The sequence below is a fragment of the Mauremys reevesii genome, unplaced genomic scaffold (genome assembly GCF_016161935.1).
Source record: "Mauremys reevesii isolate NIE-2019 unplaced genomic scaffold, ASM1616193v1 Contig77, whole genome shotgun sequence".
NCBI lineage: Eukaryota > Metazoa > Chordata > Testudines > Geoemydidae > Mauremys > Mauremys reevesii.
In genome coordinates this window covers 1-141,263 of record NW_024100892.1, presented here as the reverse complement: position 1 = coordinate 141,263, position 141,263 = coordinate 1, and the positions used below count along the sequence as shown (strand labels likewise).

Genomic DNA, 141,263 nt, shown 5'->3' with positions numbered 1-141,263 from the left:
GGCAATGGGGAAGTGCCAAAGTACAAGCTTTGCCCAGGGCACCATTTCCCCTAATGCTGGTCTGAGCAAACAATTGGAAATGACCCTTCAGTTAGAACAGAACCATAGTGTAGAAAAGCCTTTTGGTTAAGTGGTGGTGGCTGAGTGCTTAGGAAAAGCAACTGGGTGTCTTTCTGTGGAGGTTTGATTCTTGCCTGTTAGGCAAGGCTGGTGTGTGGTATCTCCATGGCTGCACTTTCAGTGTCTGATCTGCCACAGGGAGCCAAGTCTAGACATATTCAGAGGCTCTGTGCCAGGGTTTCTCAAACTTTCTTTCACCGCAACCCCCTTCTGCCAAAAAAATACTTACTACATGGCCCTGGAAAGAGGGACCGGACCAGGCCCCTCCACACTGAGCACAGGCAGAGGAGACAAAGCCTGAGCCCTGCCCTAGTTAGGGGAGGGCAAAACCAGAGCTTGAGGGATTCAGCCCTGGGTGGTGGGGCTCAGACTATTGGCTTCAGCCCCAGGCACCAACAAGTCTAATGCCAGCCCTGGCGACCCCATTAAAACAGGGTTATGACCCACTTTGGGGTCCTGACTCACAGTTTGAGAACCACTGCTCTAGGCTGATGGGAGAGAGTTTTCTGTGGGTGCAGTTAATCCACTTCCCAAGAGGTGGCAGCTATGTCAGTGGGAGAAGCTATATCGGTGGGTGTGCAAGCTGTGGTGTTTACCACATTTAAGAAGTTTAATCAAACCCCATTTTTAAAACCACCTGTGTTCTGGGAATGGCAAAGGAGCTCGATGAATCAGGGTTTGTCCTTCAAAGTCCTGGAGATCACAATTCCACTTTACTGATGTGATGGGGGTATAGCTCAGTGGTAGTGTACTTTACTATTGATCAAGTGGTACTTGGTTCAAACCACAGTGCTCTCTTATAACTTTCTTTTAAAAAAAGGAAAACATTTTCATTTCCATTCTCCATTATGTTCAGGAGCTCCACTATATGTGGATGCTTAATATGAATTTAAACACTCAACATTTTGCTGTCCAAATGCATAAAAACCTAGCAAAGTTGTCCATCAGCTGAAATCAGTCCAATCCTCTAAGTGTCTAGTTTATGTTTTCATCAATTAAACAAAGGGATCATATGAATGTACATTTGCAGATCCCTCTTCTCCAGGGGCTGTGCTGTGCAGAAGAACAAGAACCACATCCAGCTGCAGTTCAGGAGTCTGATGACCAAAGAGCCAACAAATGTTCTGAGGGCTGGAGAAAAATGCCTTCTAGTGAGCTATTGAACGAGCTCAACCTGTTTCGCTTATCAAAAGAAGATTGAAAGGTGACTTCATTGAAGTGTTGAAGGGCCTTAATGGAGAGAAAATATTGGATATGAAAGGGCTCTTTAATCTAGCAGAGAAAGGCATAACAAGACCCAATGGCTGGTGAAAAGAGAAAAGAGAAAAATTCATATTACAACTAAGACACAAAAATTCAACAGCGAGGATGTTTCACCATAGGAACAAGCTACCAAGGAAAGAGGTGGATTCACCATCTCTTGATATCATTTAATGAAGACTAGATGCCTTTCTGGGATGTGTTTGCCCCAAAAGTAGCTCTTGTGTCATACAGGAGGCGTGTGATATGCAGGGGGTCAGATTAGATGCTCTAATGGTCTCTTCTGGCCATAAAGTCGACTAATTTCTGAAAAAACTGAGTGTAGTATTGGGAGCAGCGTCTGATGTTTTCCTGTCTAGCCGGCTTGCTGCCTAGAACGAACGCTCCTTGAGTGGGGTGATCCTCAGGGAGTAGCTCAAACCTCCACAGTGCCTGGCCAGTGGCAGGACATTAGCACAGCAAGGGAGGGGTGTGGCAGTGACATCACAAAGGCCTTTTGCAGGACCTCAGGCTATTGGTCAAAGGTGGTGAGGAGGTGGTGACCTCACAGAGAGATGCTGACATCAGCCAGGCAGGACAGGGGCGAGGGGCCAGGGAAACCTCAGAGACCCTGTGGCTTTGCTTCAGCAAGTCTCCTTCTCCAGGTCTCTCTCTGAGGACTGAGAGAGTATTCGGGTTCACAGACGTGAGCACCAGGAGGAACCTCTTTTGAGTTTTCTCCTTCCCTTTTAGTGATTTTACTAGAAAACAGACGTCCCTATTTAGACGGTAAGAGCCTCCTTGAGGGAAGGGGTGTCATGGGGGTGTCACTTTCAGATGCCGGTGCCCCTCCCCGCTTTGTAAGGAAGTTCCCACCACCCTGCTCTGTGTTCACAGGGTGGGAGAGAGCAGCATCCACGGCAGTGATTTGCTCCTGGCTGCTGGAGCAGAGCAGCAGGCTCAGCTGTCAGAACTTCCCAGAGCGATGAAAGGGGAGGGGCCCATCGCTCTGTAGCAGGAATGCAGGGCAGGTGAGTTCACGGCGGGCATTGTGGGATACTGGGGAAGGCCATTTATGGTGGTATAATGAACAGCAGCATTTACTCTGTTACTTTAAGTTTGCTGCAAAAAGCTCTAGGCCTCTCATCAAAGTCGTTTTATTTTGTCAGCAAAACAGGGCAGTTTTGTCACCAGACGTGGCATTGCAGTGTGTACACCAGCCACAAGCTACCGACCGAGGGAGCGTTGTGTGTTTTTCACACACCTGAGCAATATAATTCTGCTGAAACAACTTTGTAGTGCAGACCTGGCCAAAGATTGACTCACACACAGCTTGCAAGGAAAACGTCACCTGCTTCTCTGCTTTGCAGAATCCAAAGACAAACAAAGCTTGTCAGGCCCTGGTAGCGATGGCAGGGAGTCAGGTGTGGGCAGACACTGTGTTTTAGCCACCCACAGGCACCATGGCTTAGCTGGCTAAAGCATCTGTTTTGTAAACAGGAGATCCTGGGTTCAACTCCCAGTGGTGCCTTGTTGACTGGTTGTTGGGACACCTGCTATTGGCTACTGTCAGAAGACAAGATTCAGAGCTAGATGGGCCTTTGGTCTGGCCCAGTGTGGTTTTCCTTATGGTTTAAATAACATTCACAGACACTGATAATAGAGTTACTGAACGTTTGGGAGTTAAGAACTGATAGGTCAGTGGTACCGTCCCCACACTGATGACCCGTCTCCCCCTGGGACAGGGGCAGGTCTGAGCTCTCACCCAAATGCTCATTGTGGCTGCCAGAATCTGTGGGCAGCTCATTTAGTTTACGGCAAAGGTTGAGTCCTGCTTTGTGCACCGTGTGTGAGAATGAAAATCCTAAGCTGCCCTTTGAAATAACGAATGCAGCAGGACGTGTTATTGTCCCTGCCCCAAAGCAGACAGACCAATGGAGAAATGCCGTCGAGTCCAAGGTGATACTCCACTGCCATTTTACCTTTTTTGCTTGCTAAACTCCTTCTTATCTGCCCGGCCCAGGCTGTCCTCTGCCTCAGCTGCTGCTCCCGGCCTCCTCTAGAGTCAAACGCGTGGGGCCACCAGGGAACAGAGGCTGGGACAAGGCAGCAGCCTGGGCTGGGCTGGGAAGATGCTGGGAGTTCTCGTTCCCTGTGAACTGGCCCGGCTCCCTTCTCAACAGCAAACAAATCAATTCCACGTCCCCTCCCCAGGAAAACCAGCCTGGAGCCAAGGGCAGCAGGGGACGATTCCCTCCAGTTCCCACCGAGGCAGGAGAGAAGCCAGGGTGTTTCTAGCAGAGCTTATGGAACTGACGTGGGGAAACCAGCCTTTAATAACAGGCAGTTCCAGTTTAAACTAAGTGTTTTTAACAATTTCTACAACATTAAATAACCCTTCAATCCTAGTGTCACCATCCATAAAATTGCTTCAGCCTCCTAGGTGCACAACTAAACATCTCTTCAAATCCAAGGGAGTGGAGATCAGTCAATGTTCAGAGTCATCCCACATAAAAGAACCATGTTGTGGTACATACTGGCCCCATCATGTGAACATCGCTTTTCCCTCCTCCTCCGGAGTCAGAATGTGATCAGCTCACACTGAGGGGGGTGCAACACCCCTCCCTTGGTCTCTGTGCCAGAGCTCCTATCGGCTCACTGTCCTTCCCACAAGAGTCGGCTGCTGAGAGGGTTGTGATGGGGTAAATGAAGGCACAGGACGATTGTTCCTCATGGATTTTCTTTGTGTTGCTCTGTGATCCTGCTGGAGGAAGCATCATTTGAGTTTGTTTCAGTGCCTTGGGTTGGGCTGAGGTTGTGACCCTGAGCACAGGGGTTCCTGCACTCTCTGCTCTTAGCCTCTCAGGGAGTGGACAATGGAGCAGCTTCAGAAGTTGGATAGAAAGTAGCCTAAGAAAGTGTAGCATAAGTGAGAGGAAAAACAACATCATTAGCTACCTGGTGGTCTAGTGGTTGGGATTTGGCATTTTCACTGCCAAAGCCTGGGTTCAATTCCCAGTCAGGCGAAAGTGACTTTAAACCAAAAATACTTCAGTTATTCTTCACTTGCAATATAAACAAATGCATGGTATTTTCCTAATTCCCCCATCTTCCTAGTGTCTCTGTGGCAGGGCTGGCACCAGCATAGCAAGCAGGTCCCTGGGGCGGCCAATGGAAAGGGGAGGCTTCAGCGGCAATTCAGCCCTCTCAGTCCCTCTAGGAGGGAAGCAACTTGCCGCCAAAAGCAGCAGAGGTAGAGCTGCCCTTGATTGCAGCTTTTTTATTTTTTTCCCACTTGGGGTGGCAAAACACTGGAACTGGCCCTGCTCCATGGAAGATAATTTGTTAAATCCCAGCTCCTATCGGCTCACTGTCCTTCCCACAAGAGTCGGCTGCTGAGAGGGTTGCAATGGGGTAAATGAAGGCAGAGGAGGATTGTTCCTGATGGGGTTTCTTTGTGTTGCTCTGTGATCCTGCTGGAGGAAGCATCATTTGAGTTTGTTTCAGTGGCTTGGGTTGGTCTCAGGTTGTGACCATGGGTACAGGGATTCCTGCACTTTCTGCTCTTAGCCCCTCAGGGAATGGACAATGGAGCCGCTTCAGAAATTGGATAGAAAGTAGCCTAAGAAAGTGTCACATAAGTGAGAAGAAAAGCAGCCCCTCCCTGGTGGTCTAGTGGCTAGGATTTGGCACTTTCGCTGCTATGGCCTGGGTTCAATTCCCAGCCAGGGAAAAGTGACTTTAAACCAAAACTGCTTCAATTACTCTTCACTTACAACATAAACAAATCCCTGGTATTTTCCTGATTCCCCCCATCTTCCCAGTGTCTCCATGGCAGGGCGGGCTCCAGGCACCAGCACAGCAAGCAGATCTCTGGGGTGGTCAATGGAAAGGGGAGGCTTCAGCAGCAATTGGTCCCTCTCAGAGGGAAGGACTTGAGGCCAAAAGCCGCAGAGGTAGAGCTGCAGTTGATTGCAGCTTTTTTATTTTTTTTTCCACTTGGGGTGCCAAAAACACTGGATCTGGCCCTGCTCCATGAAAGACAATTTGTTAAATCCCAGATGAGTGGAGTTCTATCAGTTCTCAGTGACCCTAAGAACCAGCAGCCTCCAGGACAGCAGGTTTGGCCCTCAGAGCAGGGAATGTGTCCCCCAGGCTGCTCTTAGGCCACTGGATGCTCTGGGAATAGGACAGCTCTGAGTGTAACCTCCAGCCCAGCTGGGGATGTAGCTCAGCAGTAGAGCACATTCTTTGCATGTGTGAGGTCTAGAGTTCAATCCCCAGCATCTCCAGGTTCTTCTTTTCACCCTGCTACTTTGCTCATGCCCGGAGGGGATGTGGCCCAGCAGTCTCCCTGCAGGAGTTTCAGTCCTGCTCAGTGAGGGGCAAGTGCCAATTGCATGGAAGGTCTGGGGCAGTTTCTGCTCCTAAGTCACCTCAGTGCATGTAAGATTCCCACCCGCTGTGCTGCTTGGGACAAGGGTAGATGAGAAGGGCGAATCCTCCAGCACTGGAGGGAAAGGTCCCATCTGCACAGACTGAGAGGCAAGGAAACACAGGGGCAGTCAGTGCTCAGAGAGGAGAGAGGTCAGTGATTTACACCCACCAGGGGACACTGTCTTTTTGAGTATCACAGGGGTAGCTGTGTTAGTCTGGATCTGTAAAAAGCGACAGAGTCCTGTGGCACCTTATAGACTAACAGACGTACAGGAGCATAAGCTTTCATGGGTGAATCCCCACTTCGTCAGATGAATGGAGTGGGAATTCTGTGCCTGGCTAGCCAACTACAAAAGCAATTTCTCCTCCCTTGGTGTTCGCACCTCAGCTGCTAGAAGAGGGCCTCATCCTCCCTGATTGAACTAACCTCCTTATCTCTAGACTGATTCTTACCTGCATATTTATACCTGCCCCTGCAAATTTCCATGACATTCATCTGACAAAGTGGGGATTCACCCAAGAAAGCTTATGCTCCAATATGTCTGTTACTCTGTAAGGTGCCACAGGACTCTTTGTCTTTTTGAGGCGAGTGCAGCTGGCTTGGGATGGTGCTGACGATGGATAGAAAAAAGGCTGGAGTCAATGACTGATGAGACCACAGAAGGGGAAGGGGAATGGCAGCCCCACAGAAGGTCCTGGGTGCTCAGATGCCCCAGTTACTGCACCCTGGCCTGTCACAGAGAGAGAAAAGACCCAGTGGGACCCAGCCCCCCTACAGTGATCCCATGGACAAGAACCTGGCTGGGAGTGGGGTGAAGGTTCCCTGTGGGCAAAGGGGAGCTGAAATCCCCCAGTGTCCTGGAATTTAAGCAATGGAAGCTTCAAACCCCGCATGGGTGTGGGCTGAGGTGCGTCAGCAGAAGGTTGGGCTGGACACGGGAGGCAGGTTTGTATAATTTTTGGTCGTTCCCAGAATGGGACTAAGTCCTGTCCCACCCCACAGCTGTGTAAGGCTCTGGGGGGGAGTTTGGGAGAGGGAGGGAGAGGGATTGGGCTCTAGGAGAGAGTTTGGGTGCAGGGTCTGATCTCAGTCAGGGGATTGTGCTGCAGCAGGGTGCGTGGGGGGCAGGGTCTTGGAGAGAGTTTGGGTGCAGGTGTGGGGTCTGGGTTGGGTGTGCAGGAGAGGGTGAGGGGTGCAACCTTTACCTCGGGCATCTCCCAAAAGCAACCCGCACCCCCCTCTGGCAGCAGCCCCTAAGTGGGAGGGCAGGGGGCGTCTCTGAGCATGGCTGCCCGCAGACTCCACCCCTGAAGCTCCCATTGCCACAGTTGGCAGAGTTGGCTCTCGGGGCAGGGGCAGCACGTGGAGACCCCACCCCCCACCCCAGGGGCCGCAGGGACGTGCCAGCCGCTTCCGGGAGTGGCGTGCCACATGGAGCGAGGGTGGGCAGGAAACCACCTTAGCCCTCTTGTGCTGGTGGTGGTGGTGGCAGGGGTCCTCCGGCTCTTTTAACTTGACCGGGACAGCAGGCAGGACCAGGGGGGACACTCCCAAGGGCCTAACGTTGCTTTGCACAACAATAAATCTTGGAACAGGACAGAAATGAAATGGCAGCAGAACCTAAGGAATTAAAAGCCTCCGGATTCTTGTGTGTGCACTGACTCCGAACGGAAACTGTAATTTGACTCACTTTGTGTCTGTGGCCGGTAAAATATCAAGCCAAAATCATTGCAGTGATTGTGACCGTGGGTTTGAGGAGGCTTTGGTCTTATTAAAATGTAACTAGCATGTTACACTTGTGTTTTTAAAGGTGGCTTCCCCAAGCAATCCCAAGTTGTTCTTCCCACAGCTGGCTGATGGGGGGCAGCAGGGGATCTCTCCAATCTGGGGGAATCTCTCTGGGCCCCACTGTTAGTTCTCCATCCTTTCTCCTCCTAATCACAGACACCCCTCCCCTCCCCATTATCAGTGTTTTGGAGCGACCCCTCCCTCCCTTGATGGGATACAGACTCTCTGTGACAGAGACTGACTGGGGCTCCTCTCTGCACAGCCCCAGTGGGAAGGAAAGAAAACGGGTGGGGCAGGGCGGGAGGCGGGGAGAAGACGGGCAGGAGTCAAATGGGACTAAATCAGAATCGAGGAGATTTTCTTCCTGTTAAAATGTCCTGGAGTCTCATCACTGAAAAGCCGCATCTTGAGTTAGGTTTGATGCATCAGCCTTTCAATTACCAGGCAAAGGTGTGAACCCCAGAGACTGATAACTGCCTGCTTCCCAGGGTGCTCTAAAAGCACCTGCAGTGGTGCAATTGGTTGGTATAAAGGGGCTACTGCTGGGGTTATGAGTTCAAGCCTTGTCTGAAGCGCTGGTGTTCATTATCCATGTAGTTTCCCCAGCTTGCTTTGCCTAATGCATAGGGAAAGGAGATTGAGTTTTAACATGTGGCAGTGGGTGTACAACTTGGAAACATCCCCCCTGTGCTGCCATTAGCTCCAGTACATTATTCACTGGCAGGGAGAATTGATTTCTTTGCTCCTGTGAAAGCCGCCAGGACAGGTCTGTGGGCAGCAGAGCTCCCTGCTTTTTCCAGCACACCCCTGGCTCCTTCCCTGCCCAAGTCACTGCTGTAGGAGGATCCTATATGCACTGAGCCTAAACATTTCACTGGGCCTTCTTAGCACAGCTGGCAGCATGTCAGTCTCATAATTTGAAAGTCTCAAAGCTCAAGCCTCAGAGAAAGAAATAGTTCTGTTTCCTGCTTTGGATTTTCTAAAGGAATTCAGAGAAAAGAAAGTAGAGGAAAGTGGTTTTTAGACACCCTCCCACCCATCTAACACACAGAGGCTTTTCCAAGGCATTAACTTTTCCTTCTCTGTGCAGTTTGTATTCTCCATAGAGCAAAATAAACCAAAAACATGCAAGTCTAAGCCTAATACAGTACAAAACTCAATACAGATCAAATCTCACCCTCAGAGATCTTCCAATAAGCTTCTTTTGCAGACTAGACTTATTTCTTGTGTAAGCAGAGTCAGGATGAGATCTACCCTGACATCTGGTGGTACATTATGAGGAGTGGGCAAAGGAATTTTAGGAATGTGCATTTGCATTGGTAAACCCACTCCACTTAGCATAACACACAGCAGCATGGGATGGTTATTTTCACACTGTGGAATCCCCAATTTCTTTGTTATTGGGGCAGGAAGGAAAAAAAAGTGCTGTTACCTTAATTATGTGAATGAGGAACTATGAGACTGCTTTATGACAGAAATGACTCAACCTACATTAAATAGTACTTGCTAGACAAGGGATATGGGTTACAAAACCCAGTGAAGGGAGAGAGGCTGGGAACTGGTGTGTGTGCCTAATGGTATGGGCCCCTTTTAAGGGCCTGGAACACCAATTGCACATTCTCCTTTCTCCACTGTTAAAGAGCAGAGCTAATTTTGAATCCTTTAGGAGTCCATCTGGAGGCTGCTGATCTGAATTCACGTTGGGCCAAGGTGGTACTGGTGCTCCTCTACTACAAGTTGAAACCACTAAGAGCTGAAATCACTAAAAGAGCTAAGCTTACTGAGCTGAGATCACTGAGTAGGGGAGCCTGAAGATCGATCGCTAAGCAGCTGGCAGAGCGGAGCAGTCTGCAGCACGTTGGCGCAGCCCGTGGAACAGTGAGCAGTGTGGAGCGGTTCGCGGGGACGGCTGATGCGGTTCACGGGTTGGCTGGAGGAGCAGCACAGCTGGTGGAGTGGAGCCAGTCGTGGTGAAGGCTGCAGCAGAACTCCACGGAGAAGTGGGGCAGTCGGTCCTGGCCCACGTAAGGTGTCCTTTAACACCCTGTGTGTGCACCCCCCCCATTTCCACCCAGGCTGGGGGGGGGGGTTAAAACTCTGCAGATAAACTTTTGAACTCTGGGGTGGCACTGACCAGAGACAGAGACTCTTGGGTTGTTGGACTTTGGGGTGATTGGACTTAAGACTCTAAGGGGGAAAGGACAGTGCCAAATGTACTTGGAGGTGGGTTTTTTTGCTTATGGTTTGTGTATAGTCCTGGTTGTGGTGTCTCTCCAATGTGATGCCGCATTGTTTCCCTCCTTTATTAAAAGGATTTTGCTACACTCGGACTCTGTGCTTGCGAGTGGGGAAGTATTGCCTCCTAGAGGCGCCCGGGGGGGGGGGGTAATTGTCCCAGGTCACTGGGTGGGGGCTTGAGCCAGTTTTGCATTGTGTTATTGAAACGGAACCCCTGGATACTGAACCCGGCCCTTGTTGCTGCCAGCTCAGAGGGGCAGAAGGGTTACACTTGTCTGGGACCAACCTTTTCACCTGGTATAGCCCTTGTTCCAGCTCAGGTGGTAGCTCTCCAATGTGATGCCGCATTGTTTCCCTCCTTTATTAAAAGGATTTTGCTACACTCGGACTCTGTGCTTGCGAGTGGGGAAGTATTGCCTCCTAGAGGCGCCCGGGGGTAATTGTCCCAGGTCACTGGGTGGGGCTTGAGCCAGTTTTGCATTGTGTTATTGAAACGGAACCCCTGGATACTGAACCCGGCCCTTGTTGCTGCCAGCTCAGAGGGGCAGAAGGGTTACACTTGTCTGGGACCAACCTTTTCACCTGGTATAGCCCTTGTTCAAGCTCAGGTGGTAGCTAGGGGATGTCTCATGACTGCAGCCACCTTTGTTCAGTTCCACCCCCTTATACAGCTTTGGTACAAGGCAGGAATCTTTTGTCTCTCTCCTGGGGAAAAGCCCCAGGTTTAAGATGGATTCCTGTACCAGGTAACATGGTCACATGTCCTGTGAGACCCCCAAGCCTTCATTCTTCCTGGCCTGACTCACAGATGGTGCAGGACAGAGCCATCTCCAGTCAATTGTCCTGGTTAATGGGAGCCATCAAGAGTCCAAACCACTATTAATGGCCCACACTTTGCATCATTACAACAGGACCTCAGAGTTATAGTTCATATTTCTAGTTTCAGATACAAGAATGATCGAGTCATACAAATAGGATGAACACACACAGTAGATAATAAGCTTTGTAATGATACTGTACAAGAGACCTTTTGCATGAAGCATGTTCCAGTTACATCATATTCACACTCATTAGCATATATTCATAAAATCCTATGGAGTGCAACGTCACAGCAGGGAAAGGGTTTTACTGCGGCACTTGGGAGCAGTTGAGTTTCATGTTCAGGCTGTGGTATGAGTTCCTCCAGGTTTCTCGTAAGCACACAGGGACCTTAGCGGGTGCTCTCGATACAGGAATGGCCCAGACATGATAAAGTGATGTGGTTTGCATTTTCCTTTTTTATTTTTGTATTTCCAATGACATTTCTGTTTGTGATTTTGTTTTGCTTTGTATAACTGTGTTTTCTCCTGGATTTGTTATTTAACTAAAAAAAGAATAAGGCCTCAGGGCACCGGATGGAGGAGCAGGCTGGGGCTAGGACTGCTAAGAGAGCCAGAGTAGCAGGTTTTCTGTACTATTTCCTGCTCTCATTTTCTTGATTAGTTTCTCTTCTGCATGGAATTTGCTTCTTTGAAACATGAGCCTGACTAGCTCAGTTGGTAGCGCATCAGACTTTTAATCTGAGGGTCCAGGGTTCAACTCCCTGGTCAGGTGAAAAGTAACCCCTCCCTGTTGGATATTTCCCCCAGAACTGATGAAGGCATCTCTCCAGGATGTTATTTGAATCACTTTTTTCCCCCAGGAATTCACCTTTCACTGGGAAGGGCCATGTACTGCCTGGGACTGAAGGGAAAACTTCCTCACATGCCCACTGGCCTTTCACAGTCTGGATTAAGAAAGGCCTCTGGGAGGTGCAGCAAACTGCTGCATGACAACTTGGTGAGCAAATGCAGGGCTGCCGGCACAGGGTCATACACACCAGAGCTCAGCAGAGGTCTGGGGGTTCCCTATTGGTCCCATGGTGTAAGGGCAGCACTCGGGACTTTGAATCCTGCAATCTGAGCTGAAGTCTTGGTGGGATCTGAGGACAATTCCTGTGCCACAAACCCTGCTGGGTCTTCCAAGGCTCTATCTTGCTCTCTCCAATGCCATGAAAGCCTGTCTTTCACCCGCTAGCTGTTGTGACTTGAGCACAAGAGGGGATGTTTGATCCAGAAGCCTGGCCATGCCTGGAGTCCTGTAGGTAGGGATGCAAGCTCCATTTCCTGTGAGTCCTGAAGCTGGGCTGCAGCCTGGCCTAGCAGGCAGCCCTGTTGGTTCACCTACTGGCCCAAAGTCACTTGGGCGGTGTTGTCTTTCCCCAGGGATGCTGAAGGGCCTAAGGGAGGAAGGCTCAATACTCCCCCTATCAGTCAGGGCGGAAGGGGAGGGCTGCAAGAGTGGGCAGGTTGATGGCTGGGCCTTCTAGCATTCGGTTGGGGTTGAGGTGGGGAACGCGAACTGGGAGAAATGGTTGCTGGCCTGTGAGGAATGGCTCAGCCGGTGGCGTAAGTGGACCTTGTCATTACCTACAAGGTTGTGATGCTCAAGACCCATCTGTGGGGAATTTCCTCAGCCATGTGTTTCCCCCTGCTCCACGAGTGCTGCTGAGACCGAACACGATGGCCTTCCACTTCTTGTGGGGCCATAGGACGTCCCTACCTAGTCAGGAGAACTGTGGCTTTTCTGCTGTATTAGAAGGGGGGTTGGGCCTGGTGGGCTTTGAAGCCTTGTATGGTTCTACTGTTTTGTTTTTCAATTTTCAGTGGTGGCTCAGCTGGAGAGCAGGTCAAAGCCCAAAGCCCTGCCCCCGCCCCCCTCGCTCCACCCTTCCCCCAAAGCCCTGCCCCCCTGCTGTGCCCTTCCCCAAAGCCCTGCCCCTGCCAAACCCCTTTCCCCAAAGCCCTGCCCCTGCCCCCTTCCCTGAGGTCCTGCCCCACCCCGCCCCCAAAGCCCTGCTCCTGCCCCTCACTCTGCCCTTTCCCAAAGACCTGCCCCCACCCCCGAGGTCCTGCCCTCACGCTGCCCCTAACCCCGAGGTCCCCTCACATCGCCTGTTCCCCTAATCCCTGCCCCTTTCCCTGAAGTCCTGCCCCCCGTCCCTTCCTCCAAGGCACCACCCTCGCATTGCCCCTTTTCCCAGCACCCCACCCTCACTCTGCCCCTTCCCGACTCCCCACTCCCACATTGCCCCCAATACACCCCTCCCTGCACCCTTTCCCCAAGGACCCACCCCCATGGCCCCTTCCCGAGTTCCCGCCCTTGAGCTTCCCTTTCTCCTCGAGACCCCGCCCCTGCACTGCACCGCCCCTTCCCCTGGGACCCCGCCCCAGCACCGCCCCTTCCCCTGGGACCCCGCCCTTCCCCCTGGGACCCTGCGCCTGCACCGCCCATTCACCTGGGACCCTGCCCTCACATTGCCCCTAGACTCCGCCCCTGCACCACCTGTTCCCTCTAATCCCTGCCCCGCCCCTTCCCCCAGGAACCCTGCGCCTGCACCGCCCATTCACCTGGGACCCTGCCCTCACATTCCCGCTAGACCCCACCCCTGCAGCACCTGTTCCCTCTAATCCCTGCCCCTGCATTGCCCCTTCCCCCGAGACCCCACCCCCATGCTTCCCCTTTGCCCCGAGACCCTGCCCTCACAGCGCCTCTTCCCCTAAGTCCCCAGTGCCACACTGCCCATTTCCCCCTGAGTCCCTGCCCCCACACTGCCCCTATGACCCCACCCTCACATTGCCCTGAGACCCCGCCCTCCCACTGCTCCTTCTCCTGAGACCCCGCCCCTGCACCACCCACTAACAGGCCAGACCCCGGCGGGGGAGGGGGAGAAACATGCTGTGCTCTGCCACAGACTTCCCGAGTGTCCTTGGGCACATCACTCAGCCTCTCTTCTCCCGTCCAGGAAATGGGGCTGGTGGCGCTTCCCGCCCTCGCACGAGCTGGGACAAGAACTACCCTGTGAATTAGGAAGATGCTCCCAGTCCCCCTGCTCCCACCTCTAGACCCACCTCTGCTCCCAGAGACAGGAATAGAATCCAGAGGTCCTAGCACCCAGCCCCCTCCCTGTTCTGACCACTGACCCCCACTCCCCTTTTAGGCTCACTGCCTTTTCTATCCACCCACCCCACCTGTCCATCCCTTTGCTGCAGGTTTCTGGGGTGTCACCCCTGCTCTGCACTCCCCCAGTGCAGCCACAGGCCTTTTTTCCCCCAACCACACATCCTCTCCCCCTCATGCTGGATAAGCTGCTTGGCCCCCTGCCCCCTCTCGGGGTGCGCTGTGCGGCATGGCTGGGGATTGTGCAATGGCCCAGCACCAGGCAACGCAGAATGTAAACCACAGGCCCTGCCCCACCCCACCGGAGCTGCCCTCCAGGTGCATTTGAGCCCAGCACCTTGCATCTGTGCTCTCCTGCCCCACAAGGGGTGTGCTACAGCCCCCGCCATGCTCTGCAGCAGAGAGAAGGGTCAAGCCAACCAGCCCATTTAGGATGGGGGAATCAACACCCTTTTTTCTGCACAGCCACTGACCATCAGCAGGATTCCTCCTCCCTCCTGTGCCTCAGTGCAACTAAATCTCCGCACCTAGACAGCCGGTCCATCCGCTGCACCCCAGTCCCCCGTACCTAAGCCTCCCTGCCAAAGCCCTGCACCTGGCTCCATAGAATTAAGTCTCACATCTCGCTGGGAACTCGACTTCTTGTGCCCAGAGAGTCTCAACCCCCCTCAGTAGATGACCTGTCTGAGAAACACAGTGTCCCGTCTTCTCTAAAGAAGTACTTGGAGAGACTCTGTGCTTAGCCATGTGCAGTCGCACAGAGAGCGCATTTAAAAGTCTCCCCTCCCACAGAGCGGGAATGGGAAATGATTCTCAACTTGAAGCCTGATGTGAATGAGGATGTCTGGACCAAGGGGCCAGGGACTGGCCTTTGCTAGAGAAACCACTGTCAAGTTTTAGCCAATTAGGACAAGTCAGCAAATAAGAACAACCTCAGATCTCAGTAACTGCTACAGGTAGCAAAGTCCTACAGGGAGCAGTTTCTGGCACTACACCTGCACAGCTCTGCTCCCCGGCTCTTCTCGGGCTCCTGCTCTCTCCTTAGCTCCGCCCCACTCTGGCCCAGGCAGGTCCAGCTCCCAGGGAGGATGGGACCCCCTGGCCTGGTGACTCCCTCATTACACTGCCTGGCCTGTCAGTGCGGCTAACTTGGAGCTTTGGCCTCTCCCCATTGCCCCTGGGGACTGTCAGTCTCAGGGTCCTGATTTCCCATTGACCCTTCCCCCTTCTATTGGTGCTGGGAACTAGCCAACCAAAAACCCCACTAAGTTTTAGTAAGGGGCCAACAGTCCCTTACTTGAGCCGGCCCCGTGAGGGTCACCGATGCACAGAGACAGCAGCATGAGCTGGTCCCATGGTGTAATGTTCCATGGGCATCCTACTAGATTGCCAGCTGCTTTTCAACTGCAGTGTGGAGACTGTTTCTGTGTGGGGAGAGACAGTGAGTGTGTTGAGGTAGGTAGGAGCGGATCATTATTATCCCTCCTTGAAAGAGGAAGAAGCTAAGGCTGAGAAAGGAGAATTGACTTGTCTTAGGTCACACACCCAGCCAGTGGCAGAGTTGGGAATAGGACCCAAGAGCCCTGATTTTCAAACTAACCATCAGATCTTGAATTTCAGACATTGAATGACCTGAATAAAGTGCTCTCAGATGAGCTCCAGACCAACAACAGTGCACAGTAATTATTCAGCAAGTATTTGAGGAGAACTGCAATGTTAGAGAGAATCATGAACTGTTCAGAGACCATTAATGCAGAAAGCAGCAAAATTTGTCAAACATATGACTGGTTCTGACTTATTTCCTTGGTCTTAAAAGAGAACAACAAGGACCTGAGTCTCCTCCCTGTCAATAACCCCCTGCTCAGCCAATCAGGGTAGAGACTGAGGATGAGAAGCTGAGGGTTCTCACCAGAGAGCCCAAAGGATGGCCCAGGTCACCAGTGGGGATCACTGCCTGAGCACTATTTCAGCCCCACATTTTTGGGTGGACCTCCCACAGTGGGAGCTCCAGACCACTCCGTCGCAACACACACACACACACACACACACACACACACACACACACACACACCTCGCTGCTGGAGTTGGGAGGGGAACAGGTGAAAAGACAAAAGAAGCAAGAGACAAAGAGAAAGGAGGAAGGGATGGATGGAGGAAAAGGGGAAACAAAAAGGACAAAACCTAATGTCCCCAGTGATTCTAAGGGACAAAATCCCAGGTGCAAAATAAAATTCTGCCTCCTTAAGCTCGTGTTTTCCATGCCTAGAATTCAATAGTCACCAGATGGATCAGACTGAACAGGTTTCAAACCTCGAGGAGACGCTTACCTTCTAAACAGGGAGGGCTGTTTTCTAGTAAAATCAGGAAAAGTGAAGGAGAAAACTCGAAAGAGGTTCCTCCTGGTGCTCACGTACGTGAACCCGAATACTCTCTCAGCCCTGGTCTACACTAAGGTCGGGGGTCGAACTACGGTACGCGAATTCAGCTACGTGAATAACGTAGCTGAATTCAAACTACCCTAGTTCAACTCACTTACCCGTCCAGACGCCGCGGAAGCGAACTCCGCGGCTCCAAGGTCGACTCCGGCAACTCCTCCTGCCGCGGTGGAGTACCGGAGTTCGAACTAGCGATTCCGGGGTTCGAACTATCGCGTCTAGATCAGACACGATAGTTCGAACTCCGAGCAGTCGAACTTGCCACGTCGACCCAGCAGGTAAGTGTAAACGTGCCCTCAGTCCTCAAAGAGAGACCTGGAGAAGGAGACTTGCTGAAGCAAAGCCACAGGGGTCTCTGAGGTTTCCCTGGCCCCTTGCCCCTGCCTGCCTGATGTCAGCATCTCTCTGTGAGGTCACCACCTCCCCACCACCTTTGACCAATAGTCTGAGGTCCTGCAAAAAGCCTTTGTGATGTCACTGCCACACCCCTCCCTTGCTGTGCTAATGTCCTGCCCCTGCCCAGGCACTTTGGAGGTTTGAGCTACTCCCTGTGGATCACCCCACTCAAGGAGCGTTCGTTCTAGGAAGCAAGCTGGCTAGACAGGAAAACATCAGACGCTGCTCCCAATGCTACACTCAGTTTTTCAGAAATTAGTCGACTTTATGGCCAGAAGAGACCATTAGAGCATCTAATCTGACCCCCTGCATATCACATATCACAGGCCTCCTGTATGACACCAGAGCTACTTTTGGGGCAAACACATTCCAGAAAGGCATCTAGTCTCCATTATATGACATCAGGAGATGGCAAATCCACCACTTTCCTTGGTAGCTTGTTCCTGTGGTGAATCATCCTCGCTGTTGAATATTTGTGTCTTATTTCTAATATGAATTTGTCTCTTTTCACCTTCCAGCTACTGGGTCTTGTTATGGCTTTCTCTGCTCAATTAAAAAGCCCTTTAATACCCAATCTTTTGTCTCCATTAAGGCCCTTCAACACTTCAATGAAGTCACCTTTCAATCTTCTTTTGATAAGCTAAAGAGGTTGAGCTTGTTCAATAGCTCACTAGACGGCATTTTTCTCCAGCCCTCAGAACACTTCGTGGCTCTTTGGTCATCAGATTCCTGAACTGCAACTGGATGTGGTTCTTGTTCTTCTGCACAACACAGCTCCTGGAGAAGAGGGATCTGCAAATGTACTTTTATATGATACCTTTGTTTAACTGATGAAAACATAAACTAGACACTTAGAGGATTGGAACTGATTTCAGCTGATGGACAGCTTCGCTAGGTTTTTATGCATTTGGACAGCGAAATGTTGAGTGTTTACATTGATATCAAGCACTCCGGTATAGAGGAGACCCTGAACATAATGGAGAATGGAAATGAAAATGTTTAACTTTTTTAAAAAAAAGAAAGAGGGCTATAAAGGAACACGGGGGTTTGAACTGAGGACTACTTAAACTGCAGTCAAGCACTCTAACACTGAACAATAACCCCATGACGCTAAGAGTATGGAACCGTGATGTCCAGGACTTTGAAGGACAAACCCTGATTCATCGAGCTCCTTTGCCATTCCCAGACCACAGGTGGTTTTAAAAATGGGGTTTGATTAAACTTCTTAAATGTGGCAAACACCACAGCTTGCACACCCACCGATATAGCTTCTCCCACTGACATAGCTGCCACCTCTTGGGAAGTGGATTAACTGCACCCCCAGGAAAACTCTCTCCCATCAGCATAGAGCAGTGGTTCTCAAACTGTGAGTCAGGTCCCCAAAGTGGGTCATAACCCTGTTTTAATGGGGTCGCCAGGGCTGGCATTAGACTTGTTGGTGCCTGGGGCTGAAGCCAATAGTCTGAGCCCCACCACCCAGGGCTGAATCCCTCAAGCTCTGGTTTTGCCCTCCCCTAACTAGGGCAGGGCTCAGGCTTTGTCTCCTCTGCCTGTGCTCAGTGTAGAGGGGCTTGGTGCGTCTTTCTAGGGTCATGTAGTAAGTTTTTTTGGGTTTTTTTTGGCAGAAGGGGGTTGCGGTGAAAGGAAGTTTGCGAAACGCTGACATAGAGCCTCTGAATAGGTCTAGACTTGGTTCCCTGGGGCAGATCAGAGACGGAAAGTGCAGTCATGGAGACACCACACACCAGCCTTACCCAGCAGGCAAGAATCAAACCTCCACAGAAAGACGCCTGTTGCTTTCTAACCCATCTCCCTAAGCCCTCAGCCACCACCACTTAACTAAGGGGCTTTTCTACACGATGGTTCTGGTCTCACTGAAGGGTCATTTCCAATTGTTTGCTCAAACCAGCATTAGGGAAAATGGTGCCCTGGGCAAAGCTTGTACTTTGGCACTTCCCCATTGCCCCTGGGCGATCCTCACTCCCCCTTTACTGCTAGCTCCTACGCTCCCAAACCTTGTACCTCCTTCACCCCTAACTCCTGCCCCTCCTGTGCCCCCTTTGCCCTTAACTCCCTGTGCCACCAGCCATTGTACCTCTCCTGCAGCCCCTTCACATGGCTCCAGCGCTGGTGGCCCTGCACTTGTTCTCCCTTTCCCTGGGCTTTGGCATCACTAGCCGCTGATTAGTGAGTAGAGTTCAGTGGTTCCCAAAATGTGGGGCATGACTCCTAGGGGGACACAGAGGAACATTCATGGAGTCAATGAAATCAATTGAGCTTCTTCAGTCTCTCGCTGCAGACATTTCCCTTGTTTTTAAAGGCAAAAATCCTGATCTTTCCAACGGGAGCTGCTGCTTCAGTGTTCAGTTTGGGGAGGGATTTGGTTGCACTCAGAGATCTGCCCGCGGGTTACAATCTGCGATCCGAAGGGCCGAACGCAAACAGCGTTTAGATGGGACCGTTAGTGCCGCCCCCGTGTGGCCAAAGATCAGAACTGACCAGCAGAGTTTACAGCTGGAGCCTGGGACGCTCCTGAACAAACTGGGCACGAAGCCTCTCGCGTGGGATCCTCGCTGTGCAGCAGGAGGCGGAGGGAAGCTGATTGTCAGGGCTCAGGGCAGCTCCCTGCCAGGCTGAGCCGGTGTCTGTGCTAAGCTCAGCATCAATCAGGTGATTCTGGGCAGTTCGGGGTCCCCGGGCTCCCACAGGAGGGTGAAGCAGGTCACCCCTGGAGCAGGTTAAAGCTGCAGGGTGACAGTGGGGTTGCTGCCCCTGTGAACAGCTGCTGTAGCACCGCCTGGGCAAGACAGGGAGAGCCAGTTATACCCTCCCCAGCCTGTATCGGGGGATGGGAGCACTCACACCCTGGGGACCCACCCACCAGAGATCTGCTGGGGGGGAGAGTGGCACCCACACACCCAGGATCTTGTGGGGGGGGGCAAGGGCATCCACACTCCGGGATCCTCTGCAGAGGGACGGACACCCACACACCCAGGATTCTGTATGGGGGGCAGAGGTACCCGGACAGCTGGACGGGGGATGGGGGGCACCGAAACATCCGGGATCTTACCTGGGAGGACAGCGGCGCCTGCAGCTCGACATGAGACGGGGGCGGGGGGAGCAGGAGCATTTCCCAGTTCCAGGCTGTCCTCGTCTGGCCCAGGCACAGAGCTCACAAGCAGAGTTTAAAGCTCCAGCTGCCAAGCAATAAAAGCAGCTGGGCTCCATGGCTGGTGCCTGTGATCACAGCTCCTGGGGAGGCTGAGGCCAGTGTATCGCTTAAGCTCAGGAGTTCGGGGCTGCAGGGGGGCTGTGCCGATCGGGTGTCTGCACTAAGCTTGGCATCAATATGGTGATCCCAGGGAAGCTGGGGGTCCCCAGGTTGCCTAAGGAGGGGTGAACCGACCCAGGTCAGAAACAGAGCAGGTCAAAACTCCTGTGCTGATCAGTAGTGGGATTGCGCCTGTGAATAGCCCCTGCAGTGTAAGCCTGGGCGAGACACGGTCTCTTTATATACAGACACCCCCCGCAGAGCCTGCAGGGGGGATGGGAGCACCCACACGCTGGGGATTCTGACTTGTGGGGAGGGACACACCCAAGCAACACGGATCTTGAAAAGGGGAACAGAGACACCCACAGATCCTGGATGGGGGCAGGCAGGGGAAACCACACACGGGAGCTAGTTCATGGGGTGGGGGACAGAGACACCCACCAGAGATCCTGGATGGGAGCACCCACACGCTGGGGATCTTGAACTGGGAGGAGGGAAGCACCATGTACCAGAGGTTCTGAAGGGGGAACAGGGACACCCACACACCACGTGTCTTGCAGCAAGAGCTGCGGTCTTCATTTACACAGGGCAGTGATGGGGAATTAACCACGTCCCTTGCAGAGCTTGTTCCACTAGATGATTAGCCTCATTGTCAGGGCGGCTTCAGGAAGTGCGGGGCCCAATTCGAACAGTTTTGATGGGGCCCCGGCAGGGATGACTAAAACAAAAAAACACTTAAAAAAAACCCTTTCATGTCTTCCATGTATTATTTACTTTCCATGACTATATAAATAATAACAAAATTATCTATGACATACATTGCATCATATATTAATTAGCTGATTTGCACTTTCATATCAGGAAAATAATTTGTTTTGATAGTTGTACAACTGATTTTCTTCACTATTTTATTAAAATTTATAAAATATTTCCTTATTAATATAAAATTGCCCCCATCCTTCCCCCCCCTCCAGCGCCACCTGGCCCTGTGGAAACAAACCCTCCTTCCCCAGCTCCGCCCCATTGAAACAAGGTTCAGGGGCGGGGGGAGGAAGAAACAGCACATATGGGGTGACCAGATCACAGCAGTAAAATAGGACCTGCCCCTCCTGCTCAGCCCCACCATCACATCCTTCTTCACCCCCTAGCCCCCCCGCTGGCTTGCTGCGTCCCTCCTAGTCAGTCCCCCCCCCACCACTCGCCTCCTTTCACCTTCTCCCTCCCCTGCCAAAAACCCCCATGCCCGCCCCAAGAACACCGGCTGGCTCACTGCTCGCCTCTTTGCCCACTCACCCCCTCACCCTTCCCTCCAAGTATAACGCCTCATTCAAAGACCCAGGGGTCACTATATTACTGCACATTGCAGTCAATCAATGCAGTTGTAGATAAATCTCTGCATTATGCATTTTTGTATAACTTTTATATGACTTTGTATTGAACCTTGGTAATATGTTATAGCAGGCCCTAAAGGTAAAAGAAAAATGTCTTTTTGCTAGAAGTAGAATAAGATCTTCCCCCCACTTTGTAATCAGTTGCCCTGTTGAATGGATGAGGTGGGACTGAGGAAGGTGTGGAAGGCAGCACCTCCAGACAGCTGCAACCCCTGGAGAGGGGCTGGGAGCCAGACGGAGGAGAGCTTTGCCCAGGCTGAGTGGGACGGAGTTTGGGTGCTGGGTGCAGGCTCTGGGCTGGGGCACAGGGTGGGGTGCAGGAAGGGTGGAGGGGTGCAGGCTCTGGGAGGGAGTGCAGAGGGCTGGGTGCAGGCTCTGGGATAGATTTTGGGGGCCGGAGAGGGGGTGGTGGATGCTGGGAGGGGGAGGGGAGGGGACTGCCATCACATGTGGCTTCCTTCCTCCTCTGCTGCCCCTCACCATAGCCTCGGTGGGGAATGGGGCTGCCCCTTGCCCAGTATTTGCAGGAGTGGTGGCTGGGGGGAAACCCAGTCAAACTCTGGTTTTACTCTTTCGCTGACGGGTCACTTTAACCCCTTACACACCCTTTCCCGCCTCTCTCACCCCCCTTTTCTACTGGGCTTGCTTGATCTTTTCGGTGGAGCCAGATGAAAACCACAAACCCCAGTGAGAGCAACAGGCTGGAAGACTAGACTGAACCCACCACCCAGCCTAGTCCATCCCAGAGCCCAGGACTGAGGGCAAATGTCCCCCCAGCCCCAGGCCACCTGCTTCCACTCCTGGCCTCTCCCAGCACTTCCAGCGATTCTGTGTGGCTGCATCAGGCGGGATTTCAACAGAACTCTCCCCGCTAAATTCACCCCTGTTTGCACCAAGAGCACCTCCCTTCCCTGCCTAGAGCTGCTGGATGGCTAGAAAGCTGAGCTGGGCATTTGATTGGTCTGGAATATTATCATGCCCCCCCTCAAAAAAACCTTAATATCCACACAGCTTTGGGGGGGGGATAGCCCCCTCCAAGCTGGTCTAATTTATTGTTGTAGGGCATACGAAGGAGCCATAGTTTTATGGAAATATTCAGCCCCTACAGCGGTCTTGCAGCAGGGAAAGCAGAGTTGATGGGAAGGGAACTGGTCTGGATAGAAGCCCCAGTCCCCTTCCTTTGCAAAATAATTTGGAGAGGGGAATCAGATCACCCCGTGCCTCAGTTTCCCCTCTTGCCAGGAAGTGGGGGGGGATAAGTCTCAGCCTGCCCTGTTGCAGACCGTTCGCATTCTCCCCTCTTGATGTATTTGGTTTCCTCCTCAAACCTCCCTCTCTCTCTCACCTGGAGTTCACAGCACTAAGTACCGGCTCGGGGCTTTTTTCCTGGGTTACATGATCCCGGCTTTAGTTTTGAACCAGACACAGGCAGGCACCAACTCACCCTCAAACACCAACACCACGAAAACCACAACACCAGCCCAATATTACAGACCTAGGGGGAATCACAGGGTCAGACACTCACGGCTGGAAGCCCCAGCAGCTGCTCAGGTGAGCGAGGTGCACGGCAGAGATTCCTGTCTCCCACCGGGCCGGAAGCTCCCTCGGCGTCTCCTCCAGGTGAGTGCTGGGGGTGGGGGAGGGGAAGGAAGGCTGCAAAGCACATGTGCCTCCTCCCCTTCCCCTTCCCCCTCCTGACCTGCAACACCCAGGCGGCTGCCTCTGCCTCAGCCCTCAGCCGGCCAGCGTCTCTCGTTGCCTAGCAACAACAGCTGCTGCTTCCAGGAGAGACGCTGCCGGCGCGGGGCCCTCTCAGGTGCGGGGCCCAATTCGGGGGAATTGGGCAAATCGGCCTAAAGCCGGCCCTGTGCTCAACACTACGAGTTTATATCGAATTGAGCAGCGTTAAATCGCATTAACCCTGCACCCGTCCACACAACGAAGCCCTTTAGATCGATATAAAGGGCTCTTAATACCGGTATCTGTACTCCTCCCCGGCGAGGGGAGTAGCGCTGAAATCGGCATTGCCATGTCGGATTAGGGTTAGTGTGGCCGCAATTCGATGGTATTGGCCTCCGGGCGCTATCCCACAGTGCACCATTGTGACCGCTCTGCACAGCAATCTGAACTCGGATGCACTGGCCAGGTTTGACAGGAAAAGCCCCATGAACTTTTGAATTTAATTTCCTGTTTGCCCAGCGTGGAGCACTGATCAGCACAGGTGACCATGCAGTCCCAGAATCCAAAAAGAGCTCCAGCATGGACCGTACGGGAGATACTGAAGCTGATCTCTGTATGGGGAGATGAATCTGTTCTATCAGAACTCCGTTCCAAAAGACAAAATGCCAAAGCATTTGAAAAACTCTCCAAGTCCATGATGGACAGAGGCCACAGCAGGGACTCAACACAGTGCTGAAACTTAAGGAGCTGAGACAAGCATACCAGAAAGCCAAAGAATGAAATGGACGCTCACGGAGGGAGGGGCGACTGATGACTGTAGCTATCCCACAGTTCCCGCACTCTCCAAAAATCATTTGAATTCTTGGCTGAGTTCCCAAAGCCTGAAGGGTCAAAAACATTGTTGCGGGTGGTTCAGGGTATATGTCGTTCCCCCGCTCCCCACTCCTGTGAAAGCAAAGGGGAAAAAATCATTTCTCGCCTTTTTTCAATGTCACCGTATGTCTACTGGATGCTGCTGTCAGACGCGGTGCTGCAGCGCTACACAGCAGCATCCCCTTCCCTTCTCTTCCCTTCCAGACAGCAGACGGTACAGTAGGACTGGTATCAGTCATCGTCATCCCGTGAGTGCTCCTGGCTGGCCTCGGTGAGGTCGCCCAGGGGCGCCTGGGCAAAAATGGGAATGACTCCCAGGTCATTCTCTTCTTTAAGCTTTGTCTAATGGAGATTCAGTCCTGCCTGCAATATCATAGCAGCTGGAGGCTGCCCTCCCCTCCCACCTTTGAGCTCTACTTGCAAAGGCAATAAAGTCAGCGTTGTTTCAAATTCCTGAATTCTTTATTACTTCATCACAGAAATGCGGGGATAACTGCCACAGTAGCGCAGGAGGGGTGGGGGAGGAGGGAAGCAATGGGTGGGGTTGTTGCAGGGGCACTCCCTAGAATGGCATGCAGCTCATCATTTCTGTGGGGTGTCTGGGGCTCTGACCTGGAGCCGCCATTTGCCTCTCTGGTTCTTTAGTAGGCTTGCCCGATAGTCCAGACAGGACTGACTCTCCCTTTAGACAAAACTTAAGGAAGGGAATGACCTGGGGAGTCATTCCCATTTTTGTCCATGCACACCTGGCCGACCTCACCGAGGCCAGCCAGGAGCACCCATGACAGCAACAAACAGTACAGTATAACTGGCAATTGTCATTGTCAAGTTGCAAAGCAGCAGACGGGACAGTATGGCTGGTTACCATCTTTGCTAAAAGAACAGGAGTACTTGTGGCACCTTAAAGACTAACAAATTTATTTTAGCATGAGCTTTCGTGAGCTACAGCTCACTTCTTCGGATGCATAGAATGGAACATACAGACAGGAGATATTTATACATACAGAGAACATGAAAAGGTGGAAGTATGCATAACAACAGGAAAAGTCTAATAAATTGAGATGAGCTATCATCAGCAGGAGGAAAAAAAACTTTTTGAAGTGATAATTAAGATGGCCCATAGAAGGTGTGAGGAGAACTTAACATAGGGAAATAGATTCAATTAGTGTAATGACCCAACCATTCCCAACTTGCAAAAGGCAAGGGGATGCTGCTGTGTAGCGCTGCAGTACCGCGTCTGTCAGCACCATCCAGTAGACATATGGTGATAGTGAAAAAAGGCTGAACGGGCTCCATGGTTGCCATGCTATGGCGTGTGCCTGGGAAATCCAGGGAAAAGGGCACAAAATGATTGTCTGCCATTGCTTTCACAGAGGGAGGATTGACTGATGACATTTACCCAGCATCACCCACGACACTGTTTTTGCCCCATCAGGCGTTGGGATCTCAACCCAGAATTCCAATGGGCGGGAGAGACTGCGGAAACTATGGGATAGCTATGGGATGGCTACCCACAGTGCAACGCTCCAGAAATTGACGCTAGCCTCAGTACATGGATGCACACCACCGAATTAATGTGCTTAGTGGGGCCGCGTGCACTCGACTTTATACAATCTGTTTCCAAAAACTGGTTTCTGTAAAATTGGAATAATCCCGTAGTGTAGACATACCTTGTGATTAACAACTTTGGTGGCTAATTGAAAGGCTGATGGTTCAAACCCAAGTGAAGATGGAGGTGTTTTTTTTTTAGTGATGAGAATCCAGTACATTTTAACAGGCATAAAATCTCCACAATTCTGCTCTAGCCTCATTGGGCAAGCATAAGTGATAATTTTGCCAGCTGCATTGGTGATATAGTGGTGAGCTTAGCTACCTTCTAAGCAGTTGACCTGGGTTCGATTCCCAGCCGATGCAAAGATATGATGTTTTCTCCCCTGGGAATTGGTTTAATTTCAGTCACATTGTATCAGTTTAGCAATGGAATGAGAGAATCAATGTCCTGCAGGTCATTCAACACACAATGGAGGAAGAAAGGGGAAGGACTATACAATGAGCTGTTGGAGTTATCCTGGTATTACAATGTTTGGTTTATTTTTTTAAAAAACATCCTTTACTTCCCTCTCCCTTTTAGACTCAGAGCCTGTAAGGTCAGAAGGGACCAGTGTGATCATCTAGTCCGACCTGCTGCACCTTGCAGGCCAAAACACCCCACCCACCCACTCCTGTAATAGACCCGGGAGGGGAGGCAGCTCTGTGCACTGCCCCTACCCCAGGCAGCACATGGACGACCTCTGCTCCCCTCCCCCAATGGGTGTGCAGAGATGTGCCAGCAGCACTAAGGTGGCTCCTGCCCACTCTGCCTCCGTCCCTCCATGCCACTCCCAGAAATGGACGGCATGTCCCAGCATCCCCTGGGGTGGGGGGAGTGTCTCCATTCATTGCCCCTGCCCCGAATACCAACTCTGCAGCGGCCATTGGCCAGGAACTGCAACCAATGGGAGCTCTGGGGGCGGTGCCTGCAGGTAGCGGCACACGGAGACCCCCCTGGCCCCGCCCACCTAGTACCTGCTGCTGCAGGGTTGTGTGTACCAGCCACTTTGGGAGCTGCAGTGCCCGGGGTAAGTGCCCCCCCTCCTACACCCCAACCCCCTCCCCCACCGCAGAGCCTGCACTCCGCACCCAAATTTCCTCCCAGAGCTTTGCTTGTCTTCCTTTCACCCAGAACTGTCCTTCTCCTGGGCTGCAAGTAGCCATCCCTGGGAAGCCAAGAGGCAGGCACAGGATTCTACCTCCCAGTAGCCAATCGCACCTCCCCAGGCTTTGCAGAACGACTGGTGGGACTCTACTAACCCCACTTAGCCACAATGAGGCGCTTAGCTTCTGCCCTGCCTTCCTCTTTCCTTTTTTGCCCCATACCCGCTTCACTCCCTCCTTTCGCAAGTAACGCAGAAGAGCCGGCCGCCATAGGCCAATCTCCAAGGGCAGAGGAGAACAAGCCACAAGGATTCAAAAGGTGACAGGCCAAGATCCTCTAGTTTTCCCCTGCTGATGCCAAGGCTTTTTCTCAGTTCATTTCACTACCCTCTGTCATGCAGGTGTTGGGGTTATCACAGGTGTTACCCGAAATTGGGCCAGCTAGTCAGCATAGGGAGCACTAATGACCCACCAGAGTTTGGCAGAAATCAGCACGTTTATTATATTGATAGCTAAGTTCAAAAGAAGCGGGGTGGGGTGACACACTCACACTCCCAGGACAGGCACGGCACTGGAGATGTCTGGATTCTGCAAGGTAAGTGTCCCACAGCGCCGTGATGGATGGTGTGATGAAGGTAAGTCTTCCTGAGGCACAATGAAATACAACACAGAGAACCACTGGCCAGGCGGTCCGGGCAAAGGGCATTCACTGGAGGTACAAGCTTGTGAGTGCTCTCCTCAGCACAGGGCCCTTTCCCTTTTAAGGACCTGCTCCTCATGGTCTGCGACTAGAGATGACATGGCTGCATCTGGTTGGTCACACTCCACCTTGGGCAGTGTCCATGCTCTGGGTGTGTGATCGCTGCCTAATCAGAGTCCCAGACACCTTGTCTACCTGGAAGCTCTTCTGCTCTTCAACCGGCCCATTCATCCCACGAGCATTCCAGGAGGGAGCGGGAGGGGGAAAGCCACTTCACAGGCATTCAGAGAGGGAGAGGAGACAAAAGTGGGAGCAGGGGAAGTATAACAGACCTTCTGAGCATAGAAATCACTGCTGCTCCTACAACAGCAGGGACAGGCCAATAGGAGTTGGGAAAATTGAGCCCACATGTTTTGAACCAGGCACCTTTTGTGTGTAAGGCAAACGTGACAACCACTACACTACAGAAACTCTGTCCTAGTGTTCTGCCCCTCCCTTCATAAGACCATAAGAATGACCATATTGGGTTAGACCAAAGGTCCATCCAACCTCACATCCTATCTGCCAACAGTGGCCAATGGCGGGTGCCCCAGAGGGACTGAACCTAACAGGTAATGATCAAGTGATCTCTCTCCTGCCATCCATCTCCACCCTCTGACAAACAGAGGCTAGGGATACCATTCCTTACCCAGCCTGGCTAATAGCCATTCATGGACTTAACCTCCATTAATTTATCTGCAAAAAGAACAAGGAGTACTTGTGGCACCTTAGAAACTAACAAATTTATTTGAGCATAAGTTTTCCTGGGCTAAAACCAACTTCATTGGATGCATGCAGTGGAAAATACAGCAGGAAGATATATATATACACACACACACACAGAGAGAACATGAAAAATTGGGTGTTGCCATACACACTATAATGAGAGTGATCAGTTAAGGTGAGCTATTATCAGCAGGAGAAAAAAACCCTTTTGTAGTGGCTTTCATGGCCTTTGAGAAAGCAAGACAGAGCCTTGGAAGACCCAGCAGGGTTTGTGGCACAGGAATTGTTCTCAGATTCCACTGAGACTTCAACTCAGATTGCAGGATTCAAAGTCCTGAGTGCTGGCCCTTACACCATGGGACCAGCAGCGCACCTGTTGATTACTGTAGACTTCCAGCAGGGAGGACTCTGTGGGCAGGGGCGGCTCTAGGCATTTTGCCGCCCCAAGCATGGCAGGCAGGTTGCCTTCGGCGGCTTGCCTGCGGGAGGTCCGCCGAAGTCGCAGGACCAGCGGACCCTTCACAGGCCGGCCGCCGAAGGCAGCCTGCCTGCTGCCCTCGCTGCGACCGGCAGAGCACCCCCCGCGGCTTGCTGTCCCAAGCACCCGCTTGGTGTGCTGGGGCCTGGAGCCGCCCCTGTCTGTGGGGACAATTTTTTCTGGCAGGAAGGATTCAGTGGGAACATGCCTCTCTGGCCAGCCCTGCATTTTCTCAAAAAGTCAGCACACAGCACTTTGCTGCAGGCCAGAGGCCTTTCTTCCTCCAGACTGTGAGGCCAGTGGACAGGTGAGGCAGTAGCACCTTCAGTCCCAGGCAGTAAAGGGCCCTTCCTAGGAAAGGCCATGTCCTGAAAAGGAAAAACTAAAGTCAAGGAGAGTCCTTCTAAAACTCTTGGGGGATGTCACAGGGGAAAGTGTTTCTTTGCTTGACCAGGGACTGGAACCCTGGGCCCTCAGATTAAAACTGAGCTAGCCAGGGTCATGTTGGGAAAAAAAGGCAAATTTCTTGCAGAAGAGAAACTAGTCAAGAAAAATGAGGGCAGGAAACAATATAGAAAACCTGCTACTCTGGCTCTCTTAGCAGTCCTAGCCCCAGCCTGCTCCTCCATCCGGCGCCCTGAGGCCGTATTCTTTTTTTCATTAAATATCAAATCCAGGAGAAAACACAGTTATACAAAGCAAAACGAAATCACAAACATCATTGGAAATACAGAAATAAAAAAGGGAAATGCAATTCCCATCACTTTATCATGTCTGGGCCATTCCTGTATCGAGAGCACCCGCGAAGGTCCCTGTGTGCTTACGAGAAACCTGGAGGAACTCATACCACAGCCTGAACATGAAACTCAACTGCTCCCAGGTGCTGCAGTAAAACCCTTTCCCTGCTGTGACGTTGCACTCCATAGGATTTTATGAAAATATGCTAATGAGTGTGACGTTATTGATATAAATGGGGACCATATAGAACATGGGTTGCAACCAAGGTCCTGTAGTGGCACCAAATCCTAAGTAAAGGGGGTCATATAAGGTGTCTAAGAGCAGGTTCCGGGTTGCTGGTTATAATTATGCTGTCTGTATGTCTGTATCATTTTTAGTTGAAGTTATGAATGTTGGCTCTATGCTGTCAGTATTTCAAGTTTGTGCTGTGCTTCTGGGGGAAGCCTCCCAGACAAGCTGGTGTTAGCTCTGCCTAGCCTGTTTGATGGCCCATTAAGGACCATTAAGGACACAATGGACCCATGGAGAGAAGGCAGACACGCCTTGTGACTCAGCAAAGTATGCAGGGACTGGCCCATGTGACTCTAGGCTCCATGTTGCTGTGATTTTCCACAGTGAGAACAAAGAGATTCTTACACCTGGAAAAGCCTATATAAGCCTAATGCCTCATCTCCATCTGGTCTTCAATCCTGCTTCTGACCTCTGGAGGGACTTTGCTACAAACTGAAGCTCTGCACAAAGGACTGAAGGACCCATCCCAGTGGGGGATGTTTTCCAGAGACTTAATCTGAACCTGCAGTTTACTCCAGCACTGCTGCAAGCCTGAACGAAGAACTTTGCCATTACTGTATGTAATTGATTCCATTTAACCAATTCTACCTCTCTTCTCTACCTTTTTCCCTTTGTAAATAAACCTTTAGATTTTAGATTCTAAAGGATTGGCAACAGCGTGATTTGTGGGTAAGATCTGATGTGTATATTGACCTGGGTCTGGGGCTTGGTCCTTTGGGGTCGAGGGAACCTTTTTCTTTTATTGGGGTGTTGGTTTTCATAACCATTTATCCCCAGGACGAGTGCACTGGTGGTGATACTGGGAGACTGGAGTGTCTAAGGAAATTGCTTGTGTGACTTGTGGTTAGCCAGTGGGGTGAGACCAAAGTCCGTTTTGTCTGGCTGGTTTGGTTTGCCTTAGAGGTGGAAAAACCCCAGCCTAGGGCTGTGACTGCCCTGTTTGAGCAATTGGTCCTGATTTGGCACTCTCAGTTGGGTCCCGCCAGAATCGCTCCGTCACAATGAGTGTGAATATAAAGTGACTGGACTATGCTTCATGCAAAAGGTCTCTTGTAAGGTATCATTACAAAGCTTATAATCTACTGTGTGTGTTCATCCTATTTGTATGAACCGATCATTCTTGGATCTGAAACTAGAAATATGAACTATAACTCTGAGGTCCTGTTGTAATGATGCAAAGTGTGGGCCATTAACAGTGGTTTGGATCTTGATGGCTCCCATTAACCAGGACAATAGACTGGAGATGGCTCTGTCCTGCACCATCCCTGAGTCAGGCCAGAAAGAATGAAGGCTTGGGGGGGGGGGGTCTCACAGGACATGTGACCATGTCACCTGGTACAGGAATCCATCTTAAACCTGGGGCTTTTCCTCAGGAGAGAGACAAAATATTCCTGCCTTGTACCAAAGCTGTATAAGGGGGTGGAACTGAACAAACATGGCTGCAGTCATGAGACATCCCCAGCTACCACCTGAGCTGGAACAAGGGCTATAGCAGATGAAAAGATTGGGCCCAGACAAGAAATAAGTCTAGTCTTTGCCTCTCAGTCTGTGCAGATGGGACCTTTCCCTCCAGTGCTGGAGGATTCTCCTCTCTCATCTACCCTTGTCCCAAGCAGCACAGCTGGTGGGAATCTTAAATGTACAGAGGAAACTTAGGAGCAGAAACCGCCCCAGACCTTCCATGCAATTGGAACTTGCCCCTCACTGAGCAGGAGTGAAATTTCTGCAGGGCCACATCCCCTTTGGGCATGAACAAAGCAGCAGGGTAAAATGAACCTGGAGATGCTGGGGATTGAACCCAGGACCTCATACATGCAAAGCATGTGCTCTACCACTGAGCTACATCCCCAGATGGGCTGTGTGTACTATAGGTTACACTCAGAGCTGTCCTGTTTCCAGAGCACCTAGCAGCCTAAAAGCAGCATGGGGGACACATTCCCTGATCTGAGGCCAAACTTGCTGTCCTGGAGGTTGCTGGTTCTTAGGGGTCACTTTGCAGCAGGACCAGATTCGATGTGTGGGGCAGAGAGAGTGGGTGCCCTGGACTCAGGGTGCAGAGATACACTCAGCCCTCTCCCCTGCATTGGGTGGGGGGTGCTGCCACCCCCTGCTGGAAGGTAATGGGAGGGGAGGGGCGCTGTGAATCGCTCAACACCTGACCCTGTTGGCAGCAGTGGTGTGGGAAGCTCCAGGTGTTTCTAGGATCTGCTATTTCCACCTGCCTGTGAAGTCCAGCTTTCCCCAGCACATTCACTGCGGTGCAATTGGGTCACTGTTTCCATGGCTGAGCAGCAAAGAATCGCTCCCAGTTTCCCTTCTATCGGCAGCAGGATTAGCCTGTGTCGGTGGTTAATGAGGTGGATCTAGTTGTAGATTGTTATTCATTCCCCACCTTGATAATTCACACAGTCCCTTTCCCATGCAGATTCCCAGCACCTCAGTGATCCTGGTAGCAGGGGTTGGGTCCTGAGATTTTCAGGGTCATTTTTCCCCTCCACCTGCAGTGAACTCAGCTTTTCCCCCATCCCAGACAATCCATGAAATAACAACAGGGGCATAAAGAAAGAGGGGAGGGAACATCTCACGGCCAGGGCTGGATGTGCCCAGGGCCCCCTGCTTGTCCATTGATTCCATGGAATTTGGCCCCCTGCTTTGCACAAGGGACAGAGAAATATCTTGCTGTTCCTGTGCCTGTGCAAGGAAAATTGTGCTTCCCTAGGAAAGAGAGCCAGGAAATGGCCCCATGGTGGGACAATAGCCTCAGGATTAAGACCTAAGGACTCAGGCTGAGAACTGATAGAACTGCACTCATCTGGGATTTAACAAATTGTCTTTCATGGAGCAGGGCCAGTTCCAGTGTTTTTGGCACCCCAAGCGGGGGGAAAAAAAGCTGCAATCAATGGCAGCTCTACCGCTGCCACTTTTGGTGGCAAGTCCTTCCATCTGAGAGGGACTGAGAGGGCTTAATTGCCGCTGAAGCCTCCCCTTTCCATTGACCACCCCAGGGACCTGCTTGCTGTGCTGCCATGGAGACACTGGGAAGATGGGGGGAATCAGGAAAATAGCATGGATTTATTTACATTGCAAGTGAAGAAAAATCAAAGCTTTTTTTGGTTTAAAGTCACTTTTCCCTGATTGGGAATTGAACCCAGGCCTTGGTAGTGAGAGTGCCAAATCCTAACCACTAGACCATCAGGGAAGAGAGGATGTTGTTTTTCTTCTCACTTATGTTACACTTTCTTAGGCTACTTTCTAGCCACTTCCTGAAATTGCTCCATTATCTACTCCCTGAGGACCTAGGAGCAGAGTGCAGGAACCCCTGTGCTCAGGGTCACAACCTGAGCCCAACCCAAGCCACTGAAACAAACTCAAATGATGCTTCAGCTTCCTCCAGCAGGATCACAGAGCAACACAAAGAAAACCCATCAGGAACAATCCTCCTCTGCCTTCATTTACCCCATCACAGCCCTCTCAGCAGCCCGCTCTTGTGGGAAGGACACTGAGCTGATAGGAGCTCTGGCACAGAGACCAAGGGAGGGGTGTTGCTCCCCCTGGGTGTGAGCTGATCACATTCTGACTCTGTGTAACGGGGCTCTGAGCTTTGCCATCTTGTGAGTTCTGTGTCCTCAACAAGCAACCACAGCGCTGACCCCTTTCCTTGTCTTCCTCAGATTCCCCGGCCCTTCCCCACAAATGGTTCTATCAGGCACTGGAGGGATCTAAGGACCTGCAGGTTTCCCTCACCCATCTCTTAAGGCAAACAGTGATTCCCTTCTCTGACACTCCTGGGCCTGGGCTTCTTTTGAGTTTTTCCCCAGGGGACCTGATTCCCTGTGAAAATGTGTGTGTGGCATGTGGGGAACTCAGACTCAGACTCTCCCCCACTAGATGAGTCCAACAGCACCTCCCCTTGGTGGGAGAATCCTAAATTCCACCCTCCCACCCTGGTTACTCTGACCAGCTGATGGCGACAGCATGCTAAATCAACCCCAGCTCTCTGGGCTAGAAAGCAGCATCTAACCAGCCTTGTAACAGCTCTGGTTTGCTCGCTGGAGCCATAACAAACCAGGAAAGAAGGCAAATGTCAGACAGGGAACCTCAGCTCCACAAATAAACACCCTCAGGCTCCTTCTACACTGCGACTGGGCAGTTGACTGACTTCAAATCCAGCTAACCCAGTTGGTAGAGTGTGAGACTCTTAATCCGGCACAGAGGCCCGAGGCGACAGCAACAGTGGTTCGTTGCCCGGTGTGCTTCGCTTCCAATAAACACACCAAGGTGGAGAAGCAAAACCAAGGTTTATTTGAGCCCAAATCAGGTGCAAGGGAGACATAGCAATCTCAAATCCTGCACACCCATACAAGCGGTTTTCCTCTCTTTATACATAACTTCAGCTAAGCATTCCCATCACCCCCACACTCCTCCTCTCCCCCCACCTTTCATTCCCATGCAGCAAATACACTTTGCAATAGCAATTACCTTAAGCAATTAAGTCATACTTGGCAAAAACCACTTTAGCTCGTTAGCAACTCTTCTGTGATCAGTTATCTGTACTTTCCCACCGTGGGGGCTACGTTCTCATGCATATAACTTTAATTACAGCACCTGCTTTCCGCCTATCTTATTTAGTATTGGCTACATCTAGTATCAAGCAGCCTTGCCACTGCCAGTAATTAGCACATAACACAAAAGGTTACAAAAGTTTAGTAAGGCTAACAAAAGCACTTTACATAAAGGTACTTTGGGTCACATAGGCCCAAAGCCATCCTCCCGAGTTACCTAGATTTATGCCTAGTGACACCAACAACTCCCCCCTTTGAGAATACTCAACAAACTTTTGGCTGAGTCTTCTCAAACTTTAAAGACAAAAAGCAATGAAGCTTTGCAGAAATATGTACAACTGCTCTTTTGAGCTTAGTCACCCCAACCCAAGAATGAACGCATGGACAAAAGAGTGGAATGTTCATTTAACAACTAAGGGATTGGGGCACTGACTATAAATCAGGTAGGTATACCAAGTGGTTTAATTTCCCAGATGTCTCGGTGAATAATTTAGTCCCATATGCATGCTCCCCATGGACTCAGCAGGATTCGGTATGTGGGAGCCCACACCCACCCTAACCGGTCCAAATGCTTGGAAGGAGCACTGTAAATGTACACACTTCCATCCAGAAAGTGTCCAAGTATGTCTTCATGACCACAGATCGGATGGTACTCCTGATATGTCTGTAAGGGCAGTGGGTCAAGTCTGGTGCTCAAGATCACTCTGAATGGCCATCAGCTGGTCATTCAGGAAATCCTGAATTTCTAAACATACTAGATCCCACTGCAATGCCTTCCCAGCCTCAGTGATATTCAATACCATCTCTGTCAGTAACTTCTGGGTCATAGGACTAATGGTGGAAATGACATGTAACTCAACAACTCCAGCCTATACTTGGGTTAGCTGAACTTCAGAAATAAGGCTAGTGGCCCTTTCTGGTTGGCCCAATTTCTTATCATGTTCTTGGCCTTTAAGAATATTCCAAATGGCTGTTACACTGTTAGCCCCAGCCCACAGGGATCTGCCCAATTTCCTCTTTTTTCAGAGGAAATAACCCAGGCTCTTTGTTGTGCTAATCTAATGGCAGCCCCTTGTGAGCAATCTGGGTATGTAAAAGTGATCTGAAAACTGGATAAAGGCAATGTCATTTAAAATCCAATTAGGGAGGGCAATACATACTGAAGGATTTATCCAAAACACAGGGCGCAGCCTGTAGAATAAACCCCAAAATCCAATTAATACCACATTCCCAAACATGGGTCCCACAAGTTTCTTCCTGCCAGTATATAATTCCTTGGGTTTCTTCACCAGGGTCAGTTCTCAATGTCCTTTCTGGTCAGGAATTCCTGGACTTTGGCAATGTTAGTGGAGTGAGTGTTTCTTCTCCTTTTCCCAAACAGTTGTAGTTCAGCATTCTACAGGGGAGGAATTACGAGTACATCACCCTGTAATGGTTTTGCTTCTTTTAGAAAAATTCAAAGGCACAGTAAATTTGTCCGTGGACAAGGGAGAGGTTTAACCAGCACGTCACCTTGTCCTTTTTCCCCGCTGTCCAGAAGGCACAGTAAAACTAGAAAAAAGAATAGGAGGAGAATTCTTCTGAGGTGGAGGGGTCTTTTTGCAGTGAGAATCCTGGGTCCAGGCAGTCAGTCTTTGGCACATCACAGCGGTGTTGGTAGTCAGCAGGACTTAATAAGGGCCGTTCCAGCATGGAGCCAAAGCAGTCTTTCGCTGGTGGACTTTTACATTGATCCGGTCTTCTGGTTCCAAGGAGTAGCAGGGCTGCTAGGGTCTTCGGATAGTGCTTCTTTACCTGTGAGAAAAGAAACCTAACACATTGCATTAGTGTCTTTGCAGATTTTACATCTGCTTGGGTATATTCAAGCCCCCCCCCCCCTTTTCTTGGTTGTTTGCTCACAGCTAAAACTTGGCTGTGTCCTTGAACGGAGTCAGTGTCTTATCTTGAAACTGAGTATGTTAACTATTTACTTTCTCAGTTAACTCGTTCTTTTTTCTTTTCCCCTTTTTGGCTTCTTTTAACCTACAAAGGAAACTTTTACTTTTTATTTATACACCTTTTGTTAACAATGAACACATACACTTATTATTTAATGTATGCCACATATACCCTTTTACTAAATTAACCTTATTACAGAGCTTTGGAACAACAAGTCAGGACAAGCACACCCACTTTGAGGAGTTCATTCAATACAAACTCTAGTCCAATAACTTCCCACCATCCCCAGCCCGCTGGCTAGAAGTCTGAGGTAGCCAGAAGGATCCCATGCACAATATGGGGATGGGTCTACCCTCACTTGAAGCTGGGGGGTTTCAAAGTGAGGACCAGCATGTCTTCCCCCACCCCAAAATCCTAGGGTAGGTCTCCCCTTCGGCTGCCACCACCCGGTCAATTTCGTGGGCCGGGACACCCCTGTTTCCCCCCTGGGAACACAGATCAATTCACAGAGGAGGAACCTTCCCCCTCCCCTCTCTTCCCTCTCTCCAGCCTGCTCTGAAGAGATACCTGGATTCAAACGCCTTGAATCTCTACACACAGGGAAGCAGCCCACTTCCCCCTCCCCTTCCCCTGAATTTCCCCAAGGGAAGGAATTAACCAAGTCCAAAGAAAAGAAAAGAATTTATTAAGAGAACAAAAAGAAAATACAGAATCTCTCTGAGTCCAAGCTGGACACTCATAGGGTATAACCTTGCTAAGTTCTGGAGAGAATCCTCTGTCTTTCTCAGTACAACCAGTATAAGCAGAATTAAGAATAATCAATAACAAACACACAGAATTGCAAACATAGGATTATTAGATAAGGACACAAAGTATCTTTCTAATACTCACTATCTTGACTAGAAGAAATTAGTTCAGAAAGGTGGAACTTGTAGGGACTTGATTAACTCGTCTGGTCCCTTGAACTCCAAACGGCCAAAGACAAAGACCCCCCCAAACAGAGGGAAAAGTTCCCTCCTAGGAGTTTCAAATTCTCTTCCCTGATTGGTCCTCAGGTCAGGTGCCCACCAGGTACTATGCTTTAACCCTTTACTAACTATTCATGACACGCCCCCCAAATCGTCACAGTGGGATCCACTGGCGGCGATTTCCTCCTAGAACTGTAAAACAACCAGAGTAATAAAACACATGCACTATTACATCGACTACTAAGCATGAAAACATATTAAGAACAGTTTTTAGCCACTTGAATCTGGGAAACTTTCACGAGAGAGTGCATCAGCAACTTTGTTGGAAGCTCCTGAAATGTGTTGAATGTCAAAGTCAAAGTCTTGGAGAGCTAAGCTCCAGCGGAGAAGTTTCTTGTTGTTTCCCTTGTTGGTGTGCAGCCACTTTAGCGCAGCATGGTCAGTTTGTAGTTGGAACTGCCGGCCCCAAACGTATGGGCGTAGCTTTTCCAAGGCATACACAATGGCGTAACATTCTTTTTCACTGATGGACCAGTGGCTTTCCCTCTCAGACAGTTTCTTGCTGAGAAACACGACAGGATGGAAGTTGTGATCCGGTCCTTCCTGCATTAGTACCGCTCCTACCCCACGTTCAGATGCATCAGTGGTAACTAGGAAGGGTTTGTCAAAGTCTGGGGCCCTTAATACAGGGTCCGACATGAGCATCGCCTTAAGCTGGGTAAAGGCTTTCTGACACTCATCAGTCCACTTAACTGCATTTGGCTGGGTTTTCCTGGTCAGATCAGTTAGTGGGGCAGCGATTTGGCTGTAGTGTGGTACAAATCGCCTGTAATATCCGGCCAAACCTAAGAAGGATTGGACCTGTTTCTTTGACCTTGGGACAGGCCACTGTTGGATAGCCTCCACCTTGGCCTGTAGGGGGTTGATGGTTCCTTGACCCACCTGGTGTCCTAGGTAAGTCACTCTGTTTTGGCCTATTTGACACTTTTTGGCCTTGACAGTTAGTCCTGCCTGCCTGATGCGCTCAAAAACCAGTTTCAAATGTTCTAGGTGTTCGGGCCATGAATCAGAAAAAATGGCCACATCATCGAGGTATGCAACTGCACAGTCTCCCAATCCCGCTAGTAGACCATCCACCAGCCTTTGGAAGGTGGCAGGTGCATTCCGTAATCCGAATGGAAGCACATTAAACTCATACACCCCTGCATGGGTGATGAAGGCAGATTTTTCCCTGGCGGGTTCATCTAGTGGTACTTGCCAGTACCCCTTGGTTAAGTCAATGGTAGAGATGAACTGGGCACGTCCCAACTTTTCCAATAGCTCATCAGTGCGTGGCATTGGATAGTTGTCTGGACGAGTTACAGCATTTAGCTTACGGTAGTCCACGCAAAAGCGTATTTCCCCATCTGGTTTGGGAACCAGAACCACTGGAGATGCCCATGCACTGGTAGAAGGGCGGATGATACCCATCTCCAACATGTTGTCAATCTCCTGTTTAATAGCAACTTTGGCATGAGGTGACACCCGGTAGGGTGGTGTTCTAATCGGGTGAGCATTACCTGTGTCAATAGAGTGACAGGTTTGCTCAGTCCGTCCTGGGTTGGCTGAGAACAAGGGCGCGAAGTGAGTGCACAGCTCCTTGATCTGTTGCCGCTGCAGACGTTGCAGGGTTGTGGAGAGGGTCACCTCTTCCACACCACCATTTCTTTTACCTTCGTAGTAGACACCTTCAGGCCACTCGGTGTCATCTCCTTCCTGAACTGTAAAGTGACAGACCTGTAATTCTCTGGGATAAAAGGGCTTTAGAGAGTTAACATGAAACACTTTAGGCTTTAAAGAGGAATCAGGGAATGTTATGAGGTAGTTAACAGCTCCCAGGCGCTCCTGGACCATGTATGGTCCTTCCCAGGACGCTTCCATCTTATGGGCCTGTTGCGCCTTCAAGACCATGACCTGGTCTCCTACCTTGAAGGACCACTCCTTGGCATGTCGATCATACCAGACCTTTTGCTCCGCTTGAGCATCTCTTAAGTTCTCTCGAGCAAGGGCCCAAGAGTCTCGGAGGGTGTTTTGAAGGTTGCTTACAAAGTCCAGAATGTTAGTCCCTGGAGGAGGTGTAAACCCCTCCCATTGCTGCTTTACCAGCTGTAATGGCCCCTTAACCTCATGGCCATATACCAGCTCGAATGGTGAGAATCCTAAACTGGGATGTGGAACAGCCCTGTATGCAAACAGCAACTGCTGTAACACTAGATCCCAATTATTGGAATGTTCATGTACGAATTTACGGATCATGGCCCCCAAAGTTCCATTGAACCTTTCCACTAGGCTATTAGTTTGGTGATGGTACGGGGTGGCAACCAAGTGATGCACCCCATGAGTTTCCCACAGGTCTTTCATGGTCCCTGATAGGAAATTTGTTCCCGAATCTGTAAGAATTTCAGAGGGCCAACCCACCCTGGTAAAAATGTCAGTTAAGGCCTGGCACACCGTTTGAGCCCTGGTGTTGCCTAGAGCTACTGCTTCCGGCCATCTGGTAGCAAAGTCCACAAAAGTCAATATGTACTGCTTTCCTCTGGGGGTCTTTTTTGGGAAAGGACCCATAATATCCACAGCTACTCGCTGAAATGGGACCTCAATTATGGGAAGTGGTTGGAGAGGGGCCTTGACCTGGTCTTGGGGTTTTCCTACCATTTGGCATACCTTACAAGACCGGACGTAAGTGGCTACCGCCTTGCCCATCCCCTCCCAGTCAAAGGACCTTCCCAACCTGTCTTTGCTTCGCTTCACCCCAGAATGGCCACTAGGGTGATCATGGGCTAAGCTTAAGAGCTTTTCCCGGTACTTGGTCGGAACTAGCAACCGTTTTTGAGGATGCCAGCCCTCCTGGTGTCCACCAGAAAGAAATTCCTTGTATAACAGTCCTTGCTCCACAACGAACCGGGATCGGTTAGTAGAGCTGAGAGGCGGTGGGTTGCTGCGTGCCGCCACCCATGCTTTCTTGAGGCTGTCATCGGCTTCCTGCTCTGCTTGGAACTGTTCCCTTGAGGCGGGAGACACCAGTTCCTCTGGGAGCGATGTAGGTGATGAGGTTGTTTCCGTTGACTGTGAACCGCTCTCCGCTGGTGCACAAGGTGTCATTTCAGGCTCCGGCTGAGCCTCTTGGGTAGGGTTGTCTGCTGGTTTTTCCAGTTCAGGCCCGTTGTCGCCCTCTGGCGGTGGAGTTGTAATAGCTGGCGCCAGTGCTGGCGCTGGGTGCTCTTCCAGTTCCGGTTCTGGGACTGGATGTACTATGGCTGCTGTCGGTGTTGGCCTGGGATCCGGTTCCACCACCTCTGTCTGGGTCTCTGGTAACACAGACGGGGTCTTGGTGGATGGCTCAGGAACAGGTATGGGTGCAGCAGCTCGTCTGGCTTGGCTGCGTGTCACCACTCCCTCTGTTTCTGGCGGCTCAACGTGATGGGCCAAGTGGTTGCCCAGAATCATGGGGACAGAATAATTGTCATAGACAGCAAAAGTCCACGTCCCTGACCAGCCCTTGTACTGGACAGGTAAATGCACTGTAGGTAATGTTACAGGTTTTGACATGAAGGGGCGAACTGTCACTTTGGTTTTCGGGTTGATGAATTTGGGGTCCACGAAGGTTCGGTGGATAGCTGACACATGTGCTGCAGTGTCTCTCCATGCGATAACTTCCTTTCCGTCCACTCTCAAAGTTTCCCTAAAGCATACGGGTATTTGAGAGATATCTAAGTCTGGGTTTCCTTGGTGTGCAGGTGCAAGGAGTTGGACCCGGTTCAGGTTCTTCGGGCATTTGGCTTTGATATGCCCCAGTTCATTGCATCCAAAACATCGCCCACTTGATGGGTCACGGGTTTGTGTTGGTTTACTGGAAACTGGTGAGGTAGAAGAAGAGGTAGGGTGTGACTGTGCTTGGGTTGTAGGTTTGGGCTTGATTGGCCCTCGATGGTAAGGTTTAGTCTTGGTGGCTACCTTGTGTGATTCGCTCCCTTTGGCAGTAGCTTTCGTGTTGTCTACCGATGCCATCCATCTGGCTCCAATCTCTCCTGCCTCAGTGAGAGTTTTTGGTTTACCATCTTGGATGTAGCGTCTAATGTTCTCAGGAACACCATCTAGGAACTGCTCCATCAATATCAGGAGGTGTAGGTCGTCTAGCTCCTTAACCTTGGATCCTGATATCCAGGAGAAATAGTGTTTTTCCAGGTAAGCAGCGTGCTCTGGAAATGACATCTCTGGTTTCCATTTGTGGGCTCTGAAACGCTGACGGGCGTGATCAGGGGTGATGCCCATTCTGAGTCTGGCCTTGGTTAGGAACAGTGGAAAGTCGTCCATCTGGTCTCTAGGCATTTCAGCTGCCACCAGGGATAATTGTCCGCTGAGCTGTGACCTCAGCTACAGCATGTATTGATCTTTAGGAAGATGGTATCCAATACAGGCCCTCTCAAAGTTTTCTAAAAAGGCCTCAACATCATCACCTGCCCTGTAGGCGGGAAATTTTCTCCGGGAAGGTTGATCAGTAGGTTGAAGAGGGATTGGATTGAGTGGAGTTTGCTGTTTAGCTCTTTCTAATTCCAGAGCCTGCCGGTGGGTCTCCCTCAGGATTTCCATTTGTCTCTTGTGCTCAGCCTCTTGTTTCTCCAGCTCCCTCTTGTGGTTAGCTTCTTCCCTGGCCCTTTCTGCAATAATTAGTTCCATCTGTCTTTGATGTTCTTTTTGTTTTTCTTCAGCCTGCAGCCTGGCCAGGTCGAGTTTGCTAATTGTTTCACCAGTACTCATGATTGTGTGCCTCTGGTGCTGGCCACACCCCTATGCAGTCAGTGAACTGTCTCAGGTGTTTGACAGTCCCTAACCCTGGCTATGATAACTTGAGTAAAGAAAGAGAAAACAATCCTTTGTATAGCAAATTGTGGTTTGTGTAATGTTACTGTTTTGTACTGAGAAAGAGGGAAAGAGTAAAAAAAAAATTCCTCTGTCTCCCTCTGCTCTGAGTTGCTGTACTCAGCAGCCCAACTGAAAGGCTGCTGCTAACAATACCCCTGAGAAAAATCTGGTCTATTTCCTCAGGGATCTGTGTTCTCCTGTCTCCTGATCCTTTCAAAAGACCCAGGAGAAAAAAAAACCTGGCTGGAGGGTTTCTCTCTCTCCCCCAAACCTGTTTTTCCCGCTGGATGGGAATGTACTTTGAGGAGCACTTCCCCCCACCTTAGGAATCCTGAGTGATATCTCGTCTCACAATGGACGAAAACACCGCTCCACAGGGGGCTTTGTAACAGAAAGCCCTGGAAGAAACTGAAAATCTTCTAACCCTGAAACTGCTTCAAAACCGCCTTTTTCTCAAGCTGCCTGTCCAAGCAACAAGAAAGAAAAAGAGAATAGCTCCCTTCAGCGTAGCCCAGCTGAAAAAAACTCCTTCTAACAATGGGTTCGATCCCACCGCTGCCACCATGTCATGGGTCTACCCTCACTTGAAGCTGGGGGGTTTCAAAGTGAGGACCAGCATGTCTTCCCCCACCCCAAAATCCTAGGGTAGGTCTCCCCTTCGGCTGCCACCACCCGGTCAATTTCGTGGGCCGGGACACCCCTGTTTCCCCCCTGGGAACACAGATCAATTCACAGAGGAGGAACCTTCCCCCTCCCCTCTCTTCCCTCTCTCCAGCCTGCTCTGAAGAGATACCTGGATTCAAACGCCTTGAATCTCTACACACAGGGAAGCAGCCCACTTCCCCCTCCCCTTCCCCTGAATTTCCCCAAGGGAAGGAATTAACCAAGTCCAAAGAAAAGAAAAGAATTTATTAAGAGAACAAAAAGAAAATACAGAATCTCTCTGAGTCCAAGCTGGACACTCATAGGGTATAACCTTGCTAAGTTCTGGAGAGAATCCTCTCTCTTTCTCAGTACAACCAGTATAAGCAGAATTAAGAATAATCAATAACAAACACACAGAATTGCAAACATAGGATTATTAGATAAGGACACAAAGTATCTTTCTAATACTCACTATCTTGACTAGAAGAAATTAGTTCAGAAAGGTGGAACTTGTAGGGACTTGATTAACTCGTCTGGTCTCTTGAACTCCAAACGGCCAAAGACAAAGACCCCCCCAAACAGAGGGAAAAGTTCCCTCCTAGGAGTTTCAAATTCTCTTCCCTGATTGGTCCTCAGGTCAGGTGCCCACCAGGTACTATGCTTTAACCCTTTACTAACTATTCATGACAGGGGAGTAGGTTAATTCTTCATGTCCTTGCTTCCAAAGACTGTTAATATGCAAATTTTAATAACTTCAATTAAACAATCAATTTAAAAAACTTTCAGTTAACAGATTTGGCCAATAAAGTTTTTCTTTCTCTTAAGGAAATGTACTAGACTTTAGTATATCACATTTTTCCTGATGTATCCAAACACTTTGTATTCTAAGTTGAACAAAACAAGTATCTGCATTTTAATCCAACCCTTTCACTTGATTTTAAACCAGACCATCCCATGAAAATATTAAACACAACAATTCTGGCCACAAGACAAACACCACAAGACAGAACATAGAACACAAAACTTAATTCTTTACTCCATTAGTAAACGCATGGTATATTGAATGCTGTTCAGCTGGCATTAATTTTCTTTGATTATCTGAAAGACAAAAACAGAGGTCTGCCCCTTCTGGGCAGTCAATTATTACTTAAAATACACAAATACCTTTATTGATTTCAGACAACACAGGGGAATTACCCCATATTTTCTTGTATGTGTTCTTACAAAGTTCAACTGCTGTTCCCTTTAGCAACTACAGAGTTAACTTTGCACTTTGCCTTAAATCACTTACTTGTTCCAACCTGTTTTTCAATCTCTCTGTCTGTTGCCTGCCCGCCTGGGCCCGATCCTGCTTTTCTCGCTGAACTGTCGCTTCCATGGGTACCAACTTATTTTACTACCAGTTTAGCTAGGAGGCTTCTTTTTTTTTTTAACTAGCCCCCACCCTTTTGGTCTTTTTCCTAAAACATTTCTACTCACAAGACTACCCGGGTCCTCCCTTTTCTCCAACCACTTTATTGCCCAGTCCTGCTACAACTGGGGGTAGATCCACCTGCCACCCTTCCCGGTCAACCAGGGTCGAGAGAGGAATGCTAACCCCCCCTCCAGTTCTCAGACTTACTGCGGCTGAGAGTGGGCACACCTTTAATCATACAATCCTCAACATATAACACCAACAATACCAAACAAAGCAAACATAAAATAACAAGGGTAAAACAGATAGATGGTGTAAATTCTGCAGGGCTCCCCCATTCTCTATTGCTCACCAAACTGTGATAAATTTCTGTTACCAATCAATTCCTCATGTCAGGTGATCAAACTGACACTGCAGGACGGTGGGGGGGGGGTGGATAGAGAAAGCACACCATATAACCAAATTTTAAAGCTTCATTAAAAATAATAAAACAACAATGGAGAGTGTTGGGAACACTCCCACATCACTCAGGAAGAACATGAATGCCCCAAGCCTTAAGCCACTTTAATACTCACACATATCCAGACTGTTCACGTCTGTATATAACATTCAGAGAAGGGGAATAGGTGGACGGAAGATTATCCTGTATACAGCTTTGCCCAGAATTTCCAACATGCTTCCGCTCTTGGGAGGGCTGTTCTTTTACACCCTGGACTTTCCTGCGGCATCTCTTTCAGAGATTCCAGTTCAGGTCAGCTGCCTGTCCGGCTTCGGGGTTGCAAAAACTGTTGGATCTCACTGAACCGTTAAGCTTTGCAAATGCAATCTCAGTTCTGTAACTTGTATTGCCTTTGGTTTGCCTCTGTCTCTATTTTCCACAACCAGCTGGGGCTGAAAGCAGTTTTTCTTTGTACTTAACATAGTCTGTACTGATTCTTGACCTTGTACGCAGAGCAGCTTTCTCTTTATCTCTGGGGTTAGCCGAGTTTCAAATTAACCCGTTCCTAGACAAATTGCTCACACTGTGTCAGAGGCTTTTCTTTGTGATTAAAAGCTCCTCTGAGATGTATGATCTTATTTAGATTGAAGGTACCTTCTAATGGACATTGTTTAGATATAAAAATTCCAATTCTCTAAATACCTGCAGGTTTTAGGACCATAATGCACGTACATGTAACATACTGGGGTACCCTTAGGGGGTGAGGTAAAATGTTTAGACTGTCCCTCCCCCATTTTCCACTTACACACACAGAGAGGGTGCCCTGTCCCCGCTAGCGGCACATAAACTAAGGATCTCTCCCTACAGGGCACTTACACAGGAGAGACACTCACACTGGTATACACACACACACACACCAAGACCATTATTTCCTACTACCACAATGCATCTTATCTTGCTGCACAGTCAATAAGTTCAGATTGCGTGAGCCCAACAGAGACAGACATTCTCACGGACAGTTCTCCTCCCATTACAGCTCTGGGGTATATGATGAGGGATTTTTTACAAGAGCTCTACATACAAACAGCTTCAGAAGCTACCTGTTCGCTGACAAAACAGGAGTAATTGAAGGATCGTGTTGTAATTAAGTGATCCTTCCGGTGGCCACCTTTCCTGGCTCTCTAGCTGATACTGAGGCCAGTCTACTGTACAAAACCTTTTCAGTTTACTTTTAGTCAATGGATCTGATTCAAACACTCTCCAATTCATCAGAATGCATTCTAAGGGTGTACACCGTACCCTGCCTGTACTCTGTTCCTGCCCCATACCTATGGGAAGACACTGGGCGTCCCCAGGTCTTAACAGGCAAACAAAAGGTTAACAGCACTGGACTGTTCCTACCTTATCCACGAGACCGGTTCCTCACCGTCGCCCGCAGCTGCTTCTCCACTATCTGAGCGCGTTGCACCGTTGTGTCCTCCAAGGTCGGCCTGACGCATCTCTGCCGAGGCCCCCGGTAAAGGCACCGGTGCGCGCTGGGCGTCGGCTGTGACCATCGTCCACCGGCCGTTGGAGGAGTCCGGGCAAGGCACAATTTTGCCTCGAGCCCACCCAGGGACGCCAAAACTGTTGCCGGCACAGAGGCCCGAGGTGACAGCAACAGTGGTTCGTTGCCCGGTGTGCTTCGCTTCCAATAAACACACCAAGGTGGAGAAGCAAAACCAAGGTTTATTTGAGCCCAAATCAGGTGCAAGGGAGACATAGCAATCTCAAATCCTGCACACCCATACAAGCGGTTTTCCTCTCTTTATACATAACTTCAGCTAAGCATTCCCATCACCCCCACACTCCTCCTCTCCCCCCACCTTTCATTTCCATGCAGCAAATACACTTTGCAATAGCAATTATCTTAAGCAATTAAGTCATACTTGGCAAAAACCACTTTGGCTCGTTAGCAACTCTTCTGTGATCAGTTATCTGAACTTTCCCACCGTGGGGGCTACGTTCTCATGCATATAACTTTAATTACAGCACCTGCTTTCCGCCTATCTTGTTTAGTATTGGCTACATCTAGTATCAAGCAGCCTTGCCACTGCCAGTAATTAGCACATAACACAAAAGGTTACAAAAGTTTAGTAAGGCTAACAAAAGCACTTTACATAAAGGTACTTTGGGTCACATAGGCCCAAAGCCATCCTCCCGAGTTACCTAGATTTATGCCTAGTGACACCAACACTGCCATCATGAGTTTAAGGCCCATATTGGGCAGCAGCAACAGGCCTTAGGTGTCACTCTTCTGCTTATAGTCACAGCCCAGAATGAAAGTTCCACACCCCAGGATAGGCTTTGCAGCAAGACAAGATAAGCACATTAGCCAATGGTTAAGAGGTTACATAATGTCTCCGCCCATGGTCTTAAATTAGCAAGTTAACATTTAATGAATACTTTGATACAATGTTAGTTGTATAAAATATCTATGTTGAATTCTGATTTGGGGTCCATTGGAATGGAGCAACTCCTTTGATTGTCCACCAGGTACATTCCTAGGGGTTAAAGCAAAGAAACAGTGAAAGTATATGGCAATAAAGATTGTTTTCTGTGTGTCTAAAGGCAGGCATTGGTCCCTGGGAAGGGAGGTGGAAGGATGCCATAACTTATTCTGACATGTGACAACTTCTCATAAACTCAAGGTTGCATCTGTGGGAAGAACGTCTCCCTACAGAAGAGACTAACACAGTAGGAACAGGGATTCTTTGTTCAATCTGCAACTCTGAATAAGACACAGTTATTTAGTTCTTAGCTCCAACACCTGGCAATTTGCTGACCAAGCCTATCTTAGCAAGCAAGGCTTTCTGTTTACCCAGCTTTCTCTTAGCTGATCACGATTTGCTAGGCCTCTGGTCCCTTGACTTTGCTACCCCTGGGTGTGAGCTGATCACGTTGTGATTCCATGTAACGGGGCTCTGAGCCAATGGTTAACAGGTTATATAATGTCTCCGCCCATGGTCTTATATATTTTATACTAATAACATTTTATCAAAGTATTCATTAAACGTTCTTCCCTGGACTTTGGGTCTGGAAAAGAGCTGGCACAATCCATAGACCAGGTTGTTATACAAAATGCACATGGATTTTAACTCTTCACATACAGTAATGGCATAGTTCTTGGTTTAGGCTTGTAGCAGTGATGGAATAAACTGCAGGTTCAAATCAAGTCTCTGGAGTCCATCCACTGCTGGGATGGGACATTGAGTCCTTTGTACAGAGCTTCAGTTTGTAGCAAAGTCACTCCGGAGGTATGAAGCAGGATTGGAGATGAGGCATCAGCCTTTTATAGTCTCTTGCCATGTGGTCTTTGCTTTCTTTGTCTCAAGGACACTCTATCCAGCACGTGGCATAGAAAAACCTTAGAGTTCTGTCCATAGGCAGGTCCCTGCACACCTTGCTGAGTCACAAGGTGTATCTGCCTTCTCTCAATGGGTCAGTTGTATAGCTGATGGTCCTTAATTGGGTGATCCACAGGGAGTAGCTCAAACCTCCAAAGTGCCTGGCCAGGGGCAGGACATTAGCCCAGCAAGGGAGGGGTGTGGCAGTGACATCACAAAGGCCTTTTGCAGGACCTCAGACTATTGGTCAAAGGTGGTGGAGAGGTGGTGACCTCACAGAGAGATGCTGACATCAGCCAGGCAGGACAGGGGCGAGGGGCCAGGGAAACCTCAGAGACCCCTGTGGCTTTGCTTCAGCAAGTCTCCTTCTCCAGGTCTCTCTTTGTGGACTGAGGGAGTATTCGGGTTCACGGACGTGAGCTCCAGGAGCCTCTTTTGAGTTTTCCCCTTCCCTTTTAGTGATTTTACTAGAAAACAGCCGTCCCTGTTTAGAAGGTAAGAGTCTCCTCGAGGTTTGAAACCTGTTCAGTCTGATCCATCTGGTGACAGTTGAATTCTAGGCAAGCAAAACATGAACTTAAGGAGGCAGAATTTTATTCCGCACCTGGGATTTTGTCCCTTAGAATCACTGGGGACATTAGGGTTTGTCCTTTTTGTTTCACCTTCTCTTCCATCCATCCCTTCCTCCTTTCTCTTCTTCTTTTGCTTCTTTTGTCCTTTCTCGTGTTCCCCTCCCAACACCAGGAGGGGTGTGTGTGTGTGTGTGTGTGTGTTGCGGGGGAACAGTGTGGTTTTTCCCCGTGTAGCCAGCACCAGACCTGGCACCATCCCCAGCTCTGCCCCCTTCCTGCCACTGCGACCCCATCTCACCTCCAGACCCTGGCTGGGCGCCCCTGGCCCCTCGTAGCAGGGGGCTGTGCAGGAGGGTGCAGGGGGGTCTCCTTGCAACCATGAGTGGGTGTCTGGTGGGTGCTGTCACCTCCGCCAGAGACCCCAAAGAAACTCACTACCTTCCTCCACATGTGGGGAGGGGCTCCTACTTTCTGACTTGGGTGGGGGGAGATTCCATTATGTCAGAGCCCGTGGAGGGAGGGGTTCAAATCACGAGTCTGAGTGGCAGGGCAACCCCCTCCCCGAGTCAGATTCTGGTAGGGGGATGGCCTGGGATCTGTAGGGAGGGAGACACAGGAAAAAGCAGCCGCTACTATGGAATCCAGTGCAGCCACAGGCCTTTTTTCCCCCAACCACACATCCTCTCCCCCTCATGCTGGATCATCTGCTTGGCCCCCTGCCCCCTCTCGGGGTGCGCTGTGTGGCATGGCTGGGGATTGTGCAATGGCCCAGCACCAGGCAACGCAGAACGTAAACCACAGGCCCTGCCCCACCCCACCGGAGCTGCCCTCCAGGTGCATTTGAGCCCAGCACCCAGCACCTGTGCCCTCCTGCCCCACGAGGGGTGAGCTGCAGTCCCCACCATGCTCTGCAGCAGAGAGAAGGGTCAAGCCAACCTGCCCATTTAGGATGGGGGAATCAACACCCTTTTTTCTGCACAGCCACTGACCATCAGCAGGATTCCTCCTCCCTCCTGTGCCTCAGTGCGATTAAATCTCCACACCTAGACAGCCGGTCCATCCGCTGCACCCCAGTCCCCCATGCCTGAGCCTCCCTGCCAAAGCCCTGCACTTGGCTCCATAGAATTAAGTCTCACATCTCGCTGGGAACTCGACTTCTGTGCCCAGAGAGTCTCAACCCCCCTCAGTAGATGACCTGAGTCTGAGAAACACAGTGTCCGTCTTCTCTAAAGAAGTACTTGGAGAGATTTTTTTCTTGTGTGAGCATGTGGCCTAATGGATAAGGTGTCTGACTTCGGATCAGGCGATTGAGGATTCAAGTCCCTTCGTGGTTGTGTTTGTTCGGTTTTACCTTTGGGCTGAAAGTCCTGCTCCCTTCAGGGCTGGAACCTCTTCTTGGCCGTTCAGGCCAATGCTCTGGCTTCAGCTAGAGCCCCGGGAAGGAGTTGGGGGGGTGGGTGTCACAAAGGCTGGGACATGAGCCCCAGGTGCTTCCAGTCTCACCTTTGCCCTTCCTGACTTGCCAAAGAAAATGGGTGGCTGCCCGGGCTAGCGTGTGGAGCAGTTTCACTCTTCCAAATGTGCGTCTGTCCCTGTGCTGGAGGGGGGTTGCTACATAGCACCTTGGGAGCCTGGGTGTTTCTCTGCTTCTCGCCAGCTGGGGAAAAGCCTCTTGGGGTAAAATCTCCTGCCCCACTGCCAAAGTGAGCACCTGGAGTGGGAACGGTCAGAGGCCCCACCGGGGGGGCTGGCCCTGCTTTCCTACCGTCTTCTGGTGTTGGCCACAGAGCATCAGCAGCCACCCCGCATGCTGGTCTGTGGGTGGCCTTCAGTGGGGTTTGGCATGGCAGGGAGCAGGCTGGCTAAGGGTCTTTGTCGCTGTCTGCTGGCCACACAGAGTCATGGTCCTGCCCTCCTCTGAACAGCCAGAGTGAGTCTGTGCTTAGAAAGCAGAGATACAGGAGACTCCAGACAAGAGGGTGAGAAAGATTGAGAAAGGACCTATGCAGACAGTCCACACTACAGGGACACTGCCTGGTTAAGGGATGTGGAGGCACCAAATTGCCCCAAATTTCCTGGTGCCCTACGCAGCTGTGTACTGCTCCAGCGGGGAACTCGATCCCCCGGCTGGCTGAGCCGGCCAGGAAAGCTGCCCCTGCCCCTGCTCCGCCTCTTCCCCACAGCCCCCCACCCCCGGTCGACCCCCACCACCCTCTTCCCACCCCTGCTCCTCCCCCACTCTGCCCCTTCCCCTGAGCTACATCCCGGTGGACGTCAGGAGGGATCAGGCGCACCCTGCACTCACTGGGCGGTGGGAAGTGGAACAACCTGGCTCCAGCCTGCTCTGCTCCACCAGCTCCCAGCCGCGCCACTGGTGAGTGCTGGGGGGGCGTTTCCCCCCCACCCCCCAAGTTCCAAGGCTGGGAGCAGAGTGCGGGATCGGCCCTGCCCTGCAATTACCGGGCGGCGGGAAGTGGAGTGACCTGGCCCCAGCCTGCTCCGTTCTGCCAGCTCGGGCTGGGGGACGGGGGTGCCCTGTAGGGCACCAAAATGTCTAGGGACAACCCTGAATAGATCATTTTCCCACAGGGACCGATGGCTGTTAGAATAGAGAGATTCAGGCTGCCTGTACAGGCCTAGACTGTAAGAACTTAGGTGTATTTTTATCACTTAGCTAGTGACAGGGGTATAAAACAAAGACCCAAAATCCCAGTCTGCCTGTGTCTGGGTCTTCTCTCCCTAGGAGAGTCTGAGCCCTTGTTCGTAGGCTAAGGCCTTTGGCTAAACAGCAGGGGCAGCCATAAGCTGGGAAGCGAACGGTCCCATCCTCACCTCCCAAACCCGTCACACTGAACTAAGGTGGGGTTGGGCTGTTAGGAAGACGATCCTGTCCCGATAGTGCCCATCACCAGCAGATAACGAAACAGATCTCAAGGGAGCATCCGGTCTGGCAAGAAATCCCTTCTCAATGGTTGTGGTTGTGAAACCCTCATTTCTGTAGGGTTTAGCTTTCTGGCCCCCACTTTTCTATTGTCAATCTGTCTGGTTCTCTAATTGTTTCTGGCTGCTGCTGAATTAATTTTGCTGGGTGTAAGTTAATTAGGGGAGAGGGATGTAATTGGTTAGAGAATTCTGTTACAATAGGTTAGTATTGGTTAGTTACAATGATTGGTTAAGGTCTAGCTGAGAATATTACTGTGTAAACTGGGGTCAGACAGGAAGTGGAAGAGGAAATTGGAATCATGCTAATGGGGGGGATGGGAATAGGGAACGGGGAACAGGGACACAGGCCAGGCTCTGTGGTGTCAGAGCTGGGAAGTGGGACGAGGGGTGAACACTCTGCAGTGTCAGAGCTCATAGACTCATAGACTTTAAGGTCAGAAGGGACCATTATGATCATCTAGTCTCACCTCCTGCACAACGCAGGCCACAGACTGTCACCCACCCACTCCTGTAACAAACCCCTGGCCTATGTCTGAGCTATCAAGTCCTCAACTCGTTGTTTAAAGACTTCAAGGTGCAGAGAATCCTCCAGCAAGTGACCCGTGCCCCACGCTGCAGAGGAAGGTGAAACCCCCCCAGGGTCTCTGCCAACCTGCCCTGGAGGAAAATTCCTTCCCGACCCCAAATATGGCCATCAGCTAAACCCTGAGCGTGTGGGCAGGACTCAGCAGCCAGCACCCAGGGAAGAATTGTCTGTAGGGATGTGGGGTAAACACAGTCTGCGGTGTCAGAGCTGGGAAGGGAACAACGTGGAACAGACTCTGTGGGTGTATAGAGATAAGCCCGACTGGTGTGAAGGGCTTTGAAATCTGCTTGCTTGGAAACTAACCCCAGTAAACATCCCTTTGTCTGCGCTTCCGACTTCTGGCCTTTTGCTGCTTGCTTTCTGCGACAAGAGCCAGGGAAGTGGGCAGGGGAAGGGAAAGCCCTCTAACAATGGCTCCTTGCTCCTCTCCCTCAAGGCTCAGGGGTGGGCAGGACTCCAGGCTCTGCTTGAGGGATCCTGGCAAAGGGGCTGGGGGAGGAGGGGGAGAAAGGATTGTAGATTCTCATCTGCACTCTGGAGAGGAGGTAATAAGTGAAGGGGGCATTTTTGACTCCTCCCCTGCCTCAGGGTCCCCAGGGCTGGAATTCTACGTTCCACAGGGCCAAATAAGGGGGTGAAGCCATTTGGCTAATGAAAACCAGTGCTCCAGGTGAGGTTTGAACTCACAACCTCAGCATAGCTCCTCTCAGCACTGCCCTATAAGTACTGCACACTAATCAATTGCGCCACTGGAGCACCTGTTAGTTGTGATTCTCCAAAACCCCTTGGTTGATACAGGCGAGGAGTGACCCCAAAACATTCTCAGTGGAGCTGAGAGCAGGTAGCGACAAGTGTTGTACTTGGTGGGGTGGATCCTTCTTAACGGTTCCAGGCACCATTTGACCCTTTTGTTCTTCCCTGTGTAATAACAGAGCTGGTTAAGACTCAATGTAGAGTCTTGCTGCAGACCAACAGATCTGAAATCACTGACAACCAGCTCTAAGCATTAGTCCTGCTTTGGGACAGTGTCTCTCATGCAAGGAACTGCCCGGTCTGCGCTAGCAGTGAGGTTCCCTCACTAACAGCTGAAATCAGGGAGAGCTGTGTGAAGTGCAGGGACCCAGGGGGGCCTGAACAGGGGGGAACAACACCCCAGGACTTTTAAAAATGGGAGGGCTCTGCCTTGCCACTTTGTAATGACCGTAAGGGCGAGTGAGGGTGGGGAGGGGACGGAGAGCAGTGAGCGGGAGGAGGGGTCTGGGGGGAAGAGGCAGCGCAGGAGCGGATCCTTGGGGAGAAGAGGTGGGGCAGGGGCATGGCCTTGAGTGGAAGGGGTGGGACTACTGTTCGGGCTCCAGTGGCCGCTCCTTTTAGGGAGCCTGCCCCGCTCCTGGTGGGACCACAAGACGTCCCAGAGCAGAGAGGGTGGCCAGCAGAGCGGTGACGGGGGAACGGCAAGTGACCGGCATGTGGCCAGACAGCGGAGGGAGAAAGGGGCTTTCCCCCCAGGAGGTGAGAGGTGAACTCTGGGTTTTCACTGACCCAGGCCAGCAGCTATGGGTGAGGTGCAGTGAAGGGAGGGGCACATCCACAGAGCTTTTGGTGTCTGGATTTAGGAGCCCGAGGCAAAAGGCCACTGCCCAGCGCACTGGGGGGGGGAGGGATGTTTTGCTCATAGTGTTGTGTTATGAATCCTGATTGTGGTGTTTTCCCAAGTTAATACAAGGTGATTTTCCTCCTTTTTATTAAAGTTTCTTTTCTACACTCAGTGGTTGTGAGTGGGGAAAGTATCACCTCTTAGAGGCACCCAGTGGCCAGGGTTAGTTTCCCCAGGTTACTGGGTGGGGGCTTAGGCAGATTGTGTGTTGTATTGTTGAAGAGGAGCCCCAAGCACCCAAACAGGGAATTGTAACTTCGACCTTCAGAGTAAGAGCCAGAGGTGCTGCCAGCTGAGCTAGCCAGGCTGCCTAAACGTATTAACCCCTTTCACCGCAAGAGCAAACACCGGGTACTTCTGTGCTTCTCAGCAGCTGGGAAAAAGCCTCTTGGGGGAAATATCTCCTGCCCCACTGCCAAAAGGAGCCCCCTGAGTGGGAAGGGTCAGAGGCCCCACCTGCTTTCCAACCACCTTGTGATGCTGGCCGCAGAACGAATGTTGGTCTGTGGGTGGCCTTCAGTGGGGGTTCCACATGGCAGGGAGCAGGCTGGCCGAGTGTCTTTGTGGCTGTCTGCTGGCCACACATAGGCATGGTTCTCCCCTCCTCTTGCCCTGCCCTTGGTTGCTCTGTGGCTTTTAAGCCTTCCCTTGGAGCTGTCAGCACCAGCCGCCTCTGCTCCAGGTGCCCAGAGGTGCTGGGCTCCAGCCTGGGACTCTTCCTCCCTCCTGCCTAGCCCTGACTATGAAGCCTGGCCCTGACACTCCTTCCTTTAAATGCCATGTGGGCAAGAGGAAGAGTGTGGCAGCTGGAGGGTCCAAAGTTGTGGGCATCAGGTGAAGCAGCGAGAAACAACCATATGGTCAACCCACAGGAATCTCTAGCCAGACTGTTAAGTTCTAGGACCCCTACCTATAGCCGCCATCCCATTGAACCAGCTGGACCAAAGACCTATCTCCAGTGGGCATCAGTCACCCAGCAGGAGGGAAAAAGCTCACTCTAGTTCACCCTGAGAAAGGGTAGCCAAACACATTGGGCTCCAGGGCTTTGCAGTAAACTAACCTATCTCCAGTAGGTCCCATTGAGAGTTGAACTCAGATTCCAGGATTCAAAGTCCTGAGTGCTGCCCATTACGCCATGGGACCTGCTGCTGTTTCATTTTCTAGACCCCTGTGACTCTCAGCTGGCTGGTTTGCACTCTGCACGTATTGCTTCCCACCAGCGGCTTCCTCTCACAGGACTCTCTCTCCTCCTCCAGTGACTGTGGTCCTGCACTACCGGATTTGTGCGTCCTGCCCTGAGTCCCTGCATCCCCCTGCTTTGTCTCCGTTCCCTGCAGGCTGCAAAAATGTCAGGGAAGGCCGCCCCTCCCTTCACTCGGTGCTCCTGCTCATATCGGCCAGCTGCAGCCTCATCTCCTGGAACTCGAGCAGCTGTCGCTTGATCCAATCGTACAGTCACATGCTGACTGGCTCCCCTGCCTGGATGCTCTTGTGGAAATCCCACAGATGATGCTACAGGACTTGTCACCACTGGTTTCTTTAATGTTGTGGTGTTTCCCCAACTGCCAGAACAAAGCCGCCAACTCACCGACTCGCATCAATCCCCCTGGTTGCCATAGAACCCTCTGCTGCTTTCCCGTTCTGCCAACAACACCAGGCCTCGCCCCCCTGCTCCTTTATCTTGCAAGCTCTGGATGTTCAGCTTCCAATATCCTCTGCCCTGGGTCAGGGAATTGCCCACTTTGAGCACACGGTGAGAGCTGCGTGATCCGAACTGTCCATTGGCTCCACCCTGCACTGGGCTGTCGACGTGCTCTCCTTCACGGAAATCCGGTCAATGCGACTCCTGGCCTGTCCCCGCAGAAAGGTGTATCCCCTCTGCGGATGGTGTGAGCTCGGGTCAGAGGAATAGGAGGCTACCGCCCGCCCTCCACTGGTTCCACTGTGGAGAAACACGTCCTCTAAGCCGACCTCACTACAGACCTGCGCCAGGTAGTGCTCATCATAGAAGAGTTTCCTCTGAGGGTTGGAAAAACAGGACCAGCAGTCCTCAGGCCGGTGCAACAATTTAAATCCCTCACACACCCCTCCCCGACACCAAACACCATGCAGTCTAGAGGAAGGGAGCCAGTTCCTTCATAGAACTTTCCTTTTACACCTTAACTGGGGACCATACACACTAATATAGCCAGAACCCGTGCCATGGAGCACAAAGCCCCCCAGTAATGCTCTCCCTGGTTGGAGCTCCAGCGCCTTCTGTACTCGCACCATGAATGTGAAGAACACGACTCCAACCCAACTCCATCATTCTTCCCTGGCCTGGAGGACCAGAGAGATGGGCCCTTCCACCAATCACCCTCTGCCCATCAAGCTACCCTAGTGTTGTTAATGTGCATTTCCTGAACACCCACCATGGCCAAGCCCAGCTGCTCCTAGCCAATGAACATCAAGCATCTCCTCCTGGGCCCCCAAATCCCTTCCACCTGGCCACTTTCACAGATACCCCTTCCAGGGTACTGCCCTTGCTCAGCTGCACAGAGGAGTTTTCATCCCCTTTTCCTGCCTGTCACTGCCCAGCAGCCCTCTGGCACCATTCCTGAGGGTCACCCTGCCTCACTCTCTTCCTGCCATATTGGGTCCACCAATAACTCATGTAGGAGAGACAGTTCCCATCCTTCATTGTTAAAGGTCAGGCCAGCCAACTAGGGGCAGATGCCCACAGTATCTTTTTCTATTGCAGAGCCCAAGCTCAGGGACTTACCATGGGTGCAGGCACAACTGTGCTCCCAGAAAACAAGCCACCAGTGCACAAAGAAGGATGAGAGGACCTACCAAAGCCTGGGATTGAACCAGGGAACCTTTAGCTCTTCAAGTATCAGAGGGGTAGCCGTGTTAGTCTGGTTCTGTAAAAGCAACAAAGAATCCTGTGGCACCTTATAGACTAACAGATGTTTTGCAGCATGAGCTTTCGTGGGTGAATACCCACTTCTTCGGATGCAACTGAACAAGCAGCTCCCTCCTTCCAGCCCAGGACACACTCACACTCCCCCTCCTCCCCCCACCCAGGCTAGAGAAGGAACAGAACCCAGGAGTCCGGACTTCTCCTGGGAAACCATTCCCCACTTCAAAGTCCCTCGGCATAGCAAGGCCAGGGCCCCCTCGTTTCCCATTGATTTCCATGCTCAGCAGCTCCCCGGGTCTGGCCCAGCTCAGAGACTCTCAGCCTGGGGAACAGTCTCCCACAAGGGAAGGGCTGGGAGCCCCATTGCTGGGGCCTTGCCAAACACACTGGAGACGGCTCTGGAGAAGCCCCTCCCCGGTCTGAGAGCGAGGGGCTCCTGGGGGCTGTTTGCAAATCCAATCTCCTTTGGGAGAGATTCTCTCCCCCTCTTTCTGCCTCTCCCCAGACAGACAGGGGACGCCACCGAGGAACCCTAATGCCACTCACTTGCTCTGGTGACGGAGCGATGGATGGAGGATGTTCAGGGTCATCCCTCGTCCTTCTCCTCACTCTCCAAGCCCAAGGCAGGCTGGAGGGTGGGGGGGGGGGGTGACCTGAGGAGTTACCCTGCCCAGCCAGCAGGCAGGGTGATGACACCGGGTGATCGGCTGGCTGGGAAAACAAGAGTCTGTCTTATTGCCAGGGAAAGGAGAAACTTGGCCAGCAGCAGGGGGTGCAGAACATCACCCTAGTGCGGGGGTGACAGCGCTCCGGGATCCTGACATCCCAGCACTTTACACACCTTCCTGGAGCCTCCCAACCCCCCTGGGCTGTCAGGACTGCGCCCCCAACCCTACTGATGAGAAACAGGCCTGGGGAGGGGAAGCTAGTGGCTCAGGGTCACACCAAGTGTCAGAAGGATGGATGGGACCCAGCAGTCCTTCTCTCCAGGCCCCTTCGCTAACCACTCCCACAGCTGGCAATTACAAGCAGCCCTCGTGGCTGCTCCCCCTGCCTTTGAGAGGGAGTGTGCTCCGCTGGAGTGACTGGACCAGGGGATTGGGAGTTAGGACTCCTGAGTTCCATTGCTGGGTCTCCTATTGGTTCCACTGCTGGTTGTTTTCCTTTTCCTGTGGGACTTTGGGCAGGTTGCTCCCCCCTCTAGGGCTCTGTCCCCAGCAGTCAAATGGGGATTTCCTACTTTCCCGCTAGTGGAAAGTGCTGGGAGAATCCCCCAGCCAAAGCTGCTCTGACAGCGCTAAGCAGCATCTGAGCATTCCAGGGCGGAGCGCACGGCCCAGGAGGGGGAGGGTTTGGCTCTGGGGTTTCACTTCAGCCCAGTCTAGAGAGAGGAGCCCAGCCATGGAGTTTGGCTCAAGAAGACCAATTCACCAATTTGTTAAGGGCGTTTTGAATTCCAGTCCTGTGCTCCAAAGTGCTTGGTGTCAGTTGCACATTTTAGCAGCCTGCTCTCCACTCCATCTTCCAAATCAGTAATGAAAATATTGAATAGTACCGGACCCTGGACTGATCCCTGCCGGACCCACAAGGTGCACCCTCTCCGTTGGACAGCCAGACATGGAGACAGGCTCTTGGAGTCTGGGCTTTCAACCAGCTCTGCACCCACATGACACTGATTGCATCTAGACCGCATTTCCCTCCTTTGCTTGTGAGAATGTCCTACGGGACTGTGTCAAAAGCCTTAGTAACACCGAGATAGATCCCATCTACTGTTTACCCACCTCCACTAGGCCCGGAACCCTGCCAAAGAAGGCAAGAGGATTGGTTTGGAATGATTTGTTCTTGACAAATCCATGCTCACTAGTCCTAAGAACCAAAGTGTCCTGGAGGTGCTGCTGACAAAGTGATTGTTTAAGAATGTATTCCAGTATCTCCCCAGCTGTGGAAGTGAGGCTAGCTAGTCTGTAAGTCCCAGGGGTCTCTTTGTTCTCATTTTAAAGGTAGGTCCTGTCTTGTTCATGGATGGGAGGATTTTTTTTCCAGGGATCTCAGACGAGAACTGGGGCACAACACCTGGTTTGTTAAAGCCACAAAAATGGAGGCAGGAACCTCTTCTCTCCTGCTGGCAAAGAACCCCAGGTACCTAAAAGACAGGGACTCACATACCTGAATGGGCTTTAAAAAAGGCAGTGGTTAAAAAGTTTGGCCCCGACCATTTCTTGTTTCCGCAGACTAGACATTTTAGCAAACTTTAGAATTCCTTGGTGCTAAACTCTGTGAAACTCCCCTTTCTCCTTCACAGAGGGTTTTAATGCCCCTTATCTCACTCAGGCTCAAAACTGCCCAGAGTTCGAGAATTGTCCCTGTTCCCATTGGGCAGACGAGGAGGAGCCTGAGGTACAGAGAAGGGAAGTGACCTACCCAGCAAGGTGGTGACAGAGCCAGAAAGAGAAGCCACCGGTCCTGACTCCTGTTCTAACAGACAAACACCCCACCACCACCCCGAGGCAGGGATAAAGCCCAGGAATAGAGATGGTGGGGAAATTTCATTGAAACCGTTTCTGTCAGAAAAGCCCATTCAGACTAAACCAGTTTGTTTCTCAAAATCATAACAAGTGGGATGAAAGTTCTTTGCAAAAATATGTTGTTGCAAAACAAAAGCATCTCCTGTTTGTCACAGTGTGTTAAATTGTCTCCTCACACACAAAGAGACACCTAGATCTCAAACATTAGATAATATGCTTCAGTCTGAGCTAAGTAGTTGCTGCTCTTCACAATTTCAAAATAAAAGAATACAAATGAAATAGACTATTTCAGCTATTCTATTATGTGTTAATCTGCTCTGAGTAAATGTGATAGGACACCTCATATTATACACTACTCCTAGTGACGCTCTCCAATGGATCTGCATCCTCCACCCACCGTGAGGTAGGTAGGAGCGGATCATTATTATCCTTACTTGAAAGAGGGAGAAGCTAAGGCTGAGAAAGGAGAATTGACTTGTCTTAGGTCACACAGCCAGTCAGTGGCAGAGTTGGGAATAGGACCCAAGAGCCCTGATTTTCAAAGTAACCATCAGATCTTGAATTTCAGACACTGAAGGAACTGAATAAAGTGCTCTCAGATGAGCTCCAGACCAACAACAGTGCACAGTAATTATTCAGCAAGTATTTGAGAACTGCAATGTTAGAGAGAATCATGAACTGCTCAGAGACCATTAATGCAGAAAGCAGCAAAATTTGTCAAACATATGACGGTTATGACTTATTTCCTTGGTCTTAAAAGAGAAGAACAAGGACCTGAGTCTCCTCCCTGTCAATAACCCCCTGCTCAGCCAATCAGGGTAGAGACTGAGGACGGGAGGCTGAGGGTTCTCACCAGAGAGCCCAAAGGATGGCCCAGGTCACCGGTGGGGATCACTGCCCAAGCACTATTTCAGCCCCACATTTTTGGGTGGACCACCCACAGTGGGAGCTGCCTGTAGATTGCCATGGACTCGCAGGGGCAAAAGAAAATGCAGGCCTGTTAATTACCAGGCTGTACGTGGCAACAGACTATGTCGGTAAGGGATGCAAGGAGAGTATGGGTCACGATGCAAACTGCAGACACACACACACACTAAAATTAATCAATTTAAATTTTATTGGGGATAATTACAAGGGGTAAGGGAGGAGCGTATGATTAGCTAATAGAGTTAATGAAACTTAAAACACACAATGACTAAAATATCTACTAACAATATTTATAAACAAAGGTGCAGCATTTAATAATAACTGATACTTATAAATACAAACCAACGCATAACGACCGGCAAACGTAGAAGCTCTGTTTGAAACACGTGAGCTGAGAGAGAGGCTTCGAGGTGATCAGGCTCGGTTACGGGTGTACACAGGATTCGTTTTTCTTTCTCCTCTCCCTGCCCGCACATGGCAGGCAGGCGTAAAGTACTAACTATGACATCATAGAAGCAGGGGCGGCTCTATAAAATACCAGACCCCAAGCAGGGCGCCGTGCTGCGCCGCCCTTCCCTGGTCCTGCGGCCGGGGCAGAAGTGTCTGCGGCGGGTGTGGTGGTCCCGCAGCTCCGGTGGAGCATCCGCAGGCATGCCTGCGGGATCTCCCTCCGAGCCGCGGGACCAGCGCACCCACTGCAGTAATGCCTGCGGGAGCTCAAGCGGAGCCGCGGGAAGAGGGGACCTGCCGCAGTCATGCCTGCGGCAGGTCCGCTCGTCCCGGGCTCCGGTGGACCTCCCACAGGCATGACTGCGGAAGGTCCGCCGGAGCCAAATGCCGCCCTGCCCCAACAACGCCGCCCCACGCACCTGCTTGGCGCGCCGGGCTCTGGAGCCGGCCCTGCATAGAAGTGTCATAGGGGACGGTGCCCAAAATCTGTTTGTGTCCGTTTCTGATTGGCACAAGCAAAGTTTACACCAAGTAGGGGAGCAGGTGCCTTAAAGTCTGGCTTCGCCCCCAAAAGGTGAGGAAATGCATATTGTCTTAGAATGCGTTCAACACTGAATGACAAAAGAAGAGGCCAGGGCAATACCGGTATGGGCAAGTTTTACAGGATGCAGACAGGAACTCATCTCAACACTGCCAAGCACTCCCCAAAAACACACAGCCCGCTCCTGGTGTTGGGAGCGGAACAGGAGAAAGGACAAAAGAAGCAAGAGACAAAGAGAAAGGAGGGAGGGACGGATGAAGGAAAAGATGAAACAAAAAGGACAAACCCTAATGACCCCAGTGATTCTAAGGGACAAAACCCCAGGTGTAGAATAAAATTCGACCCCTTAAACTCATGTTTTCCATGCGTAGAATTCAACTGTCACCAGATGGATCAGACTGAACAGGTTTCAAACCTCGAGGAGGCTCTTACCTTCTAAACAGGGACAGTTCTTTTCTAGTAAAATCAGGAAAAGGGAAGGGGAAAACTCGAAAAAGGTTCCTCCTGGCGCTCACGTCCGTGAACCCGAATACTCTCTCAGTCCTCAAAGAGAGACCTGGAGAAGGAGAGTTGCTGAAGCAAAGCCACAGGGGTCTCTGAGGTTTCCCTGGCCCCTCGCCCCTGTACTGCCTGGCTGATGTCAGCATCTCTCTGTGAGGTCACCACCTCCCCACCACCTTTGACCAATAGTCGGAGGTCCTGCAAAAATTCTTTGTGATGTCACTGCCACACCCCTCCCTTGCTGTGCTAATGTCCTGCCCCTGGCCAGGAACTTTGGAGGTTTGAGCTACTCCCTGTGGATCACCCCACTCAAGGAGCATTCGTTCTAGGAAGCGAGCCGGCTAGACAGGAAAACATCAGACACTGCTCCCAATGCTACACTCAGTTTTTCAGAAATTAGTCAACTTTATGGCCAGAAGAGACCATTAGAGCATCTAATCTGACCCCCTGCATATCACAGGCCTCCTGTATGACACAATAGCTACTTTTGGGGCAAATACATTCCAGAAAGGCATCTAGTCTTCATTAAATGACATCAGGAGATGGCAAATCCATCACTTTCCTTGGTAGTTTGTTCCTGTGGTGAATCATCCTCGCTGTTGAATATTTGTGCCTTAGTTGTAATATGAATTTGTCTTTTTTCACCTTCCAGCCATTGGGTCTTGTTATGCCTTTCTCTGCTAGATTAAAGAGCCCTTTAATACCCAATCTTTTGTCTCCATTAAGGCCCTTAAACACTTCAATGAAGTCACCTTTCAATCTTCTTTTGATAAGCGAAACAGGTTGAGCTCGTTCAATAGCTCGCTAGAAGGCATTTTTCTCCAGCCCTCAGAACATTTGTTGGCTCTTTGGTCATCAGACTCCTGAACTGCAGCTGGATGTGGTTCTTGTTCTTCTGCACAGCACAGCCCCTGGAGAAGAGGGATCTGCAAATGTACATTCATATGATCCCTTTGTTTAATTGATGAAAACATAAACTAGACACTTAGAGGATTGGACTGATTTCAGCTGATGGACAACTTTGCTAGGGTTTTATGCATTTGGACAGCAAAATGTTGAGTGTTTACATTCATATTAAGCATCCACATATAGTGGAGCTCCTGAACATAATGGAGAATGGAAATGAAAATGTTTTCCTTTTTTTAAAAGAAAGTTATAAGAGAGCACTGTGGTTTGAACCAAGTACCACTTGATCAATAGTAAAGTACACTACCACTGAGCTATACCCCCATCACATCAGTAAAGTGGAATCGTGATCTCCAGGACTTTGAAGGACAGACCCTGCTTCATCGAGCACCTTTGCCATTCCCAGAACACAGGTGGTTTTAAAAATGGGGTTTGATTAAACTTCTTAAATGTGGCAAACACCACAGCTTGCACACCCACCGATATAGCTTCTCCCACTGACATAGCTGCCACCTCTTGGGGAAGTGGATTAACTGCACCCACATGAAAACTCTCTCCCCTCAGTATAGAGGAGTGGTTCTCAAACTGTGAGTCAGGACCCCAAAGTGGGTCATAACCCTGTTTTAATGGGGTTGCCAGGGCTGGCATTAGACTTCTTGGTGCCTGGGGCTGAAGCCAAAAGTCTGAGTTCACCAGCCAGAGCTGAATCCTTCAAGCTCTGGTTTTGTCCTCCCTAACTGGGGCAGGGCTCAGGCTTTGTCTCCTGCCTCTGCTCAGTGTGGAGGGGCTTGGTCCCTCTTTCCCGGGCCATGTAGTAAGTATTTTTTTGGCAGAAGGGGGTTGCGGTGAAAGGAAGTTTGAGAAACCCTGGCATAGAGCCTCTGAGTATGTCTAGACTTGGGTCCCTGTGGCACTGTGGGTGATCAGACACTGAAAGTACAGCCGTGGAGACACCACACACCAGCCATGCCTAGCAGGTAAGAATCAAACCTCCACAGAAAGACACCCAGTTGCTTTTCCTAAGCACTCAGCCACCACCACTTAACCAAAAGGCTTTTCTACACTATGGTTCTGGTCTCACTGAAGGGTCATTTCCAATTGTTTGCTCAGACCAGCATTAGGGAAAATGGTGCCCTTGGCAGCTTGTACTTTGGCACTTCCCCATTGCCCCTGGATGATCCCCACTCCCCCCTTTACCGCTAGCTCCTGCACTCCCACCCTTGCACCTCCTTCACCCCTAACTCCTGCCCCCTCCTGTGCCCCCTTTGCCCTTAACTCCCTGGGCCACCAGCCATTGCCCCTCTCCTGCAGCCCCTTCACATGGCTCCAGTGCTGGGGGCCCGCACTTGTTCTCCCTTTCCTGGGCTTTGGCATCACTAGCCCCTGCTTAGCGAGTAGGGTTCAGTGGTTCCCAAAATGTGGGGCATGACTCCTAGGGGGACACAGAGGAACATTCATGGGGGCACCTCAGGGCCTGAGCCAGCCCCCATGGAGGGAGCAGCACTCAGCCCCACTCTGCCCAGCTCTTCCCCAGCCCCACCCTCAGCCTGGGCCTCTGGCTCCTAGCTCGGCCTCGACCCCCTTTCCCCTGTCTGCACCCCTCTCCCCAGCAAGCAACAGCCCCACTCCCACCCTCGGTTCTTGACTGTGGCTTCCGAGGGGTCACAGCCATGGATAAGAGGGCACAGTGTGAAATGTTTGGGGAATCACTGGTTTAGGGTGATGTTCTCAATCACTTCTATGCAGTCCAATAAAAGCTATTCCTCACCCACCCACCCCTCCATCAGGACAGACTAGGTATGTTCTGCTGCCCTTCACTCACGCAGGAAGGATAATAACATTTCATTCCACTCAATCCTAAAGTGATTTGTAACCCACCACCAGCCAAAACTGGTCATTTTGGGAAAGCAGCCCCATCCTGCTGCATAGCTAGGCAGAGTAGGTGTGTCTGTGCAAACACGGTCTGTTCCTGAAGTCTTTCCCCCAGCTCCTCATTAGATGTGAGGGGGAGCTCATTCAGCCCCTGCTTCCGCTTAGTATTTAAGTATTTAAGGTGATGGATTGCTAATCCATTGTGCTCTGCATGCATGGGTTCAAATCCCATCCTCATCAGATGCATTTAGTCATCACCTCTCCTTTGTAGACAACCATGTCCCCTTTTGGTACAGTGACAGATCAAACAATGTTGCTTCTTGCAAACAGAAACTCAGAACTCTCTTGCTTTAAATAAAATGTCTAAATCCCAGATTTCTTTAAAAAAAATTCTCTAGTGCTGTATTTCTTAGTTTTTTTCTCCAAAGGGAACATCCTCATCATCTCCCCCAAACACCCTGGGACCTGCCCAAATTATTAAAATACCCTCAACCCATGCAAGGCCAGAGCAGTGAACCAGAGCTAGTGTCCAGGCCAAGCTTTTCTGAAGGAGGCAACTCAAACGTTTTCTCCTGCTTCCTTGGCAAGGTCTGACTGAGAAAACAAAATTCCTCAAACTGAAAATTTTCTGCTGAAAAACCAATACTAGTCTGGTTGGGGACTTTGGTTTGCAAGTATTATTGTTATTATTCTCTTCTGATTTCTGAGTCAGTTCAGTTCAGTCTTTGTCCTCCAGGTGTGTTTCCAGCTGCTGAGTTGTGGGGGAGAGAGGCCAAGTCATGATGTCTCTTCCCCTCTTTCATAGTTTCTTCCAACTTGCTAGGAAGCTCCTTTGCTACGATGTGAGTCAAGCAGTGTCCATTGTCGCTGTGCTATCTCGGAGAAGTCTGCATTGTACACGGTTCCTGGGATAGTCCTTGGGAGTGTGGATCCCGTCAATGGGCCAGCAGCGAGTCTGGCTCCTCCATTGTCATATCTGAAAGGCTGGTGGTTGGCATTTCCCAACCTCATAACATATCTCAGTAACGCACACAGAGCAAAACTTCATAACTTCCCAACCAATGCTACACACACAATCCAACACGATATTAATGTTCAACAGATCAAGACTTTTGAAATCATACCTCACCAGGCAGACTTTGTACAAACCATCTCATCATTATATGAGAGTGGTGAATATGGGGCTTGCAGGGTGCTGCTTTGAGCACAGCGTGCCACACCTGGGCTGACACTGCAATGGAGACGTACCCTTAGAGTCCATCTCTCCTGGGATAAAGATGGCAGCAGGGCTGGCCTCGGTCATCAGACTTGGGCTCCTGGACGTAAAGCTGAGGGGCTAAAAACTGTGGTGCAGATATTTTTGTTCATGCTGAAGCCTGGGTTCAGAAAACCTCCCCCCCTCGTGGGGTCTCAGAGGCTGGGCTCAAGCCCGTTTGTCTGCACTGTAATTTTATAGTCTTGCAGCCCGATCCCCATAACCCTGAGTCAGCTGACCCAGGCTTTGAGACAGGTGCCCTGGGTGTGTTAATCACAGTGTAGACATAACATTAGGCTACGTCTCCAATGCAATGAAACACCCTCCTGAGGTTTCTTTCAACCCTAATCTTCTATGATTCTACGTAGCTGCAAATGTCTCTTTGTGTTCACATCTGTAAAGCACCATGGGGACTCTAAGATTCCCATTCACTGAGCTGCTTGATGTGGAAGGACTGGAGAGAAGGATCCCATCAGGGCTCTCTGAGACACAGGGAGGTTTTGCTGTTCATGGATCCATGTAAAGGAAATTGTGTTTCTGTGTGAAAATGGGGAGGGAAATGAAACGCCCACATGGTGGTGCCTAAGGCAGAAGGGACCCCTATAGGATTAGAACAGGACATGTTCTCAAGCAGCATGTTTCTTACTTTGCCCATCTGTCAATTTTGATTATTATTGATGGAAATATTTTGCCATTGGGTCGTGTGTTTACACAGAAATTGACATTCACCAACAAATACGTAATTCTTCCAGTCCTGCCGAGTCTGCTGATGGTGAGTTTAGAGGGACAGAGTCACTCTTCCCACTCCCCATGCCAGGCCTGTGCTCTCCCACACAGCTGGGATCCTTCCCTGATCTCCCTTCAGACGTCTGCCCCCCATCCCCACTTCTGGGATCCCCTCTGAACACTGTCCAACTCCCCTGCTGGCAGGATCCCTTCCCATTCCTTTCATTTCCTGCCTCCCCTCTGAGCAAAAGCTCTGGACTTTTCCCACACTGGGAATTGAACCCAGGCCACCTGGGTAAAAAACAAGAACCCTGACCACTAGACCATATGGGACTTGCACAAGCAATAATCCATTTACACATTCACTAACACATTCACACATTCACATTCATTAACATTTAAAAGTAGCCTTTCAAAAAAACTTCAAAAACAGACTTCAAAGAGAATTTGCAGAGTTACAATTTATTTGCAAACTTAACACCATTAATTTGAGCTTGAATAGAGACTGGGAGTGGCTGGATCACTACAAAAGCAATTTTCCCTCTCTTGGTATTGACACCTCCCCATCAATTATTGGCAGTGGACCACATCCACCCTGACTGAATTGGCCTTCAACACTAGTTCTCCCCTTGTAAGGTCCCTTCATGTCATGTTCCAATAAATATTTATGTCTGTATCTGCAGTTTTCACTCCATGCATCTGAAGAAGTGGGTTTTTGACCCATGAACGCTTATGCCCAAATAAATCTCTTAGTCCTTACGGTGCCACCAGACTCCTCACTGTTTTGGTGAAATAAAACAAAACACATTCTAAGCTGATCTTAACCCTTTCAGTGCCCTTACAAACTTAGATGCTTCTCACCACAGGCTGGCTGGTTGCTTTTCAGCCGGGGTCTCCCCTTTGATCAGCTCCTCAGTCGCTTGGTGTGGTGGTGTCTGTAGGTGGAGGTGGAAGAGAGAGATAAAGCATGGCGAATGTCTCTCCTTTTATCATGTCCTTCCTTCCCCATTGGCTTTGTGGCTCTCTTCAGAGTCAGGTGAGCATCACTGCATCTCTCCAAGCAAGGTTGAGCAATTCCCCTCCTGTGGTCTCATGCAGGTGATGGCTGATTCCCCCAACTTACAGCGTAGTGACAACCATACTACACAATTCTCGTAACTTCATATGCATGAATGGTATACATAGATGGGTAGAGAAATGACTTTCAGCAGATCATATCCTTTCCTCTGATACCATACAAGCCATGCTCTATATGTAAGATCATGATTATATGAAAATGAGGAATATGGGGGTTACAGCCCGCTCCCCCAAAGGTCTAGAATGTCACACTAAGATTCTATTTTCATTTACGTAACCAACTTTGACCTCTCTGCCTAACACTTATAATCACTTACAATCTATCTTTCTGTAGTTAATCATTCATTCATTCATGCCCGTCACCCCAACCGGGTATGGGCCACAACCACAGATCTCCATAGTCTTCTATCCTGGGCCATTCGCTCTAGCTGGTTCCAGGTATAGCCCATTTTTGCTATCAACCTGAAGGTCGCGTCGCCAGGTATTTCTTGGGCGGCCTCTTTTCCGCTTGCCTTGGGGGTTCCACTGCAGTGCCTGTCTGGTGATGTTGGTTGGCTGCTTGCGTAGTGTATGTCCTATCCAGCCCCACCTTCTCCTTCTAATTTCTTCCTCTGCTGGGAGTTGATGGGTCCTCTCCAAGAGGTGGATGTTACTGATGGTGTCTGGCCAGCGGATCTGGAGAATCCTTCTGAGGCAGCTATTAATGAAGGTCTGGATCTTCCTGGTGGTTGTTTTGGTTGTCTTCCAGGTTTCAGCTCCATACAGTAAGACTGATTTCACGTTGGAGTTGAACAGTCGAATCTTTATTGCCAAAGACAGCTCTCTGGAGCTCCAGATGTTCTTGAGCTGTAAGAAGGCTGCTCTTGCCTTACCAATCCTTACTTTGATGTCTGCGTCTGTGCCACCCTGCTGGTCGATGATGCTACCTAGGTAGGTGAAGGACTGCACTTCTTCCAGGGGGCTTCCATTCAGTGTGACTGGGTCGTTGCTGATGGAATTGATCCTAAGGATCTTGGTCTTGTCCTTGTGGATGTTGAGGCCAACCTGTGATGACGTGGCTGCCATTACGTTGGTCTTCTCTTGCATCTGCTGTTTACTGTGCGAAAGGAGTGCAAGGTCGTCGGCAAAGTCCAGGTCATCAAGCTGGGTCCACAATGACCATTGGATTCCATTCCTACGCTTGTAAGTGGATGTCTTCATAATCCAATCGATGACGAGAAGAAAGAGAAGTGATGACAACAAGCATCCTTGTCTGACTCCGGTTCGCACCTGGAAGCTGTTTGTGAGCTGCCCTCCATGGATCACTCTACAGTGTATGCCGTCGTATGAATTCTTGATCAGGTTGACCACCTTTGCTGGTATGCCATAGTGCCGAAGGAGCTTCCATGGGGTCTCTCGATCCACGCTATCGAATGCTTTCTCATAGTCAACAAAGTTGATGTACAACGAGGAGTTCCACTCCATAGACTGCTCGACTATGATGCGGAGCGTTGCTATCTGGTCCGTGCATGATCTGTTCTGCCGGAAACCTGCCTGTTCATCTCGTAGCTGTGGATCGACGGCATCCTTCATTCTCTCTAAGAGGACTCGGTTGAAGACCTTCCCTGGCACCGACAGGAGTGTGATTCCTCTATAGTTGGCACAGTTGTTGAGGTCTCCTTTCTTGGGGATTTTGATGAGATATCCCTCTTTCCAGTCAGCCGGAATCACTTCTTCTTCCCATATTTTCTCAAAGAGGGGGTACAGCATTTCCACTGAAGCATCCAGGTCTGCTTTCAAGGCCTCTGCTGGGATATCGTCAGGTCCAGCCGCCTTCCTGTTCTTCATCATGGTGATGGCTTTTCTGATCTCGTCTCTGGTTGGTTTATCACAATTGATTGGGAGGTCCTCGTTGGCTGGGTCGATGTCTGGTGGATTTGGTGGTGCTGGTCTGTTCAGGAGTTCCTCAAAGTGCTCCGCCCATCTGTTCATCTGTAGTTCTATTCCTGTTATAGACTTTCCCTGCTTGTCTTTAACGGGACGTTCTGGCTTGCTGAACTTTCCAGACAGTCACTTGGTAGTATCGTACAGCTGTTTCATGTTACCGCTGTATGCTGCCTGCTCTGCTTCTGCTGCCAGTCCATCCACATAATCTCTCTTGTCCTTCCTAATATTCCTCTTCACTGCTCTGTGGGCTTCAGCATACTCTTTTTGAGCTTTGGCCTTTGCTGCTCTAGTCCTGCTGTTGTTGACTGCTGCCTTCTTCTTCTTTCTGTCTTCTATCTTTGTCAAGGACTCTGCTGTGATCCACTCTTTCTGCTGGTGTTTCTTAATTCCAAGCACTTCCCTGGCATGCTGACCTAAGTGTGTCTCTCACTTTCTGCCATCTGTTGAGTACACTGTCTTCCTCTTCTTCAGACCGATCCTGTAGTACTGAAGACTTATTCTTCAGCGTCAATCCAAAATCTTCCTTGGTCTTATGGTCCTTCAGAAGGTTGACGTTGTACTTCGCTCTTCTGTCTGACGCGTCTATCCAGTTCTTCTTCAGCTTCAGCTTCAATCTGGCCACCACTAAGTGATGGTCGGACGCCACGTCTGCTCCTCTTCTAACTCTAACGTCCTGCAAGGATCTTCTGAACTTCTTGCTAATGCAGACATGGTCAATCTGGTTTTCTGTCATGCCTGCTGGCGATACCCAGGTACTCTTGTGGATCCGCTTGTGAGGAAAGATGCTGCCTCCTATGACCAGGTTGTTAAGTGCACACAGATCCACAAATCTCTCTCCATTCTCACTCATCTCTCCCAGAGCATGGGTCCCCATGACTTGTTCGTATCCTGTGTTATCAGGTCCAATTTTGGCATTAAAGTCTCCCATAAAGATGGTAATGTCTTTGTCTGGGAGAGACTCTAATATTTTCTGGAGTCTGTTGTAAAAGTAGTCTTTGTCCTCCTCTTCACTGTCATTGGTTGGAGCGTAGCACTGAACAACATTCATCTTAATCCTCTTCATTTTAGTTCTGAAGGATGCTGTGATGATCCTGGGACCATGTGCCTCCCAACCAATCAGTGCTCTCTGTGCCTGCTTGGACAACATGAAGCCTACTCCCTGTGTGTGGTGTGCGTCGCTCTCTTCATGTCCTGAATACAGCAACAGCTCTCCTGTCAACAGTCGTCTCTGTCCAGCTTGCGTCCATCTTGTCTCGCTAATGCCTAGTAGGGTCAGGTTGTTGCTCCTCATCTCTGCTGCAACCTGCGCCGTCTTTCCTGACTCGTACATGGTCCTCACGTTCCATGTGCCGATGGTAATCCTCCTGGCTGCAAGAAGGGTGATCGGCTTAGTGGCTTCCTCGCGGCTTTCACCACCCAGTGTCATGCATCTTCGAGTTGAAGACCCTTCTTTTTCTAGGCTAAAAGTCTCTGTTAACTCTATTGTTGGCGTTTCTGTAGCAAGCTGATTTTTACAGGGTGGAGTTGCTAGCCCCATGCCCAACCCTCCTCCTTTACCCTGACTTGGGACAGGCAGATGGCCCCAAAGGACCTCTCTGGTGGAGTTCTGTAGTTAATAAACTTATTTTAATGTTTTAAACTTACTTGTGAAATTGTCCAAAGTTCTTGGGAAAGCTGCTCAGATTAAAAAGGCTGGTGCATGTTCACTTTCTTTTTGAGGAAGGGGTGAATTAATTAATGAGCTTGCACTTTTCAAGAGTTTTTGAGCAGTGTAAGATGGTACATTTCTGAGGTGCAAGGCTGAGGGCTGGGGAGATATGCTGGTATCTCTCTACGTATAATTGAGGAGTGGCTTATAGAGCATTCATGCAACTTAGTTGGGTGCATTGCTGCATGTTGTTGGCTGAGTGATCACAGCACATGGAGGGTTTTGCTGCTTGTCACTAGTGCAGCATTGTAAGACACAGCCCAGGCTGGAGAGATAAGAGGACAGAGCAGTTCCACCGTTTGGGATTGTACCCCACGGATCCCACCACACAGAGATCCTGCTGTGACCAGCCGTGGTAATACTGTGCTTAGTGCTCTGCCTTGTAGCTTCAACAGCTGCACATGCAAGATGAGTTACAGTGACCTTGACCTTGTTTCCATGTTTATCCAAAGCCTCCTTTTGACAGTTGTCAGCAAAAAGACCCGTTTCTTTTGCAAGCATTTGTATGGCTAGCCAGAGTCGGGCTTCTCCGTTAACAAAAAAGATTGACCAAAATGTGACAAGAGGAGGCACGTTCAGCAAGGCAGCACTGGATGCTGGATCCTGAATCTGCTCTTTATCCAGCAGCTCTCTTGGCAAGCTCTGCCATGGTGCCACGCTCTGGGACTTCTCCCCGAACTGCTCCATTTTTCATCAACAATAACATGAAAAGTGAAAGGACAGTCATTCTCCATTTCCTGCAAGCCCTGCAGAGAACCCTCTAGAAGGGGCTCTGTGCACAGATATCCCCAGTGAATTGCATGGCCGCACAACACAGGGTCTCCTGTCACAGCAAATTGCAGCAGAAGCAACCTCCTTGCCAATGCCAATAGCCTTTTCATCAACACCAGACTGAGGATTTGATTCTCTCCAATGCTCCGTTGGAAAGAAGCCTTTTTCTTCACAAGCAATTACTTGGATTGTCAAGGGAGGTCTCTTCTGTTTCCTAGGAAGACACAGGAAAATGTGAGCAGAGGAGACAAAAGCTATAGAACAAGGCACCACTGGGAGTTGAACCCAGGATCTCCTGTTTACTAGACAGGCGCTTTAGCCTACTAAGCCATGGTGCCTTCCCCAACAGGCTGTTTGCAACCACTCCACTTGATGGTCCAAGACTACACCTTCAAATTCCAAAGTAAAAATGTGCCCCATTTTCCTCAAGACTTGCAGACCTTGAGCAGGCTGGCTCAGTGCACAGAAAGCCACAGCTGAGCTGACAGAGGGCTTCTAACATGCACTTCTCCCACAAGCTGCTGTGATCAGATACTGATTAGTGCTCTGTGTTTCAGTCACAGCAGCTTCAGCTCAACTCTGAGTCATGGTAACCTTTCCATCAGCTCCAGACGTACCACTTAACGCTTTCCAAGACTTAGCTGCAAGGAAGGGTTTCTGTGTCTTGAACAAGCACTTACAAGGATTGTGCAGTGAGGTCTTTTCTTTTCATTAGAAGAAATAAAATAAAAGAAAGGAGCCTGAAAAAAAAGCCAGGTTCAGCAAGGAAGAACTGTCAGGCCAAGCCAGGATCTCCTGGTGAGTAGGAAGGCTCTTCAGCCAGCTCTGCCCAAAGATCACTATCCAGAGGCCACTTCCCACAGAGTCCAGTTATGATTACAGACTGATCCTGAAATTAGAGCAGGATATTTTAAAGCTTATTCTCACAGTAAAGTAACACAATTCAGCCATGTCGGCACAGAGGAGAAAGCACTCCTTCATTTCACAGTTATTGCGACTGATCTCACTGACAAACTTCCTTTTCTCAGGGCTGCTCACAGGACTTTAGGGAGTTTTTCCTCTTCTCCCTTCCAGCTGTGGTGATGGGACTGCAGCAGCTCCCAGATGGCCAGCTTTGCTCTTTCACTTATATCCTTCTCTTCTTTGGCTGAAGCTGTGTTTGCCACCAGTTTAATCCATAACTGAGACCTCAGGTACAAGCAGCTAGTTACAAAGGCTCAATTCCCATCACCATCAGTGGGAGGTTATCCAGGGCTGCAGGATTTGGCCCATGGACAGTCAAGGTGCTACAGCAGTTACATTCTTACGTGGTGAGTCCTGCAGCCTATTACCAAACTGCTCTGCCATAGTCTGCAGGGGGCCTGACTTTTTGAGAATCTGGCAGAAGAGAGACCCTGGAGCAGAGAAGGAAAATGTCCTCAGCAGTCACAGCCGGCAGGAGCAGCAAAGACTGAGTATCAGACACACTTTTTCACCAGGACAATAAATGTGCACAACCCCCTGATATATTCTCAATTCACTCCCCCTCCCAAGGAAGCCCTATTCTGCTCTATTACACTCTCATGGGATGAGAGGGAAGGTCCTCTCATGGGTAAATAACTGGTTACAAGGTAGGAATAAATGGTCAGTTTTCAAAATGGAGAGAGGTCAATAGTGGTGCCCCCCAGGGCCTCTGGGATAAGAGCTATTCAACATATTCATAAATGATCTGGAAAAAGGGGCAAACAGCGAGGTGGCTAAATTTGCAGATGATCCAAAAATACTCAGGAAAGTTAAGTCCAAAGCAGCCTGTGAAGAGTTACAAAAAGATCTCACAAAACTGGGTGAAAGGGCAACAAAATGACAGATTTGTTGATAAATGCAAAGTGATGCACATTGGAAAACATAATCCCAACTATACATATAAAATGACGAGGCCAAAAATAGTTGTTGCCACTCAAGTGAGGGATTTTGGAGTCACTGCGGATAGTTCTCTGAAAACATCCACTCAGTGTGCAACGACAGGCAAAAAAGCAAAGAGAATCTTGGGAATCATTAAGAAAGGGATAGAGAATAAGACAGAAAATATCATATTGCTTATGGCCGACCACATGCATTGGCCTCCCCTCAGGCAGGGGACTTATAGGCCCTTCTGCCAGTTGGTGTCGGCAGCAGCAAGGGCTGGGTTCAATGTCTAGGGGAGGAGAGCAGCAGAGAGGAGGAGGAGAGAGTCCCAAGAGCAGAGTGCAAACCAACCAGCTGAGGGTCTCACAGGAGTCCTGAAATAACAGCAGCTCCAGGTCCCATCAGGGCTGCCCAGATGGTGGAGTAAGTGGGGCAATTTGCCCTGGTCCCCGCAGGGGCCCCCACAAGAGTTTTTTGGGGCTCCTGGAGCAGGGTCCCTTCACTAACTCTGGGAGCTCTGGAAAACTCTTGTGGGGTCCGGGCCTCCAGAGATACTTCCACTCTGGGTCTTCGGCAGCAATTTGGCGGCGGGGGGTCCTTCATGAATGAAAAGTGACTTCATTGAAGTGTTGAAGGGCCTTAATGGAGAGAAAAGATTGGGTATGAAAGGGCTCTTTAATCTCGCAGAGAAAGGCATAACAAGACCCAATGGCTGGAAGGTGAAAAGAGACAAATTCATATTACAACTAAGGCACAAATATTCAACAGCGAGGATGATTCACCACAGGAACAAGCTACCAAGGAAAGTGGTGGATTCTCCATCTCTTGACGTCAATCAATGAAGACTAGCTGCCTTTCTGGAATGTGTTGCCTCCAACACATTCCAGAAAGGCATCTGAAGAAGTGGGTATTCACCCACGAAAGCTCATGCTGCAGAACGTCTGTTAGTCTATAAGGTGCCACAGGATTCTTTGTTGCTTTTGCCTCCAAAAGTAGCTCTGGTGTCATACAGGAGGCCTGTGATATGCAGGGGGTCAGATTAGCTGCTCTAATGGTCTCTTCTGGCCATAAAGTCGACTAATTTCTGAAAAACTGAGTGTAGCATTGGGAGCAGCGTCTGATGTTTTCCTGTCTAGCCAGCTTGCTGCCTAGAACGAACGCTTCTTGAGTGGGGTGATCCACAGGGAGTAGCTCAAACCTCCAAAGTTCCTGGCCAGGGGCAGGACATTAGCACAGCAAGGGAGGGGTGTGGCAGTGACATCACAAAGGCCTTTTGCAGGACCTCAGAGTATTGGTCAAAGGTGGTTGGGAGGTGGTGACCTCACAGAGAGATGCTGACATCAGCCAGGCAGGACAGGGGGGAGGGGCCAGGGAAACCTCAGAGACCCTGTGGCTTTGCTTCAGCAAGTCTCCTTCTCCAGGTCTCTCTTTGAGGACTGAGAGAGTATTCGGGTAAACGGACGTGAGCACCAGGAGGAACCTCTTTCGAGTTTTCTTCTTCCCTTTTAGTGATTTTACAAGAAAACAGCCGTCTCTGTTTAGAAGGTAAGAGCCTCCTCGAGGGAAGGGGTGTCCTGGGGGCATCACAGTTCGGATGCCGGTGCCCCCCCCCCCCACAATGTATGGAAGTTCCCGCCACCCTGCTCTGTGTTCGCAGGGCGGGAGAGAGCAGCATCCACGGCAGTGATTTGCTCCTGGCTGCCGGAGCAGAGCAGCAGGCTCAGCTGTCAGAACTTCCCAGCGCGATGAAAGGGGAGGGGCCCATGGCTCTGTAGCAGGAATACAGGGCAGGCGAGTTCACGGCCGGCATTGTGGGATACTGGAGGAGGCCAGTTATGGTGATATAATGAACAGCAGCGTCTACTCTGTCACTTTAAGTTTGCTGCAAAAAGCTCTAGACCTCTCATCAAAGTCGTTTTATTTTGTCACCAAAACAGGGCAGTTTTGTCGCCAGACATGGCATTGCAGTGTGTGCACCAGCCACAAGCTGCCGACTGAGGGAGTTTTCACACACCTGAGCAATATTATTCTGCTGAAACAACTTTGTAGTGCAGACCTGGCCCCCCCCCCCCCACACACACACACACACACACACACACACACACCTTGCAAGGAAAACCTCACCTGCTCCTCTGCTTTGCAGAATCCAAACACAAGCAAAGCTTGTCAGGCCCCAGTGGGGATGGCAGGGAGTCAGGTGTGGGCAGACACTGGGCTGTTGCCACAGGCAGGCACCATGGTGTAGCTAGCTAAAGCACCTGTCTTGTAAACAGGAGATCCTGGGTTCAACTCCCAGTGGTGCCTTGTTGATCACCTTTTGGGGCACCTGGTATTGGCTACTGTCGGAGGACAAAACACAGAGCTAGATGGGCCTTTGGTCCAGCCCAGTCTGGCTGTTTAAATTACACTGATAACAGAATTACTGAAAGTTTGGGTGTTAAGAGCTGATAGGTCAGTGTTCCAGCCTGTCACAGATGACCCCCCCCCCTCCCTCTGGGACAGGGGCAGGTCTGGGCTCTCACACCAAATGGCTCATTGTGGCTGCCAGAACCTGTGGGCAGCTCATTTGGCTGATGGCAGGGAGTCAGGTGTGGGCTGGGCCGGCTCTGGCTTTTTTGCCGCCCAAAGAAAAAAAATTGGGGTGGGGCCACCGTAGAAACAAAACGGGGTAAAAACGGCAGGGGTGGAGCGGCAAAGTGGGGGTGTGGGGGGGGATACAGCGCGACTGAAGCGGCAAAGCGGGGGGGACACGATGTGGCTGGAGTGGCAAAGTGGCGGGGGACAACACAAAAACGGTGGGGCTGGAGCAGCAAAGCAGGGGGGTCGGGGGAAAAACAACGGCGCGGCCAGCAAAGCAGGGGAAAAACAAAAAAAACCCTACAGGGTGGCCGGAGCCAAGGGACTCCCTGTGCTGCAGAGTGCGCGCCCGGTCTAGTGGGGGAAGGGGAGGGAGCGGAGGGAGAGAGAAGGGGGGTGGCCAGCGCTTCAGTGGGACACTCACCACATGGCCCTGACCGCCGCGCCGCCTGGCACCCTCACTCCTTCTCTAGACTAACCAGTCCTGATATACTGTAACATGGTTATATTCCACCTCCTTCACTGGTTACACCCAACAAAATTAATTATACAGCAGACAGAAACAATCACAGACCCAGACAGAGACCATGCAAATAAACATACAAAACAATACAGAAGGGAGGATTTCACAACTACATCTGTACAACCATAAGGGTTTTCCAGCTGTGTCTATTGATAAGTGAGTTCTTGCCAGACAGGATGCTACCAAACTAAGTTTCCCTTTCTCTGGAGGTGATGGAATATCAGGACAGGATTGTATTCCTAACAGCCCAATAGCTCCTTATTTCAATGTGACTAGTTGGGAATGTGTGAATGTGACCAGACACTTCCCAGCTTATGGCTGCCTTTGCTGCTCAGCCGAAGAACCAGGCCTCAGACTGTCACAGTAAGAGAAGGCCATTACACAGACAGGGATTTTTTATTCTCTCTTTTATATCTTTATAACTAGCTAAGTGATAAAAATACACCTAAATTCTTAAAGTACAGGCCTGAATCTCTGTATCCTAACAGTCCTCGAGGTCAGGCAGCCTCTGGGTAAGGGGGTGGGGACTCAGATCCTTCCACAGGCCAATTCCACCAGGGTCATGTATAAACCAGGGAAGTTTGCCACAATAGCCAGACCAGATGCCCCCTTTACACTTGTGCTCTGTTCTCATTGCTTCTCTCTCTCCCTTCCCCCCACCTCTGCTGCTCCCCCTCTGGGCTTTCTCAGCACCTGGCCCCACAGCGCTTCCTGGCAGCAAGAGACTGCGCTATCTGCACCTGCAGCATCTCTCCTGCTTGCTAAGGAAAGGAACCTTTCCAGGAAATGGCCACAGCTTCTGGGAATCCCTGTGTGGCTGTGAACAGCGTTTGGCTCCTGGCACACAAGGCAACTTAAAAGCTGAGCACCCAGACAGGGGCTTGAAGCCTGGACCCTCAGATTAAGAGCCTGATGCTCTACCAACTGAGCTACCTGGGCTTGTTAGGAAACATCTTCACCATTCACCACAAGAGTGATTATCCCAGTGTGCAGGCAAGAGTGAGCAGGCAGACAAAAGAGAGGCAAAAAAAGTCCCAGGAACCCCTCCTCTTTTTCTGCACAGCCACTGCCTGTCAGCAGGATTCCTCCTCCTCCTCAGGGAGACTAAATCTCTGTGCCTAGACAGCCGGTCCATCCGCTGCACCTCAATCCCCAATGCCCGAGCCTCCCTGCCAAAGCCCTGCACCTGGCTCCATACAGTTAAGTCTCACTTGTCGCTGGGAACTTAATTTCTTGTGCCCAGAGAGTCTCGGCTCCCTCAGTAGATGACCTGAGAAACATCAGCAGCCGCCCTGCATGCCGGTCTGTGGGTGGCCTTCAGTGGGGTTCAGCACAGCAGGGAGCAGGCTGGCCCTGTGGCTGTCTGCTGGCCACACATAGGCATGGTCCTCTCCTCCTCTTGCCCTGGCCTCTGTGGCTTAAGCCTTCCCTTGGAGCTGTCAGCACCAGCCGCCTCTGCTCTAGGTGCGCAGAGGAGGAGAGGTGCTGGGCTCCCACCTGCCCAGCCCTGCTTCCTTCAAGCACAGTGGCAAGTGCCAGACTTGTGGGCACCAGGTGAAGCCGTGAGAATCCCAACCCTCAGGTGTCAGTTCTAGAGCCCTGACCCATCCAGCAGGAGGGGAAAAAATGGCTCTTGCAGAGCTAGAGACAGGGAAGTGGAGCAGTGTGAGCTCCAGGGCTTTACCACAATGCCCCACTGAGATTTGAACTCAGATTGCAGGATTCAGAGTCCTGAGTGCTGCCCATTACACCATGGGACCAGGGCTGGCCTTAAGCCGATTTGGCCGATTCCCCTGAATCGGGCCCCGCCCCTGACAGGGCCCCGCTCTACAGCGTCTCTCCCGGAAGCAGCAGCTGTTGCTAGGCAACTAGAGACGCTGGCCGGCTGAAGCAGAGGGGGCCCCTGGCTGTACTTGCAGGTCAGGAGGCACATGTGCATTGCAGCCTTCCTTCCCCTTCCCCTCCCCCACCCCCAGCACTCACCTGGAGGAGACGCGGAGGGAGCTTCTGGTCTGTGGCAGACAGGAATCTCTGCAGTGCACCCTTCCAGCGGTGAGTGTCTGACCCTGCGATTCCCCAAGGGTTGTAATATTGGGCTGGTTTTGTGGTTTACGTGGTGTTGCTGTTTGAGGGTGAGTCTGTGCCTGCCTGTGTCTGTTTCAAAACTAAAGTTGGGATCATGTAACCCAGGAAAAAAGCCTGGAGCCGGTACTTAGTGCTGTGAATTCCAGGTGAGAGAGAGAGGGAGGTTTGGAGGAGGAAATCAAATACATCAAGAGGGGAGAATGCGAAAGGTCTGCAACATGGCAGGCTGAGACTTTTATCTCCCTCCCCCTGCCCCCCCGCAGGAGGGGAAACTGAGGCACTGAGTGATCAGATTCCCCTCTCCAAATTATTTGCAAAGGAGGAGGACGGGGGCTCCTGTCCAAACCAGTTCCCTTCCCATCAACTCTGCTTTCCCTGCTGCAAGACCGCTGTAGGGGATGAATATTTCCATTAAACTATGGCTCCTTCGTTTGCCCTGCAACAATGAAATAGACCGGCTTGGTGGGGGGGGGGGGAATAGCTCCCCCCTAAAGCTTTGTGGATATTAAGGTTTTTTTGGGGGGGTGATAATATTCTAGATCAATCAAATGCCCAGCTCGGCTTTCTAGCCATCCAGCAGCTTTAGGGCAGGGAAGGTAGGTGCTCTTGGTGCAGAGTGGTCGCAAAACAGGGGTGAATTTAGCGGGGGTTTGTGGGATCTGCTTGAAATCCCACCCGATGCAGCCACACAGAATCATTGGCAGCGCTGGGAGAGGCCAGGAGTGGAAGCAGGTGCCCTGGGGACATTTGCCCTCAGTCCTGGGCTCTGGGATGGACTAGGCTGGGTGGTGGGTTCAGTCTAGTCTTCCAGCCTGTTGCTCTCATTGGGGTTTGTGGTTTTCATCTGGCTCCACCAAAAAGATCAAACAAGCCAGTAGAAAAGGGGAGTGAGAAAGGCGGGAAGGAGTTTGTAAGGGGTTTAAGTGACCCATCAGCGAAAGAGTAAAAACAGAGTTTGACTGGATTTCCCCCCAGCCACCGCTCCTGCAAACACTGGGCAAGGGGCAGCTCCATCCCCCACTGAGGCTATGGTGAGGGCCAACAGGGGAGGAAGGAAGCCACATGGCAGTCCCTTCCCCCCAGCACCCCCCTCCATCCCCCAAACTCTGTCCCAAAGCCTGCACCCACCCCTCCGCACTCCCTCCCAGAGCCTGCACCCCTCCACCCTTCCTGCACCCCACCCGGAGCCTGCACCCAGCACCCAAACTCCATCCCACTCAGCCCTGGGCAAAGCTCCTTGGTCTGGCTCCCAGTCCCTCTCCAAGGGTTGCAGCTGTCTGGAGGTGCCTGCCTTCCACACCTTCCTCATTCACACCTCATTCATTCATTCAATAGGGCAATTGATTACAAAGTGGAGAGAAGATCTTATTCTACTTCTAGCAAAAAGACATTTTTCTTTTACCTTAATTACACTACCTTAGGGGCCTGCTATAACATATTACTAAGGTTCAATACAAAGTCATGTAAAAGTTATACAAAAATGCATAATGCAGAGATTTATCTACAATTCCATTGATTGACTGCTGTGTGCAGTAATATAGTGACCCTGGGTCTTTGAATAAGGCTATATACTGTGGGTGGGGGTGCAGCAGCGAGTCGGGGGCAAGTGGCAGGTGGGCACAGAGGTGAGCAGTGAGCCAGCAGGGGTTTAGGGGCAGGCATGGGGTTTCTGGCAGGAGGGAGAAAGTGAAAGGAGGCGAGTGGTGGGTGGGGGACTGACTAGGAGGGACGCAGCAAGTCAGTGGGGGACTAGGGGGTGAAGAGGAGTGTGATGGTGGGGCCGAGCGGGGAGGGGGTGGGTCCTATTTTACTGCTGTGATCTGGTCACCCTATGTGTGCCAGGTTTCAGAGTAGCAGCCGTGTTAGTCTGTATCTACAAAAAGAACAGGAGTACTTGTGGCACCTTAGAGACTAACAAATTTATTTCAGCATGAGCTTTCTTCAGATGCATAGAATGGAACACTTCTTTTTGCCTATGTGTGCCGTTTCTCCCCCCTCCCCCTCAAACCTTCCTCTTTGGCCCACAGCTGTTTTGATGGGGTGGCGCTGAGGAAGGAGGGTTTGTTTCTGCGAGGCGAGCAGCGCTGGTGGGGGGCAGTGTTTCCACGGGGCTGGGCAGTGCTGGGGGGAAGGAGGGGGCATAAAATAAACATTATTGAAGAAAATCAGTTGTACAACTATCAAAACAAATTATTTTCCTAATATGAAAGTGAAAATCTATAATTAATATTCTTTTAGAATGTGGTGACTTCTATCAATATGGGCAAGAGATCAAGAGATATTGGTAGAAAGTACCCAAGTGGGAATAAGAAAAGAGCCATATACAATATTATGTAGTAATATATAATTTTGTTATTATGTATCTAGTCATGGAAAGTAAATAATACATGTAAGAAATGAAAAGTGGGGTTTTTTAAGTTTTTTTTTTTTTTTTTAAGTCATCCCTGCCGGGGCCCCGTCAAAACTGTTCGAATTGGGCCCCGCACTTCCTAAAGCCGGCCCTGCATGGGACCAGCTCATGCTGCTGTCTTTGGCCATCACTGACCCTCATGGGGCCGGCTCATGTAAGGGACTGTTGGCCCCTTACTAAAACTTAGTGGGGGTTTTGGTTGGCTAGTTCCCAGTCCCAGTAGAAGGGGGAAGGGCCAATGGGAAATCAGGACCCTGAGACTGACAGTCCCCTGGGGCAATGGGGAGAGGCCAAAGCTCCAAGTTAGCCGCACTGACAGGCCAGGCAGTGTAATGAGGGAGTCACCAGGCCAGGGGGTCCCATCGTCCGTGGGAGCTGGAACTGCCTGGGCCAGAGTGGGGCAGAGCTAAGGAGAGAGCAGGAGCCCGAGAAGAGCCGGGGAGCAGAGCTGGGCAGGTGTAGTGCCAGAAACTGCTCCCTGTAGGACTTTGTTACCTGCAGCAGTTACTGAAAACTGAGGTTGTTCTTATTTGCTGACTTGTCCTAATTGGCTAAAACTTGACAGTGGTGGGGGATGGAAGCACAAAGGCTTCGTCCTCCAAACGACCCTGCCTGGTGTCCATCTGTATCTATTACCTCTTAACACAGGATTGTAAAAAATAGAGTGAGGTCATTTAAACATCATTTATTTTGCAGCTTCATTTACTGTGCTAACAATGTAGCATCCTGACACCGATACTTCTGCCCACGTGCCCTGTGGGTTGGATTCATTTTAGTGGGACGCGGGACATGTGGAGGATAATTTAAACTCTTAATTTCCTTAGGGTTTCCCTTTAATATACTTCTCTGCTGGTGCAATTTCTGACCATTGCACGTCTATTGTATTTATTACAATAGCACAAGCAAGTCACACAAGTGACATAGTCTAGGGGCTTGGCTACACTTGCAAGTTAGAGCCCATTAAAGCAGCCCCGGGAGCCCTAACTCCTGAGGTGTCCACACTGGCAAGGCACATGGAGCACCTGGGCTCTGCAGCTGGAGCGCTCCTGGTAATCCACCTCCATGAGAAGCATAAAGCTCGCTGAGCCCTGCTGAAATACCCGGGCATCAGTGTGGATGATGTGTTGCATCACTGCACTGTGTTTGGCCTCAGGAAATGTCCCATAATCCCCTGAAGTCAAGTGCCCACTCTGGTCATTGTTTTGAAATCGGCTGCAGGCATGCGGATATCCCCTTTCAAAGCTCCGTTTCTGACAGCCGGCTGCTTATCTGCTCTGGGACAAAGCAACCATTAGTGTGGAATGCTGCTGCTGTTGTGAGTGTGTATGAGGGGAGGTGGGGGTCTGCTGCTCTCTGAACACACAAGACAGCATGCTGACACACTCTCAGCCCCCCAAACACACTGTCGCTCCCCCCACGTACCCACAACACACTCCCTGTCACACTCCACCCCGGCCCCCCATTTGAAAAGCACGTTGCAGCCACTTGCACACTGGGATAGCTAACACACTGCACTGCTCTCTGTGGCATTGCCAGAGCTGCTAATGTGGCCACTCCAGTGCGCTTGCAGCTGTCAGTGTGAACACACGGCAGCGGTTTCCCTGCTGTGGTTTAACTCCCAGTGCTCTACCTCTGCAAGTGTAGCCAAGCCCTAAATTTCCCAAACCAACCGAACTCAGTAACTGCCCTCCACCACCATGTGCAGGGAGTAGGGGCACCATGGAGCACACACCACACTTACTGGCTCAGCCTTGTGCATGCTGGGGTGGCCACTTCCCAATATTCCATAACATAGTTAAGGAAAATATTTCTCAATGAATTCTCAGTAAAATATCAGAATCAGCCAGTGTCCGCATCAGTCTACGAGCATTGGTATTTTCTTGAAATTTGTCAGACCAACCTAACTAACACCTAACACACATTTGAACCTCTTTTCACACTGTTGCTCATTCTCAGGTTCTGCTTTGTCTCTAGACAGATCCAGTCTCTTTCAGAACGGCCTTGCTCTTTCTTTCTGTTTCGCTCATGGATGTTTTGGAGTTAACACTCCCCTTCCCTCTATTCTCAGCCAAACACTAGTATTAACTGTTTGCTGCTGATGGGTTTAGAAAGCATTTGTGGAGTGGAAGATGCCATTTCTGGGGGCTTGTTCCCAAGCTGCAGTACTTTGTGTTCCAACATCTCCCAGCTTCCTTGGTGAAAATAAGACCAAGATTTCTTTGCAGTATACAAGAAGAAAGGAATTTTTCACTCTAGATGGGACTTGAACCCACAATTTCTGGCTTACGAAGCCAATGCCTTATCCATTAGGCCACTGGGTCCCTGAAGAACAGTAGAAAGAAGGATGGAAATTCCCTCTCTTAATTGCACATTCACTCAGAAGCCAAATACCCATTTAATGGCCTTACAGAAACGTCTGCATCCCCTGGCAGCGAGGCAGCTGGGCAGGTCGCTGACAGAGCTGAGCACCACCTTTCTGCCAGCCACCTTTAGAGAAGAACCCCACCCTAGAGTCACCCCTTCCTCCTTCAGCACCTCTACAGCTGTGGCTCTGAGTGGCAGTAGGATGATTAGGGGTGAATCCGGGGCTGGAAGGGGGGTAAGGTCGGCCTGTAAGGAGGAACCAGGTGGGGCAGACCCAGGGGGAGGCTGTGGGCTGCTGGTCGGTTGTTGGGATCCGAGCTCTAGATCAAAGCTGCACAGTGACCTGACCCCAGGGTTATAAGGCCGACATAGTGACCCCCTTACTGGCCTTGGTGACCCTCAAACCCTTGTTACTAAGGGCATTGAGGAGTCTCTGTCCCTTAATAACTTCTGGGAGCTCCCAGCAGGCTGCGGGCGTCAGCCGCCTCCTGCCTGACAGGTTAGACTCTTGGCGCTGTGCCAGCCGCCCCCTCGCTTGCAGGCCCAGTGTAAGAAGCAGGAGGCCCGGTGCTGGCAGAAGAGGGTTTTGATTAATCGAGCTCTGTGTGATGGGCACAGGACGCTTCCACTCAGTAGCACAGCTGGGGGGGAACAAGGGGAGCAGCTAAGGGCGTCGGGTGCCTCTGGTGGGGGTGTGGAGCAGCCGTTCGTTTTCCTGTTTGCACTCCTATGCGGTGTGAAAATCGGGGAGGGGAGGCAGAAGCCCCACTTCCCTCCCGAACTGACGCCCAGTGGGGGAAGCCAGGACAACAGGGTGGGGTGGCAAGTGGTGGCCAGACTCTCACTGCCAGGGTCTAGTCTAGTTCAGGGTCCAGCTCAACTTCCTCCCTGTGCCACTGGCCCCCAGTCCCCTTCCACCACCAGGTCAACCCGGGCACTAGGGCAGGAACGGGGTGAGGCAGCAAGTCAAGCTGAGCAAGGCAGGCAAAAGCGAGTCTTGTCTTCATGGGCACCTCCCAATGACGTCCTTTTTGTGTGCAACTGCTGCAAAAACCTCCCGGGCAGAGAAGCAACAGGCCAAAACACTAGCGTACAGTTGCCAAAGTAGCTCAGTTGGGAGAGTGTTAGACTGAAGATCTAAAGGTCCCTGGTTCAATCCCAGGCTTTGGCAGGTGCTTTCATCCTCTTTGTGCAGGGGCAGCTTGTTTTCTAGAAGCCCAGTGGTGCCTGCACCCAAGGTGAGTCCCTGAGCTTGGGCTCTGCAGTAGGAAAAGATATTGTGGGCTTCTGCCCCTAATGGGCTGGCCTGACATTTAACAATGAGGGACAGGAGCTGTCTCTCCTAAGTGAGTTATTGGTGGACCCAATATGGCAGGAAGGGGGTGCTGGGCAGTGACAGGCAGGTATAGGGGATGAAAACTCTTCTGTGCAGCTGAGGGAGGGCAGTACCAGGGAAGGGGCATGTGTGAAAGTGGCCGTGTGGAAGGGAGTTGGGGGCCCAGGAGGAGGCACTTGATGTTCAGTGACTTGGAGCAGCTGGGCTTGGCCATGGTGGGTGTTCAGGAAATGCACATTAACAACTCTAGGGTAGCTTGATGGGCAGAGGGTGATTGGAGGAAGGGCCCATCTCTCTGGTCCTCCAGGCCAGGGAAGAATGATGGGGTTGGAGTCTTGTTCTTCACATTCATGGTGCGAGTACAGAAGGTGGTGGAGCTCGGACCAGGGAGGGCATTATTGGTGGCTTTGTGCTCCATGGCACTGGTTACTGCTATATTAGTGTGTATGGTCCCCAATTAAGGCATGAAAGGGAAGTTCTATGAAGGAACTGGCTCCCTTCTTCTAGACCGCACAGTGTTTGGTGTCGGGGGGGGGATTTCAATTGTTGCACCAGACTGAGGACTGCTGGTCCTGTTTTCCCGACTGTCAGAGGAAACTCTTCTATGATGAGCACTGCCTGGCGCAGGTCTGTAGTGAGGTCGGCTTAGAGGACGTGTTTCTCCGTAGTGGAACCAGTGGAGGGTGGGCAGTAACCTCCTATTCCTCTGACCCGAGCTCACACCAGCCGCAGAGGGGATACACCTTTCTGCGGGGACAGGCCAGGAGTCGCACTGACCGGATTTACGTGAAGGAGAGCACGTCGACAGCCCAGTGCAGGGTGGTGCCAATGGACTGTGCGGATCACGCAGCTCTCACCGTGTGCTCAATGTGGGCAATTCCCTGACCCAGGGCAGAGGATATTGGAAGCTGAACATCCAGAGCTTGCAAGATAAAGGAGCAGGGAGGTGAGGCCTGGAGGTGTTGGCAGAACGGGAAAGCATCAGAGGGTTCTGTGGTTACCAGGGGGATTGGTGGGAGTCGGTGAGGGAGGAGTTGGCGGCTTTGTTCCGGTGGCTGGGGAAACACCACAACATTAAAGAAACCAACAGTGCAAAGTCCTGCAGTGTCATCTGTGGGATTTCCACAAGAGCATCCAGGCAGGGGAGCCAGTCAGCCTGTGACTGTACGACCGGATCAAGCGACAGCTGCCCGAGTTCCAGGAGATGAGGCTGCAGTTGGCTGATATGAGCGGGAGCACCGAGTGAAGGGAGGAGCAGACTCCCCTGACATTTTTGCAGCCTGCAGGGAATGGAGACAAAGCAGGGGGATGCAGGGACTCAGGGCAGGACCCACAGATCCGGTAGTGCAGGACCACAGTCGCTGGAGGAGGAGAGAGAGTCCCGCGAGAGGAAGCTGATGGTGGGAAGCAATAAGTGCAGAGTGCAAAGCAGCCAGCTGAGAGTCACAGGGGTCTAGAAAATGAAATAGCAGCAGGTCCCATGGTGTAATGGGCAGCACTCAGGACTTTGAATCCTGGAATCTGAGTTCAAATCTCAGTGGGACCTTGTGGCGATACGCTGCTTTGCTACAAAGTACTGGAGCCCCATGTGTTTCTCTCAGGGTGAACTGGACTGAGTATTCTTTCGCTCCTGCTGGATGACTGATGCCCACTGGAGATAGGTCTTTGGGCTGGTGGCTATAGGCTGGGGTCCTAGAACTTAACAGTCTGGCTAGAGATTCCTGTGGTTTGACCATATGGTTGTTTCTCGCTGCTTCACCTGATGTCCACAACTTTGGTCCCTGTACTTGCAGCTGCCACACTCTACCTCTTGCCCACATGGCATTTAAAGGAAGGAGGGCCAGGGCCAGGCTTCATAGTCAGGGCTAGGCAGGAGGGAGGCAGAGTCCCAGGCTGGAGCCCAACACACCTCTCCTGCTCTGGGCACCTGGGGTGTTGTTCCCCCCTGTTCAGGCACCCCTGGGGCCCTGCACGTCACACAGCTCTCCCTGAATTCAGCTGTTAGTGAGGGAGCCTCACTGCTAGCGCAGACTGGGCAGTTTGTTGCATGAGAGACACTGTCCCAAAGCAGGACTAATGCTTAGAGCTGGTTACCAGTGATTTCAGACCAGTTGGTCTGCAGCAAGACTCTCCATTGAGTCTTAACCAGCTCTGTTATTACACAGGGAAAAACAAAAGGGTCAAATGGTGCCTGGAAGCCTTAAGAAGAATCCACCCCACCAAGTACCAACACTTGTCGCTACCTGCTCTCAGCTCCACTGAGAATGTTTTGGGGTCACCCATCGCCTGTATCAACCTAGGGGTCTCAGAGAATCCTAATTAACAGGTGCTCCAGTGGAGTAATTGGTTAGCGCACAGTACTTACAGGGCAGTGCTGAGAGGAGCTATGCTGAGGTTGTGAGTTCAAACCTCACCTGGAGCACTGGTTTTCATTAGCCAAGTGGCTTCACCCCCTCATTTGGCCTGTGGAATGTAGAATTCCAGCCCTGGAGATCCTCAGGAGGGGGCTAATAAAAAATGCCCACTTCAATTATTACCTCCTCTCCAGGTCAGAATCTAACATCCTTTCTCCCCCACCAGCCCCTGTGCCAGGATCCCTCAAGCAGAGCCTGGAGTCCTGCCCCTGGCGTCTGTACTATTGACACAGACTAAGTGACAGGGACAAAACACTCAAATCCCGCCTGGTGCGGGGAGCCAGGTTTGCTCTTCAAATTCTGTCGTTGGTACATTTCCAGGCCTGGGAATGTCCCACAACAGCATTGAATGGGAAGCTGCCTGCAGAACAGTGACACTGCACAGAGCTCCTGTGGAGGAGGGGTGGGAATTAGTAACATTTTGAGGATCGTTTGGGAAATGAGCCTTTGCTGACAAGGTTTGTCTCTGTTCATATATCACCTTCAGGTGTTATGTTGAGGGATCTTTAGTATATTTTTGTGAAGTTAATGACTATCTCCTCAACTTTATTTACTCAACTTAAAAATTGGTCATTTGATTTTTGCATCTCCCTGTGAAAATACAACTGACACGTGTGGCTTTCTACAGGGGGTCATGATGTTATAATTGGGGAATTCAGTCTCTGTACTTCTGGGGGGGTGGGTTGCTTTTTTACAGCTGCCTCAGGGCCAGGCACACTGGGCTGTTAGCTGCACCCACGGTCCTTGCCAGGGGCCCCTGCTGAACCCTGGGCGGCTGCACTGCCATGCTGAGGTGACTCTGCAGGTGGAGAAGCTGCTGTGGAGCAATGTAGAGCAGGTGCAGGAAGGAGACGGGGTCACTATTCACATTCTGAACTGCACAATTTTCCAAATTTGGGACTAGATTCATAGATTCATAGACTTAAGGTCAGAAGGGACCATTATGATCATCTAGTCTGACCTCCTGCACAATGCAGGCCACAGAATCTCACCCACCCACTCCTGTAACAAACCCCTAACCTATGGCTGAGTTACTGAAGTCCTCAAATTGTGGCTTAAAGACCTCAAGGTGCAGGGAATCCTCCAGCAAGTGACCCGTGCCCCACGCTGCAGAGGAAAGTGAATGTCCGAGAACAATTCTAGGGGAAGGTGAACGCAGAGCAATGACACTGGAGATGCCCAGACCTCCAATAGGGGCAATGTGGAAATTAATAATGGGAAGATCATTTGTGAAATTAGTCATCACTGACAAGATTTGTCTCTGTTCCTATTTCACGCTATGGTGTTAGAGGAATCAGTACAGATTTTTACTATATTAATTAAACACTTAATTTTATTTAACCAAGCCAAAAACTTAGTATCACTTATTTTTTCTCTGTCCTAGCAAGAATGAATTGAATTTTGTGACTTTCTGGAAAGTGCAGCGAGATTAAATGTGGGAAATTCAGTCTCTGTGTTTGTGAGCTGATGTTTTCCTCTCACAGGTCAGTGCCTGCATTGAAATACCAAGAGGGATCTAAGGGCTGGTGTACGCTGGGCACTGAACTGGCAAAGCGACGTCTCCCAGGGTGTGACTCCCCACAAACCCATAGAGTTAAGGTGACCTAATCCCAGGTTAGTTAGTGCTAAAGAAAAGGAAGAATTGTCCTGTCCATGCAGCTATTAGAGGGATGGGAAAAACCCTCCAGTCACTGTTTACTCCAAAGTGCTATAGCAGCGCCACAGCAGCGTTTTAAGTGTAGACAGAGTGAAATTAGATTTATCTCCAGTTTGCACTGTGGATGCAATAATAACAACAGTGCAGCGCTTGCATAGCTGGCAGGATTCGAACCTGCGCAGGGAGACCCCAATGGATTTCTAGTCCATCGCCTTAACCACTCGGCCACAACTACTTGATATGCGGCCATTTCACTGCACGATGATTTTGTTCTCACTGAATTGTCACTTCAAATTGTTTGCTCAGACCAGCTTCCCCAGCACACTCACGGCTGTGCATCAGTGTAAGTTTGTCCTTGGGTGAACAGCGAGAATTCCTGCCCATTTCCCTTCCGTCTGGAGCAGCATGAGAGTGTGTTTGTGTGAACGACATTGCTGTAGATTGTTGTTCATTCCCCACTTTGACAATTCAGACAGTCCCTTTCCTAGTCAAATCTCCAGCACATCGTTCCAATAGCAGGGGTCAGGATTTCTCTGGGGCACTGAAATTTTTCAGAGGGCTGGCGCGTGAACTCAGCATTGCATTCCACTCTTGATGTTTCATGGACTAACAACAGCAGCAGAAAGAAAGAGCTGAGCCAATATCTCCCTGACAGGGATGCAGGTGCCACGTCCCCTCTGTCTGACCATCGCCATTGCAGGAGAGAAGGGTTCACTGGAATCGAATGCCCTGGCTCAGACCAGAGACACAGGGAGGTTTTGCTGTTTATGGATCTGTGCAAAGGAAATTTTGTCTCTGTGTGAAACTGAGGTCAGAAATGAAACGTCCACATGGTGGCCCAATGCTCTATGGAATGTGGGTGAAGGACTCGGGCTGAGAAATTATTTAACAGGGGGTTGTTTCAATTTATTGCCCTGATTAAAATCTATGGCTAAAAGGCAGCAACTGTTGTTAGTACTTGTACCTGTGTAGGGACACCCCAGTGGGTGCAAGTCCATTGCCTTCACCAGGGGCAGTCAATTATTTTATCAAGGTACAAATTTCTTGGTCAAGGCCTAGGCTCCAGAGAAAACAATACACTGCTGATAAGAGGAAGTACATAAAAGATTTTGCAGCCACCATGGGCATAACTATGATGTGTCGTGTTTCACTGTTTATACCTGGTGCCACCTCCTTTCCCTTTGGCCTTGTAGTTGACCAAGGGCAAAGCTGAACATCTCCTCAGATACCAGGGAGTGTTTATGTCCATTCCTGCGAGCTACACAGGGGTTTGATGTTGCTGCTTTCAGTCCTTTGGCTCTGCCGGGATAAGGAACGATTCAGGCTGTCACTGAACTGAAGGAGGAAGATCAGATTTTGACAGGGAGAGGGACGCCTCCTCTTAAAGGTGTTTGTCTGGCTGGCAGTCCTGGTTCCCAGGTCTCGCCCGTGGGGCTCCAGCAGTTTTGGACCAGGTCACTCCCTTGGCCCCACCTGCCGCTCCCAAGCGCTCCCCCCCAGGGGCCATATCAGTGCAGCGGAGCTGAGCAGCGTCTGCCTGCTCGCTCCAGTGGCTGCCGGCCCCTCCCCATGGCAGGGCAGGGGGGGGCTGTGCCTCCGCGCGCTTCCTCTGCCTGATCACCCCTGTGGCCAATGGGACACTGTGGGGGTGATGCCTGGGGGCAGCAGCACACGGAGGCCCCCCAGCCCACTCCGCCTTGGAGCCTCCGGTAAGTGCTGCATCCCTGACCCCCTTCCTGAGCCTGCACCCCCACCTCCTCCTCATATACTCACTCCCACCCCCAAACTCCCTCACAGAGCCTGCACCCCCTCCCTCCCCACCCCCAGCCCCCAAACTCCCTCCCAGACTCTGCACCCCTCCTGAATGCCAATCCCCAGCGCCAACCCAGGGCCTGCACCCTAGACCTCCTCCCCCCACCCAAACTCCCTCCCAGAGCCTTAGGCAGGTGGGGGGCAGAGTTTTGGGGGGCGGGTTCTGGGCGGTATGAGTGACATTATTGGCCCACTGGGAGGACTGGAGGACTGGCCCTGGCCCTAAGGTAAATTGAGGTTGAGACCCTGCTTTAAGGGATTGGAGCAATGCTGGAGAGACTGACGGGCAGGGAGCTGGGGAGCTGTGTGTGCCCCAAGGAGAGTTGTTGTTGTGCTCTGGTGACACAGAGCGGGGGTGGGGAGTTTGTAAGCTGTGGTGTTTGTATAGAGATAAAGTTTACTAACCCCCAGGTTAAAAACTGTTCCTGCTCTGGGCTATACAGGACACTCTCTGGTGTGAGTGTAGGTCAGTGGGTGAATGTTTCCCTGCAGGGTAATAGGTTCCTACTTCCAAGCCAAATGATTCCCTTTAAAATCTTTTTCGAATGAAAATCGATTTCCAGACCCATCTCCAGTATGTTCAGGAGTTCGCTGAATGGGGGCGGGGGGTTGAAATGAATTTAAACACTCAGCATTTTCCTGTGCAAATGAATAAAGACCTAGCAGAGCTGTCCAGCAGCTGAAATCAGTTCCAGTCCTTGGTGTCTCTAAGAGGGACACTCGGTAGCTGAGGCATGTGGGACTCCTCTGTGGAGAGGACAGGTGAAAAAATGCTGGATTCAATGAAAGCTGAGCCCATAGGAGGGGAAGGTGAACGGCAGCACCACACAGGGTCATAACACTCAGACACGGGGCTCCACTGTCACTGCCCCTGTGTTTTCCATTATTTATATCCCCTCCCCCGCACACAACACCTTCTCCCCTTGAGCCCAATCCAACCCTCCCCCTCTCCCCCACACACTCCACAGGACACAGCCTCTCGGTGACTCACCCCGATGGGGGCTTGTCTCTGCATCTCCCCAGCAGGGGAGCAGAGAGCCGAAAGGGCCACAGGAGACCAATGGAGCTAGGCAGGGATAGAAAAGACTTCCCCTCCCTTCCCAAGAGTCCCGTTAATCTCACCCATGGGATGTTCCAGCACCGGGTGGGCTCAAAGCACCAACCTTCCCCTGAGCAACGGAAGGGGGAACCAGCTCCATCACATGGAAGGAGACTCCCCACCTCTGCTGCTGCCATCCTGCAGCCTTTAATATGGATTTGTTTTAGCTAATGCGACCCCCACACTCCACTAATCCACCCATGAATTAAGGAGAAAAGACCCACAGTCAGGAAGCAAAGGTGCAATGGGTTAGTGCACAGGCTGTCTAATAGCAGTGTTGAGTGGAGTCATGCTGAGGTTGTGAATTCAAACCTCACCTGCAGCACTAGCTTCCTTTAAGCAAATGGCTTCTGCCAATCATTTTGCCCTGCAGAAAATACAATTCCTGCTCAGAAGACACTGAGGTCCCCTTGCTTTACAGAGAGCAGGGCAGATTCCACAGATCTACCAGGCTCTGCTCTCCACCAGCCGCCTGTGTCAGGAGGGGTCAGGCAGAGCCCAGAGCACTGCCCCCGACTCCCCCTCAGTCTTTGCTCCCCAAACCACCTGTGTGCTCACCCTCTTCTCTGTGAGACTCAAACCCTGCCTGGCTTTCTGTATGTCGGTGTGGTTTTTGTCTGTTGTGTTGATGTGCATGTGGGTCCTGTGTAATTTTTGTGGATGCCTTGCATAATTTTGTGTGTGTGTATGACTTTTGCATGCAGATTGTTTTTTGCTAAGTATTCTTTTGGTATGTGGTTTTTGTGCTTTCCTGTTGTGGGCTTTTGCTGTATTTTTGGTGTGGATTTGTTCTGTTTTGTATGGCTTTCCCTTATGTGTATATGGCTCTGTGTGCTGTGTGGGTTTGGGTTTTGTTTATGTCTGTGTGGGCCTGTGCAGTCTGTGATGTTCTCTTTCTCTCTAGTTGTCTCTCTGTTTGTATCTTCATGTGTAAATTCACTGGAAGTTTTCAAACTCTCCACAGCTTTGCCAATTTTCACCAGGAATTTTACTCATTAACAAATTCTCACTTGTTCCCTACCAGTTGGTGACCATTGCCCCAGGGGACTGTCAGTCTCAGGGTCCTGCTTTCCCATTGGCCCTTCCCCCTTCTATTGGGACTGGGAACTAGCCAACAAAAAAAACCCCACTCAGTTTTAGTAAAGGGCCAACAGTCCCCTTACATAAGCTGGCCCTGTGAGTGAGTGAGGGAGAGAGGGAGAGCTCAGTGGTTTGAGTATTGGCCTGCTAAACCCAGGTCTGTGAGCTCAGTCCTTGAGAGGGCCATTTAGGGATCTAGGATAAAAATCTGTCTGTGGATTGGCCCTGCTTTGAGCAGAGGGTTGGACTAGATACCTCCTGAGGTCCCTTCTAACCCTGGTATCCTATGATAGGATCACCAATGTTCAGAGAAACTAGCACAAGCTGGTCCCATGGTGTAAGGGTTGGCAGGCTGAAATCTGAGTTCAAATCTCAGTGGAACCTTGTGGTAAATCCCTGGAGATCCAAGTGCTTTCCTGTCTCCAGCTGTATAAGAATGAGTTGTTTACCTTGTGCTGAGTGATTCATACCCACTGGAGCCAGGTCTTTGGTTGGAATGGGGTCTAGAAGTGGCTATGGTTTGACTGGGTGTTTGGGATTTCTGATGCCCACAAGTTTGGCCCTTGTGCTTTCTACCACACTTTTCCTCTTGCCCACATGGCGCTTGAAGAAAGGAGTGTCAAGGCCAGGTTTCATAGTCAGGGAAAGGCAGGAGGGAGGCAGAGTCCCAGGCTGGAGCCCAGCACCTCTCCTCCTCTGGGCACCTAGGACAGAGGTGGCTGGTGCTGACAGCTCCAAGGGAAGGCTTAAAAGCCAAGGGTAGGGTAAGAGGAGGGGAGAACCATGCCTATGCGTGGCCAGCAGACAGCCACAGAGACACCCAGACAGGCTGCTCCCTGCTCCCTGCCATGCCGAACCCCCACTGAAAACCACCCACAGACCAGCATGCGGGGCGGCTGCTAATGCTTTTTGGCCAACATCAGAAGACGGTAGGAAAGCAGGGCCAGCCCCCCTGGTGGGGCCTCTTACCATTCCCACTCACGGTGCTCACTTGGGCAGTGGGGCAGGAGATTTTACCCCAAGAGGCTTTTCCCCAGCTGTTGAGAAGCAGAGAAACACCCAGGCTCCCAAGGTGCTATGTAGCAACCCCCTCAAGCACAGGGACAGGCGCACACTTGGAAGAGGGAAACTGCTCCACACACTAGCCCGGGCAGCCGCCCATTTTCTTTGGCAAGTCAGGAAGGGCAAAGGCGAGACTGGAAGCACCTGGGGCTCATGCCCCAGCCTTTGTGACACCCAACCCCCAACTCCTTCCCGGGGCTCTCGCTGCAGTCAGAGCATTGGCCTGAGCGGCCAAGAAGAGGTTCCAGCCCTGAAGGGAGCAGGACTTTCAGCACAAAGGTAAAACTGCACAAGCACAACCATGAAGGGACTCAAACCCTCAATTGCCTGATCCAAAGTCAGACGCCTTATCCATTAGGCCACGTGGTCACACAGGAAAAGGCCCTCCAGGCACTTCTTTGGAAAAGGCCGACACTGACGCATCCGACGAAGTGGGGATTCAGCCACGAAAGCTCATGCTCCAATACGTCTGTTAGACTGTGAGGTGCCACACGACTCTTTGCTGCTTTTGCAGACACTGTGTTTCTCAGGTCAGCTACTGAGGGGGGCCGAGACTCTCTGGGCACAAGAAGTCGAGTTCCCAGTGAGATGTGAGACTTAATTCTCTGGAGCAAGGTGCAGGGCTTTGGCAGGGAGGCTCAGGCATGGGGGATTGGGGTGCAGCGGACGGACCGGCTGTCTAGGTGCAGAGATTTAGTCTCCCTGAGGAGGAGGAGGGGGAATCCTGCTGACAGGCAGTGGCCAGGGCCGGTGCAACCACTAGGCGAACTAGTCGGCCGCCCAGGGTGCCAAGTGGTTGGGGGCACTAAAAATCGCACTCAGGGGAGGCGGGGGAGTGGAGGTGAGCTGGGGCATGATGGGGATGTGGGGGGGGGCTGCCTGCAGCAAGTAATGGGAGGGGCACGCAGGGGAACCACTCCGTGTCCCAACTCACCTCTGCTCCATCTTCTCCCCTGAGCACGCCGCCCCCGCTCTGATTCTCCTCCCCTCCCAGGCTTGCGGCACTAAACAGCTGATTGGCACCACAAGCCTGGGAGACGGGAGACGTGGCGAGCTCAGGGGAGACGGTGGAGGGAGGTGAGCTGGGCTGGGGAGCTGCTGCAGGGGCTCTGCCCGGCTCTTCCCCATGGCCCTGCCCCTGCACTCACTGCATGGTAAGTGGAGTGACCCAGCCCCAGCCTGGTCCACTGCCCTTGCTCCCAGCAACGCTGCCGGCGAGTGCTGTGGGGCGGTTCCCCCTCCCCCAAGCTTGGGAGCCAGGGGAGCAGAGCAGGCTGGGGCCGCAGGTCTCTGTGGGGGGAAGCAGAGGGGGGCTGGCCCCAGGCCATCGTGGGACATGGGGGGCTGGCTACTTCCTGCGGGAAGTGGAGTGACCCAGCCCCAGCCTGCTCTGCTCCCCTGGCTCCCAGGCTTGTGTTGGTGTTGGCTGGATTTGTGCAGGTGTTTGTGTATATTAGCAATTGTGTGTATGTGGCTGGATTCATGCATGTGTTTGTGTATGTTTGCAATTGTGTGTGTGTGTGCGCATGCTCTGCTGCCCTCTGCCGGCGCGACAACCGCTTTCTATATGTCACAGCCCCATACCGTCGACCCCAGTGGTGATTTCCCCATCTTACAAGGGCTGGCTGGCCTGACCTTTCTCCCCTCTGCGGAGTGTGGTGGGGCTGCAGCTCACCCCCTGTGGGGCAGGAGGGCCCAGGTGCAGGGCACTGGGCTCCAATGCACCTGGAGAGCAGCTCAGGTGAGGTGGGGCAGGGCGTGTGGTGTCCGTTCTGTGTTGCCTGGTGCTGGGCCATTGCACAATCCCCAGCCACACCGCACAGCGCGCCCCGAGATGGGGCAGGGGGCCAAGCAGATGATCCAGCATGAGGGGATCATTCTCATTGGTAGCCGTCCAGTGGCAGTGAGTTCCACAGGCCTCGGCACAGGCTGTGTGGGGCAGGAGGTCCTTGTATTTGGAGCAGTGGGAGTGAACTGCATGCAGTTGTGTCTCTGAGCACAATTGTGAATATTATGGTGTGTGTGTGTGGGGGGCGGTGATTGTTTCTCTCTTTGGGGGTTGGGCTAGCATGTCCCTCTGAGTGTGTTGTGTGTGAGTGTTCTTGGGATTGTGTGAGTCCCTTTGTGTGTGTGTCACTGGCTGCAGAATACAAAATCCTGCAAAGCCATTTCCTACTGGTTAGCCCAGCAACACATTGCTACAAACAGTGTCACACACACACACACAAACACACACAGAGCGGGGCTCAGCCCCACCAGCAGGGGGCAGCAGGACACACATGTCTCTCCTGGGCCAGCTTGGACAATTTCCCATCACGACCCGGCACAGTGCTGGTGCCCCCACACGGGGGTGGGCAGCGACCGGGCGGGGGGGGGGCAGATGTGCTGGATTCAGAAGGAAGCACTTTGGGAAAATCAGTCACGGCCCTTAGCAGAGCTGGGACACAGACCCAGTGACCCCTGCACCACCCTGGGAGGGGAGTGGGGTCTAGTGGTCAGAGCAGGGAGGGAGCTGGGCACCAGGACCCCTGGGTTCTATCCCTGGCCCAGGGAGTGGAGGGGGTCTAGAGCAGGGGGACTGGGGGCCAGGACTCCTGGGTTCCATAGGGGAGTCTGTTTTTTCTTGTGCTTCCCTCCCTAGTGATCCCAGCCCAGCCCCCTAGTGGAGACTGAGCAGAAGTGGGGGGAGTTGTTCTCCGACTTTGGACTTATGATTCAAACCCCTCCCCCAAGGACTGTGACATCATGAAATCTGCCCCCCCCCCAACACAGAGAAAACTGGTGGGATTCTGTCCACACGCAGAGAATTCTCTCCGCGGGCTCCTGCGGTTCCTCTCGCTGCTCCCCGTCCTGCCGCCAGACACTGCTCATCTGCATAGCCCCGCCCATGGACACGCGACACCTTCTGTCCTGCTGGTTTCAAGTGAGTGAGTTGCCCTGGGGGAGTGAGCAGGTCACAGCCCGTCACAGCCCCAGCCAGGGCCGGCTCCAGGCACCAGCTCAGCAAGCAGGTGCTTGGGGCAGCCCAGGGGAAGGGGCGGCACATCGGGCTCTTTGGCAGCAATTCAGCAGTGGGTCCCTCGGTCCCTCTTGGAGGAAAGGACCTGTCACCAAATTGCTGCCGAAGAAGAAAGTGGCGCAGATTTTTTTTTCCTGCTGCTTGGGGTGGCAAAAACCCTAGAGCCGGCCCTGGCCCCAGCACACGTCACAGCCCCTGCACACGTCATAGCACGTCACAGCCTGGGGCAGGGAGATATTGGGGAAGAGGATGAGGGGAGATGGGGGGAAAGAGCCAGCTCCATAGAGCCCTAGAGGCAGCAGGATATGGGGGGGCAGGAGAGGGGATGGAGGGAGGAGAGACCCATCTCCTTGGACCCCCAGAGGTGGGAACTGAGGGGAGAAGGGGGGAGGGAGGGATCCAGCCCTATAGACCTGTAGGGGCAGGGAGCTATTGGGGGCAGGAGGGGAGAAGGGGGTTGGCAGAGACCCAGCCTGGGGTGCAGGGGAAATGGGCTGGTTTAGAGGGAACTGGGGAGAAGAGACACATGGGGGGATATATGTTGGGACAGGGTAACTGACTCACTCCGAATACATGCAGAGCAGAGCAGGGCAGGGCGGAGGCAGATCATGCTGGTCCCAGGGTAATTTCGGGGGGTTCTGATGCCCCACTCAGCCGGGGGGCTCCCCTCTGGGCTGAGGAGCCCTGGGGTGGGGCGGGTGCAGGGGCTGTGTGTGTGTGTCAGGCTGGGGGAGCTGCCTGGGCAGAGGGGCTGGAACTGGCGGGGCTGACCACGTAAATTATCCTGATCTAAGCGCCATTGTAGAGAACACAATGTTGGCACAGCACTTCCTGGCAGCCAGAGACTGCGCTTTCTACACCTGCTCCTGTGGATGTGGCCTCTCTCCTGATTCCTGAGGAAAGGAACCTTTCCAGGAAATGGCCACAGCTTCTGGGAATCCGCATGTGGCTGGTGGACAGAATGAGGAATCATTTGGCTCCTGGCAACTTAAAAGCTGAGCGCCCAAACAACGGCTTGAACTCAGGCCCTTAGAGTAAGAAGCTGATGCTCTACCAACTGAGCTACCTGGGCTTGGTAAGAAACAGCTTCACCGTTCACCACAAGAGTGAGCAGGCAGGCAAAAGAGAGGCCAAAAAAGTCCCAGGAACCCCTCCCCTTTTTCTGCACAGCCACTGCCTGTCAGCAGGATTCCTCCTCCTCCTCCCTCCTGTGCCTCAGTGCAACTAAATCTCCGCACCTGGACAGCCGGTCCGTCCGCTGCACCCCAATCCCCCATGCCTGAGCCTCCCTGCCAAAGCCCTGTACCTGGCTCCAGAGAATTAAGTCTCACGTGTCACTGGGAACTCGACTTCTTGTGCCCAAAGAGTCTCGGCCCCCCTCAGCAGATGACCTGAGAAGAACAATATCCGCCTTTTCCAAAGAAGTGCTTGGAGTAGCCTTTTCCCATGTGACCTAATGAATAAGGCGTCTGAGTGTGGATCAGAAGATTGAGGGGTCGAGTCCTTTGGTGGTTGTGTTGCTGCAGTTTTACTGTTGTGCTGAACGTCCTGCTCCCTTCAGAGCTGGAATCTCTTCTTGGCGGCTCAGGCCAATGCTCTGGCTTCAGCTAGAGCCCCGGGAAGGAGTTGGGGGGTGGGCGTCACAAAGGCTGGAGCATGAGCCCCAGGTGCTTCCAGTCTCGCCTTTGCCATTCCTGACTTGCCAAAGAAAGTGGGCGGCTGCCCAGGCTAGCGTGTGCGCCTGTCCCTGTGCTGGAGGGTACTTGCTACATAGCGTCTTCGAAGCCTGGGTGTTTCTCTGCTTCTCGCCAGCTGGGGAAAAGCCTCTTGGGGTAAAATCTCCTGCCCCACTGCAAAAGTGAGCATGGAGAGTGGGAACGGTAAGAGGCCCCACCATGGGGGCTGGCCCTGCTTTCCTACCATCTTGTTACCTTGGCCACAGAGCATCAGCAGCCGCCCCGCATGCTGGTGACCTTCAGTGGGTGTTTGGCATGGGAGTTTGCCAAGAGGAGGAGAGGTTGTTGCTGGGTCACTTTTACAGATGCCCCTTCCCTGGTACTGCCCTTGCTCAGCTGCACAGAGGAGCTTCCATCCCCACTCCCTGCCTGTCACTGCCCAGCAGCCCTCTGGCACCATTCCTGAGGGTCACCCTGCCCCACTCTCTCCCTGCCATGTTGGGAAAGACAGCTCCCATCTCTCCTTGTTAAAGGTCAGGTGGGCCAACTAGGGGCAGAAGCCCATTCTATGTTTTCCTACTGCAGAGCCCAAACTCAGGGACTCACCTTGGGTGCAGGCACTGCTGTGCTCCCAGAAAACAAGCCACCCCTGCACAAAGAGGGATGAAATGGTCTGCCAAAGCCTGGGATTGAACCAGGGACCTTTAGATCTTCAGTCTAACGCTCTCCCAACTGAGCTACTTTGGCAGCTGCATTGAAGCATTTTGGGCTGTTGCTTCTCTGTGTGGGATGTTTTTGTCAGCAGTTGCACACAAAAAGGACAGGAAAACGAACGGCTGCTCCACACCCCCACCGGAGGAACCCGGCACCCTTAGCTGTGGGGAGTAAGAAGTGGCTGTTGGCTAACAGGGCCTGTCCCCGAGGAGCTGGAACAGCAGCTGCCGCCTCCCCCTGGCTCCAGGCTGTGGGAAATGCTCATTGCCTGGCTGCATGGGCGGCTGCTGCTCCGTGCTCTGGAGAGCGTCTGTATTGCTCTGTCAACTCCCCATCTTCACTGAGCCAGTCTGGTAAGGTCCCAAGTGCCCCCTCCGGCCTGGCAGCAGACGTGCAGACATCAGCCCCCCTGCCAGCCCCACAGGCAGCAGCAGCGCCAGCCCCCCAGCACCACAGGGGCACTCGATGCACTTCCTGTGGGGAAATGGCTCGTTGGCGTCCAGCTGCTAGAGTGAGAGCCAGGAGAGAGCAGTGTCTGGCTCACCGTGGGGGAGAGGAGACCTGGTGAGTGTGGATCTCCCTCAGCCTCCCCCGCAATGCTGGTCACTTCTATTGTCACTGTGATAGTTAGTGCTTCCCATCAGGGCCACCCGCAACAACTCCTCCCCTTCCTTCCAAGGCCCTGCCCCCACTCCACCCCTTCCCCCAAGCTCCCACCCCTGTCCAATCTCTTCCCAGCCTGCACCTTCCTGCCCCATTCCTCTCCCTCCCCCACCTCTTCCTCTCCCTGCTCCTCCCTCTCCCCGCCCAGCGCCTCCTGCACCCCACTGAACAGCTGATCACTGGCAGGTGGGAGGTGCTGAAGGGGAAGAGGAGAAGCTTGTCAGCAAGGCCTGTAGTGGGGCGGGGGAGCTGGCTGCCAGTGGGTGCTGAGCACCTATTTTTTCTCTGTTGGTTCTGCAGCCCCGTAGCTCCCATGGAGTCGCTGACTTGGCTCCTGTCACACTCTAGAGAGAGGAGCAGAACCAGGGCTGATCTATGGGGCACCAGGTGAGTGGCAGAGGCTTCAGTTGCTGAGAGGTTGCCTGACCCCTCAGGGACACAGTGTGAGGTGGTGTCCCAGGGATCTCTATGAAAGGAGCAGAACAGGATTTACATGGGGTGGGGAGAGAATTGAGAGTGTCTCAGGGGCTTGTACAGAGGTGTTGCCTGGGTGAGAGACTGGCTAAAACACAGGCCTCGCTGTGAGCAGGATTTGAACCTGCGCAGGGGAACCCTATTGGATTTCAACTCCAACACCTTAACCACTCGGCCATCACAGCTGTGAGCACAAAACTACCCCAATGCCAGAGAAACTGGTAAAGAATCCCAATGCCCAGGTGTGAAGTTATCTAACTACAGAATTCCCACCGCAAACCTGGCTCCCAAAGCACAGGGGGGATTGGGGGTTTGTTCTCTTTGCTTAGCCATGTGCAGTCGCACAGAGAGCGCGTTTAAAAGTGTCCCGTCCCACAGAGCGGGAAGGGGAAATGATTCTCAACTTGAAGCTTGATGTGAATGAGGATGTCTGGACCACAGGGCCAGGGACTGGCTTTTGCTATAGAAACCAGTGACACATGGAGCCAGGCTAAGGAAAATGTTTCCTGGAGTCAGTAACTGGAATAGCAGCAGTATTGTGCAGAGAAATGTCTCACAAGAGGAGTCAGCGCATTGGTGGTTCGGTCCCAGCAGTCACAGCGACGGCAGGGGAGGTCTAGCTTTGGTTTCTGGCCAATAGAGGGATGAGTTTTATTGTCTCAAAATTACAGTAGAAAAATTCAGCCCCAAACTGGGTGTGGTGGGGGTTTCTCTGGTTTGGTTTGTTTTTCTCTTTTGAAATGTCCTTGATCATTTTTCTGGAAAAACTATTTGGACAAGGCCAAGGAAGAGTTTGAACAATTACAAATCTCCATGGGAGTGAGGGGGTCCCTCAGCACGGGGGGAGGGTGGAGATTTTCATGGAGGGGAGTTGAGGAGATAAATTAGAGGCTTTTGCTCCAGCAGAGGGAGCGGCTTGGCAGGTTCATTTCTACCAAGTGAATCCCCCCCACCACACACACACACACGTTGCTTCCCTGCTGCTGCTGCCCCAGCTCAAACCCCATTGTCACCCCCAGCATGTGACCTACAGCTTCCTGCTGACAAAGCCCTTATATATCAGAGACAAAATCCCCTCCTCTGCCCCTTCTCCCAGCTGAGCCCTCCCCCCCCAGAGCCCAGGACAACCCCGACCTAGCCATGCCAGGGGGTCGGGCTTAATCCTCAAGGCCAAGCACAAAACCTTCAGCCGGGCACGTTTCGCTCCCTTCCCACCTCGGCCCAAGCGGCAAGGGAGAAACGGAGGAGACACACCGGCTGGAAGACGCCTCCCTCCCACGTCTCTATAGCCTGCTGTGACGTTATTAATATGAACTGGGACCGTAGAGATCATTGTTGCCACCACTGTTATATATGTGCAGCAAACATTGTGCAAAGGTTGGCGTGTGAGGTGTCTAGGACAAGGTTATGATTTGCTGGTTATAATGATGCTGGCTGTATGTGTGCACCATTTTTGTAGCTGAAGTTATGAATATGGGCTATGTACTTGTATCTCAAATGTATTTGATTCCAAGAAGCCTCAGTGTCGTCAGCCCCCAACTCCTTCAGGAGCCCATAGCAAAGAGACCCCCCCGCCCCACTGTCCTGGACTCCCTGGGAGGTGCCTCCCACCCCCCACCCAATGGAGCACCAAGGATTACAGTGGCAGCATCTAGTGACAGTGGGGTTCAGTGGCTCAGGCCAGACACCTGAGCTGGGGACCCGCCCCCATAGCACTGCTCGAGGGCCTGGGCCTGGGGTGTTCACAGCCCCCTCCTCACCCCTCCCTGAGCCCAGCCTGGCTCCTCACCTGGAACAAAGCAGAAGCGTCCGTCAGCCTGTCAGCCTTGCTGCTGTCTGAGTCCCAGGCGCTGTTGCTGTCCCATGGGGAGCGGGCCGAGCTGCTGGGGCTGGGAGAGGGATCCTCCACCTCCTGCCCTGGGAAGGCTGGAAGGTCCCACTGACCGGGCAGGGCGATGCCTCCTGCTGGAAATGGGGGCTGGGCTCCTGGGGCCGCTGCTGCCCACACAACAAGCCCTGGAGCCACCCTGCCCGGTTCTGCTCCTGGGCTGGGTCCTGCCTGCCCAGCCGCATCCTGGCCCAGCTCCATTTTGGCCTGGCCGGTGCCTCTCCCACCTCGGCGCCTGCGCCGGGAGCAGGTTTCCTCTTCCAGAAGGCTGGGAACTTCCACCTCCTGGTCCGGCCGGGAGCTCCTTCCCCGCCAGTGGGGACGGAGGGGCCGCTCCGCTCCTGGGGAAGATGGCAGCTGCTTCCCTCAGGCTCTGGGGCCACTGGCAGAGCCTTCTTCCTGAACATCCTAAGGAGCCTGGGAGTCTGGGGTCAGGGCAGCCTCTCACTAACCAGCCTGTTTGGTCTCTCCCCATCCCTGCCCCAGCCAGAGCAGCTCCTCCTCCCCCCACAGGGGTGCAGGGAGTGCAAGCTACACACATTGGCAGGAGTTCATTGCATGATCTGCTCCCCCTCAACGCTCCTCCTCATCCCTGGGGCTGCAAGAACCGGGAGTCTCGCCCTTTCGAGCACTGGGGTCAGTCACAAAGACCATCAGTCACTTTGAACAAGCAGCTCCCTCCTGCCAGCCCAGGACACACTCACACCTCCCCCCCACAACCCCGCCCAGGCTAGAGAAGGAACAGAACCCAGGTGTCCTGACTTCTCCTGGGAAACCATTCCCCACTTCAAAGTCCCTCGGCATAGCAAGGCCAGGGCCCCCTCGGTTCCCATTGATTTCCATGCTCAGCAGCTCCCCGGGTCTGGCCCAGCTCAGAGACTCTCAGCCTGGGGAACAGTCTCCCACAAGGGAAGGGCTGGGAGCCCCATTGCTGGGACCTTGCCAAACACACTGGAGACGGCTCTGGAGAAGCACCTCCCCAGTCTGAGAGCGAGGGGCTCCTGGGGGCTGTTTGCAAATCCAATCTCCTTTGGGAGAGATTCTCTCCCCCTCTTTCTGCCTCTCCCCAGACAGACAGGGGACACCACCGGGGAACCCTAATGCCACTCACTTGCTCTGGTGACGGAGCGATGGATGGAGGATGTTCAGTGTCATCCCTCATCCTTCTCCTCACTCTCCAAGCCCAAGGCAGGCTGGAGGGTGGGGGGGGGTGACCTGAGGAGTTACCCTGCCCAGCCAGCAGGCAGGGTGATGACACCGGGTGATCGGCTGGCTGGGAAAACAAGAGTCTGTCTCATTGCCAGGGAAAGGAGAAACTTGACCAGCAGCAGGGGGTGTAGAACATCACCCTAGTGCGGGGGTGACAGCGCTCCGGGATCCTGAAATCCCAGCACTTTACACACCTTCCTGGAGCCTCCCAACCCCCCTGGGCTGTCAGGACTGCGCCCCCAACCCTACTGATGAGAAACAGGCCTGGGGAGGGGAATCTACTGGCTCAGGGTCACACCAAGTGTCAGAAGGATGGGTGGGACCCAGCAGTCCTTCTCTCCAGGCCCCTTTGCTAACCACTGCTGCACACTCCCTCCCACAGCTGGCAATTACAAGCAGCCCTCATGGCCGCTCCCCCTGCCTTTGAGAGGGAGTGTGCTCTGCTGGAGTGACTGGAACAGGGGATTGGGAGTTAGGACTCCTGGGTTCCATTGCTGGGGATTTAGTACTTTCCCGCTAGTGGAAAGTGCTGGGAGAATCCCCCAGCCAAAGTTGCTGTGACAGCGCTAAGCAGCATCTGACCATTCAAGGGTGGAGCGCACGGCCCAGGAGGAGGAGTGTTTGGCTCTGGGGTTTCACTTCAGCCCAGTCTAGAGAGCGGGGCCCAGCCATGGAGTTAGGCTCAAGTCTTCAATTCGTTAAGGGCGTTTTGAATTCCAATCCTGTGCTCCAAAGTGCTTGGTGTCAGTTGCAAATTTTAGAAGCATGTTCTCCACTCCATCTTCCAAATCATTCATGAAAATATTGAATAGTACCGGACCCCGGACCGATCCCTGCCGGACCCACTAGGTGCACCCTCTCCATTGGACAGCCAGACATGGAGAAGGGCGCTTGGAGTCTGGGCTTTCAACCAGCTCTGCACCCACATGACACTGATGGCATCTAGACCGCATTTCCCTCCTTTGCTTGTGAGAATGTCCTACGGGACTGTGTCAAAAGCCTTAGCAACACCAAGATAGATCCCATCTACTGTTTACCCACCTCCACTAGGCCCGGAACCCTGCCAGAGAAGGAAAGAGGATTTGTTTGAAATCATTTGTTCTTGACAAATCCATGCTCACTCGTCCTAAGAACCAAAGTGTCCTGTAGGTGCTGCTGACAAACTGATTGTTTAAGAATGTATTCCAGTATCTCCCCAGCTGTGGAAGTGAGGCTAGCTAGTCTGTAAGTCCCAGGGGTCCCTTTGTTCCCCTTTCAAAGATGGGTTCTGTCTTGTTCATGGATGGGAAGATGTTCTTTTTCAGGGATCTCAGACGAGAACTGGGGCACAACGCCTGGTTTGTTAAGGCCACAAAAACAGAGGCAGGAATCTCTTCTCTCCTGCTGGCAAAGAACCCCAGGTACCTAAGAGACAGGGACTCACATCCCTGAATGGGCTTTAAAAAACGCAATGGTTAAAAAGTTTGGCTCTGACCATTTCTTGTTTCCACAGACTAGACATCTGAGCAAACTTTAAAATTCCTTGGTGCTAAACACCGTGAAACTCCCCTTTCTCCTTCACAGAGGGCTTTAACACCCCTTATCTCACTCAGGCTCACAACTGCCCAGAGTTCAAGAATTGTCCCTGTTCCCATTGGACAGTTGGGGAGAAGCCTGAGGTGCAGAGAAGGGAAGTGACCTTCCCAAGGGCCTACACAGCAAGGCGGTGGCAGAGCCAGAAAGAGAAGCCACCGGTCCTGACTCCTGTTCCAACTGACAACAAATCCCCAGAGGCAGGGATAGTGGCCAGGAATCGAGATAGTGGGGAAATTTCATTGAAACTATTTCTGTCAGAAAATCCCTTTCAGGCTAAACCAGTTTGTTTCTCGAAATCAAAACAAGTGGGATGAAAGTTCTTTGCAAAAATATTTTGTTGCAAAGCAAAAGCATCTCCTGTTTGTCACAGTGTGTTAAATTGTCTCGTCGCACACAAAGAGGAGACACTTAGATCTCAAACATTAGATAAGATGCTTCAGTCTGAGCTAAGTCGTTGCTGCTCTTAACAATTTCAAAATAAAAAATAACAAATCAAATAGACTATTTCAGCTATTCTATTATGTCATAATCTGCTCTGAGTAAATGTGATAGGACACCGCATATTATGCACTACTCCTAGTGACACTCTCCAATGGATCCCCACCCACCGTGAGGTAGGTAGGAGCAGATCATTATTATCCCTACTTGAAAGAGGGAGAAGCTAAGGCTGAGAAAGGATAATTGACTTGTCTTAGGTCACACAGCCAGCGAGTGGCAGAGTTGGGAATAGGACCCAAGAGCCCTGATTTTCAAACTAACCATCGGATGTTGAATTTCACACATTGAATGACCTGAATAAAGTGCTCTCAGATGAGCTCCAGACCAACAACAGTGCACAGGAATTATTCAGCAAGTATTTGAGGAGAATTGCAATGTTAGAGAGAATCATGAACTGCTCAGAGACCATTAATGCAGAGAAGCAGCAAAATTCATCAAACATAGAACTGGTTCTGACTTATTTCCTTGGTCTTAAAAGAGAACAACAGGGACCTGAGTCTCCTCCCTGTCAATAACCCCCTGCTCAGCCAATCAGGGTAGAGACTGAGGACGAGAGGCTAAGGGTTCTCACCAGAGAGCCCAAAGGATGGCCCAGGTCACCAGTGGGGATCACTGCCTGAGCACTATTTCAGCCCCACATTTTTGGGTGGACCTCCCACAGTGGGAGCTGCAGAGCACTCCCCCGCAACACACATACACACACATATAGACACACACACACCCCTCTCTCCTGGTGTTGGGAGGGGAACAGGAGAAAGGACAAAAGAAACAAGAGAGGAACAGAAAGGAGGGAGGGATGGATGGAGGAAAAGGTGAAACAAAAAGGACAAACCCTAATGTCCCCAGTGATTCTAAGGGACAAAATCCCAGGTGCGGAATAAAATTCTGCCTCCTTAAGCTTGTGTTTTCCATGCCTAGAATTCAACTGTCACCAGATGGATCAGACTGATCAGGTTTCAAACCTCGAGGAGGCTCTTACCTTCTAAACAGGGATGTCTGTTTTCTAGTAAAATCAGGCAAAGGGAAGGAGAAAACTCTAAAGAGGTTCCCCCTGGCACTCACGTACGTGAACCCGAATACTCTCTCAGTCCTCAAAGAGACCTGGAGAAGGAGACTTGCTGAAGCAAAGCCACAGGGTCTCTGAGGTTTCCCTGGCCCCTCGCCCCTGTCCTGCCTGGCTGATGTCAGCATCTCTCTGTGAGGTCACCACCTCCCCACCACCTTTGACCAATAGTCTGAGGTCCTGCAAAAGGCCTTTGTGATGTCACTGCCACACCCCTCCCTTGCTGTGCTAATGTCCTGCCCCTGGCCAGGCACTTTGCAGGTTTGAGCTACTCCCTGTGGTTCACCCCACTCAAGGAGCATTCGTTCTAGGAAGCAAGCCGGCTAGACAGGAAAACATCAGACGCTGCTGCTCCCAATGCTACACTCAGTTTTAAAGAAATTAGTCGAGTTTATGGCCAGGAGAGACCATTAGAGCATCTAATCTGAACCCCTGCATATCACAGGTATGACACAATAGCTACTTTTGGGGCAAATACATTCCAGAAAGGCATCTAGTCTTCATTAAATGACATCAAGAGATGGAGAATCCACCACTTTCCTTGGTAGCTTGTTCCTGTGGTGAATCATCCTCGCTGTTGAATATTTGTGCCTTAGTTGTAATATGAATTTGTCTCTTTTCACCTTCCAGCCATTGGGTTTTGTTATGCCTTACTCTGATCGATTAAAGAGTCCTTTAATACCCAATCTTTTCTCTCCATTAAGGCCCTTCAACACTTCAATGAGGTCACCTTTCAATCTTCTTTTGATAAGCTAAACAGGTTGAGCTCTTTCAATAGCTCCCCAGAAGGCATTTTTCTCCAGCCCTCAGAACATTTGCCCCCCACCTCCCCGGTGGCCCTGCCACTGGGCGCGGGGCTTTCTTAGGTGCGGGGCCCGGTTCTGGGGAATTGGCCTAAAGCTGGCCCTGTTCGGGGCCGGGGGCAGGGGGTGTAAGGCTTTCCCAGGTGTCCTGCTAAGGTGACTCACTACAGGAAGCTCCTGGCATGGAACAGAGGTGCTGAAAGGTCCAAGGTCAGTCCCAGGAGGTGCTGAAGGCAAGGAGGTTTCCCCCAGTGAGAGCGTCCCCTGGGCGGTGTCACACTGATGAGGGCTCTGCCTGGGTTTGGTTCAGAGCTGTCCCAGAGCACGGAGCCTGTGTCAGCCCCCAGCATGTGACCTGCAGGCTCCACTCTGGCAAAGCTCCCTGTCCCTGGGCTTTGGCACCACTAGCCCCTGCTTGGTGACTAGGGGTCAGTTTAGGGGAGTGATTCCCAAAATGTGGGACATGCCTCCTAGGGGGGCTCAGAGGAATGTTCATGGGGGCACCTCAGGGTTGAGCCAGCCCCCATGGAGGGCAAGGAGGGAGCAACACTCAGCCCCACTCTGTCCCAGCTCTTCGCCCACCCTACCCTCAGCCTGAGCCTGAGCCCCCGGCCCAGCCGTGACCCCCTTACCTGTGTCTGCACCCCTCTCCCCAGCAAGCCACAGCCCCACTCCCAGCCCTGGTTCTCGACCGCAGCTTCTGAGGGGGCCTTGGCCATGGCTAGGAGGGCACCGTGTGAAAAGTTTGGGGACCACTGGTTTAGGGTGACGTCCTCAATTGCTTCTATGCAGTCCAATAAAAGCTATTCCTCACCCACCTACCCCTCCATCAGGACAGACTAGGTATGTTCTGCTGCCCTTCACTCATGCAGGAAGGATAATAACATTTCATTCCACTCAATCCTAAAGTGATTTGTAACCCGCCACCAGCCAAAACTGGTCATTTTGGGAAAGTGGCCCCATCATGCTGCATAGCTACGCAGAGTAGGTGTGTCTATGCAAACACGGTCTGTTCCTGAAGTCTTTCCCCCAGCTCCTCACTAGATGTGAGGGGGGAGCTCATTCAGCACCTGCGTCCACTTAGTGTTTCAAAACTCCTTATTGTCCCTATCTCTGCTGGCCTTAGATTTCTCCTCCTGTCTATGTTTAAGCAGTTCTGATGAGGTGGCCGAGTGGTTAAGGTGATAGACTGCTAATCCATTGTGCTCTGCATGCATGGGTTCAAATCACATGCATTTAGTCTTCACCCCTCCTTTATAGACAACCATCTCTCCCATTGGTACAATAAACAGACCCAACAATGTTGCATCTTGCAAACAAAAACCTTCTCAGGATCTCAGAACTCCCTTGCTTTAAATTAAATGTCTAAATCCCAGATTTCTTAAAAAAAAAAAAGAATTCTCTAGTCCTGTATTTCTTGGTTTTTATCTCAAAAGGGAACATCCTCATCATCTCCCCCAAACACCCTGGGACCTGCCGAAATAATTAAAATACCCCCATCCTGAGCAAGGCCAGAACAGTGAACGAGAGCTAGTGTCTAGGCCAAGCTGTTCTGAAGGAGGCAACTCAAACATTTTCTCCCTGCTTCCCTTGGCAAGGTCTGACTGAGAAAACAAAATCCCCCAGACTGAAAATTTTCTGCTGAAACACCAATACTAGTCTGGTTGGGGACTTTGATATGAATGTATTATTATTATTATTATTCTCTTCTGATTTATCTCAGTTCAGTGTTTGTCCTCCGGATGTGTTTACAGATATTGAGTTGTGGGGGAGAAAGGCCAATTCATAATGTCTCTACCCCCCTTTCATAGTGTCTTCCAACTTGCTAGGAAGCTCCTTTGCTACGATGTGAATCAAGCAGTGTCCATTGTCGCTGTGCTATCTCGGAGAAGTCTGCATTGTACACGGTTCCTGGGATAGTCCTTGGGAGTGTGAATCCCTTCAATGGGCCAGCAGCGAGTCCGGCTCCTCCCTTGTCGCACCTGAAAGGCTGGTGGGGGGCATTTCCCCACCTCATAACATATCTCAGTAACACACACAGAGCAAAACTTCATAACTTCCCAACCAATGCGAGCACACACAATCCAACACGATGTTAATGTACAACAGATCAAGACTTTTGAAATGACACCTCACCAGGCAGACTTTGTACAAACCATCTCATCATTATATGAGAGTGGTGAATATGGGGCTTCCAAGGCGCTGCTTTGAGCACAGCGTGCCACACCTGAGCTTATATTGCAATGGAGACGTACCTTAGAGTCCATCTCTCCTGGGATAAATATGGCAGCAAGGCTGGCCTGGGTCATCTGACTTGGGCTCATGGAGCTAAAGCTGAGGGGCTAAAAACTGTGGTGCAGATATTTGTGTTCACACTGAAGCCTGGGTGATCTCCAGGTCCTGCAGACATCAAAGGATGAGGAATTCTGCACACAGAGAGGACCCTGCTAGTGGAAAATGCCGTTGGAAAAGCCCCTTCTGTCACCAGCTGTGGTCGTACAGTGCTCAGTGCTCTGCGTTGTGGCCTCAAGAGCCATGGATGCAAGTTGAGTTACGATGACCTTTTCCTTGTCCACGTTTCTTAGGTGCCTCCTTCCGACACTTTCAGAAAAAACGACCTGTTTCTTTTGAAAGCATCTGCACTGCAAGGCAAAGGCATCTTCTCTGTTTCCTCAAAAGATTGACCAAAAGGTGGGAAGAGCAAACACATTTGTTAAGGCACCACTGGGTGCTGCATCCCTAACCTCCACTTTACCTGGCAGGTGCCTGGCCCAGCTTAGCCACAGTGCTGCTCTCTGGGACTTTTCTCCCAGCTGCTCCATTTTTCATCACTGACAATCAAAAGGAAGGTGACATGACCTCTGTGTGTGGACATCCCCAGCGAATCACAAGGACGTGTGGCACAGGCTCTCGTGTTGCAGCAATTGCAGTTGAAGCAACCGCCATGCCAATGCCAGTCACAGCAGCCTTTTCATCAACTCCAGGCTTGTGATTTGATTCTTTCCAATGCTTCTCTCCAAAGAAGCCTTTTCCTTAGCAAGCAATTACTTGGATACCAAGGGAGGTCTCTTCTGTTTCCTAGAAAGACACAGGAAAATGTGAGCAGAGGAGACAAAAGCTATACAACAAGGCACCACTGGGAGTTGAACCCAGGATCTCCTGTTTACTAAACAGGTGCTTTAGCCAGCTAAGCCATGGTACCTGCCTTGCAAAAGGGTTTACAACTGTTCCATTTGATGGTTCAGGATAACACCTGCAAATTCCAAAGTACAGACGTTCCCCATTTCCCTCAAGACTTGCAGACCTTGAGGTGTCTGGCTCTCCGTGCACAGAAAGCCACAGCTGAGTTGACAGAGGGCTTCTAACATGTGCTTCTCCCACGAACCACTGTGATCATATAGTGGTTAGTGATCTGTGTTTCAGTCACAGTAACCTCGGCTCAGTTCTGAGTCATGGTCACCTTTCCTTCAGCTCTAGATTTCTCATTTGCCGCTTTCCAAGTGTGGTGGGGTGGCTGCCCCAAACAAGCAGAAGAAAGATTAAGGCAGCCTTGCAGAGGCTGTGCAGAACCCAGCCTATCAGGAAAGGGCTTATTGGGAGAGCCAATCAGGAGAAGGCTTGCTGGAGCAGCCCATATATAAAGGGCTGCTCAGCACAGCAAGAGTCAGTCACTCCTTGGAGTTTGAGGAGGGAGGATTGGCTGCCCTGAAGGAAGGGCACCATGATCAGAGTAGTGCTGGGTGGGTAAGGGGAGCATGAGTGACCTCCTGGCCGACTGCTGCCAGACTGAGGCCCTGATACAAAGGCGGAGGAAGGTGCTAGGTCTGTGGGGAAGTGGTACAGGGAAACAGATGGCAGGGGTTGGAGGTGCACCCCTTTTGCCTCAGTCACCACTGACATAGGTGGCTACACCCTGGACTGCAGCTGGCCACTGAGGCAAGTGTCTGAGTAGAGGACGGCTGCCCCCTGGAAGGGGGGAGAGACCTGAGTGGGGCACAGCCAGAGAGCTGTGTCCATAAGAGGACATTGAAGTCCTGAGAGTGACATGGATCCTAATGATAGAACAGATGGCAGCCAGACGCCACTAGATGAAGGCGCACCGGGGGACCAGAGCTAATTGCCAGGACGGCCAACAGGAGGCACTGCAGTGGTGAGACATGCTCCATGGCACCAAGACTTAGCCGCAAGGAAGGCTCTCTCTGTCTTGAACCACTACTTAGAAGGATTCTGCTGACAGGTCTTTTCTTTTTATGAAAAGAGATACAAAAAAGGAGCCAACAAAGACAATAGGTTCAGCAAAGAAGAACTGTCAGGCCAAGCCAGGATTTCCTGGTTACTAGGAAGGCTCTTCAGCCAGCTCTTCCCAAAGACCACTATCCAGAGGCCTTTTAACAGCCACTGCAGATGTTCACCGACAAAGAGATGCCAAAATAGAGTTCTCCACTGCCTTTAGCCATCACACTACCAGGAGTTCTGTGCACAGAGAGGCCCCTGCTGGTGAAAAAAGGCTTTGGTAGAGACTCTTCTGACACCAGCCGTGGTCATATAGCGTTTAGCGCCCGTGTTGTGGCTTCAGCATCCACAGATGCAAGTTCAGTTATGGATGTTTTTCTTGTCTCCACATTCGCCTAGTGGCTCCTTTCAACACTTGTCACCAAAAGACCTGTTTCTTTTGCAAGCAATGTACAGCTAGGCAGAGGCAATCTTCTCCATTTCTCAAAAGATCACCAAGCTGCAGGGAGAGGAGACGATTCAGCCAGGCACCACTGGGTGCTGCATGCTGAATCTCCTCTTTATTCAGCAGGTGTCTGTGAAGGACATAATCTACACCGTGTAGAGGTCAAGCAGAGGAGTTTATTACACACAGCGCTGGCGGAGTGTCACCTTGTATTAGGCTCAGAGACACTGTCAGTCAATTGATTACAATAGAATATATAGATTTTCCATGGGCAGGGGAAAGTGACGGGTAGGCAGTTCAACACCCCAGGATAGGTTCTGCACCAAGACAAGATAGCACAGTAGCCAATGGCTAACAGGTTACATAATGTCTCCACCCATGGTCTCAAGTTAGCAAGTTAACATTTAATGAATAATTTGATAAAATGTGAGTAGTATAAAATATCTATGTTGAAATTCTGATTTGAGGTCCATAGGAAAGGAGCAACTCTTTTGATTGTCCAACAGGTACATTCCTAGGGGTTAAAGCAAAGAACCAGTGAAAGCATATGGCAATAAAGATTGTTTTCTGTGTGTCTAAAGGCAAGGCATTGGTCTCTTGGGAGGGAAGTGGAAAGATGCCATATCTTATACTGACATGTGCCTACTTCTCATAAACTCAAGATTGGATCTGTGGGAAGAACGTCTCTCTACAGAAGAGACTAACAGAATAGGAAAAGGGATTCTTTGCTCAATTTGCAACTCTGAATAAGACACAATCATTTAGTTCTTAGCTCCAACACCTGGCAATTTGCTGACCAGGCCTATCTTAGCAAGCAAGGCTTTCTGTTTACCCAGCTTTCTCTTCGCTGATCACGATTTGCTAGGCCTCTGGTCCCTTGACCATACTCTGGACTTTGGCTCTGGAAAAGAGCTGGCACAATCCATAGATCAGGTTGTTATATAAACTGCACATGGATTTGAACCCTTCACATCCAGTAATGGCAAAGTTCTTGGTTCCGGCTTGTAGCAGTGATGGAATAAACTGCAGGTTGAAATCAAGTCTCTGGAGTACATCCACAGCTGGGATGGGTCAGTCAGTCCTTTGTACAGAGCTTCAGTTTGTAGCAAAGTCCCTCCAGAGGTATGAAGCAGGATTGAAGACAAGATGGAGATGAGGCATCAACCTTTTATAGTCTCTTGCCATGTAGTTTTTGCTTTCTTTGTCCCAAGGACACTCTATACAGCACCTGGCATAGAAAAACCTTAGAGTTCTGTCCATAGGCAGGTCCCTGCAGACCTTGCTGAGTCACAAGGCGTATCTGACTTCTCTCAGTGGGCCAGTTGTATAGCTGATGGTCCTTAATGAGCCATCAAGCAGGCTAGGCAGAATTGACACCAATTTGTCTGGCTGGAGTATTCCCCGGAAGCAGAGCACAAGTTTGAAATACGGGCAGCATAGAGCCAATATTCATAATGTCAACTACAAAAATGATACACATCTAGAGATAGCATCATTATAATCAGCCAATCAGAACCTCTCCATAGACCCCTTACACGACAACCTTTCTATAATATTGGCTGCAAATATAGAACAGTGGTTGCAACGGTGAGCTATACAGTTACAGATTATGTCAATAACGTCACAGGAGATGACACGGCATCAGTGAGACTGATACTGGAATACTGCCTCCAGTTTTGTTGTCCTCAGTTGAAAAATGTTGTGAAATTGGAGCTGGGTCAGCAAAGAGCCACCAAATGTTGTGAGGGCTGGAGAAAATGCCTTCTAGGGAGCTATTGAACGAGCTCAACCTGTTTAGCTTATCAAAAGAAGATTGAAAGGTGACTTCATTGAAGTGTTGAAGGGCCTTAATGGAGAGAAAAGATTGGCTACTAAAGGGCTCTTTAATGTAGCAGAGAAAGGCATAACAAGCCCCAATGGCTGGACGGTGAAAAGAGACAAATTCATATTACAACTAAGGCACAAATATTCAACAGCAAAGATGATTCACTACAGGAACAAGCTACCAAGGAAAGTGGTGGATTCACAATCTCCTGATGTCATTTAATGAAGACTAGATGCCTTTCTGGAATGTGTTTACCCAAAAAGTAGCTATTGTGTCATACAGGAGGCCTGTGATCTGCAGGGGGTGAGATTAGATGCTCTAATGGTCTCTTCTGGCCATAAAGTCGACTAATTTCTGAAAAAATGAGTGTAGCATTGGAAGCAGCGGCTGATGTTTTACTGTCTAGCCGGCTTGCTTCCTAGAACGAATGCTCCTTGAGTGGGGTGATCCACAGGGAGTAGCTCAAACCCCCAAAGTGCCTGGGCAGGGGCAGGACATTAGCACAGCAAGGGAGGGGTGTGGCAGTGACATCACAAAGGCCTTTTGCAGGACCTCAGACTATTGGTCAAAGGTGGTGGGGAGGTGGTGACCTCACAGAGAGATGCTGACATCAGCCAGGCAGGACAGGGGTGAGGGGCCAGGGAAACCTCAGAGACCCCTGTGGCTTTGCTTCAGCAAGTCTCCTTCTCTAGGTCTCTCTTTGAGGACTGAGAGAGTATTCGGCTTCACGGACGTGAGCGCCAGGAGGAACCTCTTTCGAGTTTTCTCCTTCCCTTTTAGTGATTTTACTAGAGACCAGCCATCCCTGTTTAGAAGGTAAGAGCCTTCTCGAGGGAAGGGGTGTCATGGGGGTGTCACAGTTCAGATGCCAGTGGCCCCCCATGTAAGGAAGTTCCCACCACCCTGCTCTGTGTTCGCAGGGCGGGAGAGAGCAGCATCCACGGCAGTGATTTGCTCCTGGCTGCCGGAGCAGAGCAGCAGGCTCAGCTGTCAGGACTTCCCAGAGCGATGAAAGGGGAGGGGCCCATGGCTCTGTAGCAGGAATGCAGGGCAGGTGAGTTCACCGCGGGCATTGTGGGATACTGGGAAAGGCCAGTTATGGTGATATAATGAACAGCAGCATTTACTCTGTCACTTTAAGTTTGCTGCAAAAAGCTCTAGACCTCTCATCAAAGTCGTTTTATTTTGTCAGCAAAACAGGGCAGTTTTGTTGCCAGACGTGGCATTGCAGTGTGTGCACCAGCCACAAGCTACCGACCGAGAGAGCGTTGTGTGTTTTTCACACACCTGAGCAATATAATTCTGCTGAAACAACTTTGTAGTGCAGACGTGGCCAAAGCTTTACTCACACACAGCTTGCAAGGAAAATGTCACCTGCTCCTCTGCTTTGGAGAATCCAAAGACAAGCAAAGCTTGTCAGGCCCTGGTAGCGATGGCAGGGAGTCAGGTGTGGGCAGACACTGTGTTTTAGTCACCCACAGGCACCATGGCTTAGCTGGCTAAAGCATCTGTTTCGTAAACAGGAGATCCTGGGTTCAACTCCCAGTAGTGCCTTGTTGACTGGTTGTTGGGGCACCTGCTATTGGCTAATGTCAGAAGACAAGATTCAGAGCTAGATGGGCCTTTGGTCTAGCCCAGTGTGGTTTTCCTTATGGTTTAAATAACACTCACAGGCACTGATAATAGAGTTACTGAAAGATTGGGAGTTAGGAGCAGGTAGGTCAGTGGTCCAGTCCCCACACAGATGACCCCTCCTCTGGGACAGGGGCAGTTCTGAGCTCTCACCCAAATGCTCATTGTGGCTGCCAGAATCTGTGGGCAGCTCATTTAGTTTACGGCAAAGGTTGAGTCCTGCTTTGTGCACCGTGTGTGTTAATGAAAATCCTAAACTGCCCTTCGAAATAACGAATGCAGCAGGACGTGTTATTGTCCCTGCCCCAAAGCAGACAGACCAATGGAGAAATGCCGTAGAGTCCAAGGTGATAGTTCCCTGCCATTTTACCTTTTTTGCTGGCTAAACTCCTTCTTATCTGCCCGGCCCAGGCTGTCCTCTGCCTCAGCTGCTGCTCCCGGCCTGCTCTAGAGTCAAACGCGCGGGGCCCCCAGGGGAACAGAGGCTGGGACAGGGCAGCAGCCTGGGCTGGGCTGGGAAGATGCTGGGAGTTCTGCCCTGAGAACTGGCCCGGCCCCTTCTCAACAGCAAACAAATCAATTCCACGTCCCTCCCAGAAAAACCAGCCTGGAGCCAAGAGCAGCAGGGGACGATTCCCTCCAGTTCCCACTGAGGCAGGAGAGAACCCAGGGTGTTTCTAGCAGAGCTTATGGAACTGACGTGGGGAAACCAGCCTTTAATAACAGGCAGTTCCAGTTTAAGCTCAGTGTTTTTAACAATTTCTACAACATTAAATAACCCTTCAATCCTAGTGTCACCATCCATAAAATTGCTTCAGCCTTATAGGTTCCCAAGTGCACAACTAAACATCTCTTCAAATCCAAGGGAGTGGAGATCAGTCAGTGTTCAGAGTCATCCCCCATAGAAGAACCATGTTGTGGTACATACTGGCCCCATCATGTGGACCATGGCCTTTCCCTCCTCTCTGTTAAAAGTTTTGGTATTTTGCACAGAAACTTTCTTCATTTGAGTCTACATTTTCTTTAACATACAGTGCCACTCCCCTCCCCACCCCCCCAAGTATGACCTCCTCTGTCCTTCCGATATATTTTGTACCCTGGAATGATTGTGCCCCATTGATTGCTCTCATTCCACCAGGTTTCTGTGATGCCTATTATGTCAATATCCTCTTTTAACACGAGGCACTCTAATTCACCCATCTTATTATTTACACTTCTAGCATTTGTGTACACGCACTTTAAAAACTTGTCACTGTTTATTTGTCTGCCCTTTTCTGACGTGTCAGATTCTGTTGTGTGTGAATGCTTCTCGTCTGATCTGGCCCCTACTTCATCCTCTTCCAGCCTCTCTTCCTGACTAAAACTAGAAAAATCTCTATCACTACACTCTCCTCTAAGAGAAGTCTCTGTCTGATCCACGTGCTTCTCTGCAGCCATTGGCTTTCCCTCATCTCTTAGTTTAAAAACTGCTCTGCAACCTTTTTAATGTTAATTGCCAGCAGTCTGGATCCACTTTGGTTTAGGTGGAGCCCATCCTTCCTGTATAGGCGCCCCCATCCCCAAAGTTTCCCCAGTTCCTAATAAATCTAAACCCCATCTCTCTACACCATCATCTCATCCACACATTGAGACTCTGAAGCTCTGGCTGCCTACCTACCTGGCCCTGCACATGGAACTGGGAGCATTTCTGAGAATGCCACCATAGAGGTCCTGGATTTCAGTCTCTTTCCTAGCAGATTAAATTTGGCCTCCAGGACGTCTCACCTACCCTTCCCTATGTCATTGGTATCTACATGTACCACGACCACTGGCTCCTCCCCAGCACTACACATAAATCTATCTAGATGCCTTGAGAAATCCGCAACCTACCCACCAGGCAGGCAAGTCGCCATACGGTTCTCCCGGTTATCACAAACCCAGATATCCTTGTTTCTAATGATCGAATCTCCCATTACTAACAGCTGCCTTTTCTTAATGAGTGGAGTTCCCTCCCGCGGTGAGGTAACCTCAGTGCAAGAAGTTCTTCCAGATAGTGTTGGGGTGAGGGTCCCAACTATGAGAAGCTTTCCCTCTGCTCCCATTGACTGCTCTCATTCCCTGGGCCCATCCTCCTCAACAGTGCGGGGGCTGTCTGACCGGAGTTGGGACAATTCTATAGTGTCCCGGAAAGCCTCATCAACATACTTCTCTGCCTCCCTTAGCTCCTCCAGTTCCAACACCCTGGCCTCCAAAGCCTCCACATGGTCTCTGAGGGCCAGGAGCTCCTTGCTCCAAATGCACACATACATACATAACATAAAAACGGCCGTACCGGGTCAGATACAAAGGTCCGTCTAGCCCAGTATCCTGTCTACCGACAGTGGCCAATGCCAGATGCCCCAGAGGGAGTGAACCTAACAGGCAATGATCAAGTGATCTCTCTCCTGCCATCCATCTCCATCCTCTGACAGACAGAGGCTAGGGACACCATTCCTTACCCATCCTGTCTAATAGCCATTGATGGACTTAACCACCATGAATTTATCCAGTTCTCTTTTAAACGCTGTTATAGTCCTAGCCTTCACAACCTCCTCAGGTAAGGGGTTCCACAAGTTGGCTGTGCGCTGCGTGAAGAAGAACTTCCTTTTATTTTCTTTAAACCTGCTGCCTATTAATTTCATCTGGTGACCCCTAGGAAGCTTCTGTTCATTATGCTGCACTTAAACCTCAGTTTTACTTGAGCAAACAGGAGATATCTGACACTGTGCGATACGGCTCCTGTGCTCTGTTCCCAAAGTGTTCTGCAGCAGGGGAGGGTCTGTGGCAGTGTGTGTGTCACTGGCATATTGGGGTGATGCTGAAACAGGGCAGAGTAGGGGTGGAATTGTGGGGCTGGTGTAAACCTTCTCTCTCCATTTCCCCTTCCAAGAACCGAGGGGACAGTAACCCTTACCCAGTGAGGTCACATTCTCATAGTTCTCCTGCATGACATCCCAGTAGAGGGCTCTCTGAGTGGGGTCCAGCAGAGCCCACTCTTCACTGGTGAAATACACAGCCACCTCCTCGAAGGTCACTGGCCCCTGAAAGAGCAAGAGTCCAACACTCAATACCTGCTGCCCCATTCACAGCCCCACCATTTGTGGGGAGAGGAGCCCATCAAAGGGAAGCCCTGGGTGGATTGCAGTCAACAAAGTCCCACCCCCACCCTGCTCAGAGCATCCAGGAAACATCAGAGTGAGGGGACAAAGAGAGAGCCCCTTATCTCTCCCAGCAGATCCATCACACACCTACTAGCCACAGACTGATAGAGCAGAGGGAGCCCCTAGCAGGGACCAGGGAGAGCTCCCTGGTAGGAAGCCCAACACCCTCCTCATTGTGAGGAGCTGGATATGAAGGGAGGGGAATCTCCCCTAAACCTCACTGGTGGGTGCCCCCTTCATATCTCACAGCAGCCGCTGGTTAGTCGGGTCAGGCTCCAGCACTATGAGTCTGGTCAGTTTACCTAGCCCCATTCACGTGGGTTATTTTCTGCTCCACAAACTGGAGCATTTCCACCTCCGAACCTCCTGGGTCTGTTCCTAGAATCTAGGCCACTTATAAAAACTCCCAGCAGGTCTGTCACACCCTGCCCTCCCTTTCTCCACCCTGTGCATTTCCTGTCCTGCTCCAACCTCCAAACCAGACTGTGCAAACCTTCCCAACTCCACTGTATTTGCTGTCCCTCTCCCTCCTGTAGGAACACACCAAACCCCTCCCTCAAAAAAATAATCCCTACCTGAGCTGGCTCCACTGCAGCCATTTCTCTTCCCTGTGTCATGGGAGGATGGGATGGGCTGGAGAAAAACATGGACGTCATTCTGCAGCCCTGGCAGGGAGAGAAGGGCAGTTGTGGAGGTTTCAGAACAGGCTTTAGTTAATTTCACATCACAATTCCCCCAGGCCCTTTCCCTCCAGACAGACATCGTAGACTCTGCCATCCTGGGAAAATGCTCAGTCTCTGTATTACAGTGTAGACCTGGCCCCTCCTGCCAGGCTAAGCCCACAGAGACATTTTTAACCTTCCTTCTCCCTCCCCCAATCTCATAACTAAGTCTCTGAACACAAGGCTAGAAAAGAGCAGAACCAAAGGAGTCACTGTGGGGGATTCCTCGACACTGACCCCGGCAGTCACACCCCAGCAGGGGAATATGGAGTCAAGAACCAGCTTTTCCTCTGTCTGATCCTTTTCTTGATCACTGGAAAGTGGTTCTGCCCAGGATGCTGCAATACATGTGTCTGGGTGCACTAGAGAGCTGGAAATCTCTCCCCACTCATTTCTCCCACTGCCCCTTTCTGTCTCTCCTTCCCTGTCCTCTCCCTGCCCCTCTGGCTGGGACAGTCCCATTCCTGGGGGCTTTGCTCTCCCATGGCTGGATTTGCTCCTGGCAATTGCTAATGGGAGGAGAAATGACGAGGGGCTGTTTGTGCAGAGTCACCTTCTTGCCAGTCCCAGCACTTTCCCTGAGGTCTTTCAGTTACCTGGAGTCTGTAGCTCAGAATTTGCATTAACAGGGCCCAGGGCTGCCCCAAGAGGCTAGTACCAGCTGGAGAAAGTCATCCCCTGGGCCAGGCAGAGAAGAAGCTTTAATTAAGGTCACATCCCAGCACAGAGCCCCGCTGGGGGATCAGCAGCTGCTAAGCCTGGTCTCCCAGATCACAATGGAGGCTGCAGCGTCTGACCCAGGAAGCTGAACCCCAATATCCTGAGCAGAGAGGGACAGAGCGCTTGAGCAGCTTCCTCCTTTAGCTCTCTGGGGAGGGCAGCTAATGAGAGCCCCTCCTCACAGGGAGAACTGCTGATCTCATTTGCCCCACTGTCCATCTGGAGTCACTCCTTGTCTTTCCATGCAGTGACTCTGGATTAACAATGGTCTCAATGAAACCACATTTCAGAAAGAAGGAGTCCAGAACGCTGTGGAAGAGACCATTGTGTGGCATTTCTAGCCCCTTCCCACCTGCCTCACCCATCAGATCTAGTATAAGGACCCGGGGCACAAATTTTCCCAATGGAACTGGAAGGTCCTGGAGTTTTCAAGATGTTTGATAAGTGGATAGAAAGTTATCACGGTGACTGGGCCTGGCTGGGGAATGCTGGGATGTGCTTGGAGCCAGGATTCTGGCACAAGCTGATGAGATAGAAGGAGCATGGTTAGTAGCAGCCCCCAGAGCCTCCATCCAGGGGCCCCCAGACACCCCCAGTAACCAGAGCACAGACCTCACAGCCAGGGTCCCACCAGATATTCTCTGGGACCCAACCCCTAAAATCCCTGAACAGGGACTCCAGATACCCCTCAGCACCCCACCAGACCATCATTGGCAGGCTGGGAATCCTAAAGGGTTCCCCCCACCAAGAGCCCCCAACAGCCAGGAACCCCCACCGCAGGGGACCCCTCACTGGGAATTCAGTCCCTACTGCCTGCCCAGGATTCCCCGCCTGCCTGCCTAGGACCCCCACCTGTCCTCCAGCAGGACCTGCCAGGCCGTTTGCCTGGGACCCCCTGATGCTTTACAATGGGACCCCTCCCTCTGCTTGCCTGGCATCCTGACCTAGCGCCTGGGACTCCCCCACCCAGTTCTGTGCATTGGGCATGACTGAGCCCCTGGCACAGCACCAGGCTCCCTCCAGCCCCCTGCCCCGCCTCCCCAAGAGACGCCCACCCTCACTGTTCTGCACCAACAAGTCCCCAGCGATACCCACCTCCAGGACCCACAGCCTCAGGGCTGGGCACATCAGAACCCACCACCCCAAACCAACAGAACACACCAATATGATTAGGGTACCCCCTGCCCAGTCACCCAGAGGCCTCCCCCTCCCACAATGCCCCTTCAGCTCCAGCTGCAATCTCCCCACACAGACACCCCATCCCCTAACCCAGCAACAGTTACCTCACTGTGTCTGCTAAGTGGATAGAAAGTTATCACTGCCTCCTGCTGGCCAGTCACACGGGCAGAGGGATCCCTGGGGGGTGCTGCTTTAACAGGAGAATGGAAGGCCTGGAGGGCAAGAAAGGTCCATGCCCTGTCACTAGCTACATCTTCGCACTGCGGGAAGCAACCCCTCCCAGAGACCATTTGTCATGGGCTTTGGGATACTTCTGGACCCACGCTGCACTCAGAGTGACCTCCTCACCCAGTGCCAGCTGGAGAAAAGGGTCCAGCCGACTCGCCTGTTACCAGCTGGGAACCACTGAGCCCGCAAACAGGGGGAGGCCTCTTGGTTTGATGGGTATTAAATACGTTTAGAGAGGAAAGTGGAAAATCAGAGGGATTTTATATCAGTTGTTGATACGAGGTAAAATCTGAGTGTTTCACATCAATATCTGATAACTGAATAGAGAGAAAATGGGTAACATTTGCCAACATTTTATATCCATGTTCAGGAATCTGAGAAAAGGTGTAAATCTGAGATTTTCTTACTTTTTTATAATTAGAGAGACAGGGAAAAATCTCAGGCCATAGTCATTTAGAAATAGACAATTGGAGAAAAAGTGGGGTTTAGGATAATTTTGATCAATCTTTGAGATTTGCAGAGAATATGTGTCAGAAACTACACAGTTGATAACATGTGAGAGGGATAGCTCAGTGGTTTGAGCACTGGCCTGCTAAACCTGGGGTTGTGAGTTCAATCCTTGAGGGGGCCATTTCGGAATCTGCGGTAAAAAGCTGTTGGAAGATTTAGTTGGGGATTGGTCCTGCTTTGAGCAGGGGGTTGGACTAGATACTGCCTGAGGTCCCTTCCAACCCTATGATTCTATGAACACCACCAAGGTCTGAGGGGATTTTATATTACTGTTAAATAACTAGAGGGAAAAGGGGGGCTGTTGGACTGGAGTTTATATTACTATCCAATACATATACAGAAAGTGATGGCTCCCCCCACCATCCCCACAGGCAGCAGGGAGCCCTGTGAGGAGCTGCTTTAAGAGGGCAAAGTGTGGGGGGGGGGAGCTGGCAGGTCCCTGGATGAGGGAAGGGGGCAGCAGTGGGGGATGGGCAGGTGGCTGGTGGCTGTGGTGGGAGTTAGGGGCAGGGGTGAGCTGCAGACGGTTCACGAACCGCTTGTTGTATTAGACACCGGACAGAGAACCGGATGCTAAAGTTCTCTGTCCGGCGCCTAATTTTAGCAAACGGTTCGCGAACCGCATGCAATTCTGCCGCCACCTCCTGCCATGAAGCTCCTCCTTGCTTCTCCTCCCCCACGGCTTCCCGCGAATCAGCTGTTCGCGCGGGAAGCCTGGGAGGGCTGAGAAGCAGGCAGGCTTCCCCGGCCCAGGAAGACGACCCTAAGGTAGGAAACTAGGGGAGCGTGTGCCCCGGCTGGTCCCTGGCCGCGGCCCGTCCCCGCCTCCCCGGCCGCGACCCTGCCCGGCCCCGCGTCCCCGACTCCCCCCGAACCCCTCCCCGGCCGCCCGGCTCCAGCCGCACCCCCCCCCGGCCCTGCCGTGTCCCCACCTACCGCCCCCGGGTCCCCACGCTCCCGGCCGCGACCCTGCCCGCCCCGCCCCAGCCCCTGCCCGACCCTCACCGGCCTCCCTGGCCGCATGCCCTCGCTTCCCGGCCGCGACCCTGCCCGGCCACCCGCCCCAGGTCCCCACCCGACCCTCCCTGGCCGCATCCCCGGTCCCTGCCCGGCCCCCGTCCCCGGGTCCCTGCCCGACCCTCCCTGGCCGCATCCCCGCTGCTCCCGGCCCTGCCCGGCCCCCGCCCGGGTCCCTGCCCGACCTCAGCGGCTGTAGCACGGCCCGCTGGCCCCCGACCCCGACCCTCCCGGCCACCCAGCTCCGGCTGCACCCTCGGCCCTGCCGTGCCCCCACCTACCGGGATGCTCGGCTCTGACACGGCCCCCACCTCCAGCCCGGCCTGGCCTCGTGGCTCCAGCCGCCCCTGCTGTTTTGCCAGGGGCCGGGCCCGCAGCGCGGTCTGGGCGTGGCGGCAGCCCCGGCTGCCCAGCCCGGCCCGGCCGCGCGACTCCTGTCCCGGCCCAGCCACGCCCAGGCAGCGGTAAGGGGGCAGGGAGGGGTGTTGGAGAGAGGATAGGGAGTTTGGGGGTGGGGGTTAGAGGGCAGGGAACAGGGGGATTGAATGGGGGCAAGGGTCCCGGGGAGCAGTCAGGAAAGAGCAGGGTTGGATGAGGTGGTGGGGGCACTCAGGGACAGAGAGAAGGGGTAGTTGTATGGGGTAGGGGTATGGGGGGCCATTGAGAATGAGAGGAGGGGTTGGGTGGGGCGGCAAGGGGCAGTCAGGGGACAGGGAAGGGGGGGATGGGTCAGGGGTCCCGGAGTGTGTGTGTCAAGGAACATGAGGGGTTGGATGGGGCACGACCCCCCCCACGTTGTTAAAAATTTGGCAGCTCATCACTGGTTAGGGGCAGTAACTGGGAAACCGGGGTCCGGGCAGCCCCCACGGGGGACACGTGCCCCTCCCGTCCCCGCCCCGGCAGAGAACCGGCATCTCACCCCCCCCCCACGCCAGGGGCAGCCACGTGCTGGGGACTGACCCAGGGCAACAATTTCCCACCCGCACAAGGACAAATCGCTGCAGGTAAAACAGGGGGGGGGGACCCCCCATGGGAGAGATTTTAAATGGACATTGGAGACTCATGGAGAGACCGGGGGGGGGGGGGACAGGGGAGCCGAGAGAGCGGATCGGGGGGGGGGGGCGAATATCCCCGGATGTTACAGCCCCAGCGCGACCCCGAGCGAGAAACGGGGCAAAACCGGAGAGACTCTGTGCCGGGGGGGGGGGCGAGAGGCGCCAACAGGGACAGGAGCCAATTCACCCCCCCGCCCCCCCCGGGAATTTCCGGGCTGCCCAGAGACAGTTCAACCCCCCCCGCGCCGCGTCCCACCGACCTTCCCCCCCGCAACTCCGGCTTCTCCCCCCACAGCGACCCCCCCATCCCAGCGGGGGGGGGGCGGATCCTGCTGCGGCTCCCGGGGCCGAGGCGGCTCCGAGGCTTCTCCCAGGGTCCCGGGGCAGAGTCACGTGCCCGCCCCCGGGGTCTCTCACCACCGGCTCACACGGAGGCGGCAGCAGCCGCTTTGGTCTCCCGCCCGCAGCGGGGCTCGCACGGAGCATGCGCAGTTCCAGCTGCTGACCCCTCCCTTACCGAGGCTGGGGAGGGCGGACGCGCCCCCGGGGCAGGCTGGGAGATGTAGTTCCGGACTCTCCCTGGACCGGAAGTGACGTCAGCGCGGGAGGCGTGGCGCTGCGGTTCTGCCTGGCTCGTGCGGGGCCGTTGGAGCCTTTCCCGGGCCGGAGAAGGTTTGTGCCGTTGTGCTCTGGGCATGCGCAGATCGCGGCGGAGAAACCTTCATTAACCCCGTGGGGCCGGGCGGGGTCCTGAGAAAGGGGGAGGTCGGTGCAGCCCGGACATGGCCGGGGGCAGGTGACCCCGAGGAGCGGGGAGAGAAAGGGGGCTGAGACCCTCGGATTTACCGCTGCCCCCGTGGGGACCCCTGCCCCGCCCCCTTCTCCCTAGAGCCACGAGCAGCCCCCAGGGTGACCCCCCTCCCCCAACCCCTGAGAAGTTCCCTGCCCCCCCCCCGACTGTGCCCCATTTTCTCTGCCCTTCGCCAGTGGCCAGTTCAGAGCTCGGGTTTGGGGGGTTCCCCCATTTCCCCTGCAGGGATTTGTCCTTGTGCGGGTGGGAAATGGTTCCCCCGAGGGATTCCTGAGCTGGGCAGAGGGTGAATGGGCAGAGGCTGGGGGGGCTGAGACAGGGACACCTCTGGGCTGTGCTGGGGGGGGGCACTCTCTGCACTCCCTCATGGAGGGGGAAGGCCCAGGAAGGGGAGGGAGGAACAAGCGTCCCCCATGGAGATGGCCCAGCCCCAGGTTTCCCAGTCCAGCTACTTCCCCTCCCCTGCCCAACCTGCCCCCATGGCTCCTCCATCACCTGCTAGTCACATTCCCAGAGCCCACTGCCCGCCCCTCCCCACAGCCACTGCCCGTCTGGCTCCAGCCCCCTCCTTTCCCCTGTGACCGCCACATCACCCCGGGCTCCCTGCCGGCCACGGGAATGTGAGGCAAGAAGAATCCATCCCATTCTGTTGCTGATTCAATATCGCTGTATAATCGCCTCCAATTTCCCCTCTTTTCTCTTAAATGGTTGAATGGTGATATAAAATCTCCCAGATGTTGGTGCTTCTCTCTTATGTTGGCAAATATTTAGTTTGTGCCCCATTTTCTCCTCAGTTCTGAAATACTGATATCAAATTCTCGAAAATCTTCCCGCTTTTTTCTCCAGGTGTATGACCGAGATCAGGGTTCTTATCGTACTGAGCATGGCCCTGGTCTGCCAGGCGCTGCAGAGACCCCAGGTGAGATCAGACCCCACTGTTGTGCTAGATTAAACTGAGCCCTGGACCGAGATCACGGCCCCCCTTGTGCCAGGCAGTGCACGACTACGACCCAAACTGCTGCATCCATTGTGCTGGGCACTTCAGAGACCTCAACTGAGATCTGTGACCTCGTTGGGGTCTGGCACTGCAGTGATCCCAACCCAGATCATGTTGTACCACTGTACTGGGCACTGCACAGACCATGAAAGAGATCCCAGTCCTACATTTTGCCAGATGCTCCAGGTACCCCAAACAAAATCCGGGATCCTGTAATGCTAGGGTTTGCAGAGCCCCAACTGAGATCAGGCCCCCTGTTGGTCAGGGCTCTGCACAGACACTGACCGAGATCATGGTCCCCATTGTGACAGGTGCTGAACAGACACCCAGGGTATCTCTACCCTGCCATTAAACCCCCCAGCTGGCCCATGGCAGCTGCCTCAGGCTCACAGGGCTCAGGCGAAGGGGCTGGTTAATTGCCGGGTAGATGTCTGGGCTCAGGCTGGAGCCAGGCTGTAGGACCCTGCGAGGTGGGAGGGTGCCAGACCTTGGGCTGCAGCTCCAGCCGGAACATGGACACCACCATTAAACAGCCCCACAGCCCGAGCCGTGTGCGCCCAAGTCAGCGGGCACGGGCCAGCCGCCGGTGTCTGACTGCAGCGTAGACGTGCCCACAGGGACAGAGAGGCCTTGCCACAAAAAGCTCAGAGGCTAAATAGGCCAATGGTGGGAGGCGACTCTCCATTTTACAGATGGGGAAACTGATGCTCCAAGAGCTGAAGTAATTTGCTCAAGTTTCCATGGAGAATTTGGGGCAAAACTGGGAACTGAACCCAGATTGTTTGAATTCTTGCCTCTTCCCCTTAACCCCAGGCCCAGAGCGTGTGTGTACAGCTTGTTTTGAGCTGTGTCTGCCTTGCATTGGCTTCCAAGGGAGGCTGTGGCATTTCCTTCACTGGAGGTTTCTAAGACCAGGTTAGAGATACACCAGTCTGGGAATGTCTAGGGATACTTGGTTCTGCCTCATCACAGGGGGCTGGAGTAGACGCCCTCTCAAGATCCCTTCCAGGCCTACACTGAAATAATTCTCTTCTGTGCTGTGTCCTGTTCTACGCTGAGCTGTTTTGCATGGTGCCATTTGGAACTGTGATGCACCATGTTGTGTAGCAGTTTTATGGTGCATTGTTTTGCCTCAGCTTGTTTGGTGCCTGTGTTGTGTTAGTTTGAGCTGAGCTCTTTTCCCTTGTTTACTTTTCTCCTAGGGTGTGTTAGTTTTCATTGTTTTGCTTTTTTCCCCTTTTGTATTGCCATTTTATGCTGTGGAGTGTGGGTTGTTCCCCCCCCCCCCCCCGAATTGCCTGACATTATGTTGTGGTGGGTTTTACTCTGTACGTTGTGTTTTATACGTATCTATTTCATAGCATCATAGAAATGTAGTGCTGGACAGGACCTCAAGATGTCATCAAGTCCAGCTCTCTCTGCTGAGGCAGGACCAAGTCTATGTAGATTGTCTCTGACAGAGCTTTGTCCTACTTGTTCTTAAAAACTTCCAGGGAAAGAGACTCCCCAGCCCCCCTTGTAAGACTATTCCAGAGGTGAACTGCCTTAGCTCTGGGGACCCCCCCCACAGATTTGAGTGGTGAGCAGCTCTGGAGAGAGAGGAGACCCCAGTGAGTGGGCAGCTGGGTAAATAGCTTAAAGTTGGGAGGAGAAACATTGATGTGTCCAAGGTCACCCAGGCTGTCCGTGACAGAGCTAGAACTAGATCCCAGTTCTAGTGCCACCGTACTGCTGTTTTGGGCACTGAAGGTCTCTGCCACACTGGTGTTTTAGGCACTGGTGCAAACCCTTAGTTTGACAGAATTTACACTAGTGCACTCGGATTGGCACTGGTGCACCATGTCCCGGTTTGAAGGTTTGGTGGGGGCGGGGGAGGGAGGCAGTGATCTCACTGAGGCCTGGGGCTGGCTGAACAGTGCAGCTGGCAAGGGAGGGGTAGCAGTGAAGTATGAGCCAGGAGCACAGCGCCACAGCACTGGACACTGACTTCTCCTGACCCATGACACACACCCCAGGTGTGTGCAGGGACTGCCGCTGAGCTGCCCTGCCAGGACAGCCTGTGCATCCATGGACAAACCACCTGTTCCTGCAGCCTAATACAATGGGGTCTGGGACCTTTCCAAGCTGCGGGTGATGGGGCTCTGGAGTTACCAAGGTCTGTTCCTGGCTCTGTCCCTGACCTGCTTGGTGGCCTGGGGGAAGTCACAGCCCCTTTCTGTTTTCCTCCTGCCCATTGTCTACTTGGACTGTGATCTCTTTGGGGCAAGGACTGTCCCTCTCTGTCTGTGCAGAGCCCAGCACCATGCGGGTGCTGATCTCAGTCAGGGTCTCTGCCATGCGCAGCACGATGGGGCCCTGATCTCCATCAGTGTCTGTGCAACGCAAGGCACAGTTGATAGACTCTCAGACTTTAAGGGCAGAAGGTAGAGGTGTATTTCAGATGAGGTCTCATCAGTGCCTTGTATAACAGTACTAACCCTTTCATGTGTCTGCTGGAAATACCTCGCCTGATGTATTCTAGGACTGCATTAACCTATTTCACAGCCGCATCACGTTGACAGCTCATAATTATCCTGTGATCAACCAATACACCCAGGTCTTTCTCCTCCTCTGTCACTTCCAGTTGATAAATCCCCAGCTTATTGCAAAATTATGCACTTGGGGACTAACAACTAGAATTTGTGCACTATTAATTTTCATCCCATTTCTATTACTCCAACTTTCAAGGATGTGCAGATTTTCTTTTATGATTTTCCTGTCCTCCTCCATATTGGCAATCCTCCCAGCTTTATGTCCCACTCCCACTTCTTGTGCCAAGATCACTAATAAAAGTGTTGAGTAAGATTGATTCCAAGACTGATCTGAGGAACTCCACTAGTAACTCCCTCCAGCCTGACAACTCACCATTCAATATGACCCCCTTGTAGACCCCCCTTTAACCAATTCTTTATTGACCTTTCGGTTCTCATATTAATCCCCATCTTCTCCAATTTAACGAATAGTTTCATGTGGAACTGTATAAAAAGACTTATTGACGTCCAGATCACGTTTCTCTGGCAAAATCTACCTTTTGTAACACCATGTTTTATTTATTTATAGTGCTGAAGGCTGGGAGGAACTGTTAGCAATGGGCTGAGAATGGCCATGTGGAGGTGGGGAAAGAGATGGGAGGCGGGGGGGGAGGCGGCATTGGAGGTGTATCTGGGATTGTGTTTTGTAGGAGTCCATGTCTCTGCTCCCTGTGGCCGTGGCGCCTTCCGCACGAGGCAACACGTCAGCAGAGCAGACGTGACACACCATAGCTCCGCCTGGAACACGCAGCGCTCACTGCCAGACGGGCTGGGCAACTTTAGGGACCCAGCTTGATCTGCGTGCGTGGGGTGGGTTCTGTTGGGCGGGGGTCTGGGGCTCTGATAGTTTGCGATGTTCCTTTTTGCATAGTCAGTTCTTTCCATTTAATGTTTTACCCCCACCGATGCTGCTCTCTTCTTAACTTGCTTTGGTTATTTCACTTCCAGGTTACCGCCAGTCATAGAATCATAGAATATCAGGGTTGGAAGGGACCTCAGGAAGTCATCTAGTCCAGCCCCCTGCAACTAGTCAGATACTAACCCAGACACCAACTCACAAGCATTCAATAAAGTCTAAACACATTCTTACAATTCTAATACCTCTTTTAACAATACTAACATAGGTGAGTCAGACTGATTCCAGCTCTGTGTTTGTCCATGTTCAATTAAGACATGGGGGCTTTTGCAAGAGCTAACACCTCATCTGCCAGTGTCAGAGGCAGGATGGGCAGGGATGGTGTGTCTAGCCTCTTTGCCAGAAGCTGGGAATGGGTGGCAGGGGATGGATCACTTGATGATTTTTCTGTTCTTTCCCTCTGAAGCACCTGGCATTGGCCACTGAGCTAGATGGACCAGTGCTATGATGCAGTCGGCCATTTTTATGTTCACAGTCTGTCTGAGGAGTATCTGCTCATTTGGACTCACTGGGAGGCACAGAAAGAAACAAGATGTGCTGTGGCAAGAAGGCCCAGTCTCAGAGCCCCCAGGGTCACACTTGCCAAAAGCTAAACCTAGGCCCAGCCCATGAAGGGGGCACTCCCAGGAGAGACTGTATAAAGGCTGGAGCATCCAACAACTTTGTAAACCCGAGACAGCTGCCTTGGGGACAATGACAGGGAGAATCCCCCAAAGTGACTCCTTTGATTCTGCTCTTCTCTGGCCTTTGGTTCATAGAATCATAGAACTGGAAGGGACCTCGAGAGGTCACCAGTCCAGTCCCCTGCACTCAAGGCAGGACTAAGTATTATCTAGACCATGCCTGAGAGGTGTTTGTCTAGCCTGCTCTTAAAAATCCCCAATGATGGAGATTCCACAACCTCCCTACGCAATTTATTCCAGTGTTTAACCACTCTGACAGTAAGGAAGTTTTTTCCCTAATCTCCATCCTAAACCACCCTTGCTGCAATTTAAAGCCATTGCTTCTAATCCTACCCTCAGAGGTTAAGAAGAACAATTTTTCTCCCGCATCTTTGTAACGACCTTTTATGTACTTGAAAACTATTACCATGTCCCCTCTCAGGCTTCTCGTCTCCAGACTAAACAAACAGTGTTTTCAATCTTCCCTCATAGGTCATGTTTTCTAGACTTTTAATCATTTTTCTTGCTCTTCTCTGGACTTTCTCCACTTTGTCCACATCTTTCCTGAAATGTGGCACCCACAACTGGACACAGTACTCCAGTTGTGGCCTAATCAGTGTGAAATAGAGCAGAAGAGTTATTTCTCGTATCTCGCTTACAGTACTCCTGCTAATACATCCCAGAATGATGTTTTCTTTTTTTTGCAGCAGTGTTACACTGTTGGCTCATATTTAGCTTGTGATCCACTATGACCCCCAGATCCCTTTCTGCAGCACTCCTTCCTACGCAGTCATTTCCCATTTTGTACGTATGCAACTGATTGTTCCTTCGTAAGCGGTGTACTTTGCAGGTGTCCCTATTGATATTTACTTCAGACCATTTCTCCAGTTTGTCCAGATAATTTTGAATTTTAATCCTATCCTCCAAACCACTTGCTACCACTCCCAGCTTGGTATTGTCCACAAACTTGATAAGTGTAAAAGAGACTGTTACTGGGAGGGTTTCACGATTTCTCAGAGGGTTACACCCTGGTGGGAGGGGGCTAGGCCTGTACTGGAATAAGGTCACTCTGTTCTTCACAGTGTGGCAGAACCTAGAATGTCCATTAGCAGGGAAAAATCCTGGGGGGAATCGGCTTGTGGAATGGATGAAAACCCCGTCTGAATTCTCTCTCATTGCCCTTCTCGCCCTGACAGGCTACAGACTAACGTCCACGTTTGCTCCAGATCATCCCGTCCTCCCAGGGGGCAGGAAATGGCTGCAATGGAGCTGGCTCAGGTAAGAGATTATCATGGAGCTGGTGGTGGGCTCTGCTTGGAGGGAGAGGAGCAGTAAATGCATTGGAGGGTGGGAGCTGCTGGAGGTGGTGGGAGGCAGGAAATATTGAGGGTGGAGAAAGGGAGGGGACAGGATGTGACAAACCCGCTGAGACTTGTGTAATGTAGGGTGTGATGGGTTGTCACCCCTAGGGTGCGGTCTGGGGGGCTTCTGGGAACTGCTGTGCCCTCTAACCCTCAAGCTGGGCTGGCCCTTCTCACACTGCTTTGCTGGAGATTGTCAGCTTCTCCAGGCCCTGTTATCACCCAGCATGACAGCAGGTGGCGCCATACACCCAACTAAGCTACCTGAGTGCTTTACCTAAGCCACTCAAGGACAGATAGAGACAGCAGCCAATTTCCCAGCTCCCCAACCTTGCACACCTGCTGTAGTAGAAATCCAGAATTATACCATCTTATAGTGCACAGGGGATCTCTATAATGTAATCTCATTAATATAATTTGCCTTCCCCTCAGTATGGGAAAGATGTGCACAACAAGCTTGTGCTAACCAAGCTCAGATTTTCCCCGGACACTTCATTCAAAATACTTAACACTGGCTAAGATAAAGCATAAAATGAGTTTATTAACTGCAGAAAGATCGATTTGAAGTGATTATTGTTAGAAGAATAAAGGAGCAGGTTGATCCGGAGGCAGATACGAGTACAGGCTTCTTTATTGCAATACTTGTTCCCCTCAACCCAATTGTTGAGTAAGCACTGGATTAGTTACATCACTCTCCTTTTATCTCAGTTAGTATGTACACGCCTACATCCATTACAATACCCTCCCAACCCTTATTAAGTAATAGAAATACCCATACTGATAGTATACCCACCCCTATCTATTATTCACAGGATTACACATGTCATACAGGTTTCAGAGTAGCAGCCGTGTTAGTCTGTATCCGCAAAAAGAACAGGAGTACTTGTGGCACCTCAGAGGCTAACAAATTTATTTGAGCATAAGCTTTCGTGAGCTACAGCTCATTTCTTCGGATGCATAGAATGGAACACACAGACAGGAGATATTTATACATACAGAGAACATGAAAAGGTGGAAGTATGCATACCAACTGGAAGAGTCTAATCAATTGAGATGAGCTATCATCAGCAGGAGGAAAAAAAACTTTTGAAGTGATAATTGAGATGACCAATAGAAGGTGTGAGGAGAACTTAACATAGGGAAATAGATTCAATTAGTGTAATGACCCAACCATTCCCAGTCTCTGTTTAAACCTAAGTTAATTGTATCTAATTTGCATATTAATTCGAGTTCAGCAGTCTCTCTTTGGAGTCTGTTTTTGAAGTATTTTTGTTGCAAAATTGCCACTGTCAAGTCTGCCACTGAGTGGTTAAACAGGTTGAAGTGTTCTCCCACTGGTTTTTGAATGTTATGATTCCTGATGCCAGATTTGTGTCCATTTAGTCTTTTGCGTAGAGACTGTCCGGTTTGGCCAATGTACATGGCAGAGGAGCATTGCTGGCACATGATGGCACATATCCCGTTGGTAGATGTGCAGGTGAACGAGCCCCTGATGGCGTGGCTGATGTGATTAGGTTCTATGATGGTGTCACTTGAATAGATATGTGGACAGAGCTGGCATCGGGCTTTGTTGCAAGGATAGGTTCCTGGGTTAGTGTTTATGTTGTATGGTGTGCGGTTGCTGGTGAGTATTTGCTTCAGGTTTGGGGGCTGTCTGTAAGCGAGGACTGGCCTGTCTCCCAAGATCTGTGAGAATGAGGGATCATCTTTAAGGATAGGTTGTAGATCTTTGATGCGCTGGAGAGGTTTTAGTTGGGGGCTGTAGGTGATGGCTAGTGGTGTTCTGTTGTTTTCTTTATTGGGCCTGTCCTGTAGTTGGTGACTTCTGGGTACTCTTCTGGCTCTGTCAATCTGTTTCTTCACTTCAGCAGGTGGGTAGTGTACTTGTAAGAATGCTCGATACAGATCTTGTAGGTGTTTGTCTCTGTCTGAGGGATTGGAGCAAATGTGGTTGTATCTTAGAGCTTGGCTGTAGGCAATGGATTGTGTGGTGTGTCGCGGATGGAAGCTGGAGGCATGTAGGTAAGTATAGCAGTCAGTGGGTTTCTGGTATAGGGTGGCGTTTATGTGAGCATCGCTTATTAGCACAGTAGTGTCTAGGAAATGGACCGCTTGTGTGGATTGGTTTAGGCTGAGGTTGATGGTGGGATGGAAATTATTGAAAAGATGGTGTAATTCCTCAAGGGCTTCCTTTCCATGGGTCCAGATGATGAAGATGTCATCAGTGTAACGTAAGTAGAGTAGGGGCGTTAGGGAACGAGAGCTAAGGAAGCGTTGTTATAAGTCAGCCATAAAGATGTTGGCACACAGAGGCACTGCTATGGGTACCCGCTCCACCAAGCCTTTTAAAACTCTTGGATACAAGTTATCTGGACCTGCTGATTTAAACGTGTCTAACTTTAATAGCTGCTGTTTAACGTCCTCGTGAGTTCTTGTAGGAATGGAAAGAGGGTCGTCGTCAACATCTTATGATATGAGTTACAGCATCTGTTTTTCTCCAAATCCAGGGGAGAAATATTTATTGAGGACTTTTACCTCTTCAGCATTATTTTTTATAATTCTGCCATTTGGAAATTTAATGTAGTAATTTACCACTACCTTTGTTAGGATTCATTTTGTACTTAATATACTTTTAAAAACTTCCTTCGTATTTCCATTGATTTCTTATAGCCAGTTTTCTACAATTCTGACCTTCTCACTTACACTCTTTACTATTGACTTCCCCTTTCTTCCATATATTTTATTTGGAGAATGTTGGCATTCCTACCAGGGAGACACCAGCAGGGTCCAGAAACAGCCCCATCTCCTATATAAAGCTCTGGCTAGTAGGTATGTGATAAATGTGAAGACCCTGCCTCCGTCTGTCAGCTGGGAGACACAAACTTTTTCTCTTTCTACCCTCTGATGCCTCCTGAATGCTCTAGACAAGGTGGGGTGGGACTCTGTTAACATGTGCGCTATGGAGCTTCCATTTACCTGGTGCTGCTGTTCTGTGAATAATGGGACTGTGAGTGGGGCAGCAGGTACTGAGTGTTGGACTCTTTCTCTTTCAGGGGCCGGTGACCTTCGAGGAGGTGGCTGTGTACTTCACCAGAGAGGAATGGGCTCTGCTGGACCCCACTCAGAGAGCCCTCTACAGGGATGTCATGCAGGAGAACTATGAGACGGTGGTCTTGCTGGGTGAGGAGTCCTGTCCCCTGGGTTATTAGAAGCTGTGGGGTCTCTGAAGAACCCGAGTAGTGATAACTTTATACCTTTATTTGTCATACAAGTTTTGACAAGTTTCCTTGCCCCCCTTTTTTGCCTTATCTCCCATACATAAGTATCATTTTTGGACATGTGCCTTTTTTGGTGCTGTCAGTCATTTTAAAATTGCATTAAATGTATCCTTATTGGCTACATTAGTAACTACATTAATAACTGTAGCTTTGATGCCTTTTCAATAGGAAAATATGCTGGCTGTAGAATTCTACATTGAGTAAATAGGTGTATGACTCATGCCTGGCTTGTGTGACAGGCAGATGAGCTCCTCTTTTGATAGGAGATGCAGCTAAAGAAGTGAAGTTTTTTACCCACGAAAGCTGATGCCCAAATAAATCCGTTAGTCTTTAAGGTGCCACCACTGGACTCCTTGTTGTTTTTGATAGGAGAGCGTATAATGTTGCCATTCAGGACCCCACGGGTGAAGGGAGAACAGAGCTGGGGGAGGGGAGGAGAAGCAGGGAGTAGATAATTCTGGGGTGCCAGGACATGGGGAGGGTGTGTGCAGGGTTAGAGCTAAGAAGCAGCAGGGAGGGGTGAGGTTGTGATAGACGAGGAGGAAAGGCAAGTAGTTTCCAAGGTGCCGGGAGGTGGTGCAGGCTGAGAGTAATGGGACGAAGAGGAGGGGAGTGTTGAGGAAGGGCACCCAGGACGTGGGTTGGGTGGGTCAGTGGGAGGGAGGAGAGGTTTAGGGATCTGGAGCTATGGGGAATCCCAGATCTTTAACCCCGAATCCCTACCCAAGCTTTAGGGCCTACACTCCGGTTTTATTTCTGTTCAGTTTCGCTTCATTATAAATTTTTTTCCTAAATATTATTATTTTAACTCTTGACCTCCCTCTCCCGCTCATTACCCCCCTCCCCGTATAACCTCCCCATCTCTGTGCACAGCGACCCTGGCCACCGCTCCGGAGTCCTTGCTGCATCCTCCCTCCCATCGCGGGGCCGCTACCCAGGCACAAATGGGCACTTTGTTGATGATGTCACAGGGTGGTGGTGTAGCCTGTAAAATTTTTATGCCTATAAGATTACGTATTGGGGTACAGCTTGTCCTTGTACATGGCCACTCACAGTGTATTGAGGGGATGACATTTGGTGAAACACACAGAAACGTGATTTAATACAGACAGTTATAATTGAAGTCATAGGCAAGGCTCAATACACATAACAATTAGACTAGATAGTAAAGAGGGTCTTGCCCTGTGCATACTTACAAGTTATGGACACCGTTGGAAACAAAGATCGAGGGGCAAGGGAGCCCATCAGAAGGGAGGCTCTGCTTCCGTTGACCCTATCTCAGGGACCCAACAAAATGAAAAAATGGTCACTAGGAAAGGTAATTTATCCACTTTATTATGGTAATAGGATGGCTATATACCATATCTGCTCCTTTACTCTGATTACAATAATGTCAATAGCTGCCCCAACCCATATGTGGCCTTTGGGAAGTCCATAATTTAGCATCAAGCATTAATACTCACGATTTACATCACTTAGTTATTAATAATTCCAATATATGAATGCGTCCAACTGCTGAGATACTGCATAGCAACCTGATTGCTAAAGCCCACCCCCGCTTTCAGAATCCTGTGGGTATTGCACCTGTTTGTGGTTACTCGTTAGTCTCTCAAAATGAGGGTGCAAAATATCTGACTTGGGATTCTCTCCTTAGGCCTATGCAGATAAATCCCAGACTTCAGCATAGCTACTCCCACAAAGCCTCCACCTAATATAAGGCCCTTAACTGTAGCAAGCTTTGGCTATGTTTACACTACTGCAGTCAGTCGACCTACGCTGCGCAACTCCAGCTACGTGAATAAAGTAGCTGGAGTCAGCGTACCTTAGATCGCGTTACCACAGGGCGTATGCTGCAGGGGGTCGACTTACTTTACTCTTCTCATCTAGATAGAGTACAGGGGTCAACTGGAGAGCAATCTGAAGTCGATTTAGCAGGTGTTTACTTCACCCACTAAATCGATCACGGGTGTGCTTTTGCAATGTCACAGTTATGGAGTAGCTAAGCCTTTGATCTGCCTCCATGTGGTGCTCAAGGAATGGCCTCTCAGGTATCAGGCCTCTAGCCAGCCCCTCTCTATGCGTAGGGACCCACATGCCTCTCCTTTTTGACCAGGGTTTGAGGCTTGCAGCTTGTCCTCCACTGTGTTTGCTGGACTAACCCCCAGTTCCTGTGCTTTGCTTTCTCTCCAAGGGCTGTGAGCAGTGTGTGTGTGAGAGAGGCGGGAATTTTGGTGATACTTGTATGATGCCAATACACACCTCAGTTTCCCTCTCTGATTGGTATTGCTATGATTAGAAAGAGCAGGAGACATGAGGTGTTTTGTCATGTATCTGTCATGGGGTGATATGAATGGGTCATTAAGGACTGGCTGGGGCCAACCTACATCAATGGAATACCCAACAGAGACAAGGGACTAATTGTCACCTGTCCATGGGAGGATCTCCCCTTGGCTGAGTGAAGCATACATGGACTCGTTACGTTCTTGGGAGCAGGAAGAACTGGGCTCGCAGGCGCAGGGAGCCCTGCCGGAGCGAAGACAAATGAACAGGCACAGTGAAAGGAAACCAAAGCATTTTCTACTGCAGCATGGCTCAAGGGCATTGGCCAGTATGGACTGTATTGTCTTCTTCACTTCCCTGTCCTAAGGACTTTCCGATGCTGTGTTTTAGTTGACTAATAAACCCTGCTATGTTTTAAAAGTCTGCCCAGTGTCACAGCAAAAACTTGCTCTGTGCATTGACTGAGGAACAGTCTGTGTACAGGAATGTCGTTCAGCTGGGACCTGCTGGCAGAGCTCACAGGTTGAAATAGGAGTGTTGAAGCCAGAGGCTCAGTCTCAGGTGCTGAAGCTACATGGCCTGTCCTTGTGGAAGAGTGGGACCCATTGGGGGTCTAGTGCACTCAAGGGGCACCTCCCAAGGACTGTTTCAAAGCCAGGGCATTGCACCGATCCTATGGGTCCATGACAGTGTCAGTGTGTCTTCTGGGGAAAAGATATAAAACAAGAAAAGCATCTAAATGCATATTTACCATTGCCCCTCATCAGTCATCTTTGGAATCACTGGTTGTTTCCGAAGTGTATTAAATCCTTCCTTAAAAGCTGACCTCTGGGTTATCAGGTCATGTCAGTTTGTAGCCCAAAATATCCCCCTCAATCAGCTCAAACTCAGCTGTTTCTCCCCAAAAAGTCTGTCTTCTTCAGTCTCCTGAAAGAGGTAAAATCAGTCCCTGCCCCTTTCTTCATAGGGCAAAGCTTCAGAAGATGGAGGTCTGCATAACCAGCTTTAGGGTCTGGCATTCATCACCCCTTAGTGACACCAGATTGCACAGGAAACCCATCCCAGCCCTCCCCGCTATCATCTGGCCCATCTCAGCATCATAGTCTATGAAGTATTCTATGGCTCAAAGATACAGATAACAGTCATAAGTAGGGCCAGTGTTTGCTGGCAATGAAAACAGAGTAATTGACAAGCATGAGCAATATATAATCCTTTATAACATGAAAATGCATTGGGGGGAGGGGACAGGAGCCAGCTGTGTGGGGGAGGTGGGGCCCAGACACTGGGCATTGAGAGCCTAGAGCCGGCTGTGTGCTGGGGAGACAGGGCATGAACCAGCTGTGTGCAGGGGAGAGGTGCTGTGGACGCAGCCGAGAGCAGGTGCGAGCGCCATCCGCTCTGCAGTCTGATGAGGGAGCCCGACGTCCCATTGCCAAGGGCCCCCCCTACCCAGGGGAAGCTCCATGGTGGTTTTGCTGAGCCCAGACTTGTATGAGGAGGAAAGAAATTGGCAGCAAGTCTCAACCACAGCCAGCCTCTGCCCTGCGCCCTAGGGAGGAGTTCGGTGTCTCTGGGCAGAAATCTGGGGGGCTGTGACCCTGCATGCCCCACCCACCCTCTGATCAGAAATTCCAGATACGAAGGGTGATTCCAGAAATGAAGAGTAATTTTGGGGAAAAAATGCATTTATAGCGGCAATTTCCGGAAAACACTGGCCCTAGTCATAACAATAAATACGATAGTCTCAAGATCTATGCCTGTGTTCATCAGATCTGTCCCTCTGCCTTCACATAGTTCACTCTGCTGGGGGGTTCTACCCCTTCCCCCATTCTGTGTCTGTCTAGTCTATTTAGACTGTAAATTCTTCAGGGCATGGCCCAGCTACTATTCTCTGTTTGTACTTTGCCTAGCACAATGGGGACCCACTGTTAGCTGGCCCTTAGGCACTAAGGTAATGCATATGATTTATAATATGCATAAGTGGCATAAATAACTCTCCTGCCACTTTGAGCCAAGGAAGCTGGCCTTGGGAAGTTACTGCTTAAAAATGAGCTGGGGTTAAAACCATGGACTATTCTTTGTGACAAGTATCCCAGAAATTCCACTGACTTCCCTTGTTTTTTTTGCCTGGTGTAGGGTTTCCAGTTTCCAAACCTGATGTGATCTCGCAGCTGGAACGAGGGGAAGAGCCGTGGGTCCCAGACCTCCAGGGCTCTGAGAAAGAAGTGCTCCCGAGAGCTGCCTGCACAGGTGAGGAATTGGTTAAGCCAAGTCAAAAACTGTCCATGAATACAGGAAACATTTGGGATGCCCTACAAAGACCTTGTGAGCTCTCTAAGTTCAAGATTGTTCCCTGCAGATGTGGAATCATTAGGCAGATGTCACTCATGGCTCCCCTCTACCCTGACTGACAACTGGCAGGAGGTCCCTCCCCGATCTCGCTTTCCCTGAGAATTCTGGTGCAATGAGGACCCAGAACTGATCCCTTCCTCTCTCTTCTCTGGGGAAAGGTTTGGGGATAATCGGCTCCTGATAGCTTTGATCTCTCCCGCACATATTTTGGTCTGTTCATCCCTTTTCCCATTCCCCACTCTTAGATTTCCTTTCTCTCCGGTGCAGGGAGTGACCTGAGTCTGGATTCTCTCTGTCTGCCATCAGGTATTGGGATGGTGAGTGAGAATGGGGAGAAACCCCAGCAGGAAGATACTGAGCAAGTATTACCCCATGGGACGTTATCAGGAAGATCAAAAGGGAATGAGTCCAGGAGTTGTGCACTCCTAGAAAAAGCAAAAGCCTGTGAGAGTCAGCACAGGCCATCGGAAGATTTCAGTAGCCACTCAGACCTTCTTACATGTGAGCAAATCAACTTGGAAGAGACACGCTACACATGCCATGAGTGTGGGAAAACCTTCAGTCGGAGCTCAAACCTTATCAGACATAGGAGAATCCACATTGGTGAGAAACCTTATAGATGCCATGAGTGCGGGAAAAGCTTTAGTCTGCTCTCATCTGTTATCAGACATAGGAGAATCCACACTGGAGAGAACCCCTACACGTGCTCTGAGTGCGGGAAACACTTCAATCAGCGCTCGAGCCTTATCAGACATCGGAGAACGCACACGGGTGAGAAACCTTATGCAGGCCTGCACAACTTGTAAAGCGGCGAGGGCCATATTACTCCAAAGAAAACAGCTGAGGGCCAACACCCCCACCCCCGGCCTTGCCGAACCCCCCCCTCAGCGCTGCCCAGGCCCCCCCCCCAAAACACATAACCCCCCCTCGCCCGCGCCACCTGCCCGGTGGAAACAAACCCTCCTTCCCCAGCACTGCCCCGTCAAAAAAGCTGTGGGCCAAAAAGGAAGGGTTGGGGGGGAGGTACTTTATTAAGAATTTTTCAATTAAAGCAAACAATTTTTTAAATTATTTTAATGTTTTTATGACTCATCCCCCCCATGAACTAAGGGAAGGGGAAAAGGGGGACAGTTTGAAGGGATTGGATGTGACTGTCCAACACAAACACAGGGGCCGCAGGGAGCCAGGGGGCAGGGGGGAGGTCCCTGGACCAGGGAAGGGGGCAGCAGTCAGGGCAGGGCAGGTCGCACTCACACACACACACACACCCCTCCAGCTGCAGCTCAAGCCCAGGCCAGGCGCCCCTCCCCTCGCTTGGCACTTACTGGCTCTGCCTCGTGCCCAGCATTTCCCGCCTCAGTGCCCTCCCCCTCCAGGCAGGGGGCTGAACCCAGCAGCCCTACCCCGCCTCTTGCCTGCAGGCCGCACAGTCTGGGAATGCAAGAAACATTTGGGATGCCCTACATGGCTTCCCTCCTATTGTGACTGACAACTGGCAGCAGGTCCCTGCCCGATCTCGCTTTCCCCTGAGTGTTCTGGTGAGATGCAGACCAAAACTGATCCCTTCCTTTCTCCTCTGGGGAAGGGTGTGGGGAAAATCAGCTCCTGATAGGTTTGATCTCTCCCACACATATTTTGGTTCCTCCTTTATCCATCTCTCTCTCTGAGATTTCCTTTCTTTCCAGTTCCGGGAGTGACCTATGTCTGGATTCTCTCTGTCTCCCATCAGGTGATGTGATGGTGAATGAGAATGAGGAGCAGAAACCCCAGCAGGAAGATGCTGAGCAAGGAGAA

The 141,263-nt window shown here is 51.4% G+C and overlaps 1 long non-coding RNA gene and 15 other non-coding genes across 16 annotated transcripts; 7 read left to right on the top strand and 9 right to left on the bottom strand.

Moving 5' to 3' along the window:
• Positions 1–2,816: 2,816 nt before the first annotated feature.
• Positions 2,817–2,890, top strand: TRNAT-UGU. Its single transcript has one exon. It is a non-coding gene; the product is annotated as a tRNA-Thr (tRNA).
• A 2,130-nt stretch (positions 2,891–5,020) lies between these two features.
• TRNAE-UUC lies at positions 5,021–5,092 on the top strand. Its single transcript has one exon. It is a non-coding gene; the product is annotated as a tRNA-Glu (tRNA).
• Positions 5,093–31,290: 26,198 nt separating this feature from the next.
• On the bottom strand, positions 31,291–31,362 carry TRNAA-UGC. Its single transcript has one exon. It is a non-coding gene; the product is annotated as a tRNA-Ala (tRNA).
• Positions 31,363–32,640: 1,278 nt separating this feature from the next.
• On the bottom strand, positions 32,641–32,712 carry TRNAE-CUC. Its single transcript has one exon. It is a non-coding gene; the product is annotated as a tRNA-Glu (tRNA).
• A 19,818-nt stretch (positions 32,713–52,530) lies between these two features.
• TRNAI-UAU lies at positions 52,531–52,624 on the bottom strand. The gene is made up of 2 exons: positions 52,587–52,624; positions 52,531–52,566 (listed from the first exon to the last, which is right to left on the bottom strand). It is a non-coding gene; the product is annotated as a tRNA-Ile (tRNA).
• A 19,252-nt stretch (positions 52,625–71,876) lies between these two features.
• On the bottom strand, positions 71,877–71,950 carry TRNAT-AGU. Its single transcript has one exon. It is a non-coding gene; the product is annotated as a tRNA-Thr (tRNA).
• A 5,512-nt stretch (positions 71,951–77,462) lies between these two features.
• TRNAK-CUU lies at positions 77,463–77,535 on the bottom strand. The gene has a single exon. It is a non-coding gene; the product is annotated as a tRNA-Lys (tRNA).
• A 7,018-nt stretch (positions 77,536–84,553) lies between these two features.
• On the top strand, positions 84,554–84,626 carry TRNAF-GAA. Its single transcript has one exon. It is a non-coding gene; the product is annotated as a tRNA-Phe (tRNA).
• A 1,639-nt stretch (positions 84,627–86,265) lies between these two features.
• TRNAQ-UUG lies at positions 86,266–86,337 on the top strand. The gene has a single exon. It is a non-coding gene; the product is annotated as a tRNA-Gln (tRNA).
• Positions 86,338–87,119: 782 nt separating this feature from the next.
• On the top strand, positions 87,120–87,213 carry TRNAV-UAC. Its single transcript has 2 exons — positions 87,120–87,157; positions 87,178–87,213. It is a non-coding gene; the product is annotated as a tRNA-Val (tRNA).
• Positions 87,214–89,015: 1,802 nt separating this feature from the next.
• Positions 89,016–89,097, bottom strand: TRNAS-AGA. Its single transcript has one exon. It is a non-coding gene; the product is annotated as a tRNA-Ser (tRNA).
• Positions 89,098–99,284: 10,187 nt separating this feature from the next.
• TRNAF-GAA lies at positions 99,285–99,357 on the bottom strand. The gene has a single exon. It is a non-coding gene; the product is annotated as a tRNA-Phe (tRNA).
• A 1,207-nt stretch (positions 99,358–100,564) lies between these two features.
• On the bottom strand, positions 100,565–100,646 carry TRNAS-UGA. Its single transcript has one exon. It is a non-coding gene; the product is annotated as a tRNA-Ser (tRNA).
• A 9,979-nt stretch (positions 100,647–110,625) lies between these two features.
• Positions 110,626–110,699, bottom strand: TRNAT-AGU. Its single transcript has one exon. It is a non-coding gene; the product is annotated as a tRNA-Thr (tRNA).
• Positions 110,700–115,480: 4,781 nt separating this feature from the next.
• TRNAT-CGU lies at positions 115,481–115,554 on the top strand. Its single transcript has one exon. It is a non-coding gene; the product is annotated as a tRNA-Thr (tRNA).
• A 10,234-nt stretch (positions 115,555–125,788) lies between these two features.
• On the top strand, positions 125,789–134,633 carry LOC120394735. The gene is made up of 3 exons (XR_005592392.1): positions 125,789–125,972; positions 131,395–131,476; positions 134,613–134,633. It is a non-coding gene; the product is annotated as an uncharacterized LOC120394735 (long non-coding RNA).
• Positions 134,634–141,263: the final 6,630 nt, after the last annotated feature.